Source organism: Lingula anatina, chromosome 4 (assembly GCF_051362555.1).
Source record: "Lingula anatina isolate TDL-2025a chromosome 4, LinAna3.0, whole genome shotgun sequence".
In the NCBI taxonomy this organism is placed as follows: Eukaryota; Metazoa; Brachiopoda; class Lingulata; order Lingulida; family Lingulidae; genus Lingula; species Lingula anatina.
Window position 1 is genome coordinate 3,299,633 of NC_141770.1, and position 127,336 is coordinate 3,426,968.

General features: G+C 36.9%; 4 protein-coding genes, 3 long non-coding RNA genes and 1 other non-coding gene across 8 annotated transcripts; 2 read left to right on the forward strand and 6 right to left on the reverse strand.

The window, feature by feature from the left end:
- Positions 1 to 7,498: 7,498 nt before the first annotated feature.
- LOC147762070 (5-hydroxytryptamine receptor 1B-like) lies at positions 7,499 to 8,944 on the reverse strand. The gene has a single exon (XM_087012060.1). It carries the CDS (start codon positions 8,935 to 8,937, stop codon positions 7,660 to 7,662), a length of 1,278 nt encoding a protein of 425 aa, XP_086868186.1. The 5' UTR covers positions 8,938 to 8,944; the 3' UTR covers positions 7,499 to 7,659.
- A 25,909-nt stretch (positions 8,945 to 34,853) lies between these two features.
- Trnag-gcc (transfer RNA glycine (anticodon GCC)) lies at positions 34,854 to 34,924 on the reverse strand. The gene has a single exon. It is a non-coding gene; the product is annotated as a tRNA-Gly (tRNA).
- Positions 34,925 to 36,506: 1,582 nt separating this feature from the next.
- Positions 36,507 to 109,565, forward strand: LOC106170902 (uncharacterized). The gene is made up of 5 exons (XR_015334238.1): positions 36,507 to 36,641; positions 38,415 to 38,469; positions 103,447 to 103,655; positions 104,050 to 104,134; positions 104,653 to 109,565. It is a non-coding gene; the product is annotated as an uncharacterized LOC106170902 (long non-coding RNA).
- On the reverse strand, positions 73,032 to 86,811 carry LOC147762072 (uncharacterized). The gene is made up of 4 exons (XR_015334244.1): positions 86,671 to 86,811; positions 82,793 to 83,027; positions 74,936 to 75,022; positions 73,032 to 74,716 (listed from the first exon to the last, which is right to left on the reverse strand). It is a non-coding gene; the product is annotated as an uncharacterized LOC147762072 (long non-coding RNA).
- Positions 86,899 to 89,042, forward strand: LOC147762073 (uncharacterized). Its single transcript, XM_087012317.1, has 2 exons — positions 86,899 to 87,142; positions 87,469 to 89,042. Exons 1-2 carry the CDS (start codon positions 86,923 to 86,925, stop codon positions 88,815 to 88,817), a joined length of 1,569 nt encoding a protein of 522 aa, XP_086868443.1. The 5' UTR covers positions 86,899 to 86,922; the 3' UTR covers positions 88,818 to 89,042.
- LOC147762074 (uncharacterized) lies at positions 89,036 to 92,559 on the reverse strand. Its single transcript, XM_087012312.1, has 2 exons — positions 92,096 to 92,559; positions 89,036 to 91,303 (listed from the first exon to the last, which is right to left on the reverse strand). The coding sequence occupies exons 1-2, from the start codon at positions 92,453 to 92,455 to the stop codon at positions 89,873 to 89,875; spliced, it is 1,791 nt and encodes a 596-aa protein (XP_086868438.1). The 5' UTR covers positions 92,456 to 92,559; the 3' UTR covers positions 89,036 to 89,872.
- On the reverse strand, positions 93,794 to 98,575 carry LOC147762075 (uncharacterized). The gene is made up of 3 exons (XR_015334231.1): positions 97,624 to 98,575; positions 95,756 to 96,025; positions 93,794 to 94,387 (listed from the first exon to the last, which is right to left on the reverse strand). It is a non-coding gene; the product is annotated as an uncharacterized LOC147762075 (long non-coding RNA).
- A 3,074-nt stretch (positions 109,566 to 112,639) lies between the features above and the next one.
- Positions 112,640 to 117,024, reverse strand: LOC106162750 (uncharacterized). Its single transcript, XM_087010618.1, has 4 exons — positions 115,060 to 117,024; positions 114,675 to 114,741; positions 113,920 to 114,008; positions 112,640 to 113,766 (listed from the first exon to the last, which is right to left on the reverse strand). The coding sequence occupies exons 1-4, from the start codon at positions 116,822 to 116,824 to the stop codon at positions 112,640 to 112,642; spliced, it is 3,048 nt and encodes a 1,015-aa protein (XP_086866744.1). The 5' UTR covers positions 116,825 to 117,024.
- Between the last annotated feature and the right edge of the window lie 10,312 nt (positions 117,025 to 127,336).

The window sequence follows — 127,336 nt, forward strand, 5'->3', positions numbered from 1 at the left end:
ATAATTAATGCAAATTTCATAGCAGTTAAAAAACCATATCTTCACCACGATCTAACGTTAGACATATTTTATCTCTCTCTCTCTCTCAAAATCAACAGAGTCACAGACAAAAAGCACGTTTCCTCCATTTATCAAAAAAGCGCCAACAATTGCCTTTCCTTTTTATGTACAGACACAGATGTGTCTGTACATATTGCCATCACCTGCGTCTGTCGTCGCCGTCGCCGATGCCGATGCCGATGCCATCGCCGGCGCCGTGCACTTTCCTTGTAAACACGATAAGTGGAAGGCAGTTTCACTTTTTGGCTTTATATTTACAGAGCTGATGAATATTCATAAAACGCAGGTCAAGTTCGAAAATCAGCATAATCGGGCCATTATTGTAGAAGTTATGCTGTTTTTTCACTTTTCAGCATATATGCAACCTTGTAAACACATTTCAAGGAAAACTGTTAGGCTTGTTGTCACGAAACTCACAGGAGTAATCAATCTTACTAAAACGCAGGTCAAGTTCGAAAATCAGCATGATCGGGCCACTATTTTAGTAGTTATGCGGTTTTTTCTTTGTTCAGCATATATGCAACACTGTAAACACAATATAAGAAAAACAGAAAGCCCAATTGTCATTAAACTCACAGGAATGGTCAGTCTTACTAAAACGCAGGTTGAGTTAGAAAATCAGCATAATCGGGGCATTATTTTAGAAGTTATGCTGTTTTTTCACATTTCCTCAGATTTCCTCAGATTTAATTCTTAGGCATGTTAAAAGCCTTATTATTTAAGTAATAAGATACGTAAAAGTGTTTGTTTGACATTTCCTGCATCTTTACAACATTGTTAGTTGATTATATAAAAATGATGGTAAGCTTGTTATCATGTATTGTGTAATAAAGTGTCAAAAATGGAAATAAACTCATATCATTGCAGTTTGTCAGATTCAATCATCCACTATGTTCAGAATCTCAGAATGGAGGAAATTGGACATTGAACACTGTTCTATTGATACCTATCTCATCTCATCAATTTTCTGAGTTGGTCATAAAAAAATGGCAGTAAAATGTTTATTTTGTTTTATGTTAAAAAAGTGTTAAAAACGAAAAATAAACCCATTTCAGAAGAGTGCTGTCATGTTTACATTTTGGCATTTTCAAGATGTGATTTTGAAGTTCCATGGGCCTGAAGACCTTTGCTAGTCACATTTTTATGTACAGACACAGATGTGTCTGTACATATTGTCATCACCTGCGTCTGTCGTCGCCGATGCCGATGCCGTCGCCGTGCACTTTCCTTGTAAACACGATAAGTGGAGGGCAGTTTTACTTTTTGGCTTAATATTTACAGAGCTGATGAATATTCATAAAACGCAGGTTAAGTTCAAAAATCAGCATGATCGGGCCATTTTAAGGGAAGTTATTCTGTTTTTTCACTTTTTTCAGCATATATGCAACCCTGTAAACACATTTTAAGGAAAACTGTTAGGCCTGTTGTCATGAAACTCACAGGAGTAATCAGTCTTATAAAAACGCAGGTCAAGTTCGAAAATCAGCATGATCGGGCCACTGTTTTAGTAGTTATGCCGTTTTTTCATTTTTCAGCATATATGCAACACTGTAAACACAATATAAGAAAAACAGATTGGCCAATTGTCATTAAACTCACAGTAGTGGTCAATCTTACTAAAATGCAGGTTGAGTTCGAAAATCAGCATAATCGGGGCATTATTTTAGAAGTTATGCTGTTTTTTCACATTTCCTCAGATGCAACTCTTAGGCATGTTAACAGTCTCATTATTGAACTAATAAGATACGTAAAAGTGTTTGTTTGACATTTCCTGCATCTTTACAACATTGTTAGTTGATTATGTAAAAATGATGGTAAACTTGTTATCATGTATTGTGTAATAAAGTGTCAAAAATGGAAATAAACTCATATCATTGCAGTTTGTCAGATTTAATCATTCACTATGTTCAGAATCTCAAAATGGAGGAAATTAGACATTTAACACTATTCTATTGATATTTTCCCCATCTCATCAATTTTCTTAGTTGATCATATAAAAATTGCAGTAAACTGTTTATTTTTTTTTATGTTAAAAAAAGTGTTAAAAATGGAAATAAACCCATGTCAGAACAGTGCTGTCTTGTTTCACATTTCCTCAGATTCAATTCTTAGGCATGTTAACAGTCTCATTATTTAACTAATAAGACATGTTAAAGTGTTTGGTTGACATTTCCTGTATCTTTACAACATTATTAGTTGATTATGTAAAACTGATGGTAAACTTGTTATCATGTATTGTGTAATAAAGTTTCAAAAATGGAAATAAACTCATATCATTGCAGTTTGTCAGATGCAATCATTCACTATGTTTAGAATCTCAGAATGGAGGAAATTGGACATTTAACACTGTTGTATTTATATTTTTCCCATCTCATCAATTTTCTTAGTTGATCATATAAAGATGGCAATAACCTGTTAATTTTGTTTTATGTTAAAAAAATTGTTAAAAATGGAAAAAAAAACATTTCAGAACAGTGCTGTCTTGTTTACATTTTGGCATTTTCAAGTTGTGACTTTGAAGTTCCATATGGGCCTGAAGACCTTTGCTAGTCACATTTTCTGAATATCCATGATACTAATATTTTATTATTAAAATTGATGGTCATTATGCTCTTAAACATTATGTAATATTGCATCAAAATTTGAAAAAAAACTATTTTGGGCACTGCTCCCATGATGACCATTTAAGAAAAACAATGTCACTTACTGTTCTCAAACAGTACAGTAAATATGTACAGATGTGTCTGTACATATTGCCATCACCTGTATCTGCCGTCGCCGCCGTCACTGTCACCGGCGCTGGCGCCGTGCACTTTCATTGTAAACATGATAAGTGGAAGGCAGTTTTACTTTTTGGCTGTATGTTTACAGAGCTGATGAATATTCATAAAACGCAGGTCAAGTTCGAAAATCAGCATGATCGGGCCATTTTAAGGGAAGTTATGCTGTTTTTTAACTTTTCAGCATATATGCAACACTGTAAACACATTTCAAGGAAAACTGATAGGCCTGTTGTCATGAAACTCACAGGAGTAATCGATCTTATTATAATGCAGGTCAGGTTCGAAAATCGGCATGATCGGGCCACTGTTTTAGTAGTTATGCTTTTTTCTTCACTTTTCAGCATATATGCAACACAGTAAATACAATATAAGAAAAACAGATGGGCCAATTGTCATGACACTCACAGGAGTGGTCATTCCTGCTAAAACGCAGGTTGAGTTAAAAAATCAGCTTAATCGGGCCATTATTTCAAAGAAATGCCGGTTTTTCACATTTCCTCAGATTCATTTCTTAGGCATGTTAACAGTTTCATTATTTAATTAATAAGATACGTAAAAGTGTTTGTTTGGCATTTCCTGTATCTTTACAACATTATTAGTTGATTATGTAAAAATGATGGTAAACTTGTTATCGTGTATTGTGTAATAAAGTTTCAAAAATGGTCATAAACTCATATCATTGCAGTTTGTCAGATTCAATCATTAAAATTTTGCATCAGAATTGACAGTAGCCTATTTTGTGCATAGTTATTTCCTGTTTTTTGTCTGTACATTTGACAGCTTTGCTGCCTTGTTCCCTATGCACCTTCAGTAAATATGACAACATTTCCCGGGATTTATATTGACAAATGTTAGGTTCTTTTTCCGGTAGGAACGACCGCTCTTAAATATGTTCACACGGTTACACGTATTTTTTTTAGAAAACTGGAGAGTAATTCTACACAAATTACCCTGAATATCAACCCTTAAGGGGTGAAATGATTATAACCAAGTAGGTTTGTCATTTGTAGCCCGCTGGCATGAAACCCAGGGTCTCCAATAAAGGTCAATACTGAGAACTGTTTAGTTTCTGTGCAAGTCTTTTCCAGATCAACGTGAGCTGCTTATGGACGAGATGTAAGTCACGGAAAAAAAGACTTTAAAAGGGGTGAATGTATTGCTTCACGTTTACCCTGTTTCCATTTTTTTCTTTTTAATCTCTAACTTCAGAATGTAACGTTATTTCCACGTTTAATGAAACCATGTTCGATTCTTGGCCGATGCAAATCTTTTTTATCCTGATCTATAATTGGAAAAGACACAAATCGTAGACACAATTCCGCCATCTAAATATCGTGTCCTGAAACGAGCCACAAGCGAAAATAAAATAAATATATATCCAGTAAACAGCAAAAACAACAACAAAAAAGTGAGACTTTGGGTTTGTAATAGACCGGGGCCAGTATTAGCCTCACTGTATCTGACACCTTAAATGATGTGTTGAAATTATTTATTGTTTTAGTAAAAATTTTTACAGTCTCCAGTAACTTTTATTTTTTATTCGAAACTCACCATAGAACCTTGTATTAAGATTTTTAGTATGATCAGTAAATCCAAAATTTCAAAAAGTGTAACCAAATATACTGTGGTAACCGTGACCACATTATAACCCATTATTTTTAGCCATATCCATACCATCAAACCAAAACATTCCCGGTGCTTTTTAGAGAAACAAGCCCGCGTGATGTCAGAGTATATTGGCAGGTAACCTCGCATGTGGTGATCCGCCATAATTCGATAGCACTTATGTTGCGATACAGCAGGAGTTAAGAATAGCCACTATCTAAATATCGATCCAGCTCAACAGTTTTTATAGAAACATGGACCACGACCATCATGCTTCATTTTGTATACTCCAAATCTTCATATTAGTGTCTACGAGTTTAAAGCATCTGCTGATCGGCAAAATTTACAACGAAATGCCGTGTTACATTTTATGAAATTTAAATCTTAAAAGGGATAACTACTCTTCGGACGAGATCTGTTTCACGATAAATACATTGTAAACTCATATGAATATAAAATATTCTACCCCAAAAATGGCAGTTATGGTAATTATTCTGAAATCTGTGCGTGTTTGTCATCGGACCACGTGACCTCCATAGATGGCTATACTCTGCAATAATCTCTAAAAAGATTATTACAAAAAAAGTCTTTTTAGAGAAAAAAACAAGGACTAACTTTGAATGAAGAAATGGATTCATTAACCATTTTTTTAACCAAAATAAACAGTTGTTATCCGTTTAACTACCTTCCTCAGCCATTGTTTAAACCAATTCTAAAATACTATTTTATCGATCAACGTGAAGACCAAACCTGATAACAACTGTTTGAAACTGTTTAGGTAGACACCTGTTTTTCATCTTTCATGATGAAATTGATTCCCTAAAATAATCCAACAAACACATGCTGGTTCTTCACATGTGATCGATGACAAACAAGTGGTAAACACAGCTTGTTCTTGTTTATGTCAAAATATTCAGTTAATTATCTTCTCAAAATTGATATAACCACACATGGGGAACCTGTTTTAGTTAATCTTCGAGCAAGAGCTGAGTCGAGCGATGGACTAACCACTTCGGTCGCAACTATGACAATGACGCATGGATATTGACAATAGCATTATCATGGATAATACATATAAGTATCTTAACAAGGTAAAGCATTGAGAAGGAAATGAAGAGCAGCATGTAAAAGCTTCTTCATAATATTTTGGCGTGTTCATCAAAAATTAATCAAAGTATTAGAATGAAATACCTGTATATTGTGAAAATTGTACAAAATTTGTCATAAAAAAAGCAGTTAAGACAAATAACAAAAAACAAGAAAGCTATTTTATAATGCACGTATACTACCGCATCTAGATTACTGTTCCATTATATGGAGCAGCTGTGCACAACTAGAAAACATATACAAACTTCAAAAACGTAATGCAAGAATCATTCTCGATATCCCAGAAAAAGAAGCCAAGGAATATCCATCAATTGAACTATTCAAGAAACTAAAATGGCATACAATTTATGAAAAGATTAGTTTTTAAATCGATGCATGGACTCTCACCAAAATACATCAGGGACTTACATGGAATTGCAACCGTAGACACTACAGGCAGAATCACCCGATGAAGTAACAAGGGAAATATCTATTTGCGAGATGGCAGACATAAAGACATACATGTACTAAAGGCCCAATATGGAACTGCCTTATCTCTGAAATTAAAAACTCCAAAGACTTGAATACTTTAAAAAATTGTTAAAAAAAGTAAATGTTATGTATACAGTTATGAAGTCATGTGGCTTTAAGATTTTTAATGCTTTTTGCTTTATTCTTATTAGTATTGTTACTTTAAACTCGATTCAATTTTTACTTTATTATTTTAATTTCATTAATTTATTCATCTTTTATTCATTAACACAACCAGAGGGGCATGTATAAGATAAGTGTATGCACTTAATATGTTTCACCCTCTTTAGATAAAGTTTATTATTATTATTTATTATTATTATTATAATTATTATAACACAACATTAAACTACCCATTAACATCAGTTTATTACTGGTTACCCGATGAAAATATAGGCCACCAATGTGCACGTCCACTGTGCTGGGTAACAACATTGGAACATGGGCGAAATTTCAACATGGCGCCGATCTTTTGAGCACGCTTTCTGCTTAGAATATGCATCGTATTTTGCTTTATATTCATAAATATTACCAGGGGAAGATCACACTTAACTTCACAGAGTTGGGAAAGCACGCTGCGATCGTGAAGCGGTGGTTATGCTGCGATAACATGAAATCGTATGGCGTGCATTTCACGACAAAAATGGGGAGCCGGACTTAATTATCCTCATTTTTAAATATTAAAATATTCACGTGACCGGTTCATTACGTCAACAATGAAAATTTCCACTAGATGACAAGATCTCCTTATTCCTTAGTATTTATATATAAAGCTGAGTTTATTTCAGGTATTTAAATCCCAAAATTAAACTATTTCTGTAGTCCACTTGTTTGAGAGATCAAACACAAGAGAAACCAAAAAAAAGTTCTCGATGCAAATTTTGATTGGTGAAGAAAACGGGTTGTTGTTCGTCTCCATCGTTTCCTTTTTTACTTTAATACACATTATAATAGGACAAATTCATCCAGTTTCACATGAAAGCCCCCCTCCCCCCTCCCCTCCCCCATTCCCCCATTGTTATCCAACACACAGGAATATTTTGACAGACTTTCGATGATGATAACCCAAACAATTTCCGAGAACTGTGGGCTACTGTTATAGGGACCCAAGATAAAACACATACACTGATATTGCAGTAAGTGTATTGCTTATAATAAACAAAGATAACCAGATTAAGTGGCATTGTTGCTGGTACATAACAGCTGTTTATCCTGGCTTAAAGACAACAATGTGATTTTCCTCAGACTTACATATTACATTTGTGTAGATAATGCAATCTTTCATATCACAAAAAACGGACATGTTAAAACTGTTAAATTTATGAGCATGGGCAAAGTTAATCATATCTAGCTTCATAGTGTGAACCTGACGGTGACGCGAAGTAGTCCTTTTCATAACAAATCATCTTCATGCTTTCATTGATAATATCAATATCAGCCTTATTGCCCAGTCTTCTGAAGCAAGTTGTGATATTAGAAAGAGATGTCAAGATATTTAACTTAGTATACCTCTGTGTAATTCAATCTACAGCTCTACACATTACATGTACTTTAGGCCAGAAAATTAATATACGCGTTTGGTGAAAAGGGAATCTCAGATGTTTTCTACTTTCAAGTTCAACATTTTGAAAAATGCTCGTCTAAAATTGGAATTCATCAAACCGTATATGAATGGATTAATTGCTGAACTTAAGAATAATAATTCAACGGCAATGTTTCGAAGAACAGCAAAGGTCAAACTGCCCTTCTCAAAGAATTTTTCGCTCCAGAATATTATCGGGTATGGACAATACAGAGCAAAGAAGCTGCCGAGAATAACTGCAGTCATTTTTGCCAGTTTAGCCTCCAAGTCGCTGGCCGATGATTGGATTGTCACGTTTTCAGACTGGTCAGAGCTGATATGAGACGTAGAAGGATCGCTCCTAGACGTAGATGCTGCCAATGATCCCAAACCAGAGGGACCAGGCACTGCGCTTTCATCCCCCAAATTGGGTCCCTGGACGACACGTGAAACAGTGGTTATTCCTCCAGGACGGCTAGTCGCGTCGAGAGAAGCTGATTGGTCAGAAACTGATGGAAACATCGGCGACATGGTACTACTAGCTGTTTGGTTTGTCTGTGTAACCGTTTGCAGCATTTGTGATGTACCATCCTGATAAGCATTGCCATATTGCCCAACTTGCTGGTTTTGTTTCTTGACTCTTCTAAATATTGCGATGTAAAAACCTAAAGCAACCAACAGACAAATAGGGATGTGTGGTGCTCCAACGTAGCGCATGAAACCTGCCATTGTTGTCTCCGCCCTGCATTCCACGCCTGGAGTCCAGTTATCCCAGCCCATAAAAGGTATAGAATGCAAAGTGACCATATACAAATAGCACATGCCAGTGATGAAATAAAATCTCTTTTTTGGTAAAATTCTGGGATAGTGAATATACCAGCATATCTTCATGTATCTTTCAAAGGAAATCAGAGTCTGTATGAACATTGAAAGTCCAATGCATGTACTGAGTGTCGCTATTTTTCCAATGCAGAAGTACTTGTTGAAGGCCAAATGATGCAATGCTGGAAAGATGTCTATGAGATACCCTAGGACTATATTGTAAGGCATGCTGATTAGACCGGTCAAAACATCAACCAGTGCTAAGCTTACAATGGCAATGTTAGTGTTCGACCTAAGCCACTTGAACTTCCAAAACGCAAAAATGACAAAACAATTAGACGTTACCGATACCAGCGATATCAAGGCTTCCACTGTGATAAAGACGATGCAGCTCATGCGTTGACAGGGGAGAGCGGTCTCATTTGATCCGTTCGTTGGAAAAACGTCGGTCACCAAAGTTTCATTCATCATCACGATGTCTTTGGGCATATTCTTGTCTTCAAATCTGCAAGTGATCTGTGTGCGTTCAGCGTCCTGCGTTGAAGTCGCCAAACTCTGTGAGCGAAAACAATGCTGAATCATGTGATCAATGACATATGAGCATACTAATTATGTAGAAGTGCACGGGTTCTATTATATCATTGCTTCCAATACCCGTGGTGTCCACGTTGCTGGATATTTGTTTTGTGACTTTGATAATCCAAAGACGATTGAGAAGTGACGATAGTATTATATAAAAACCTAATATTTCGTCTAACAGAATATAAAGTAGGTCAACCACATGTAGTTACACGCTGTATTAACCTTCCTTTTTCCTTATTTACTTTTAGCTGCAAATTCATTACAAAGCCTATAATTCGTGCCAAGGTGTTTTGTTGTATTCTTTTTTTTTTATAACATATTGTGCCTAGATCGTTTATACACTCTTGATGAAAATGATGCACTATTCCAAAGGAATATTGCATTTATGATTTCAGTAAGTTTAAACTACGACAAAAATGTAATTTACAACCAGCTCATGAGCGATTTATTGCAATCCCATTTTCTTCCCTCAAGTTATGGTATGTATGGGGATTATTCGTTAACCAGTTTCTGAACCTTAACCAGTTTCTTAACCTTGCCTCAGCTCTTCCAATATAGTCGGCTGGACCTCTCCCCTACGGTCTAGAGTATCGTAACAGAGCACAATGTGAATCAAAGCAGTTAAAATCAGACTAGTCTACTTGCTCAATTTCCTGGTCACTGAAGAATTGTTGTGTTCTGCAATCAAGTTGAGATGGTCACTTGTCATATTGTAACAAAAAGGTACACCATTCCACAAAGAACAAATATTACTTCATCAGAAAACCAGACAAGCCATCAGTGACGCATTTCACTGCAATGGATTTGTCAGGTCCATTCCTAGCGGCGGTTCTTCCTCCGTTGGGTTACAAAAGTTCTCCTATGAGTACACATTGGCCCAGCCCCGAAAAAGGGGTCTGCTATTGACTGACCCACTGGAAACTGTTATTTATTTATTTATTTATTTATTTATTTATTTATTTTTATTTTTATTTTTATTTTATTTTATTTTATTTTTTTTTGTGCGCGATTTTGCTGACATTGTTCTCTTTTGACAACAGACACTGTAGAGTATACGGTCCTTCCCGGCTGCAGTTTTACCAGGAAGACCTGTGCTGCTGCCTAGTTGCAAGTGGTGCGTTGTATAATTCGTTGGATGGTGTCAATGCCACGGATCCTTGAGCCATTCCATGGTGAACACAACGATGCTCTTTTGTTTGCTTCCAGCGGACCACATTCCCACAACTTGCCCAGCTCTTCTTTGGCAAATGCGATGGCATAGTTACTCTTCAGACCTGCTTGTTGACCGCTCACTTGCAAATAGTCTGTTAATGATTGCCCTGGCCAGGTATGTCAATGGCTTTATGAAATTTGTCACCAAGAATTTTAAGAACCGAATACATAAGATTTACAAAGTAGATTCCTACTGGGAGTCAAAGAAAATGCGTTATATCTTCGTCTCTAAATTATGTAATTTGAGATGTTAAAGTAAAGAAGCTGGCCCTCATGGCATCTGAAGCTCAGGGTAGATATTGCATAGCATCAAATATAACTATATTTTGTCACACAGGTCATGCAACTCTCATCTCCAATTGAGCATTACCCAATGCATTGCTTCAGCATCCCTAACTTACAAATTGTATATCAGTGATTGCCCTAGTCAGATTAATCAATGGCTTTATGAAAATTGTCACTGTGAATTTTAAGAAGCGAATACATGAAGATTAAAATATATATTCAGTCATTATTTGTAAGAGTATATAAGGAATGAGACACAGTTGATGTACCGGTAGTTACGTATCGTGATTTACACTAACTGGGTGTCAGAGCGAATTCGTTATATCTCCGTCTTTATATCATATAATTTGAGATATTAAAGAAAAGAAGCTGGCACTCATGGCATCTGAAGCTCAGGGTAGATATTGCATAGCATCAAATATAACCACATATCTGCTAGCATTGCACCCCTTATGGAGACTTTTTAAAATTCATTTTTTAAAAATAGTAAATAAAAAGTAAACCGATCTTTGTACTTTGGCAAGCTGAAGTGTCATTCCCGGGAAATTGCTGAAATAAAACTAAAAATAAAAAGGGTAATTTTGATTTAACAGTTTATGTACAAGAAATTATATAAAGCATCTGTATTTACTTTTAAACTCTTTATTAAAATTGTTGCGCCATGAATATACGAACTAAAACAAATTAAGCCCCTGCCATTTATAATAATAATAATAATAATAATAATAATAATAATAATAAAACACTTCTTTAAAACCGCGCTACACATGCGTCTCAGCGCTGTTTACATAAAAATAAAAACTCCACAGGTAAATTAAAGCCAGTATAGACTAAAAAACCAGAATACTTAAAAATTTTAAAAACTAAAAAGATGCTATAAATTAAAGTATTCTTCAAATAAAAAAGTTTTTAAATTCTTCTTAAAACAGTAATATGAGTCATGCAGAGACACATTAGATCTTGTGATAAAATTAGACCATAAAATTGGTGCACAAATCTCGAAACTTCTGTGTCCATATGTTTTAAGAGTCTTTTTGGTGTCTTTTCGCTTAAGTTGAAGTTGTCCACTAGATCGAAGTGATCTGATAGGAGTTAAAAGTTCTATGGTAGAGTTTAAGTAAAATGGACAGTCGCCCTTTAAAATCTTAAAAGTCAAAAGTAATATTTTAAAAACTATTCGTTGAGACACGGGTAGCCAGTGGAGGTTTCGCAGAAATGGTGTGATGTGGTCGGACTTCTGAGCTTTACAGAGGAGACGAGCAGCAGAGTTCTGAATTGATTGTTGCTTTTCCATTTAATAGTTAGGTATTCCAAACAATAGGCTATTGCAATAATCCAGTCTAGAGGTTACAAATGCATGGATGAGTAATTCAGTTTGCTTGGTGTTAATAAGGTGAAAGATCTTGGATATCCGTTGGAGACTAAAATGCTGTTTTACATACTTTGTTAATGTGTGATGTCATTTCACATTTGTTATTAAAAATAACACCCAAGTTCCTTACTTCTGTTGTTGGTTTTATAAAAGAATCCCCAACTCTAATACTATCAAGTGCAGTATTGTCTTTGGAAAACTTAGAGTTGAAATAGACTAATTCAGTTTTTTCATCATTAAAAACTAAGTAGTTGGACTTGACCCAAGATCTAAGTTCATTCGCACAAGCCTCAATAGTTGCTTTTTCATCACAAGGATTTTCACATATAACATATATCTGGGAATCATCTGCATACAACATCAAATTGAAACCAAACTGAGCATTTATATCATTAGGCTCCTTAAAAGCTCCTTTTTTACAACTGTATTCACTTTTAGCTGCATAATATAATATTTTACTTTCATTTCCTTATGATAAAGACTTCAAATTGGATAACACCGATTTGTTTTTCTATGACAGATATGCTTTGCAATTATTCAATGTAATAATTGTCACCAATTAACTAATGGAATTAAGTATCAGTGGTTAAGGATTCAACATCTTTCAACCTATCCAAAATGACACCTTATGCCAATTATTTCAGTAAAACCCAATAACTTAGCCATAGCCATACAACAAACAAACAAAAAATAATAACCGGTGTTTAATGAAACCATTTATCGATCAATGTGAGGACAAGCCGTGGGGACACTATTTTACTGGGCACCTGTTTTTCTATCTTATCATGACTTGATGAAATAAATACCCTGCAAATAACCCGAAAACCGAATGCTGGTACCTGTACTTCACAGGTGATCTATGACAATCAATCTGCCTTGCTGAGAACAAGTGGTTCGTGTACAACTAGACGTCAGAGAGCACCGATTGTTTCTTTTTACGAGAAAATATTCAGTTAATTATCTTCTTGAAGGCATTATTACCATACTTGGGGAAATTGTTTAAATAGTATGAAGAGCAGAGTCGAGCACTGAACAAAGCCCCTCAAAAACGATGACGCTGGCATGATGACAATAGCTTTGAAAATTTTGCAGAAATTTAGGTTTCTTATTAAGTTATGACCAGGCCTACCCAACTACCAGACTCGGCACCTAAGGATCCTGAATTAACCGGTATATCGGACCACACTACCCGTTTTCAAGGTGTGTGTCAGATCGCATTTCGGAGTATCAGCCAGAACACCGACAGGATGAGCCCTGGCATGCTCGGCTGTCACCTTGATTGGATAGTAAACGATTGTCATAAAATCGCTACATGATTTTAAAACCGGGCGCATAAATTTGAAAGCCACCTAGATGAACCTAAGACTGCCACATTAATCTAATACAATGCAAAAATGCCCTATCAAAAGTGGTTAAAACATTCAAACCGAATGTCGTAAAGTCCCCATATACCCCCATAGAGACAATAAAATAGAGTACTCTAAAGTAAGAGTACAGTTTCAGGTTGTTCAGCCGAGCGTGGATGAGCCCGCAGTCGTGCTACAAAATTTATTCTGGGGTATGATACTCCGAAATGCGATCTGACACACACCTTGAAAACGGGTAGTGTGGTCCGATATACCGGTTAATTCAGGATCCTTAGGTGCCGAGTCTGGTAGTTGGGTAGGCCTGATGACGTTGAAATGGAAAAAAGGAGCAGCTGTAAAACTTCTTCAGAATGTATATTTTGATGTTTTTATCAAAATTGCAGGGATGTTTCACACTGACATATCCCTATAAATATTGGGGAAATTGTTGAAAATTTGTAATAAAAATAATAGAAAACAAAAAACAACAGTAAATGAATAACAGTTAGCGTAGAATTTAGGATATTAATTTTGTGTCAAAGCATTATGCAAACAGTTTGGAATATATAGAACATGATTTTAATAAAAATTGTAACCAAATATCCTATGGTAACCGTGACCGCCGGAGCATATTATATTTTGATTTATATATTTATACATATCCATACCACAAAACAAAAATATTTCCGGTGCTTTTCAGAGAAACAACCTTCGTGACGTCAGTGTTTATTGGCGGGTAAGCGCGCCTGTGGTGATCCGCTATAATTCAGTAGCACTTATGCAGCGATACACCTAGAGGTAGGAATAACCACCATCTGAATATCAACCCACTTAATGCCTTTTATTGAAACAACATCATGTTTCATTTTGAATATTGCAAACTTGCATATTAGTGACAATGAATTTTAAATCGCCTGCTGATAGGCAAAATTTACAACGAAATGCTGTGTTACAGTTTTTAAAAGCTGAAACATAACTATCCCTCAAGCCCTTGTTTAAACTGATTTTATAAAGCCATTTCTTCGCTCAATGCGAAGACCGAGTGTGATGACAACTGTAAGACACTGTTTGACACTGCTTAATTGGACACCTGTTACTCATGTTATCATTTCATGATGAAATTTTAATTAAAATTCCCCGAAAATAATCCAACAATCACATGCTGGTACTCCACATGTGATCTATGACAATCAATCTGTCGTGCAGAAATTAAATGGTATAACCACAGGTTAGGGACCAAAGATTTTCTTGTTTATGACAAAATATTCAGGTAATTATCTTCAAAATGGTGATATAATCGCACCTACGGGAACCTGTTTTCGTAGAATGTCGAGCAACAGCCATGTCGAGCGATGAACCAAGCCCTTCGAGTGCATATATGGCAATTACGCATGTTTATTGACAATAGCATTACCATGGATAATAAATTTTAGTATCTGAACAAGAAATAGCATTGAAAACGAAATGAAGAGCAGCATGTAAAAACTTCTTCAAAATATTTTGGTGTGTTCTTCAAAACTGAACAAAAATAAAATATATATATATTGGGAAAATTGTACAAAATTTCTCACACAAATAACAGTTAACACAATTAACATCAGTTTATTACTGGTTACCCGATAGTTATCTATGTGCACGTCCACTGTACTGGGTAACAACAATGGGACATGGCCATCAAAATTTCCCAGATTTGAGCGCTGTTTGAGTGTCATTTTCGGCTAAGAATCGAAAAGTTTAAAATACACAGTAATGTTTGGAAACACAAAAATGTTTGTTATAATGAGACAAATCCACCCCCTCTCACATGAAACCCCCCCCCCCCAACCCACTGTACTCCAACACACAAGAATATTTTGATAATATCAATGCCAACCTCATTGTCCAGTCCTCTGATGCTAGTTCAAATAATAGGAAGACATGTCACAATATTAAACTCAGTATACCATTTAGTATTTCACTTTACAGCTGTACACAATAACTTATTAGACCAGAAAATTAATATACAATTAAAGGAACATCAGATGTTTTCTATTTTCAAGTTTAACATTTTGAAAAATGCTTGCCTAAAATTGGAATTCATCAAACCGTATATGAACGGATTAATTGCTGAACTTAAGAATAATAATTCAACGGCAATGTTTCGTAGAACAGCAAATGTCAAGCTGCCTTTCTCAAAGTATCTTTCGCTCCAGAATATTATCGGGTATGGACAATACAGAGCAAAGAAGCTGCCGAGAATAACTGCAGTCATTTTTGCCAGTTTAGCCTCCAAGTAGCTTGCCGATGATTGGATTGTCACGTTTTCAGACTGGTCAGAGTGGATATGAAACGTAGAAGGATCGCTCCTAGACGCTGTTGCTGCCAATGACCCCAAACCATTGGGCCCAGGCACTGCGCTTTCATCCCCCAAACTGGGTCCCTGGACGGCACTTGAAACCGTATTTATTCCTCCAGGACAGCTAGTCGCGTCGAGAGAAGCTGATTGGTCAGAAACTGATGGAAACATCGGCGACATGGTACTACTAGCTGTTTGGTTTGTCTGTGTAACAGTTTGCAGCCTTTGCGATAAAGCATCCTGATAAGCATTGCCATATTGCCCAACTTGCTGGTTTTGTTTCTTGACTCTTCTAAATATTGCGATGTAAAAACCTAAAGCAACCAACAGACAAATAGGGATGTGTGGTGCTCCAACGTAGCGCATGAAACCTGCCATTGTTGTCTCCGCCCTGCATTCCACGCCTGGAGTCCAGTTATCCCAGCCCATAAAAGGTAAAGAATGCAAAGTGACCATATACAAGTAGCACATGCCAGTGATGAAATAAAATCTCTTTTTTGGTAAAATTCTGGGATAGTGAATATACTGGCATATCTTCATGTATCTTTCAAAAGAAATCAGAGTCTGTATGAGCATTGAAAGTAAAATGCATGTACTAAGTGTCGCTATTTTTCCAATGCAGAAGTACTTGTTGAAGGCCAAATGATGCAATGCTGGAAAGATGCCTACGAAATACCCTAGGACTATATTGTAAGGCATGCTGATCACACCGGTCAAAACGTCAACCAGAGCTAAGCTCACAATGGCAATGTTAGTGTTCGACCGAAGCCACTTGAACTTCCAAAACGCAAAAATGACAAAACAATTAGACGTTACCGATACCAGCGATATCAAGGCTTCCACTGTTATAAAGATGATGCAGCTCATGCGTTGACAGGGGAGGACGGTCTCATTTGATCCGTTCAGTGAAACAACGTCGGTCACCAAAGTTTCATTCAACATCACGATGTCCTTGGGCATATTCTTGTCTTCAAATCAGCAAGTGTTCTGTGTAGGTTCAGCGTTTTGTGTTGATGTCGCCTAACTCTGTGACGGAAAAAAATGTTGAATGTTCAATTGACACTTATCTTTACATGAGATCAATGGCATATGAGGACACTGATTATGTAGAAGAGTGTGGTATCTAATACCTGATTGCTTCCAATACCCGTGGTGTGCACGTTGCTGGATATTCGTTTTGTTACTTTGATAATCCAAAGACGATTAAGAAGTGTCGACAGTAATATAAAATCCTGATATTTCGTTTAACAGAATATAAAGTAGGTCTATCACATGTGGTCACTCGCCTTCGTTTTCCCTTATATTCTTTTAGCTTTGGATTCGTTACAAAACCCAAAAATCGTGCTTAGGTGTTTTGTTGTATTCTTTTTTTATAACATATTGTGCCTAGATCGTTTATACACTCTTGATGAAAATGATGGACTATTCCAAAGGAATATTGCATTTACGATTTCAATAAGTTTAAACTAAGACAAAAATGTAACTTACAACCAGCTCGTGAGTGCTCAATTATAATTCAGGTTCTATCTTCAAGTTACAGAATATTTGGGGATTTGTATTCGTTTGGGTGCCTTCTGGTGAATGATATCAGTTTATAGAGAAAAGGAAATGTCATTTTCAAGACAGCAGGGATGACAGGAGAGAAGCAGAGTCACCTAAATGCAACAATGTACCAATACCGTGGATGACGTCATCTATTCTCTGAGGTACGAACTTAACCAGTTTCTGAACCTTGCCTCAGCTCTTCCAGTAAAGTCGGGTGGACCTCTCCTGTACGGTCTAGAGTATCCTAACAGAGCTCAATGTGAATCAAAGCAGGAAAAATCAGACTTGTCTACTTGCCCAATTTCTTGGTCAATAAAGAATTATGGTGTTCTGCAATTAAAAGAAGAGATGGACAGTAAGCTGTCATATTGTAACAAAAAGGTTCACAACGCCAGAAAGAATAAATATTGCTTCATCAGAAAACCAGCCAAGCCACCAATGGCAATGTATTTGTCAGGTCCATTTCTAGCGGCAGTTCTTACACTGTCGGGTCAAAAAGGTTATCCTATTAGTACACATTGGCCCAGCCACGAAAAGAGAGTCTGCTGTTGACTGACCCAGTAGAAACTCGGTTTCTGTGCAATTTAATTCGTTTTTCTCTGAAAAGATGCTGACCGTGTTCTCTTTTGACGACACACCCTGTAGAGTATACTGTCCTTCTGGGCTGCAGTTTTACCAGGAAGACCTGCGCTGCTGCCTGGTTGCACGGGGTGCTTTGTACGAAATCGTTGGATGATCTTACAGACACGGTTCCTTGAGTCATTACATGGTGAACACAGCAATGCACTTTTGTTTGCTTCCAGTAAACCACATTCCCACAACTTGCCAAGCTCTTCTTTGGCAAATGCAAAGGCATAGTCACTCTTCAGACCACTCTTCAGACCTGCTTGTTGACCTATGTTTTATGAAAATTTTCACCAAGAATTTTAAGAACCGAATACATAAAGATTTTCAGTGTATATTCATTCATTGTTTGCAGGAGTGTATAAGGAATGAGACTTTTCTATAGTTGGGAGGGAGCGGTCTCGTTTGATCCGTTCAGTGGAAAGGCGTCAGCCACCAAAGTATCATTTAACATTAGGGTGGTATTCTTCATTTTCTGGTTTTCAAATCTGCTTTCTGGGTGTGTTCAACGCTTCTTCCGTAGTTCTCCTCACCTACTGTGCGAAAGCAATGATGAATATTACATTTGCACTTCTCTGTAATTTCCCTGTGGCAATTACGTTTGCTGGAATTTTCATTAGTGACAGAGATAACCACAAGATTATTAAGACGTGACTTCGTAAATACAAAACCATCCAATTATGTATCGTTTGACAAATAATAATAAAATATTTATACCGCATGTAGAAACATACAGCATGTGTCTACGTCTTTCTTTTTTGATCTTAGCTTTTTCCAAAACCTTAAATTCCTGGTTACAAGGAATTTTGAGGTGTTACACTGTGAAAACAGATTTTGAACACATAACACACGTTAAGCACCTAATCGCGTTTAGAAATATGTGTTAAAACTAAACACGTTTGTCTTTTCAAGCTTCTCACAGAAGAAAATGCTAGACAAGTTTAGCAGTATTACACGTTTAGCTATGTGATAAGGCTAAACACACTGGCTAAGCACTTCTCCTGCTGAGTGCGTGGAGCTGTTTTAAACATATGGAGCTGCTTAGCGTGTGGAACTGCTAAACGCGTTGAGGTGCTAAACGTGTGAAACAGCCTTCTAAGATACTTACTGGACTTCCTTATAATAACTTGTTAATATTCTAAAAATGTCCATTAGGTACTGAGTGGTTTTTGTCAAAGTACTGTAATTAAGGGAAGCAATAGCTAAAGCCTCCCTACAAGTCTAGGCGTAGGCCATGTTTTCGGTCTACACTTGTATAAAAGTGCATTTTATTCTGAGTCCTTATTAATGTATCCAACCTTATTTTTTACTATAGACCTAAATGATAACTGGTAAATAGAAAGCAGTATACTCATAGGCGGATTTACTGTGGCTAACTTTGAATACATATAAAAGACATAATAATTGTATTTTTATTTTATTTATTTATTTATTACATTCATTCACGGAGACAGTCGAGCGTGCTCTGCTCCAGGTAAATCATGTCAGACAGATGGTGAAGATTCTAAACTGTGTTAGCTGAGAAAATGCAACGAAGGCAATCACATTGATGGTTTAGAATACATGCTTTACACTTAAAACTATATATTTTGAGCGATCAATGGCAGATATACTTTTCACTTAATCAGAATGTCATTGCCCTGTTTTGGGTGTGCATTTGCGACCCTTTAAAACTTGACCAGATTTTTAAACTTAAACTTTATGTTGTGTCCGAAGAGAAATCTTAAGGTAATTTAGTAGTACCAGATTGGAAATCGCCAACATTTTGGTCTATGTTACAGGATTAAAATTCAAATCGGAAGTGGTATGTTAAAGATACCATAGCTTTTAAGAACATACATTTGCAAACATGGAAAACAAAAAGGTCTTATATAGGATCAAATAATTCTAGCATCAAATTCTGGCAATAGTGATAAATTGCACACACACACACACACACACTTTCTCATTTCTTTATTCTTTTAACAAATTTAAGCAGTCAAATTATGTATCACATTCCATACATAGACATACTTGTACTTAATAAAGATGTCCGTAGCCGGCGTAACCAAATACGACTGATAAATTATTCCAAGCGCTTTGATGTTTTTAGAGCTTTATTTCGAAAGAATCTGTTACGATTAAATACGGATCACAGCGGGTCCAACCATTGTACTGGATATCTGCAAATTAATGACAAAATCCTCACATTTTAAGTACACCGGTTGCAAATTGCGTTCAGTTGCAAATTGCGGCGCTACTAAGCACAGTATCATTTGGCATGGGAAAGGGAACTTTGGAATTTTTTTAACTTGGGGTGTGGGCCTGGGGTTGGTTGAATCACATTAACATTGTGTTTTCTGCTATCTCCCTGAGATCATTAAAGTTAGATGCGTAAGGCTTTCAGAAACGTAAGTAATTTTTGGTGATGTGTATGGGTCCTTCTGTGTTTTTTATGACATTGGGGTTGGCCGTCCCTGGGGGTGGTTGATTCTCTTTGTACAACATAATTTCTGCTATCTACAGTTAGACCGTTATGGTTGGGTACATAAAAATTTGGGGACTGAAATGTACAGGGCCTATCATCCCCTTTCCCCGCTAAGAACTGACGTGCCTGAAGAATGTAAGGGCGGGGCGGGGCGGTCCTTATCATATAGAAATAAATAAATACGGTTTTGAGTATTTGGCTGAAAATGGTATTTATTTTTTCTAAAACTTCTAAGGCCAGACTGAAAGAGTGCCGTCTTCATGCAAGAGCGAAAGTTTCAAAATATTAATAAACCGAAACCATAACGCTGGAGATACTCACAATAATCTGCTTTCTCTAAATTTCGTTGTTTGCATCACAGGCTGATGATTAAAAAAAGGTAGACATGAAGACATTTAACGTGAACATAAATTTGTGTTGTACTAATATGCGAATATAGAGTAGAAACTGAGTATGTCTTTTTACTGGAAGCAACTACACTGGGTTTATTTCACTTCTCAAATGTTCAGTTAATGCAGATAAGGAAATGACAGAAAAAGTCAAGGCTGAAATGACACATCAAACGAAACCATCGAAAATTGTCACACAAAACCAATGTGTGTATAAAAACGGCTAATACATTATCTTTAATATAGCTTTTAATACTTCCAATTATCATATATTTTGACCTGGGATTTAACATATGTATTACTGCAAACTTAATTTATTATCGTGTATTTATTTATTATTTTATCTATTTCCCTCTTGTGGGTAATTATGCCTTATTCCCTTATTCTTTCTTACGGGTCAACACGCTCCATGCCATACACTCCATTTCCATAGATTAGATCGACCTATTTCAGATCGACCTAACTCCCTGGGGGTTCACGCTAAATAGCTGTCAGCCGGGCGGACACGAAAGTTAATTATCCTCTTACAGCTTGTAGTAGGCGGGACGGACATTTAAGTCGGATTATCTGAAAGTAATCTAGTGAGACTCCCCGCGGGGATAGATCGATCTAAAATCTATGGGAATAGAGCCATAGAGTTGCTGTGTACATGTAACTGAAGAATAGCCTTTGGAGTCTACAATACAAAGTAAATGTGGCCCTCAGCAAGGTGGGACTACAGAGCTATATCAGCGCAGAGCAGATTTGCATTTTTTTTAGATTTTTTAAGTTTAACACGGGAACCCAAAACTGTAAAAAAAAATGTCTGTTTATTGGACATGTCTATACACTTTATTTACTCATTAATGACGTCCGGAGGTTGGCGCGGTAAACAAATACACTGCTTCATTTATAAATAACGACACTGACTTTACTTCTAAATTTAAAGTGAAATGAGAAAAGTTGAAAAATGGTGTAAACGTTTGAGTACCCAATATAGACAGTACCCAATGCCCGTCAAAAGTCAAAATTGTTTAAGGCTTTCATTTTTAAGATAATGGTTTCCTGTCTATATTTGAATATGAATAAGCTTTAATTATTTCCGTGTAAAGCTCCCTTTTGGCGGAACACAATAAAAAGTCTTCAAACTGTCTTATTTGATGTACTGGTAAAAGTTTCATATCGATAGCTGAATGTAAATAAACGTTATTTTAGTTGTAAGTCACCGCTGTAATCATATCCACTTCGAAAATACCCCTCTCATGTGGGAAGTGGGTGTGACGCTTATTTCCCTTTATAACCTACTGTAAGTCGTAGCATTCCTGTGAGCGGCCGCCACGGGGAATTGATCGTCCATCTCTTTCAGGAAGGTTTGCTGTAAAATATGCGAGACCACGTTCATAGACATTACGGATATGTGTAGTAAACAAATTTTTAATATATCACGCTGAAGAAGTACTTTGAAACCTATTGAAAATATTCCAATGGTTACTATTTATTAAAACCGCACTAAGGGACATTGCGCAATGTATAACAACAGGTGTAATTTCTTGTTTGGTACGTTGTAGTCCAGAGCCTAATATGAGCTGTTTTTATGTAGCCCCATATTTAAACACGATTTCTACCTAAAACGACAACATCTGCTACACAAAATATCATTTATCCACGTTTAACCAACCTACACACGAACAAAAATAAGTAGAAAATCAAATGGCATTGAACACGAAAGTTAAGGGTTATACATGTAATATACATGTATAGTGGCTCAATGCTAAGCAAAGAGAGATCTACAGTAAAGAACATTGGTGTCTGTCAGTTAAGAGTGAGGAAAAACAAGGTAATACCTGGAAAATGAAAACAGGGGTACGCAATAAACATAGTAAAATCAAAGAAACATGTCTGAAAAGAAAAAAAAAGAATAAATGCAAATAGAAATTAAAAACAAATAGAACAAAAAGTATATCGGAGTTATAGTTATAGCTCATACTAGATGTCAGTAACGCGCTAACTTACCGTTGTCCTATATAAAATGCCTTCCATCGTCTGGAAAATAAAATAGGGTCATGATTCTGAGGGGGCCGTAGCGATAGTCCGAAGGTTCAATAGTCCGAAGGTTCATTGGTCCGAAGGTTCAATGGTCCGAATGTGCATTGAAGGTTCATTGGTCCAAAGGTTCGATAGTCCGAAGGTGCATTGGTCCGAAGGTTCATTAGTCCGAAGGTTCGATAGTCCGAAGGTTCGATAGTCCGAATGTTGGCCCGCTGTATAAGTGTATAGTGAATTACATGTACAGGGGCGGATCCAAGATTATTTGAAGGGGGGTCCGCGGATGCCAAGCCCCCACCCCCCTTGGCGTAGGATCTGGGGCCCGCTAAAGGGCCCCGAAAATTGTTGGTGTCTCAAAACAAGAAGTTATAATTATAACTTCTTGCTCAAAATGACCACCTATTTATCTAGAGACACATCTGTGAATATCTGTAAAAAATCTATCAGTCGTCCTGGTAGAGGGTTTAAAAGTTAGGTCTGCACGGGCAAAAATAACGTCAATACTAGCATATTACATTAGTTACAAAAAAAAAAAAAAAAAAAAAAGAAAAAAAAAGAAAAAACAGATCTTGATGTTTTTCATGGGATTGGAAGTTGACGATATTTAACTGCAAAGGTTTATTTTGTAAAATCAAATGGAAATTTTCTCACGAGTCACGAGTGTATCTACTTTTGGCATAGAACGTTTTTCTTCGTTTAAATGAATTTGTTACAAAGACAGCATTTTTGATGTTGTTCATCAGATTAGAAGTTTAACTGTTTTAGAATATTTCAACATGTTCAAACTGCCTTCTCACTTGTATTTTACGTTTAATAAATAAATAAATAAATAAATAAATAAATAAATAAATAAATAAATAGGCCCACCGGGTTGATATGGCGTTGCCACATTTCTATTTCAGATTATAAACGTTTCAGCACCTTCAGTATTGCTGGGGAAGAGGGGGTGGAATTAAATATGTATTACTATTTGCGTAATTTTTGTTTATATGCCAAGTTTACACTCCAGTTAATTCATCCTCATCCCTATGAGTAATACAATACTGCTGGCGGGGGGAGGAATATTTTTTGGGGGGGGGAGGGTAGGGGAGTGGGCTGTGCGAACAACAACATAGTTTGTTTGGAAATGCAATTATTCTATAATTTTTACATAATTTAAGTAATGTGTAGGTTAGAAGAATTTGAATTCTAATCATAGTATCTTAAGACATCGTAAGAAACTCAAACTAATTGTAAAAGTGCTCTTGGATAGTTTGGATTGATGGACTGGTAAAGTCAGTCCAGGAAAAATGCCGTTTACCCGTGTGAAATTTGTTTTCTAAGGGAGTTTGCGCCTTTTCAGAGCTTACCATACCTATACGGTAATAAATATCAGGTTGTAATTAAATCATTAATTAAGTGGGTCAGTACTAGCAGTCAGACTATTACTCGAAAGCCCCATACCTGTACCTCGAGTTGATATCGGCATTTTAGCCAGGCCCATTACGATGTCAGATATATGGATCTAGCGGTACCTGGTTCTAAAGATCTAAAATTATAGGAATCTGTTGGTGGATCTATCGGCACGTAGATTTAACGAGACGTAAATCTATTGAGACGTGTATATCGGGACGAATATTTTATTAGGACGTTTATCTATATGGCGGACCCCAAAATCGCACGTCTCACTTGCGAGATCTACGAGATGCCAGTATGAAATGCCACGTACGGCCTAGACACTTACGATTTTAGATATTTTTCAAAAGCTTAGACAAAATCATAGAGGATACAGAGGATGTAAATCCTCCCATTTTTGCTTGATATTGCACAGCCATGTCTGTATAGCCAACATGTTCTTTTTTTCATAACAGACAGGCTGCTGTTGCATGTCCAGAAAGTTTTTTTCAAACTCACAGTGACTTATATATGTTAATTTATCTTACACCATAACAGATACATAGTATATCATACATGTGGTTTGTGTCTGCGGTATATCAAGTACATTTTTGTATTGCACACCTGCTTACCACTATTCAAAACGGTGGGAGTAGAAGTTAATTGATCTTTTTTATGGTGAATTAAAAACTGAATAAAGACAGTTGCAGAAATAAAATAATAACAGAAATGGAGAAAACAAATAATTATACGAAGAGCTTAAATTAAATAATCAAGGTAAATACACCTAGTAACTCCTGAATAAAAAAGAAATGTAAAACAGTAGATAAAAAAACTAATGAAATCAAAAATAATACTTACTTTCCCTATCAACTCTGAAAACGTTTCCTCACAATGATAACATCAGAAATAACATATTAGGGCATTCTCCCCTGCAACTCATCTGGCTTAGTCTAGGTGAAGAAACGGTAACGGTTAATTGTATCCCACATGACGCGGAACTGGCGGAGGCCGTACGAGATGGGTCGGGATTAAGCCCATGCCTACCGCCACGCTCACGCTGGTGGTACGGTTATTGGTCGCTGGAGGGTGGAGTTGTCTGTTAACTGCCTTTCTTGAACCGACCTATTCATCCAGTCTTGAAAAGTCGATTATCACTGATTTTTTACGAAACTGTTGACTTGATATTCATGAGTACAGGGTGGACGTGAACCGCAGTCGGTCTCTAGAAAAACGGGACTCTCCCGCAATCCAAAAAATTTCGTAATTGAAACACCCGTTTTTTTATTTTGAAAATAATCAGTGTGCGCTTAAAGGTAGCCTTGATGGAGCGTAAAACCACTTTTATCAGTTTCTTATACAATTCAAAAATAATAGCACAGGCCATTCGATTAAATGTCATTATAGGCGTCCTCTCATTTTATGCGTTCCAATCTTTATTCAATATTTCATGTGAAACATGTATGGTGTTCATGAGTTGGAAAGGGTAGCCATTGCATATCCCCAAACTTCCCCACATTGTAAAGAGTAGTTCACGGAAACAATACGACCTATATGGATAATTTTCACGTGCGTTTCGGTCGCACTCAAAACAAAATGATAAAGATTCTAGAAGCTGAGTTCACAGAAAGTTAATCACCCCCTAGCAGCTCCAGGATTGCTAATCTGATTGCATACAGTGAGAATCCTGGTGGAGTTGGATCAATCTACGTAGAATGATAGTTTCGTTGGGAACGTACCCTAAGATTCCGTTTGTAATTATAATTCTTAAAATCGAAGAACATCTTAAAATGTTTCGGACTATCGAACCTTCGGACTAATGAACCTTCGGACTATCGAACCTTCGGACTATCGAACCTTCGGACTAATGAACCTTCGGACCAATGGACCTTTAATTTTCGGACTAATGAACCTTCGGACCAATGAACCTTTTTGTTGAAAATCTGATGAAAAATTTACGAATTTTCGGACCAATGAACCTTCGGACCAATGAACCTTCGGACTATCGAGACGCCCCCATTCTGAGTGTAAACAGATATTAAAAGATATAATCATGGTGCCCTGAACGGCACGGGTACAACCTTGTGGTCAGCTATACCCCACAGTGTGTTTTGTCATCTATTTGGTAGTTTCTGTAGTTAGCCTAGACAGCGAACAATGTTAAATTGTAACATTCAAAGCTGAATAAATTATTATTATTTGTCACATTTGTGTATTGCGAGAGTATCTATACATTTTTTAAAGATTTTACTTCGTGGTAAATGAGGAATTTGTATTTCATCCGATAAAGTCACCAGATAAATATCTCAGCAAAATCCCAAAATGTCGGTTCGGCCTAGTCTTCACGGTGCAGGCAAGGATGTTATTGCATGGGGCTGCTGGGTGTCTGCTGTTGAAATATAAAACATGTGGTTTAAAAAATAAATAAATTGATAAATAGATAAATAAAATCAATGAAAATTTCGATGGTGATATAGAAGATCATGGCACAAATCAGCTGAAACAATGAACAGTCGACAAAAACTGCGCTGAGTAATATCTTGTATACTTTTAAATAGACAACATGTAGGTAGTAAAATAAGGTGCGAAGTCTGTTACCCACCGATTTCAGGGGCCTCTCTAAATAAGTACACAAAATTAAAGTTGAGGCAATGCTTTTGTTACAGTCTACTAGCAGACCCTGAGGCCAGGGTGTAATTTATGCCATGTCAATTTTATTTGAACGAAAATCAAAGAGAAATTTAATTTACTTTCTAACCAACTAACCAATCAACTAACTAATTGACTAACTAAAGAAAGAAAGAATTTTTTTAATGCCACAAACGGGGTGAAAATTATTTCCTACCCGCAATTGTACAAAAATCGATTATTAAAAACAGAATGTGACTAAAGATAATGAACACATTAAGTCTTTAGTTCCTAATACATTTTATACCTTTAATCACTCAATAGCTGACGCCGGAATAGTTCTTTTTCCTCACTTTTTTCCTATCTCTCACTTATATTTTAATTTACCTATTGAAATACTCCCGGGGACATTGCGCTCTCTATGGCGTTTTCATTGTTCGACAGTTATTCTTGATCACCAGTATGATGATTGACGTTTGTTTATATAGCTGCCAATCAAGCCATCCACTTTTAATAGCTTTGATTGGCACCTTTCAATCACAGGAGGTAAAAGCTCCTTTGCAGGATGATTGTGATTGACGTTTGTTTAACTAACCGTCAATCAAGTTTGTCAAATTTGACAGATTTGATTGGCACCTATCATTCACTAGAGCTAAAAGTTTTTTATTCAACAAAGCCATTGGAGCCGTCCGCACTAGACAGCTTCCAGCAGAACTGGACTTTTTTTAAACAAGGTTTACACAAAAGAGAGAAAAACAGGCAAATCTCAAATAGCACTCCGTGCTCTTCTTGAGGGAACAAAAGAAAAATATAAAGTAAATATAAGTCAGCGAATATGATCATTAGAAAAATAACGAAAACAGACACAACTAATTAATGAAATTCAAACAAGTTCTGAATGAAAGTCGAAGAAGTTTATAAAAATAAATGTTTTTTTAACAATAATTTGTGCCTGCTTGAATATTCATTGATAGTTCAGCTTTGTTATCATTTCAATAACTTACGGACCTTTATGAGTTTATTTAAAGGTTATCTGTGTGCTATTTGAATTTCTTATCAAACCCTTTTACCTCTTGAAAACGCTCTCTTCCAGGTTATGTTGAATATAATTTTATGTCGGCTGTTAGCGTTAACAGATGACGTTTTTTTTTTTTTTTTTTTTTCAGTACGGAGGCCAGAAATTCTATCCCGTGAATGATTTCGCTGTTTTTTCTCTCTTACTTCTGTTACTAATTTTCTACATTGATTCACCGATTTATCTGTGCTAATTCCTAAAAGATAGCTGCTAAGGTCCCTGATAAAGTTGAAGAGTCCACGTATACACTTAGACTTCTCACTGATTACGATCTAACTCCACCCTACCAGCAATCGACGGCGAGGTGCAACAGTTACAAAGAAAATTTTATTCCTCGTACTTTATGCAGTTTGTCGTTTTAGAAAGAGTTTACTCTTCCTTCGAATTTTGTGAATGCATTTTTTGAGTTGCCTATGGAATAAATACCACATAATGGTTTGAGTCCATTTTCTTATTTTCTGACCTGGTTTTTTCATCTGACTGGATGGAAATAAATATGCAGTTATATTCAAGATTGCTTATTATGACACTCCTGAAGAATTAAAAAAAAAAAAAAAGGAAATCAGCGCCCTCTATCATTTATCGCTGTCTTCACTAGCACAATATGATGAAATTCATGGACAACGTCACAATCATGTTGAGATAGACTCTGATGTCAAATACTGTAGCATTAACCCTGTTGTAACTCAACTTCCTCTATTCTCCCAGACCATTACATACCTGTCAACATTGACAATTGCCAGAGAGAAAGATTCCTGCGCACGACCTACGTCCCCCACCCCGATACACACACACACACACACACACACACACACACACACATAATAAAATAAAACACAAACACATTCTCAGCTGGGTCAGATGGTGTTCAAACGAGGAAGTCTATTTATAAAAACAACTATTACAAACAATGTCCACCTTTTAAGTGGTCGGTTACTTTCAGAACAAGCTTGGTCCCATGACAACTTTATCATACATAGTGTTCAGTATGATACTCACGCTAAACCTAACGTGGTTTTGTCTTGGACATTTCCTCCTTATTGTTCACTGCAATAACTACCCTCCATCAATAAAACTAAAAAAGCAGGTGACAGCACATTATCGTGAATGAAATCACCACACGTTCTAAGGAAAGAAAAGATAGAAAAACCTGGAAGATCGGGAGATTTTACGTCTGAATCGGGAGATACATGTTTTTTGTTTTCTTTTAAGAAAATATTAAAATATTTTCCTAATGCTAACATTATAATACCGTCTTAATAGCAAATATTGATGCCACATTGACTCTACCAACTTGAATATAATTATGAAATTGTTTTTGTTACGCTGATTGTATATATTTTATGTATATTCGTTTCTATTACTAATAGACCTTCTCTTGGAATATCTTGGAATAATCCGGATGTTAAAATTGTGATATATATATATATATATATATATATATATATATATATATATATATATATATGTTTAATTTTAAGTACTCATGAACCTCTAGAAACTAGTTATGTAAGAATAAAGTTTTATAAGCCCCAAATCTCTGTATTTTTTTAAATTATGTATATTCTGGACTTGTAAAAATACTTTGTACTTTCTGCTCACGTTGGAATATATTATCTATGCCCCGAAGTCAGGAGACTTCTAGACGATATCGTGTTTCAATTTGTTCAGCATAAACTCGAGTTGTCTCTGCATTCCCCCGATCTCAACCCCCCAGAATTTTATGTGGGGTGGTATCTGAAGGATCTGGTCTACAGGGATAACTCCCACACCATCCCATATCAGCTTTAGACATCAGAGCTGTGCCGGGAGAAGAATGCATTGATCAATGTCGTAGACAATTTTGCCCGTGGAATTCAAATGTGTCAGCAACAGAACAGAGCACATTTGGAGGAGTATTTTCTATAAATGACGACAAAATCTTTGTCAGTAGAGCACGTGACATGCTCTTTGTAGCAGTAGATTTGTTAACTTCTGCAGATATCAGATATACAGTATATGAACTGTATATAATTTGTAAACAGAAAATACACGGCGTTCACGTTTTTGGGTTACATTTATACTGGGACCCTGTATTTCAACTTGTAACAACCGAATATATAATTATTGATTCAATAGCTATAGATGTCATCTAAAAATCATCTTTTTGAATTATCATAGTTGAAATATACTGTAGTTATATAATTAGAAGAGATAAATCTGCGCACGGTTTTTCTAGAGCCAAAAGTTGCAAAAATTTGCCTAATCTGATGTGTTTAATGTGTTAAAGTTAAATGACATCGGTAAACAACATAACGCAATTAAAACTCAATTTCCCTGACTCTCCCAAACTCATACCCCCCCCCCCCAACACACACACACACCACCACTACCACCCCTCCATACAACAGGCTTACTATATCGACCGCTTATTTTGTCGAAGGCTCTGATTTCTAAATTATTTTTGTGTCGTTTTATTTTAACATATTTGCTTTTAATCCAACTGTTTGTACTGAATGGTTCGTCGACATCTAATTTAAACTAAAATTTCCATTGACTTATTATGGTAATTTCTTTATGGACATTTCATCCCCCTCTCAGTCTGGCGTTATGCCTTCACTAACACAATTGGGTGATATTTGTGGAGTCCGTCACAATCATGGTTGAGACAGCATCAAAATCAACACACCGCAGCCTCTGGCTACCCTCCACCAGGGCCATAGATTGGTGTTTCACTAGATGTTCAAAGATACGTTTCTGGTTAAATAGATAACTAATCTCTGTACTGTAAAAGCAAATAATATCCACAGCACAATAACTGCGGCCTTGGTAGAGGGAAGCCTATGGCTCATTTCCCGTATTAACTGAGATTGCTCATTTGAAATGTCTTCACGGTGACAGAGAACATATTTTGGGTTAGCAAGAAAAATTTTAATCTTAAAGGAGGTTAAAAACGCGCACGAGAGAGAGAGGGGGGAGAGAGAAAAGTTGAAAACTTGTTTATCCGAGACATTAATAAAATCGAAAAACAAATTAATTCAGTTATAAGCAGGAACATCGGATGATTAAATAACACACAAATATCTTAGAACGTATGTCGGAGATTGTTATTGTGTGTGTGGGGGGGGGGGGGGGGGATTATCATCATTATTGTCAGAAACTAGTCCAATTCTGGACAAAAATGTAAAAAAAAAAATCAAGCCTGCCATACTAAAAAAGATTAAAGTATTAGGTGTAGAGATGTGCGCTTTGCTAAAGCCTACTTCACATTTTCCACAGACACCGAACGATGAAATCGAAATCAATTTTCGGTTTTTCTTTTTTCACTAAAATAAATACTATTATTGATTATCAAAATGTTGCCTCACTAGACATGCAGGCTCACCGGAAACAATTTAAAGTGTTTACGCGAAAGCGGGTATGCGCGTTACCCTTCTGGTTAAAAATAATTATTCTTTATACAAACCAAACAAAATAAGAAACGTCTGTCACGTAGGTAGTGGTAGATTAGTAACGAGATAAAGTGTTCAGTTGATGAGGATTTTGCTGCCATCCTCACAATACACAGATGATATCCCTCACACACCTGGTATTGTGAATACAGGTCAGCTAAAACTTAATTCAAAATTGGCATATCCTTACAGTATAAACATTGGTTTGATTTGGTGGAATCAGTTTGTGTCAATTTGTGTATGAGAAAAAATAAATTTTAAAGATCCCTGTATGTCAAGTTGAGAGAGAGTTTTGAGATTTTCAACAGGGCCGCAGACTGCAGGGGGGGGAAAGCAGCACTGTAATATTTTCTTTCAGTCGGCTTTTAAAGAGTACCACAATCGTTGTAATAACCAGTTTTCTAGAGTCTTCCTTGAAAGCCTTCCAAAACCCATGCTCCCCCCCCCCCCCCCCCCCCCCCACCAAAATTTTTTTTCTCTGCCTTAAATCCCTAAAGACATTCAACTACAGGTACGTTTTATAAGCACCTCAAACATCGAGAAACGCTTAAATCATGAAAATTGAAGCTACAAAAAGCATTGGAATAGAAGTTATCTATATGCCTATAAAAAGTCAACTTTGCCAGAAACACATTAATAAATGTGACATTTACGGTACAGGCCTACCCAACTACCAGACTCGGCACCTAAGGATCCCGAATTAACCGGTATATCGGATCACGCTACCCGTTTTCAAGGTGTGTGTCAGATCGCATTTCGGAGTATCATACCCCAGAATAAATTTTGTAGCACGACTGCGGGCTCATCCACGCTCGGCTGAACAACCTGAAACTGTACTCTTACTTTAGAGTACTCTATTTTATTGTCTTTATGGGGGTATATGGGGACTTTACGACATTCGGTTTGAATGTTTTAACCACTTTTGATAGGGCTTTTTTGCATTGTATTAGATTAAATGTGGCAGTCTTAGGTTCATCTAGGTGGCTTTCAAATTTATGCGCCCGGTTTTAAAATCATATAGCGATTTTACGACAATCGTTTACTATCCAATCAAAGTGACAGCCGAGCATGCCAGGGCTCATCCTGTCGGTGTTCTGGCTGATACTCCAAAATACGATCTGACACACACCTTGAAAACGGGTAGTGTGGTCCGATATACCGGTTAATTCAGGATCCTTAGGTGCCGAGTCTGGTAGTTGGGTAGGCCTGCGGTAGCTCCCAGGGAAAGAGAGGGGGCATGTAGCGCGGCTCTCGTCTAGGAGCCCTTCTCAGCCTTCAAGCTGTTACAAAAATTTTCCGAAGGACGGGTCCAGCGATGATTTATAATGAGAAGAAAATTGTTTTATTTCTCGGGGATAATTACATTTGTTAGGTTCAAATATATATTTTTTATCAGATAATAAAATTAAGATAACTTAGGTGATCAAGACCACCACTATTTGAAATCTCTAACGTGACCATCACTTCCAGACAGTCTTATATTACAACAGGCAATCTAATTTGCATATAAGAGAAAATTCTTTTTTTTTTATGGTTTTGAGTCGTGTACAGTTTTTAATTTTATTTATGTAAAAAGCAATGCCCCTTTGCGCTCAAAACTTTCCAATTATTTAATCGACAGTCCCTCATTATTAGTTCATTTACATGATTTATAAACCTACATGTCACAGGCGTGAATCACGTTATCACGTCCAAGTCATAGCATCGTTAAACTAGCGCCAATAATAACTGCAGTGAAGAATGTAGGTCAATTGCCTGTACAATTCTCCCATAGCATTATTGATTTTTTATGGAGTGGAACATTTTAGGGGGAGACTGGGGAGAAAAAGAAGTATCAGCTTAACAGCAAAAAATATATAGAGCATGGAGCTGCTATATTTAGAGTCTATTATAAATGTTTAGAAGAGTGTAGAAACAGCCTACTTTCCCAGTTTCACCGTAGAGAACTTCGCAGACAATATGACACCTCTCTGTTTCTCCCTAAAATTTTGTTGACCACGTTAACTGTTCAACTCCCGGCAGAAGATGAACCAGTGAACCAGCCTTGCACAGGTGTAGGAGCCGGGATGTGGGGCGATACGGTGGGGGGGTTAACTCTTAAAAAAAACACGTCAGCCCTGAGCAGGGGCAGAGGGGGGGGGCGCACATCGAGTGCGTTCCTTCAGCACTAGAGTCTAAATGAAGACAGTGATTGCAGCACTATTTTCACCTTCGGCCGGCAACCCAAGGCCCTCACTTAATAAATAACATTAGTATTATTTTTTAAACGCTATTTGGGTTTTTTATCGACCCGAATAACTATGGTAAATACCGTACGAGAAAATGGCGCTTGATACTGGGATATTGGACGATAACGTTGCGAGGTATGATGGAGTTTTGTGTTAGATATTAAATAAATAAATAAATGGAGGAGAAAAACGTCAAAATTATGTTAATGCAGTAAATTAAGTAAGAAATCGTTTTACTGGTGTGTCATCCTTCTGATAAAAGCGGCTGTGCCAATACATGTATGCTTCATTGATTTTATTTGTGCGTGACACTGGTGATTGAAAGAACTGCTGTAATAGCTTTTTTTCAGTTAATCAGCAGTAACACCCGTGTAATATGTAAGGCATAAAAAGGGATGAACCCCCCCCCCCCACACACACACACACACACACGCACGCACGCACATCCAGCTATAAAGACTGACGTGACTGGGAAAAGTGACGGGAGTAAGTCCCCTTCACCCAAACACCCTGCCCCTTGCTCCTTAGGATAATGGGGAATGTGTACACAACCCAAATTCAAGAAAAAAAATGCTTTTTTTCTTATATGCAATTAGATTGCCTTGGGTAATAAACTGTCCGGAAGTGATGTTCACATCTGTAGCGAGACCGGTGCTAGCACAATCTAAATGACGCTGCAAATGAAGTTGTAAGAAGTTGTAAGCTAGTTGAGAACTAACAGACATTAGTATTATGGGAGATTTTAAAGAGATTTTAATAAATCTGTATCACTGGAAATATAAGAAATGATTTTATTAAATATACATATGTCCATATAAGTAAACAACATAGTGTAAATGACACACACGTGTAAAATATGGGAGAACAACAACAGAAAATAATACAGAGCATATTACAACAGCTACCGAAAAGACAACCAGTTGTGGCCGCTAGTTGAGTGGAATGCTTTTAAGTTATAAGTTTGTTTCCAGGGCCGTAGCCTGAGCAAAGTGCCAGGGGGGGCAGTGGGCAGACTCGAGGGGGTGAAACCCCCGAGGGGGTGGGGGTGGGAGGGGGACACCCCCTCCCACGGTGTGGAAAAATTTTAAAAACTGTATGTATAATACTGCATTCTGGTGTATTTTAACTGTTATTTATTGCTCAATCAGAAGTCAGAAATTGTGGGTTCATTTTGCCATGAGTACAGTCATTTTTTCAACACAACACACCAATTGGACTTCATTTCAAACAGTCAGGGTAAACAATAACCTGATAACAGTGTGGCCATGAGTGCATTTTCTCACAGAATTGATACCAATTAACTTTGCAATTTTTTCACCTTTGCGATTATTATTATTATTATTTTTTTTTTTTTTTTTTTGCACCTCAAATCCCAGGGGGGGCAGCTGCCCCCCTGCCCCCCCGGAGGCTACGGCCCTGGTTTCTTTTTTCAGTTTTTTGCTTTTTCTTTGCAAGAAATCGGAAAATGAAACCCGTTCAAAAGGAAATGCATCGGCCGGGAATCGAACCCGGGCCGCCCGCGTGGCAGGCGAGCATTCTACCACTGAACCACCGATGCGCACATTCGGGATGCATCAAAGGCCACCTTCCGCCCTCCCCCCCCCCCCCCCCCCCCCCCCCCCCCACACACACACACACACACACACACACACACACACACACACACAGCGTCGTCTTCAAATTTATCTAAAAGCCTGGGTCCGTCTGGGCAACACACAACATATCAGAATTTTAAAAAATGAGTAACCAATATGCCTTTTATTTGAAATGTCAATTTACATCTTTACTTTTGAAGGACGCAGCAATTTACATAATCACAGGTACAAATGTATATAGGTCGAGCTCTGCCACTCACAGATGCGCGTGATGAAAACGATTAAGTCCCCTTTACACTGGACGACATCCTTTCTGTGTCCCGTAGCACGGCCCCGTCTGAGAGTGAAAAAAACTTTACGTGCCGACACCTAGCCGATCATTGAGTATTCATTCTGCAACCAAAGCGATGCTTGTGCCTCCTTTCTACGACCACAGCGATGCCAGGTTTATGGTCGCACAAAGGACGTGGTCCAGTGTAAAGGGGGCTTTACTGACAAAAGGATTCGTTTTAAGCGTTCACTTCATTCTGAACACGTAACATGCATTAAACAAAAGCCGTCCTAAGAGACATTGCTCGGTTGTTGTTTTTTTTAATCTAAATTTTTTGAAACTATAGCTTTTTTCCAACACTGTTCCTTTGGCGCTGCAATATACTAAAGGTATTCTTCTTGAGATTTACCCTCCAAAATTGATTAATGATCAATTTTTTGCCAAAATTTTTCTATCCCTCTCTTCACTTGGATTCGACCTTTGATAAAATCTATAAAGGTTGATTCCAGCTTTAAATGACTGGGCAGTCATTATGTTCTTTAAGCTCCATTGGAAATATCAGGATCAGGTACGCTCTAGAAAAAATGTTAAAGGGCCATTTATATCATTTTTAAGGTGTTGCTGTATGTAAATCTTTAGAAGAAGCTGTGGATGGCAAAAATGACGTCAGGCCAGAGATTGCCGAATTATATTCAAGTAAACGGTTTCCCATTTTTAGGGCTTTTAAGCTTAAACCCGGTAGTTGTCAATAATTCCCTTGAAGTTGGCACTGCGGCACACCTTTTGAATAAATAAATAAATAAATAAATAAATAAATAAATAAATAAATAAATAAATAAATAAATAAAATAAGATAAATCAATCTGTCCTTTATTGCTGCTCTTAAACAAGAATCACCTTCACTTGTTCTTTTCTAAATTTTGAGGAAAATTTTTTTCGTTCTGAATTTTTCTAATATTCTACGCTTTTTAAAAATTAGGCCTACTTATTTTATACATGTAGCGGACAAGTTTGATTCTTTGCGGAGCGTAGGCCTGCCTTTCTTTGGGCCTAAGAAAATGTTTTCATTCTTAAAATTGATTTTCATCTTCAAATAGGACTAGGCAGCATAGATTAATAACGTTAACATTGCTGTTCTTAAGAAAAAAATTACACAAATGAGCTCCGACGAAGCAGAAGCGCGAAAGGCCGCTGAAATGAGAGGTAAGGTAAAAACACAATCACAATCACGGTTGAGACACCAAGGCGTCCTTGGCTAACCTCGCGTTACTTCCGATAATTTACGAGATTCAAAACGCAAAGGGGGCCTCTCGTGCTTGTTGTCTGCTCCCATCTCCCCCGTGGGTGTTTTGATATAGTAGACACAGAAAATACTGCGAAAATCTGGATGTAGACGACAGTAGGCTTACGTAAGTTTAAGCACTATTATTTACAGTTCTCTCTACTTAACCTAGGCTTGTATGTAATATGATTGACAGCAGATACAGAGCGTTTCGACAGTCACGCCTTACGTGAAAAAGCGACGCGTTGGTTCCAAAGCTATGCCTTTTCTATCATGATGTCATATTTACAGACATAGATGTATGGGCACTCCAGCACTAAAATCCCAGAGACAAAGATGTTTATGGCAGTGCCACAACTTTGATGAATTCTGGTTTAAGATTTTATCTTTTCTTTCAGTATAACTAAACATATAGTGTTTATAATTAATGCATTAGAAAAAAATATTAACACTGATAGTGGCAGCACCACAAGCATATAGGTCTATCAGTTTTGTGAATTCTGGTTTTAAATTACTTATTTTTTTCTTTCTGGATATATTTAATACATGGTTCTTTGTTTTTATGTCTTAACAAGGTTGTGTAACTTGTTCTTAATGATTAACCCCAATATAAATTAAAATAGTGCAAATCAGAAATTGAATTACAAAATGAAAACTTAAAATAATGTGTACATTGAATTTGTTATTCAGTAATGTCTCTGATCTTTTCAATGGGGATAGATTAATAAAATTTCAGGTACATAACTTTGTAATCATAAAAGACATTTCTTTGTGGCATTGGTTATAAGTGTTTTACTGTGTTAGTGCAGACGAGTAAGCTAGATCACCTCTACTGCATTCTATATTTGCATATAAGTTGTAAGTGCAGACAGTCAAGATCTCCTCTAATGCAATCTATATTTGCATAAGTGAACAGTTAGTTGTTTGAGGGTTTAAGCACCAGCTAGGTGAGATGACCTGTACCTGTTCAGTTGTACCTGAGAATTTCATACTGTCTATCTGGCAGTGTGTGTAAGGTAAAGATTCTCATGCAACTTGCACTCTGACTCATGAAGAAGTAGCCACATATTAGGTACCTTAGGTAATCTTATAATGTATCAATATCTGAGACTATGTAGGAGACAAATGTTGATTTTTGTTGATAGGATACAAATAGAAATTTTGTTTATCTGTGTTGAACTATCTTTGCCACGCCCTTCAAGATACATCTTTAGGGATGGCCATATTATTTGACAGACACTTTGATACTGCAGCTTGGTTGTAATTTGTATAACTGTGAAAACTATGGAGAAGAATAGAGACAAGTTATTTGTGGCAGATGGCAGTGCATCTTGTGATATTCTTCAATGTTTTCAGTAATTTTAGACTCAAAGTGCTAGTTAGCTGTGCTTGAGTTTTGAGGTGTGGTGTTGAGTCAGATTGTACACAAGTTATTTACCAGTGGTTTTCTGCAGGTTTAATATAATCTTAACTGATTTATGTTTGAGCATCCACATATCCTTGTCTAATTACTATACAAGGGGTGAATTTGAATGGATGATATCAGTTTTTAAAGTTTGCTTTAGTCATAATTTGAATCATAATAGCAGGTAATTGCATGGTCTTCTTCCCTTTCTCCATATAGAAAAAACTTAGTAGTAATCACCTTCTGTTTTTTTGGGGGGATTAAATAATTTTTGTGATTTAGAATTGTTTATCAGTTATTGTAATTTCCCACTTCTTTCATATTTTTCATTGATCACAAAAATGCACTTAAAGTAGTATATCACCAACTGAAATGCTTACATAGATAAAGATATAATAGATATTAGATTTTTACTGATGTAAAGCTTTATATGTGCAAATTTAACAAATATTGAAGCAGATTTGGCAAAGTTCACATTGTTATTTTGTTTTTCAGTCTGGGAATAGTGCCAGTGTCAAAAGTCATTGCTGTCACCAGTAGCCCCCACAATGTAAGTACTTTTTAATTTTTTTTCACAGTCCAGTCACCAAGTTAGGTATGAAAGTTGCCAGTACACCATGAGTTTGTATTCTTACAACTGGCTTCTTCAATAATCAAACACAAGATAATGTGTGTCCCGTCACAACCCCACAGTTCCCAGTCAGCCACTTGTGGTCATGAAGATGTCTGGAGATATGGCCAGGCACCAGAAGCACATGTCTTTAAGCCCATAGAAAATTACCCTGGTACCAACTGATTGCAAAGGTATCTGGGAAAAGTAGGGGTTCATGGTAGTAGTTAACATGACTTTTGTTTGCCAAGATTACCTGTAGCTAGTATAGTATGTATTTTATTTATTAAAGTGAAATGCGATATAGATATACAAATCTCCTAGGCCTACAAGTAAGTCAGTGAACTTTGTACATGTAGCAGAAGCAAATCAAATCAAAACAAAATAAAACAAAGAGGAAAAACTATGATTAAGATTGACATTTATAACTAAACAAATACTATCATTTAGGGTACACACAACTCCAGAGCCCTGAATGGAACTGTCTGCCTCAAACTAAAACTGTTCTTTAAATAAATTGCCATGTCTTTAATTAGGTATATTTACAATTAAGTCTATCAGTATTTTAGAAAAATCTTCCTTTTAACAGGTTTACAGTCCAAGTCTCCCAGAATCTTACATCGTATGTCCCCGCATAGGGACATACCAACACAAAAGAAGCTCATCCTCAACTATGTTCTTATCACACAATTTGCAAAGGTGGGGCGAAGCCTCTACCCCCACGTAGCGGCCAGTCTTTAGTCCAGCGGTACTATTCTGCATCTTATATATCTATTTGCATAATCAACCATGTAATATTTTATAATAATTATTACAATATTTGTAATTATTATATATATTCCTGTTCAATATCTTTTTAGTGACTATGAACTTATGCTATATACTTCAATACATGTACTAATTAATACTAACAACAACAATTGACAGATTTTCACAAAGATTGCTTTCAAACATTGTCATCTTTATGGTATATGATCATTTGGCGTATAGTTATAACCTGTGATATCGGCGTATTTAAATAGAATTGCTCTGTAAAATTATCAATAAGATGTTGATACAATAGCCCTTTACTCCCTGTGGATATTTCCCCAGTCGTTTGTCTAATTAAGTTATCTTTCTTTGGGTTTGACTAAACCTACCGTTAAAGTAAAAAAGTAAACCAAGGTAACTGAACTGATTCATCCTTTCAAGATCAACACTGTTATATTTCCATGTTTCATCAGCACAACCTTACCCTCACTTGTAAAGACTTTTTTTTTTTTTGTTTTTACTGTTTACTGTTTACTTCCACTTTTATGAGATTTTTGCAGGGTATCTCATAGTTTTTGTAATACTTGAGGGGTTTCTGATAAAAGTACAGTGTCATCAGCATACATAAGTAAGAAGAGATTAATGTCCCGTATCTCTACACTGTCACAATTTTCCAATATTACAACACAGTTTCGATGATGTGAGTTTCTTGATATTTCTGTTCAGTGTTGTCTATAAGAGCCATTGTTTGGCCAACAGCAGTTTGTGGGTGCTGTCCTTCATTGATGTTTTTTGACCCAACGATAAGAGTGATTGTCTTAAGTTTGCCAAATATCTTTTATGAATTCCTTTGCATCATTGGTTTTCTTGCCACTCATGCAAAGCATTTACTTCTAGAATATGGATAGAGTCTATTAGCAGATAATTCTTTTCCATGGAGGTTGCTTTATACAACATTTTCATAAATTGCTGTTTTTTCCATTGGGTTCGTGGGTACTCCATCTTGTGCTAGGTGTGAATGCTTTGTTGGTGCTGTCGTCCTGTTGAGCTTCACAGATGACTTCAAGATTTAAGAAAATGTAATGTTATAGCAAATAACTAAATTTTGAGTCCTCAACAATCTCAATTTTTCTCTTTTTTTCTGGGGTTGTGATAAAATCAAAGACCCAAGCACAACTTTAAGCAACTCTTTTTCTTTCTCTTTTCTTTTGTAACAGAAATCCCATCTTGGTAAAAGTTTTATTTTCTTCCAGAGAGATCACTGAAGATCAACAATTACAAAACACATTTATCAATCTAAATCAAATAAAGTATATGCTTGTCTTTTGCACCAGAAAGAGAATTTAAAGAAAAAATTGGAAATGGACTTCCTTAGTTAACCTGGTCAGCGAATCCCCCATGCTGATCCAGCATGAGAAATGACAAAGAACCTTCATGGAAATTTGACCTAGAATGGACCTTTTCATGGCAAAAAGGACAGCTCATTCAAGCCCCCTAACCTCTCCCCCCCCCCCCCCCCCAAGCTATGAGCCTGTAGAATTATTGTAAAAAATACAAATTTTGTCAAAATAAATCTTGTAAATAACACACCTACTGAAGCTTTTTAGATTTCTTCAACTGAATAAAATAAATTTAAATTAATTCAAATGCATTATGCATAAGTTTGACTGTTGAAATTTTCACCGATAATTACAATTAAAAAAATGAAAAATAAAACTGTCTATATTTGCTTTTCACTGTACTACTGCATTATAATAACACCCATAAGCAATTCAGTTTCATATGAAAAGGAATAAAAACTAAATGCACTGTATTCATATTATACAAAATGTGTCTGTTCAGTTCATGATTCCCAACCGAGTGCCCTCAACTGCTGAACCTGACGCTGAATTAAAAATCTTGTTACAACATTCTTAACTACATGTCTCCTCATCTGCCTGATCTGTTTCATCCTCTTTTTGTAGACGGCTACATTTGTTCAAAGTGGAGAGTCTTGAAAACTAGCTGGAAACCTGATGGGTTGTGAGCCAGTCCTCTTTTGTAAACTGCTTTCTGCGATTGAGTGCATCGATTTACTGAAAGTTTCGATGTCTGTGCAACATGTGATGGTTGTTCTTTCCTCCCAGTTTCAAGTCCTCTGTTGAATTCTGCCAGCAAAAATTGCTTAATTCCCTGAGAGTATCATTTAGCACTTCTTGGGACCTTCAAGGTCCAGCCAGCTGGGAGGTCCCTCCTGTCCCCAGGTGCTAGAGGCTAGCACACTTTCAGAAGTGCTGCTCGTTTTCACTCCGCCCAATCTTTGGGCCCACTTGGACCTAACGAGGTCATATCCAGCCTGTTCAAACAGATGCTGACCTGCAGCAGTATGGGTTGTAAGTTCTTCCTCATGAAGTTAGAAAGGACTTCATATATGTAGCCTGGTTCCAGACACCTGAACCTGGGAGCATCAGTAGGTGGTCTCCTCCAACCAGGCACACCTGTTGCTACTTTTGGTTTGGAAAATGGCGTCATCAATAGTAGATCTAGCTGTGCTTGCAATAAGTTCAACGACTTGCTTGCTTTCTTACATTGGCTTTATTGTGCAGGTGAAAAATGTCTGAAAAAAATTTAAAAAGATAAAATAATAAGTTGATAATTACTTACTTTGACATATTTGCTGCAGATAGAGGGAATTGAGAGAGTTGTCTGAGGGCGTGTCTCAGGTAAGCACGAGGTGTGAAACTGGGGGAACTCTTGCTGCAGCCAACGTGACTCCATTGAACCCCAAACATATGTGAGATATTCAACATTTGTCTGCCACTGGTTGGGTGGGTGATGCCAAAGTTGCTCACTTGCTGTTTGTCCAGAGTCCAGATAGTACTGGCTGAGGAGCAGGGTAGCATGGTATAGTAGCAGTAGGTGTAGGAATTAGGGGAATCAGGAAGTGGCAAATGGAAGTTGCTGTAATCTACCTGCTGTATCATTCTTATCTCTGTAGCGCCACAGCAACTGCATCATGCCTTTCTGACAGCATCGCCAACATTCAGTATTAAAAGTCATAAGTGTAGACCTTACAAATCAGCAAATCCCATACAGAAAAAGAATTTACAGTAATTTCAAAACTTTTTTCCCATTTGCAAAAGATTTATACAACAGCACTAAAAAAATTTTCACCATTTGTGGCTTACAACTCCCAAAACTAAGATCAGTGAAAATTGAATTTTCTGTTTTTATCCTCTCCTGATATGGCCATTCATTTATCAGACTTTGAACTCTTAGATATTGGAACCCCATATGTATTCATTGATAATGATAGGTTATATGGATAGCTTGAAGAAAGTGGCCCACCTTAAACGGAAAACTAGACTACAATAAATTTGTCCATCATTGATATCTTCAATATTGCCAGGTCTTTTTTTTCTCTGAAAATGATATTGCTATTTTTGAAAAAACTTGGTTTCGCAAACATTTTCTGAATTTGTTGTTGAACAAAACCGGTGAAGCACTAGCTCTTAGCTGCTCTTGTACTTACATTCTTGTTGCACATTGTATTGGGACCTACTCGATAGTTCAAATCAACTCCTAGCTGTCATACACTGAGATTTTTTAGTGAGAACAGTAGTAATGCTTTACAACTGGGGAATTGAAAAAAGAAAAATATTTCTTAAAATGGAATAAGCTTTTCATTCCTGGTGGGCCTGCAAGCAGTGGGCATTGATCATGATGAGAGTCAAAAGGTTATAAATAGCTGGTTTCCACTGATATAGCGTGATCTGGTATAAAGCAGTACCATGCTTAATTGTACAGCTGTGTGGTTAGGATAAGTTGGATGATGTGTGGGTTCATCTGAGGAGGGCCCAGTATTTGAGTGCTTGTTTTACCATCTTTATACTTCTATCTGAATTGCTGTCTTCATCATCCTCACTGAAGGAGAGTTCTGAATCTGCAGGTGTCTCTTCACGATCAGAAATTCTGTGGAGAAATTCATCCAATTGTTTCTGAAACACCAGCAGCATCTTTTCAGATGTTTGTGACTGGTTTGGAATTTTTTTATTTTCTTGCACAGCTTGGGTCTCATTCTGCCAAGAAGGTCAAATCCCTTGCTTACAAAAATGTAAAAGATTAAATGATTTAGATGTAAAAATGAAGTATTGAATTTGATATGTTTTATATCACCAAATATTGCATGTGGGTATCTTTTGGCTTATTAACTCAAAATAACATTTTAGCTCTTTGGAAAATTAAACCATTTGACAAAAAGAAAGGGAAAAATCAAAGATGGATGCCAATTTATGGTTATATTATTTAAAAGCATTTGCTATAAGGAGTTTGCCATAAAAAGCTTTTTTTTTATATTTTTGCTATCATATGGAGCCATTGTCCTTGTCCATATTAAGACCAAGATCAAGGCTATTCTCAAGGTCATTCTCAAGTAACTTATTTGCCCAAAACTATTTTACATGAAACACATTGATTCAAATTACTTGTCTTTCATTTTGACATACATTGTACTTGTATTGTACTTTGTACAATGTAAGAACCCCCCCCCCAAAAAAAAAAAGAACAAGAAAAGACTTGCAAATATTTGAAAACATGTATTTTGTATATACATGTAAATCAAAATTTGATGTCATATATCTCATGATGAGGTACATGTTTCTTTGGGGGTTAAGTACAAAATTCAGAACTCCCGACCCAAATTCATGTTTTCATTGGTATTTGTCATCTTTTAAATGTATGGAAGGCTTAATTACTTTGTATGCCTATTTAATGGAACTTAATTACTGTTTATTCAGAGCAGCTGCATCTACAAAAAAAGAGCACATAGTAGATTTGCACGTAAACTGGTTTATTTCCTACCTATGTTGCATCACAACCCGAGTTGAAACACAGATAAAGTTGACACATTGATTTGACATGGCCAAAGCTGCTGCAAATGGCATTGATGACATGCCTGCAGCGATTGCGATTTTCCCTGCTGACAAGAGCTTTAAATTTTTTGTGTGCTCATATGAAATTCCATTTACTGAATTCTTATTCCTAAGGGTGCCTAGAACCCCGCTGATTGAGTGTATTGTCCTATAATGAATTTTCAGAGATTATGAAAAAAAAAAAGAATTTCTTGCTAAACGTGCCCACCTCTGTGACAATGGGCATACAATAATTATCTCTCAAAGATAGGGCATGGCATGGCATGTTGGCTTGTTCACTGTACATTGCAATCAGGCACAACAAACTAGTAACCATTTGACAGCTCCAAAGTCAAAAAGACCTTTGGATGTCAAAAAAGAATACATTTTTGTTGTATCTTATAGGTCTTGGGGAGGGGGGTTGTAGGCATTTCAATTTGACAGTTACTTTCTTTTTTACATATCTCAGTTCCTGTGTTTTCACTTGAGGACGATTTGGGGGTGTCAGGAAGATATGTGTTCTATACTACATCTTTTGTTCAACTGCCTGTCCAAAAAGGCAGGAGAATATTGCCAGTATAATTATCAAATGTGATGTCACTGGCAGGAAGACTTTGGACTGCACCAGCTGGTATCTTACAGTCATATGTTGATGGTGGATCTGGTTGTTCACATGGCTCGGGGGCTTTATGACAGGTACAACTTACTTCTAGCTTTCTGATGTCTGAAGCTTTCCAATGTCTGGAAGTGAAGGCGGGAGTGACTGGTCCATCTTAAGGACAAAAAAATTTCCTAGAAGTCACAATCAAAGTTTTGCATTGAAATGTAGAATTGACGATATGGTCCTATTTTCTTTAGAACTTTGATTCTGTAATCTTTCTTACTAGTAATTATCTTTCTATTGCCTTTTATGAAGAGTGCTGAGTAATTTTTCTTGTCAAATAATTGAATGGACAGTGTTTCCATAAAAGAAACCATCCAAAGAAACTGCTGGTATTGTTTCTAGCATGTCCATCTGAAAACTGCCCAGTTCTCAGTCAAATCTAAATCTTGGTCTGTATCTTTTTACCTTATTGTTCTCCTGCTCGTGAGCCTGATTGAATGGGATGACTGGAAAATTTTGGCTGTTTCAAAAAAGACCCAGTTTGAAGCATTATTCAGTCCTGCACAGCAGAGACTTAAGGACAGACACCTACCTGGCCAGGTAAACATGGACCAAGGTAAAGAAAAGGGTGCTGCCTGATCCATTGCTTCAACATGAAAGGGAAATATTTTATCCTTATGGGCTCTGCTACACAGTAGAATGAAGGTTTCAAAATTTCATGATCTGATCCTAGAGCATGAGTGTTGGCCAGATTCTTTTGCAGCAAGTTTTTTCTCTAAGCTGATTTTTTCACATGAGTAGTAACTAAGTTTCCTACACTAGGCTCTGTAGGCTCTGTATGTCTGTCCGAGACTTTGGCCATTAATTACTATTGCACTCACTCAGGCAAATAGTGGCTGATCAAATATGGTTACTGTGACTGTGAGTTGGCCTGGATTCAGATGATCAACTGTTCGGCCATAAACATCCATGCCATGCTTTATTTGATTGCTTTTATTGTGGATTTTGAAGTCCATAATTAATTGACTTTGGCCTCATTTGTACAATTTTCATATATACATGTAGAATGTGCATAATTGAAAACATGCATTTGTCAAGAAAATTGCAGCAGTAAAAAAAGTGACAAAAAATAAAGCTCCTGTTTTATCACAAATTTTCTGACTTTTTGCATATGTTGTTAAAGCAGGTTTCTTTCGAAATTCAGCGTGATTCAATTATTGTACCACCAGCGTAGGCGCTGGCGGTACCCATGGTTTTAGTCCCGACCCGTATGTTCCGCCGGTTCCTGCGGCTCCGCCGCCAAGTCACCGTTACCGCTTCTCCTCCTAGACGGTAAAGGCCTCTGTACCCATCTCTTGGATTTAGGTCACCTATAATCTCAACTCGTTCCACGTAAAATTTGGGCTTTGTCGGTATTGGGGTCTAGGTGTGGCACTCATTGCAATGCACCCTTGTCTAAAAATGGCAAAATTAAATGCTAATTATCTACCCTACGGAAGGAGTTATGGGAAAAAATTCTACAGACAGCTTTCCAAAAGTCATATGTGTAGATTTCAAATATGCCCTTGGATTTGACCTTTGACCTTTATTTCAAGGTCAAACGGGCCAAAATTTTCAAAAAAATGAAATTTTTTACGAAAAAAAAATTTTTTTCCCTGTTATTCAGATACCACACAGATTTAACCAATAATATTATTGGAAAGTGTAACCCTTTGGGTCATCTTTCATCTCCGTGAATTTGGGGTCAATCGGTGCATTTTCACGGGAGTAGCGGCCATAAAGTACCGAAACTGAAAACTGTCTCTAATTCGGGAACCGTTAATGCTAGAGACCCATTCTTTTTTGCATTTTGTAGAGCATGTAAAGCCCAACACTGAAGGTGGTCTCCATTTTTTTGTAATCCATACGGTTTTCAAGTTACGCTGTATCAAAAAGTACATATTGGTGGTGAAAGCAAAATGTGCAGTACGGTAATGGATAATAAATTTTGAACTCTGGAAAAATAATACATAAGGCTTGGCAAAGCAGACAACTTGTGGTCAAAAATGACATTATTTCATCAAATTTGAACTTCTGGAACTTCAGAGCACCTCCTATTTTAAGAATTTTGACCAAAATTATGTTTTCTTTATTTTAATTAATCTTTTCTGTAGGAAATTTATGGCACATTATGGTAACTCCAAAATTATAACATTTAGTCCCTTATATCTCCAAAACTGGCAGAGATAGGTCCATAGTTACTATTGAAGTTGAATAGGAAGTCATATACTGGCAATCCAAATGTGACCTTGAAATTGACCTTTGACCTACTTTTCACCATGAACTGAACTTTGCAAATTTTGCTTCCCTTTTATCTCCAAAACTGGCAGAGATATGTCCATAGTTTCTATGGAACTTGAATAGGAAGTCATATACTGGCAATCTAAATGTGACCTTAAAATTGACCTTTGACCCACTTTTTATCATGAATTGAACTTTGCAAATTTTGGTTCCCTTTTATCTCCAAAACTAGCGAGATAGGTCCATGGTTACTGTTGAACTTGAATAGGAAGTCATATACTGGCAATCTAAGTGTGACCTTTAAATTGACCTTTGATCTACTTATTATCATGAACTGAACTCTGCTAATTTCTTTCTCTTTTAACTCCAAACCTGGCAGAGATAGGTCCATAGTTACTATTGAACTTGAATAGGAAGTCATATACTGGCAATTTACTGGGACCTTGAAAATGACCTTTCACCTACCTTACGATGAACTTAAATTTGATTGTACCATTTTTAGTTTCATATATTTTTTGCATATATTGAAAATTCTTGTTGATTGCATGTTTACAGCTTGTCAAGCACAAGACTGGTGGCTGTGTCCCTTATTTTGTGTATGTGGGGGTCTATACGAATGCGATTGCTCCAGCTGGTGGTACAATATTCGGAGGCGGTATCGCCTCTCTGATCTTCTAGTTTCAACTGAAGTTCTTCGTTAATTTTTATTTTTACATGTTTTACATGTCTTTTGCTATTAGTGTTTGCCCCATAATTACAAAGCCATTTTTATTTTTACTTAAATTTTGCTGTCTGGCTATATGTTGATAAAGGCAGCTTCATATCAAAAATCAGCCTGATTGAATTATTCTTGTGTAATTTTATTTCTTTTATTGTATTTTTACATCATTTTAGACATGAGCTTTATCAGAATTTTGTGACCTCACAGCATCTACCCCCCCCCCCCCCCCCCCCCAAAAAAAAAAATAATAATAATAATTCACGTTCTTTGTCACGGTAGTTTCCTTATGTCGAACCAAGGCCCTGTCTATCTCTTTACTTCAAATTTGAGTGAATTTGATTGTAATTAAGGCAGGATTATTTGAAAATCATTTTTAAATATCTTGCAAAATTGTTTTTTTTTTAAGATATTGTTGCAAAGCTTTATTTATTTATTCATTCATTAATTTATTACTTGCTGTTTGTTATCTGCATATTTAACAGCTTTGCTGTCTAGTATCATTATGGATCAAATGCACTTTTAGCATTTGTCTTTCAATTTGCCCTTGAACCAGTACATTCAGTAGAAAATATATAGGGTAGATAGTTGCCTAAGGCACCAGAAGTAGGTTAATTTCTTTATTGAGAACTATCTGAGATATGTACATTTTTTAATAGAACTCCAAAAATTGGTGACCATCTTGAACGACACTGAATATGCCCAAATGGAGTAGTTCTCCAGAGTTAGGAGGCTAGTATGATCATGTATGTCAAAAGGAAACTACCTGCAAAATTTGGTGCTTGATGTAGCCAGTCATCAATAATTATAATAATAAATTATAATATTTGTTATTGCAACCCAATGGGTTCAGACATACATAATATGATAAAATGAAATGTTATATGTTTGAATGAAATTAAGTTGAAAGACTGTTATTTGAGCTATTAAATTACTATATATATATATATATATATATATATATATTGTAACGCGAGGGGTCGGGCCCGAGCGACCGCGACACCCAAGCGCGGCGTGGGAACTTGGGTGTTTCTTAGGGAAAGTATATCCCTGTCCTTCAGAAATAAAGAGGCAAATTTATGTTTTAATAAATTTTATTAAACGGATAAATCGACCATAAAATTCTCAAGTCATTGGTGACTATCACATGACTTATTGTCATAAATGTATATAAAATTGAGAAGTTGGCATTGCGCGTAGTGTGAGATGACATCTGAGATGGAGTCGACCTCGTTGACGGCACTGCTGCGTTGGATGGCATCATTAATGGAATCGGGTAGCGTGCGATGACATCTGGTATCTCTGGTGGTAACTATGCGAAGGATGGCCTCGTTGACGGCACCGCGTTGGATGGCATCGTTGATGGACGTCGTTGACCCTCACTTTGTTTCTTCTTGGTATCAGCTGGCTGAATAAGGTATCTGGTGTTCCCAATGGGATAACTAAGGAAACTAAAATAAAAACTACCCCCAAGTCTCATGGAGGATTTCACCGGGCACTTGGACTGGAACATCATCAACAGCACCAAGTTGACGTCTGCGCCGATGGCGCCCCGGACCCGTACGGCCTTTCACCCGAGGATGAGATGTGCACTTCTCTTCGCCATCAAAACCAGCAGCAACCTTGGCCAGGAACCTGTCAACTGCACCCCAAGGTCTTGGCCAGGAACTTGTCAACTGCAGCCAAGGGACCAATTCCTACATGCTGGAACCCCTCCTCACCAGGAAAAACACCTCCATATTCAGTCAGCCGACTGTCCACTTAAAAACTTAATAATTGCTAGGAGCACTTATATTAAAGAGAGAGTGCTGCCCTCTAAAAAACTCACTGATCTAACTTTGTAAAACCATAGCTAAATAAGCTTGCCAATCACCTTATTTGTTAAAAGCATAAACCACTTGACTTAGGTAACTTAACGAATTCTCTGACCTTAGCACTTTATTAAAGAGAGGGTGCCACTCTCTGAAAAGCTCACAAATCTAACCTTGTATGACCATAGTTACATCAGCTTGCCAGTCGCCTTACTTGATAAAGGCATAAACTTGGCGGTATAAGTCCACCCTTCTAATTACGTAACTTAATGAATTCTCTGACCTTAGCACTTTATTAAAGAGAGGGTGCCACTCTCTGAAAAGCTCACAAATCTAACCTTGTATGACCATAGTTGAATAAGCTTTGATCTCATAGAGATAACCCATTAAGATAACCTGAGATAACCTATAGAGATAACCTAGGATAACATGTTCTCTTATAGAGATAACCTGTTAAGATAACTTAAGATAACCTATAGAGATAACCTAAGATAACATGTTCTCTTATAGAGATAACCTGTTAAGATAACTTAAGATAACCTATAGAGATAACCTGAGATAACCTTTGATCTTATAGAGATAACCCATTAAGATTATCTAAGATAACCTATAGAGATAACCTTAGATAACATGTTCTCTTATAGAGATAACCTGTTAAGATAACTTAAGATAACCTATAGAGATAACCTGCGATAACCTTTGATCTTATAGAGATAACTACAGTAACATAGACGAACAGGTAAAAGAGAAAAAAAAAAAAAATTAACTGAACATCACTTAATTACTTGCACAGGGAGTGCAAAACAACAGAAGCGGGTAATTAGTGGTGAAAAACGTTTAATAGTAAAAAAAAAAAAAAAAGGAGGTCATGGGGAAGCTACGCGAAATATCTAAACAGAGAACGTAACTTCGATCTAGCAACTACTACAAGTATTTCCATTATTTGGGATTTAAATGAAGAATTAACCTATGGGTTTAGTTGGATAAACTCCAGGACATATGTCTCTAAGGAAAAACGAAGTCTTAGGTAAGATTTAATGTAAAGTTATTGAAGAAAAGTAGATTCCGGTCATAGCAGACGATCGTGCAGCACATGTTTACATTGTTTCTAATGATTTTAAATAGCAGATTCGTGGCTCCTGTGACCCCCTTTGTTACACTGCCCCCACCCTTTTAAAATTGATTCTCCTGAATCAAGAACAAGTACTGTAGGAAGATAAACACTATTTAAAAAAAAAAAAAGTGAAAACTATATAACAGATGGCCATGAGTACATTTTAAGTTATTGAATATTGTCCGCAAGAGTATTGTCCCTGTATAGTCTGTGAGAAGAGATTCATTTTTAGTCTAAAAAAATGATTACACTTTGCCTAAAAAAAAATGATTTTAATAGTAATAATAATTCATAACCATCATCTTAGATAAGCATTGCAGTCAACAAAAGAAATTTCTAACGATCATTCGTCTTCCATCTGGATAAATTGTTTCCTTTTCAGTGAACCTTGTCACCCTGCCATACAGGGTGGCAATGCTTGTGTTTGACTGATCTACACGTGCAGCAGGTGACTTCCTGGCAGGCATTGGTGTACTCTCACCATCCTCCACGTCCTCGTCCGATGACCAACCTCCTGTTGGGGGCTCTGGCGTCATGTTCAGCCTGATACCCTTCCCACCTGTTATCGGGCGTGGAGCTTTCCTTGGGGGCTCTTCTACTGGTGTTTCCTCAAGGAGGGATGCTTCCTCCACCCTCCCCACCATTACCTGCACTGGCTGGTGACGGGCCTGTTGGTGTTTCATCAATTCGCTTTCTGTGGTGTAAGACCTGTCGCAATTCTTCTCCATGCACTTATACGTTTCGTGTATGGCCGCTTCATGCCTCCTGCGGTTCGATCTTGAGGAAAAATGTAAACTGCAGTACTTGCATTTCTGACCTGGCATCACTAAAATAAAGGTGGATTTATTATTCATTTCATTTTATGCGTTCATAAGATTTTTTTTTTTTTTCGTGACCTTCAGCACAGATAAGGGGGTAGGTTATTCAGTGATTAGTAAAAAAAAAACAAACAATTCTGCCAAATTCCTTAATAAATTTGAATAAAATTAAGTGGATGCGGAAACTCTCACTCCTCCCCTTTCAGTGGCCTGGCTGCCTGACCTTTGGACAGCTCGCCTCGCCCTCCACTCTCAGGGGAGCTGAGAGCTTTGAGCAACTTGAGCCAGCCGAGACAGAGTGCCACCGTCTGGGAAGGAATAGGGAGATCCATACATCACACCTGTAATCTTCTACTGGCAGTAGGGTTTCAAATTGTCGTAGTGGACGACACGAAATTTGTTGCGATTTAGTCTAATTCGATAGATCAAATCCGAAATTCTCTCTAAAATTTCAAAAGGGCCAGACCACTTCTGCTGTAACTTCGGGCTGAAGCCTTTCTTCCTGGAAAAATCGTAATACCACACTTTATTTCCCACTTCATATTTCTGACCATGGACACGGAGGTCGTAGTTACGCTTCTGGATTTGAGCACTTTTCTTCAACTTTTCTCCTGCACGCTGCCACACTGTAGCTAGATTCTCCCGTAATTGGCGTGCGTAGTTCGAAGTTTGCAGTTGATTCATAGGTGGTTCCTCTATCATCAGGTGAACTGGCAGATCTACTTCTCTGCCCAGCATAAGCATATTGGGTGTTTCTCCCGTAGATTCATGCCGGGAACTTCGATAAGCCATCAGATAAAGAGGAATTCTCGTGTCCCAATCTTTCTGCTGCTGTTCAGGTGCCAGCATTTTTGAGATTCCTGCCAAGAGAGTACGATTAAATCTCTCAACCAAGCCATCGGACTTAGGGTTGAAAGACGTGGTTCTCGTTTTGTTGATTCCCATAATTTGACAAATTTCCTGAAAAACATTCAACTCGAAATTTCTTCCCTGGTCTGAGTGTATTGAAGTAGGAGTTCCAAATCTGCTTATCACTTCTTCTACTAGCTTTGACGCCACTGTGTTTGCCTCTTGGTTTGGTAATGGAAAAGCCTCCACCCATTTTGTAAAATAGTCGCACACAACTAGGATAACCCGATTTCCCCTATGTGTTTCTGGAAAAGGACCAAGGATATCTACTCCTAAACGTTCCATTGGTGCTCCCACCAGAGATTGCTGCAGAGATCCTCTAAATCTTTTGCCCGTCGATTGATGGGCCTGACACTGCTCACAAGATCGGCACCAGGAATGCACATCGGCAGTTATCCCCGACCACCAGTACCTTTCTTGTATGCGCTCAAGTGTTCTTTTCTTGCCCAAGTGGCCCGCTGTTGGATCGGAGTGACAGCCTTTCAGAATTTCATCCCTGAATACTCTTGGAATAATAATCAAGCTTCGCTCTATCTTCCCATCATTGGACTGCTCCTGAGTACATAATACTTCAGTCTCGAGTTTTAACTGTTCCCACTTACTAAAGTAATGTTTTGTGGCTGCCGTCCATGGGCTGACGCCATACGCTGGTGGTTCAGCACTTTCTCTCAAAGCTTTGACAACAGGTGCAATGTCAGGGTCCCTTTCCTGCTCTGCTTTAATGTTTTCTAGCGAAATGTCAGGGCGAAGAGAGATTGTTCTTACGAATCCCGGTTCTTGGTATAGGTGATTCTTCTTCACCCACCGTCTCTTCAGTATTTTGCCTTGTTGTTCCATCTCCTCGGGTCTTCCACATTGGTGACAGGGTTTTCTGGAAAGACCATCTGCGTTTCCGTGACTCCTCCCGGCTCTGTGTTCCAATCTGGGTTGGTATTCCTCTACTACCTGGATCCAACGTGCTAACTGACCTTCGGCGTCTTTCATACGTAAAAGCCAAGTCAATGCGGCATGGTCGGTTCTGAGGGTGAAATCTTGTCCATACAGATATTGCCGAAAATGTTTCATAAAGTGGACAGCTGCGAGAAATTCTTTCCTGGTTACACAATAGTTTCTTTCAGCTTTTCCTAAAGCTTTGCTGGCATAAGCAATGACCTTTTCTTGCCCGTCTTGAACTTGTGACAGGACAGCTCCAATTCCACAATTACTTGCGTCGGTGTCTAAAATAAACTTCCCCTTGGCCCTTGGATATGCCAGAATCGGAGAATGCGTCAACTTATTTTTCAACTCTTGAAAAGCTTCTTCACTTTCCTGTGTCCATCGGAACTGGTCTCCCTTCTCGGTTAACTTGTGAAGTGGCCTTGCTATCTTGGCAAACCCTCGTATGAATCTTCGGTAGTATGATGCTAACCCTAGGAAACTTCTTACTTCTGTGACTGTCTTGGGTACCACCCAATCTTTGACTGCCTGAATCTTCTCGGGATCCGTCTGTATTCCCTCTGCGGATACTATATGGCCCAGGTAGGTAACTTTTTTTTGTAAGAAATGACACTTATTAGGCTTGAGTTTTAACTTTGCTTCGCGCAATCTTCCAAACACCTCTCGAAGACGCCCAAGTTCCTCTTCAAAAGTCTTCCCATATACAATGACATCGTCTAAGTAAACTAACAGCGTCTGCCAGTGTAACCCTGATAAAATTCTCTCCATAAGGCGTTCGAACGTCGCAGGAGCATTGCAAAGCCCAAACGGCATAACCCGCCATTGGTATAGTCCGCCACGGACTGTGAATGCTGACTTCTCCTTAGCTTCTTTATCGAGTTCCACTTGCCAATATCCACTGGCGAGGTCAGCTGTAGAAAACCAGATAGCACCAGAGAGGGCATCAAGGGTGTCATCTATGCGTGGAAGTGGATACGAGTCTTTAATCGTGACGGCATTTAGTTTACGATAATCTACACAAAATCTGGTGGACCCATCTTTCTTCTTCACTAGTACGATAGGCGAAGCCCAGGGACTGTAGGAAGGTTCAATGACACCTTGTTTCAACATGGTCTTCACATGTTCTGCTGCTTCTTCTATTTGCTTGTTAGGAAGGCGACGATAAGGTTGTCGGATCAGAGCGGCATTCCCTGTGTCTATACTGTGTTTAACTACGTCGGTTCTTCCTAAGTCCATGTCCCCTTCTGCGAAGATGTCTTGGAATTCAGTCAGTAGCTGCTTTACGTCTTCTTTTTCTGCTTCACTTAAATGCTTGCAACTTCTATGCCAAATATCGTGCAAAAACTCTGGTAAGTCAGGCGTTGCTGGTGACTTGTTCACAGATCTGATCCACGTGCCTGTGGAACAGGGTGGCAGGGATTGTACTTCCTCCGCTTCAATGACTGTTCCTACTGTAGTTCCTTGGTAGAGTGTTATAGGATCCGGGCCCGAATTATAAACTTTAACCGGTAATGGCTCTGTAGACAAGTCGAGGAGTGCCCTGGCCACAAGCAATCCTCTACTTGCAATTTTGTCCGGTCTGGTATTTTCGATGATTCCACTCATACTTCTGCCCGGTTGGTCTGATGAGAACAGCTCACCTTCTACTACCACTTCATGTCCAGGTTGCACTAAAGTGTTATGCTTTACTTTCACAGCAGCAATAAAAGGGGTTGCTTCTTTATTCACGCAAGGGATCTTCTGACCCTCACAGGAGATCTGGAAACCATTAAAGTCAAGAACACTTCCTTTCTGTAATAAAAAGTCAATGCCTAGGATTCCATCATACGGAACTTCTGCCACTATCACCTTCTTCTGGGTTATAGTTTGGCCCACCTGTAAGTCTACCCATACTTGACCATACACTGGCAGGGGTTTTCCATCAGCCTGATAAACAACTTCATTTAGATTCTCCAAGGTCGGTCTTCTGTAACTCTCTATGGCTTGGTAACTTTTCAATGAGATGATGGTGTCTGTGGCTCCAGTATCAACTAGTAACACTAAAAATTTTAGCAACAACAAACAAACCCTTATTAACATCTGAAGCCGGAAATATAAATGGTCATTAATTTTGCCAAAAGTTGAAATAAATCTAGCCTCAATTCTGGGGGTGATTTTCTGAAGGACTTTCCCACTGTTTTTCTGAAAGACGATCCCACCGCTGCCACCATTGTAACGCGAGGGGTCGGGCCCGAGCGACCGCGAGACCCATGCGCGGCGTGGGAACTTGGGTGTTTCTTAGGGAAAGTATATCCCTGTCCTTCAGAAATAAAGAGGCAAATTTATGTTTTAATAAATTTTATTAAACGGATAAATCGACCATAAAATTCTCAAGTCATTGGTGACTATCACATGACTTATTGTCATAAATGTATATAAAATTGAGAAGTTGGCATTGCGCGTAGTGTGAGATGACATCTGAGATGGAGTCGACCTCGTTGACGGCACTGCTGCGTTGGATGGCATCGTTAATGGAATCCGGTAGCGTGCGATGACATCAGGCATCTCTAGTGGTAACCATGCGTAGGACGGCCTCGTTGACGGTTCGTGTTAGATGGCTCCGTTGATGGAATTGGGAAGCGTGCGACAACATCTGGTATCTCTGGTGGTAACTATGCAAAGGACGGCCTCGTTGACGGCACCGCGTTGGATGGTATCGTTGATGGACGTCGTTGACCCTCACTTTGTTTCTTCTAGGTATCAGCTGGCTGAATAAGGTATCTGGTGTTCCCAATGGGATAACTAAGGAAACTAAAATAAAAACTACCCCCAAGTCTCATGGAGGATTTCACCGCGCACTTGGACTGGAACATCATCAACAGCACCAAGTTGACGTCTGCGCCGATGGCGCCCCGGACCCGTACGGCCTTTCACCCGAGGATGAGATGTGCACTTCTCTTCGCCATCAAAACCAGCAGCAACCTTGGCCAGGAACCTGTCAACTGCACCCCAAGGTCTTGGCCAGGAACTTGTCAACTGCAGCCAAGGGACCAATTCCTACATGCTGGAACCCCTCCTCACCAGGAAAAACACCTCCATATTCAGTCAGCCAACTGTCCACTTAAAAACTTAATAATTGCTAGGAGCACTTATATTAAAGAGAGGGTGCTGCCCTCTAAAAAACTCACTGATCTAACTTTGTAAAACCATAGCTAAATAAGCTTGCCAATCACCTTATTTGTTAAAAGCATAAACCACTTGACTTAGGTAACTTAACGAATTCTCTGACCTTAGCACTTTATTAAAGAGAGGGTGCCACTCTCTGAAAAGCTCACAAATCTAACCTTGTATGACCATAGTTACATAAGCTTGCCAGTCGCCTTACTTGATGAAGGCATAAACTTGGCAGTATAAGTCCACCCTTCTAATTAGGTAACTTAATGAATTCTCTGACCTTAGCACTTTATTAAAGAGAGGGTGCCACTCTCTGAAAAGCTCACAAATCTAACCTTGTATGACCATAGTTAAATAAGCTTTGATCTCATAGAGATAACCCATTCAGATAACCTGAGATAACCTATAGAGATAACCTAGGATAACATGTTCTCTTATAGAGATAACCTGTTAAGATAACTTGAGATAACCTATAGAGATAACCTAAGATAACATGTTCTCTTATAGAGATAACCTGTTAAGATAACTTAAGATAACCTATAGAGATAACCTGGGATAACCTTTGATCTTATAGAGATAACCCATTAAGATAACCTAAGATAACCTACAGAGATAACCTAAGATAACATGTTCTCTTATAGAGATAACCTGTTCAGATAACTTAAGATAACCTATAGAGATAACCTGAGATAACCTTTGATCTTATAGAGATAACCCATTAAGATAACCTAAGATAACCTATAGAGATAACCTAAGATAACATGTTCTCTTATAGAGATAACCTGTTAAGATAACTTAAGATAACCTATAGAGATAACCTGAGATAACCTTTGATCTTATAGAGATAACTACAGTAACATAGACGAACAGGTAAAAGAGAAAAAAAAAATTAACTGAACATCACTTTATTACTTGCACAGGGAGTGCAAAACAACAGAAGCGGGTAATTAGTGGTGAAAAACGTTTAATAGTAAAAAAAAAAAAAAAGGAGGTCATGGGGAAGCTACGCGAAATATCTAAACAGAGAACGTAACTTCGATCTAGCAACTACTACAAGTTGTACTTACTAAAATTAGATAAAGTTTCATTAAAGTCAGTTCCAAACTACATAGAAAATGGCTAATGACAGGCGGGTTACCCCCGCGGGGACACCCTCTAAATAAAATCTAACTCACTGGTACTAAAGGCTGTTGATTCTAATTCTGTCGAAAGGGGAGTCAGCTTTTCGAAGAACCCACGCTTTGGCTCTGCAGCCCTATTTATAGACTCCGTTCCGTCATGCTCGCGCTGCGGTCAAAGGTCGAAGGTCGCGACCTAACAGCATGGCCGCTCTGCATGGAAGTGTCACTAACTTGTGTATTGTAGATTTAGCGCCGTATTTCCATTATTTGGGATTTAAATGAAGAATTAACCTATGGGTTTAGTTGGATAAACTCCAGGACATATGTCTCTAAGGAAAAACGAAGTCTTAGGTAAGATTTAATGTAAAGTTATTGAAGAAAAGTAGATTCCGGTCATAGCAGACGATCGTGCAGCACATGTTTACATTGTTTCTAATGATTTTAAATAGCAGATTCGTGGCTCCTGTGACCCCCTTTGTTACACTATATATATATATATACACACACACACAGTGATCGTTTATCTTTCAATATTATGAGTCCAACAGGATGCACATGATATTGAACAATGGGTCCCTGCCGATTGTGATGGGTCCCTGTCATTTTGAACAATAAAGGTTACCACAAAACTAGCAATTTGTTACTTTTATTTTTTATGTACAGACACAGATGTGTCTGTACATATTGCCATCACCTGCGTCTGTCGTCGCCGTCGCCGTGCACTTTCATCGTTAACACGATTAGTGGAAGACAGTTTTACTTTTTGGCTTTATATTTACAGAGCTGATAAATATTCATAAAACGCAGGTCAAGTTCGAAAATCAGCATGTTTGGGCCATTATTGTAGAAGTTATGCTGTTTTTTCACTTTTTACCATATATGCAACACTGTTAACACATTTCAAGAAAAACAGATAGGCCTGTTGTCATGAAACTCACAGGAGTAATCAATCTCACTAAAACGCAGGTCAAGTTCGAAAATCAGCATTATCGGGCCATTATTTTAGAAGTTATGCTGTTTTTTCACATTTCCTCAGATTCAATTCTTAGGCATGTTAACAGTCTCATTATTTAACTAATAAGATACGTAAAGGTGTTTGTTTCACATTTCCTGCATCTATACAACATTGTTAGTTGATTGTGTAAAAATGATGGTAAACTTGTTATCGTGTATTGTGTAATAGAGTTTCAAATATGGAAATAAACTCATATCATTGCAGTTTGTCAGATTCAATCATTCACTATGTTCAGAATCTCAGAATGGAGGAAATTGGACATTTAACACTATTCTATTGATATTTTTCCCATCTCATCAATTTTTTTAGTTGATCATATAAAAATTGCAGTAAACTGTTAATTTTGTTTCATGTTAAAAAATTGTTAAAAATGGAAAAAAAACCCATATCTTGTTTTACATTTCCTAAGATTCAATTCTTAGGCATGTTAACAGTCTCATTATTTAACTAATAAGACATGTAAAATAAAAGTGTTTGGTTGACATTTCCTGCATCTTTACAACATTATTAGTTGATTACGGTAATGTGCCATGAATTTCGAACAGTAGAAAATAATTAAATTTGGGAAAAGATCGTTCTGGCCGAAATTCATGAAATGGAGGTGCTCAGAACTTCAAAAACGTTCGAATTTCATGGAATTCTGTCAATTTTGACCGGAAGTTGTCTGTTCGTCGCTAGGCCTTCTGTTATCTTCTCCCGACGATCTATTTAGAGTTACCATAATGTATGATGTGTGAGTGTCGGTAATTGCGACCAAAGGGATACATGTACTTTCACCCGATCACTGTGTACGGCCCATAGATAGAGCGGTACTGTTGTCTAGGGCCGCAAAACAGCATCGTTATCAGTAGTGTCGTTTTTCAAAAGCGATTCTGGCAGCCAGAAACTAGTGTCGTTTTTCAAAAACGATCCTGGCGCTCAGAACGGGAGTGGACGGAGGGAGAGACGGCCGACGATTAGCGTCTGCCACGGTCAGATAACCTTTACTATGGAAGCTTAGTGTTACCGTTGCTCCTTTCCGTACACTGAAACCGACGGTGAAAGACGACAGCCGATCGGTGTCTATGGCGCACGTGCAGATAGCCTTCATCTGCGATAAGTGTCTTCCGCGACCAGGTTCGTTGCCTTTACCGTTAAAGTCGGGCGGAGCTTTACGCGCGAGTGCGTCCTCATCTCGCCGTTCGCGGGTCGGTGTCTCCGACGCATACGTAGCCTTCCCTGCAGAAGCCGGCCTCGGCACTACGGCCTCTCTCCTCCGTGCGGGGAGGCCACTACGACCGCAGATCGGTATCTGCGGCGCACAGGTAGCCTTCACCACGGCAGCCGAACTGTGTATTACGGTCTCTCTCCGTCGTGCGCTGCGACCAAGATGACCGCTGGTTGTTGTCTGTGATCAAATATACTAGGTTTGGGGGGGGGGGGGGAGGAAGGGTGCAGGGCCGTTTTTTTTTTTTTTTTCACTCAGGCAACACAATCTTGACCAGCAGCAGCGACTGATTTCCTGGCGCATAGTTGCGTCAATGTACGCATTTGAAAAGCGTGCACGTTTTGTCATTGAAACCATCTTCAAACAAACGCGAGAGATAGGTAATCTAGAGTAAACCGAAAAGGCAGTTTTTATATTCTTCAAGGGACTGGAAGATCGGCAATGGGAGATCGTGAGCGATCTGAGCGCGACAATAAGCCAATTTCCACAGTAGTTCAAGGGACTTCGTTACTGTATTCGTCAGCAAGAGATCGTCAGCGATCCGAGCAAGCATAGAAGCTTGGACTTTTTGTCCATGCTAGAAGGCAATTTTCATGTAGTCAGCAGGATATGGTTTGCGGCAGGGACGTAACCAGGCATACGCACGGATACACTACACTATAATTTTTCGGCCAACCATGATTATTCTCTATAAATCTAGTGTACTTTTCAAGGAATATTATCGAAAATCCCCTTCGATTATAAGTTAACGTCACCTGAATGTACAAATTCTCTGTATAATTTATATATGCACCATTGTTCTGACACCCTTCTCGTTTGCTTTCACAGAACTGAGGTAAACAATGCTAGTTACCATCAGAAGTCCGATCTTAATCGTCCATCTTGCTGGAACTTGCTTTACCTCTTAATTAGAGGGTAAAGTGCCCTTCAGCTTCAGCTTTTGTCTTGAGTGTATCGAACGCGATATTTATCTCAGATAAAAATCTACCTGTGTGTTATTTTCAAAGAGCTACTCCAGCAGATCTGGGGGCACTAGATAAATCTGATCATCGGGCTAAACAAGGAGCCAGAGAAACAAAGGAAGATTGATTTTTCCTGCAAAGCTTCAAAGAATTTTGACACGGACTTGATCCAGCTTAACCCTCCAAACTAACGGGGTGGCATGGGCAATTTTTACAAAATTTACAAACAATTAAACTTAGATATATTACAATTTTATCCTTTAATATAATTTTGGGAGGCATGCACCCGCATGTAAGTTGGGTGATGTCAGTATGCCCCTAGTTAAATAAATATACCCTTATGAGCAAGGCTTTTCCCAGCGAACCGTCCAGCCGTCATTTGGACGGCCGCTGACATCACCGGACGGCCTATATTTTCAAAGACGGCTTGCGACTTTTGTTTAATGACGTCTTGGCTTGTCGGGACAGCTGTGGACGTTGTAAGAAATTTTCTTAGAGTTATTTGACATACCTAGCTTTTATGATGCGTCACAGATGAATGGTACTACTTTGTAGTGTACGCTGATATTCAGTCACGACGAAAGTACTTCCTAAAGCTTACAAAACACAATAAAATGTTTCTATGAACTTTAAGATACACATTCCACGCCGTATGCAGCAGTGACAAGAGTGACCTTCATGCGGTACAAAACACAGCAAACTACAGGCCAATTTGTGAAAGGGGACACCTTCCGGACCTTCATACGCACGGCAACTGACAAAGCTGATTGACAAAAAGGAAAATTTCAAATTTTCAGCGAGAGATCGTTCGCAATCCGAGAGAGACCAGGAGGCAATTTTCATATTTTTTTAAAAAGACTTCGTAAGCCAAAGGAGAACGCAATTTTCGTTTCGTCAGCGGGAGATCGTTCGCAATCCGAGTGAAACGAGAAAGCTCATACTCGTTCAGTGGCTTTCGTTTGCGGAAGATCGTCAGCCGTAGATCGTTCTCGGTTGTTTTTAACCCTCCCTCCCCAATGGAATTTATAATTTTAAAAATATTTTTCATTTCATTTGTACATTTCAAGGAACTTCATTAGCGGAAGATCGTCAGCGGGAGATCGTGAACGATCTGAGCGAGACAAGAAAGCAATAATGGCAATCTTTATTGCAGCTCTTAATATTGCTCTTTTGTTCTGTTACTGACGTCTCTACTGTTAACAATGCTATTGTGCGCCTCAGCAAAACTACCGATCGCTATCTCACACCGAATACTGCGGTAAATAAACAACAGCCCGACAGTACAACTGTTAATAAATTTTCCTGTTATCTGAATGAATGGATATGACGATGTTGTTTAGCGTCCTAAACTAACTGTACCGATCGTTATCTTGCACCTTGGGCCGCACACGTAGTACTCAGGTAAAGGTACGCTAGGGCAACATTGCCGACTGTTATATCTTTATAAGCGCGAAAATAGCCCGGTGGCCGATTTTAAGGTGTACGAAATTCACGAAATCAAGATCGCGCAAAATTGCTTACTGGCCGAAATTCATGGTCCAGAAAAAACTCCAGACGGCCGATTTTAAGATCGTTCGAAATTCAAGAGCCGTTCGAAATTCATGGCACTTTACCGTATGTAAAAATGATGGTTACTTGTTATCATGTGTTGTGTAATAAAGTTTCAAAAATGGAAATAAACTCATATCATTGCTGTTTGTCAGATTCAATCATTCACTATGTTCAGAATCTCAGTATGGAGGAAATTGGACATTTAACACTGTTGTATTGATATTTTTCCCATCTCATCAATTTTCTTAGTTGATCGTATAAAAATGGCAGTAACCTGTTAATATTGTTTTATGTTAAAAAAATTGTTAAAAATGGGGAAAAAATTTTCAGAACAGTGCTGTCTCACTTCTCCCATGGTGCTTGAAGACCCATGCTAGTCACATTTTCTGAAAATCCATGATACGTATATTTTATTATTAAAAATTGACGGTCATTATGCTGTTAACCATTATGTAATATGGCATCAGAATAGAAGAAAACACAATTTTGGGTGCTGCTGCCATGATGACCATTATGGGAAAACCATGTTACTTATGATTGCCAAATTTTCAAAAAAGAAATACGGGACTAAAATGCAGCCTGAGTTGGAAAAACAGTCTAATTGGCTTCTTTTTCTGGAAGTTATACATTTTCAAAGTGTGAACTTGTTACACATTTTACTTATATTGGTATTACCTGTTGAGCATAATTAAAATTTGATGTTGAATTTGCAGTTTAACATAATGTACTTTTGCATCAGAATTGACAGTAGCCTATTTTGAGCATAGTTATTTCCTGTTTTTTGTCTGTACATTTGACAGCTTTGCTGCCTTGTTGTCTGTACATTTGACAGCTTTGCTGCCTTGTTCAAGTTTGAAAGTTCTGTTGCAGCACTGGTGCTTCTATTGCTAATTTGTGATCTGACAAGGCTGCGTGTCTCACAAGGGTAGTTCTGAGCATTTTTATGTACAGACACAGATGTGTCTGTACATATAGCCATCATCTGCGTCTGTCGTCGCCGTCGCCGTGCACTTTTACCGATAACACGATAAGTGGAAAACTGTTTTTTCTTTTGGCTTGAAACTTACAGAACTGATGAATATTCGTAATACGCAGGTCAAGTTCGAAAATCAGCATGATTGGGTCACTTATAGGGAATTTATGCTGTTTTTTCACTTTTTTCAGCATAAATGCAGCACCGATAACACGATAAGTGGAAAACCATTTTACCTTTTCCCTTGAAACTTACAAAACTGATGAACATTCGTAATACGCAGGTCAAGTTCGAAAATCAGCATGATCGGGTCACTTATAGGGAATTTATGCTGTTTTTTCACTTTTTTCAGCATATATGCAGCACCGATAACACGATAAGTGGAAAACCATTTTACCTTTTGGCTTGAAACTTACAGAACTGATGAATATATATAATACGCAGGTCAAGTTCGAAAATCAGCATGATTGGGTCATTTTTAGTGAATTTAGGCTGTTTTTTCTCTTTTTTCAGCATATATATACAGCACCGATAACACCATAAATGGAAAACCATTTTACCTTTTGGCTTGAAACTTACAGAACTGATGAATATTCATAATATGCAGGTCAAGTTTGAAAATCAGCATGATCGGGCCATTTTTAGGGATGTTATGCTGTTTTTTCACTTCTTTCAGCATATATGCAGCACCGATAACACGATAAGTGGAAAACCATTTTACCTTTTGGTTTGAAACTTGCAGAATATATATATATATATATATATATTTTTTTTTTAATGAGTTTAAGCAATTTTTTTTGTGTGTAATTTTCACTGTATCTCATTCTGGCATTTCCAAAGTTTAACTCTTTATCAGCCTGACACCTTAGGGACTATTTCCAGACCCTATCACGCTAACTGTGGATCGATCTATCTCCATGGGAATTCTCGCTAAATTGCAATCAATGTAAGTGGCTTAGTTGTCTGTCAGGCCTACTGAAACTGGCATGCCAGAATCCTAAGACTCTCAAACTGAAAGCAATTTAGTGAGAAACCCCTTGGAGTTGCATTGATCCTGTTAGATTGATCTAGGTATGGGAACTTAGTCTAATGCTTGTTCAGTATATATGCAGCACTGATAACACAATAAGTGGAAAACTGTTTTTTCATTTGGCTTGAAACTTACAGAACTAATGAATATTCATAATACGCAGGTCAAGTTTGAAAATCAGCAAGATCGGGCAATTTTTATGGAAGTTATCCTGTTTTTTTTTTTTTTTTTTTTTTTTTTTTTCAATTTTTTTCAGCACTTTTATAACACCGATAACATGATAAGTGTAAAAATGTTTTTCCTTTCCTTGGATTGAAATTTACAGAACTGGTGAATATTTATAATACGCAGGTCAAGTTTGAAAATTGGCATGATTGGACTATTTTTACAAAAGTAATGCTGTTTTTTTCCCTTTATTCAGCATACATGCAACACTGATAACGCATTTTAAGGAAAACCAATCAGCCTTTTGTCTTGCAACTCACAGGAGTGATCAATCTGACCAGTATACAGATCAAGTTTGAAAATAAGCTTGATCAGTTAAGTTTTGATGAAGTTATTAGCCTTTTTGTATATAAGTGGTTTTTCTTCAGATTTAATTCTTAAGCATGTTAACAGTCTCATAACGGTACTAATTGGATATGTTAAAGTGTTGTTTTAACATTTTCTGCTTCTTAACAATATTGTTAGTTGATTATATAAAAATGACGGTAAACCTATTATCCTGCATTGTGTAATAAAGTATCAAAAATGGAAAGGAACTCATCATTGCAGGTTGTCAGATTCAATCATTCACTATGTTCAGAATCTCCAAATGGAGCTAATTGGACATTATAAATTGTTCTATTGATATTTTTCCTATGTCAACAATTTTCCTAGTTGATCATTTAAAAATGACAGTTAATTGATGATGGTTTTATGTAAAAAAGGTGTTGAAAATGGAAAGAAAATCATTTCAGTACAGTTATCTCTTGTTAACATTTTGGCATTTTGAAAGTGTGACCCTAACTTCCATTTCCTTGGAGACCTTTCCATATCACATTTTCTGAATATCCATGATACTTTTATTTTTTTATAAAAAATTTGATGGTCATTATGCTGTTAAGTATTATGTTATATTGCATGAAAGTTAAAGAAAACCCTATTTTGGACACTGCTGCCAGGATAGCGATTAAGGGAAAACCATGTTACTTATGATAATCAACCTTACTGAAAAGAGTGAAGTGCAGCTTGTGTTGGAAAACCATCGTAATTGTTTTCTGTTTTGAAAGCAATGCAGTACAGTGCTATTTGGTGCAATAAATGTATATGGATAGTAGGCAGTTAATTCAGGGTTATTAAATAATTTGCTTAATTGATTTTCAAGTTATTTCAGGCTTATAAAATAATTTGCTTAATTAATTTTCAAGTGGGTATTAAATGAGATTACATAAACACACATTGAGATTTCATTGTAAAGTCCCATCGGTTTAGCTTTCTTAACTGTGTCACATAATTAGGAATCGATGATTATTATGCAGGTAAATGTTATTTAATATGGAAAATAAGTTTACAAAAAAAATTTTGTGTAACGCTTACATTAATGCTAAAGATGAATAACAGTGCCTTATTATTCTCAAACTCAATAGGGTTATTCATATCATGTTAGTAATTGTACAGCTAGATTAAAAGTTTGAATAGCAGCTTTATTGGTATTTTTTGTTATGTTTTATTTTACATTTTCTTTTAATTTTTTAATGCTGTTTTTTCACTTTTTTCAACATATATGCAACATTAATAACACAATATAAGAAAAACAGCATAGCCAATTGTCATTATACTCACAGGAGTGGTCAATCTTACAAAAATGCAGGTTGAGTTCGAAAATCAGTGTTATCGGGCCATTATTTTAGAAGTTGTACTGTTTTTTCAAATTTCCTCAGATTCAATTCTTAGGCATGTTAACAGTCTCATTATTGAACTAATAAGATACGTAAAAGTGTGTGTTTGATATTTCCTGCATTTTTACAACATTGTTAGTTGATTATGTAAAAATGATGGTAAACTTGTTATCATGTATTGTGTAATCAAGTGTCCAAAACGGAAATAAACTCATATCATTGCAGTTTGTCAGATTCAATCATCCACATCTGCCATGATGACCATGATGGGAAAACCGTGTTACTTATGATTGTCAAACTTTCAAAAAAGAAACACAGGACTAAAATGCAGCCCAAGTTGGAAAAGCAGTCTAATGGGCTTCTTTTTCTGGAAGTTATACATTTTAGTGAAATATTCATTATCTTTTTGGCATATTCATTGTGGGACTCGGAGCTCCCATGGACATGAAGCCGGATGGTAATCAAATTTTCTACATGTTCATGCTATTTATAGTCAATAATCAAAAATTGGTGATAATTATTCTATAATTTATTATGTAATGTTACATCAAAATTGACAATAATCTTTTTGCACTGCTACTGCAAACATTATGAAAAGAAAACTGTGTTATTTATTATTATATTTAACTTAAGAGTATGATTTTAAGGATTGGCATGCAGGTCAAATTAGAAAGCCAGGTCAATTGGGTTATCATTTATTATTGAATTTAATGCAATTTTGTGTGAAATTTCATTTTTCTCATTCTGGCACTTTCTAAGTATAAACTTGAACTCTGATGGGCCTGAAGCCTTATGCTTTTACTTTCATTGGTGTTACCTGTTGTGCAAAATTAAAATTTGATGTTGACTGTGCAGTTAAACATAATGTATTATTGCATCAGAAGTGGTAGTCTCCTATTTTGTGCATTATTGTTTTGTGCTCTTCTTAAGTTGTGACTTATGGGCCTGAAAGACCTTTGAGAGGGTCAGTCTATAAATTTCCCTTGGGTATCACTTCGCTAATTTCAGTTATAAAGTAATTTGCCTAATTGATAGGCTACACTAAGCACACTTGTGATTTGAGATTACATAAAGCTAAATAGTTGATATTTCCCTGTAAACTCCCATAGGTTAAGCTCTCTGCTAGATTAATAATAAGGAAGCAGTGATAATTATGCAGGTAAATTTTGTTTAATATTGCAAATATTTTATATATATATATATATATATATATATATATATATATATATACAGTTTTGTGCAGAGAAGGTGACATTACGGATATGGATAAACTTACGTATCTCAAATTGCACATAATTACAGGGTAAACACAATAGAACACAATGCTTAGAGTAAGTCAGCTGGGGTAAGGGAAGTTAGTTGAGTTGGCCTCGTTTTAGGTGATGAGTGACAGCCTTAATTGCCACCTCTCCCTCTACCGATGCTGCTGAGTGACAGCTTTAATTGTCATCTCCCAAGTCCCAACCGCTTATCTGATTATCTGCCCGACTGCACACAATCATTGTTTATCTATATGTGGCACGCTTTCATCGTATTCGTCCTTCAGTTAGTATTTAAAGCCTAGGTCCCAAATACGTTTTCCACGCACGGCATTTTAGGTTCCTTGCGTCCGGCTAGGACGTAGCAAGATCGCACGTAGCGGCTGTTGATCATGTCGAAAAGTTAAGCTTAGGTCCCAATTACGTTTTCCACGCACGGCTTTTAGGTTCCTTGCGTTCGGCTAGGACGTAGCAAGATCGCACGAAGCGGCTGTTGATCATGTCGAAAAGTTTCTACGTGCTGTTTGCGTCCTCCAAAAGTCGCACGATGGACGTGCTCCTCACGCACGAACTCCCACGTTTTCCCCCATTTTTTGGCCGTAGACCACGCATAGCAGCCCTTACTTTCGGTTGGGATCTAGGCTTTATTTGATTCCCTCCCTGCGATTTAGCTACGCCCTAGACGGACGCAAGGAGCCTAAAAACCGTGCGTCCAAAACGTAGTTGGGACCTAGGTTTAAGATAGCATTTTCTCTCTTCACGATGTCTTGGTTCTCAAGGCTCGGTTACAAATTAATGTCACTCCTAAAATTGTTTCAACAGCCGTTTTTGCTGCGCACATAGTTACAGTTTGTTTTTTTTTTTTTTTTTTTTTTTTTTTTTTTTTTGCTGTATATTGTGTTGTAGATTTTGAAATTCCCATGTGTTGTTGATTCTGAATATTGAAAATAAAGGAACAATAACCCAAATAAGACGGTGTATTTTACGTTTTTCCTTGAGGTATCAATTTCAGCTCAAATTATTACATTGAAATGCTCACACTATTATAAATTTTGAGAATATAATTGATTGCAGTTTAACCTGGCTTTGCCCCAACCTTTTCGATCACGAAAAACAACAGGGACCGGGTAATCTATCCAAACGCGTTTTTTTTCTTTACTTTTAATTATGAAGCGGCGCGGAGTATTCAATCGGAGATTAAGACGACGACGTTAATATCCAGTGACTCGTACGTCAAATTATGGCTGTACCCACGCACCATTTTTCCATTATTTATACCCACCATCCCTAATCAACGATCTCACCTGGTTTCTGACGAATATCGACGCTCGCTTACCGTCATTACAATTTTGTTACAAGAAATATCCTAACGGCAACTGGATATAACACTTCTACATATTAGTTTGAAGACCTTCATTTGAATTAAGCTGTTTTCTTTGGTACCAACGTCTTACTAATGAACCACAACTTTAAAACAGGTCGAAAGCGAGTATATAAAAAATGCTCTTGTATTAAGCCATTAAAATTCACCATAGATAAGGGTTTTTCTTAACTGAAGGAACTTGCAGGCAACATAATTGTACATCACAATAATTTATATGTGTCCACACAATGATCAAAGACTACAGCATGGTTATATAATGTTTTCATGAAATCTGACCGGCTATCATTACCAATAAATGTTACAATTTTTTTGGTTGAACTTTGCTTGGTTTGGTGCATGCAAGCTCGTTCTGTCACATTATACGTTACCGATACGGACTGTCACCAGCACCTATTACTGGCGACGGATGTTTCTTTTGTTTTTTTTTTTTTTTTTTCGAATTTATATCAGAATATTTTATTTATCGCAATAAAGGAAATGTCTGGCATATATTTATATAGCAAATATTCTTATATGACATTATCCATACAACTTATTCGATCCAGACTTAGTTCACGTGTATCTTGATGGAATGATTTAAGCAAGCAGTTTTTTAATAACTTTATTTTAAATTGCAATTTTCAAAGAACTTTATTTTAAATTAATAGTTTTATATTCCCGTTCTTCTGCTGAAACGAACAGATTTCTTATTGTTTCATGAATAAAATAATAAATAAAAATCCCTTCTTCATACAATGTTCTTCGTTTGATAATTATCCTTGTTGAACAGTGAACGAAAATAAAGGCAGTCTCAAGAAATATGTTGATGGAGAGATAGGAAGATGGCGATCTTATCGGAGCTCTCAATTTACCTGTACGTTGCAGTAATTAAACAGTTAGCTTACGTGTCACCTGAAAATCTTTTGTCCGACTTAAACTTTCAAGATGTGCCAAGTTTGATTTCAATCACGCTCCCTGCGGCAACTGCCGATACGAAACCAGCACCTGACAACAGTGAAATTATCATCCCAAGAGGAAATCTAAAGCACGGAGCTGTCTGCAAGCCAGCTGTCCAAAGTTGGTAATTTAATAGTGCAGTTTCAAAATATACGAAACCCTACACCCTGGAATTGATCACAGTATTAAGGAATGTGCTTTTGTGCGACTACATGTAGCCCTATTTCTACAATTATTATAATCATTGAATAATAAGACTTTTCCCACCATCAATTAACTCAAACATTACAGAAAGAAATTCCGTTAAGATGTTATGTTGTTGGTGTGATCTGTAAGTTTGATGTTCATTACATAGGATTGGACGTTGCTTTTACGGGTAAAAAAAAAACCCACAATACTTTTAAAATTAGACTGCGCTAAATAGGGTATCGACTAGTTAGCAAACTAAAATCAAGGATGGAGGGATGTGCTACAGAAACGGCATAATTACGGATTACTATTAGCACCTCTTTACTATCTAGTATTGTACACCATACTGACTCTTGTCAAAGCCGACACAGGCTCTAAATATTGTAATACAATAGATGTAGCGTTTAACTCCCCCCTCACCCCACCGATAATGACTGGCCTGTAATTGTGCGTTTAACAAAGGTAGTGTTACAGTGATATTCACACCTTAAGCCTCTGGCGATAGTCAAGCAAGCAGAAGAAGATATAAAACCTCCTTCACTACAAACTGAGCCACACAACAGTGGTCAAATTCCTGCTTAAATCAAGACGGCTATTCCAGCCCACTTTCCCGCCATTTTGCATTAATTTGACACATGTAGTCGTAGGTGTAGTGTAAAATGTCAACGAAGTACTGATTGGCTTAAAAACCGGAAGCTAGAGGAAATGAACCAAGCGTTTACCTTGGCACAAATGGCCTTCGTTAAATTTGTACGCAGTCATGTGACGTGAAAGTGCCGTGAAACTTATTACGAGTTTTCGCATTTATGTTACTCCGATTGAACAGTATGATTAAAAAGGGAAAAAAAGGGAAATTATTTTGGGTTTAAATGTTATTTATTTTTTTATTTTTTTGGATATTTTAAAGTCGGCTCACTGACTCACTTAGTCAAAGTTATGCCTGGGTTGCATCACAGTTAGCGGGAAACTGGACCTGCATTATTATAGACCACAACACAGTGACGTATCATCGACTCGTTGACAAAGGTATCATTTACAAGAAATCAGTAAATCAATGTGAATAACTTTTAAACATCCCATTCTAACCAGAGCAAAGGGTCGCGTCGCAGCGTAACACAGGACGATTTAATAACCCACAATTAAGCGAGATCATATATCACGCCTGTTTTCACACCTGATTGTGTGTTGCCGAAAGGCGAGAAACACCCCGCCGTCACCCTATTTGCGTAAGCCCACCCCTTCTTACTCATCGCTGCATGTGTGTAAGATGTACGTAAGATGTGAGTAAGATGTACGTAAGTCGGCATTGTCCTTTAGCCTACGGATTTTCACACAATTCTTTTGTCCTCTTAAGGGGCGTACGTAAGACAAGTTAATCGTTTTTGAAGTAAGCGTATCCGTAATGGCATCTTCTCTGCACAAAACTGTATATATATATATATATATCAAACTGAAAGATTAAAAGTTTGAATAGCAGCTTCATTGGAATTATATTTACCTCTGCCAAGGAGGTTATATTTTCACCCCTGTTTGTCATCAACATAACTCAAAAAGTTATGGACCGATTTTGCTGAAATTTTCAGGAACTGTCAGAAGTGGGCCAAAGAGGACAAAAATCAATAATAATCAACAATTGCTACCTTGGCAGAGGTCTGCACTCTCGGAGTGCTTTTCTAGTTTTGTTATGTTTTCCTTTATAATTTTTTCTCAAACACTTGCATTTGTGACTTTAAACTCTCATCCGCCTGAGACTCTGACATTTCTGTTTTTCCACATAAGCAGTTGTATTGTTTTTTATGTCTTTCAACATTATGTTACTTATGTAATATTATTTTATGCACTGTCATCATTTTTCAAATATTGAGACTTACATCATGTGAATTTGAACTCTCATGGTCCTGAAACTGTAATCTTATTGAAAGGGTAGATTGAGACCATCTTCTGGGACTTCCGGAAGACAGTCAGGTTATTAAGTTTATATTGCCTGGTATCTATTTTTTCTTCTGTTGGAAGACCATCAAAATGGAGGATGGATCAAAATAGATACTTTGGAATACTGTCAGAGAATATCTCTGGGTCCGCTCATGTTATTGACCATTTTACCTGTTGTGCATGATTATAAAATTCAGTGTTGACTGACAGTGCTATTATAAGCATTATTTATTATTGCATCAAAATTAACAAAATGACCTTTTTTGCATCTTTATTTTCTGTTTTTTGTCTGTACATTTGACAGCTTTGCTGCCTTGTTCACCATCCCATTACGTTTATTTGCCGATGTACATGTATCACAATACATGAAATCAGTCCCATCCTCATTTTTTTGATACCTTAATTAACCAAGCATAGAGCTTTGTCCAGTGTTGTTTGAAGGAACCGATTTTCCTTTTTGACTCCTTTTTTGCCTCGGTCAAACATTCATTCACGTCACTCTCACTCTCAGCCTCAACGGCAGTCACAGTGATTACTGTTTCAGAAGTTTTCTCTAACTCGGCTTGACTCTGTCTCACCTTAAATATATTCAATATGGTCTGTTGGCTACTGTCTATTATTAATTGCTTTTTCAGAGGAATGGTCGGATGGTCGCTGAACAGACGAACACGCTGCGCAAAATCTATTTTAGTCGAAAATAGGTCAAGTGTAGAGTGGAGTGTGCAAAGCAGACAAACAGTTTTGCCATTACTAACGATTGTTATTATTGGCTATTTGATGCGTAAACAGCCAATCAGCTGGCATTTAACACTTACAGTCTAACCGGAAGCTATTGTAACATTCAATACAACAACGGGAAAACAACATGATTAACCTACTTTAATGACTAGTATTTTATGCGGATCAGTGGACAGGTTATTTACAAATCTCACACAATTTAAAATCTTTGCGTCCATGGAGACGCATATGCTATAAAACTCTGCATCTACAGTAAAAACTGTGTGTCAGGGACGCGGGACAGAGGTAAAATGATCACTGTATATATATATATATATATATATATATATATATATATATGCCAAAAAACTACATGCATTTTACTCTTTACAAATTAATACACAAGTGGTTATTCTGTCAAAAGAAATAGTTAGGTGGACTGTACCCCCAGGGCCCTACCCATCACTCAGTTTCACACCTGAACATAAAAAAAATGATTTACCAATACAATAAAATTAGTTGTCATCATTTGTTATATATGGCTGCTCTCGCTAAACACCTCGCAACATCAAACTGTACCCATCACCCATGAAAGGATTGAATCTAAGCCCCATTGATCCAGTTGCTGCATAATAATGGATATGCCCTCCACTGCCATGGCTTGTGCCCATTCCATCGAAGCTTTGAAGGCACTGAAAAAAGGTTTTATGCGAAATTCCATCTCATCAAAGTTGTTTTGTGGTTTGCTGTTAAAATTGTCACAAGTCCTGCACATTGTACACATGTAATGTGCATCTAGCACTTTACCAGTGTCTACTGAAATTGGGGTCATGAATCATTGCTTTGAGTTTCTTCTTGTCTGCCAATTAAGAGCCATCATTCGTAATCCCACAGTTTACGATCTCATCAATATCAACATCACTTCTCCATAGAAACTTTTTTCATGGGAATAGCAGCAGCCATCATGCTATCCCCTCCCAGTTCTCAGGACCTGTCTCCCAAGGCTTGGGTATGCTTTATCCAGCTACATGTAAGTCTACATCCATAAGCTCTAGACTACCTTCCCTTCTAATTACTTCAGGGATCACCTTGTGAATTCGATTTATGTACTTTGTACACTTAGTGGCATCTACTGTTTCCCAAAACTGTCTGATTCCAGAAACTATAAGTCATTCCTGGTGCTTGGCTTTATATATTTCCGGAGGTAATGTTTTGCCTTGGCCCAGAGATTCTCAATTGGGTTCAGATCTGGGCTTTCAGGGGGTGTCTGGAACAAGTTCACATGATTGTGTTTCCTCAAAAATTCCTTTGCCAATTAACCTACTCATATGTTTTGAATCGTTGTCCTGCTGGCAGCAGTCCGGAAGCAGGTATCTGGCTCAGATAAATGGCAGCAGGTATTTTCCCAGAATCTTGGTGGAAAATGATGCATTCATTATTCCTTTGAATATACATAATCCGGTTCAATCCAAGGTGTCTTCCCTTTTCAATCATGAGTGAGTGATTTGAACATCAAAGCAAGCATTAAGCTTTGAAGTTGGGAGGGGGGGATCACATTGCTACGATACAAAACTACATAAAATTTTAACCAAATATTTTATATTTAAAAAGCCTATCAATTGCCAGAAGCTCTGCCTTCCCTTCTAATCACTTCAGGGATCACTTTGTGTGTATGATTTATGTACTTTGTACATTTATTAGCGTCCACTGTTTCCCAAAACTGTCAGATTCCAGCAACTAAGTCGTTCCTGGTGCTCAGCTTTATATGTTTCTAGAGGTAATGTTTTGCCTTGGCCCAGAGATTCTCTATTGGGTTTAGATCTGGGCTTTCTGGGGGTGTCTGGAATCAGGTCACATTGTGGGTCCTGAAGAATTCCTGTTCTGACCTACTCGTATGTTTTGAATCATTGTCCTGCTGGAAGCAGTGCCGTCGCGGCTATCTGGCTCTGATAAATGGCGGCAGGTATTCTCCCAGAATCTTTGTGTAAAATTATGCATTCGTTATTCCTTTGAATATACATATCTTGGTGGTACCCCTCTTGGAAATACCTACAAACATAGAAAATCTAGAAATAAAAATACATCCATATCAAAATAAACAATCTTTTTGTGTGTGAATAATATATGTATACACTGTTCTTAGCTCTATGTGGCAAAATATTTTGACTAGTTTTCAATACTTAAGTTATATTAATGACCTTTATCTATGGCATTATTTCACTATCACTTTTTGAAAACATGTCTCAATTCCCTGATCAAACCACTTACCTCTTCCTTTTCATCTGGAGACAAATTATGTTGGGATATTTCTAACTCTATTTGAACGTAGCTGCTGTATTGCTGATTAGCTGGTCACTAAAACAAAAAAAAGCAATATATATCTTATAAAATTAATACAAAATAATAAAACAAGTCTCCATAAATACATAGAATTAATTTAAAACAAACCCAGGCCTACCCAACTACCAGACTCGGCACCTACGGGTCCAGAATAAACCGGTATATCTGACCACACTACCTGTTTTCAAGGTGTGTGTGTAACAGTAACTACGCATGCGCTTCTCTTGTATATTGGATGCGATAGTGCTGCCACGTAGTGTCACTTAGATTTTACTTGACGGCGGCACGCGTCCGACGCTCTTAGAAGGTTTAGGCCCCAAACGAGGTAAATCAAGATTTAATCTTTCATTATATTATTATTTTTATTAGAAATCAAAACTTTGTAGTTATCGTCTCGATTTACAAGTTGTTTATCACTCAATTTCAGAATTATTGTTAGTTTAAGAAGTTTCCATGTCAGCGTATGTGTTCGTAGGACTACATGTATGTTTTATGTTTATTTTAGTTCCACGGGAATAATATTTCGTCGGAACCGAATGGGAATAAAGATTTTACCACCAATTTGATCCAGTTTTTATTATTTATTTATTTATTTAAAAGACGCGTGCTGCTACAGTGGAACTCTTAGTGGAACTCGTAGTAGAACTCGTAGCATGGAGATCGATACAGAGATTATTGCAGACGATACGGGAAATTTAGAGAGAACTGGAATTGTAGGAGAGATTTGTTAATATAATATTGGACAAAATGACATTTAATTTGTGAATCATCGACCTTGAATATTTTGAAACATTTCCAAGCTTGATGTGGACGACTGATATGAGAAACTTTTGTTGATTCCCGCCTTGGAAGATGCGAGATTTCCCGCCCTTTGATGACGCTATGTTCCCGCCTTTGGTAGTGACAAGTTTTCCAGCCTATCACGATGTGTGCCTTTGGTCACGTGACTGGTTTCCCGCCTCTGATCCAGTGACAGTTCTGCCTACGTAAATTTGTATCACTTTACTACATTTATGGACTCACGTAATACAATGTATCAATTTATGACTTGAACATTGAAACAAATATTGGACAATTTATTATTTAGATAAAGTGATAGCGTCAATTCATTTGTTTATGTAAACAAACTAGTAGACATTTAAAGTACTTTTGAACAATTGAAAACAGTAACACAGTGTCAGTTGAATGTTTTTTGCCTGAATGTTTAATTGAGTACGGCAGAGGACAATCCAGGAACACTATGCTAGCACACCACAGCATACACAGCTGATTGCTTTGAATATCTTGCATTAATTTGATCAAGTTTACGTTGTTGTTTTTACTGTTTAGCTATCTTTAATTTGTGTATTCATTTTTACAGCACCAGATTTACATAGAGCAGATCAGTTATCTACATTGAGCAGTGGTGGCTTGTCAGGCACAGCACATACATGGTAGCGGCAGGTAGAAAGCATGGGAATTTTTAATTGTTTTATGCCCACCCTGGAAAGGGGGCATATATAGCGTTCCTTATGACATTCGTCTGTTCACACCGTGATTCATTCCATTGTCTAGCCTGCTTGGTTCTATAGTCTTGAATCTTTGTTTAAATAAGGTATGTCTTTAGTCAATCTACCAGTGTCTGATGTTACTTTGAAGGAAATCAGACGTTCTGTGAGTGTCCCCTCTCTAGTAAATGAAAGGGCAGAACTCAAGAAACGTATACGGCCATTGACTGAAAAGGGTATACAGTGGCAGATGGATAGAAATAGACAGCATTTGCGAAATGCAATTTCTAGTTGGCGCAAGCAAGCGGCCAAGCTTGAAATAATAGCTGATGACTGTAGTGATGTAGGCCTTCTAAGGACTACACGGAATGAAATCTGTACAGCTTTAGATTGTGTACAGAAATCCTTTCATGATGTTGAAACATGTGGTGGTTTAGATGAAGATTTAAGGGTAAAGGTAGAGACCATAGAGGAAGAACATTTGCACCTTCTCAGAAGGACAGGTAATCGTATTAGGTTGCTTGAGTTGGATGATCAAGGTTCGCATATTTCTAGACAATCAAGTTGTAGGTCCTTTGCTGAATCTGAAGTAGCCAGCGAAAGATCGCACAGGTCAAGAATTGAAACTCTCCAGGCTCAGATTAAACATTCTGAGTTGGAAGAACAGAAAAGACATGAGCTTCTGAAAATCCAATCAGAATTGAAACGCTTACAGTTGAATAAAGAGCTAGAAATAGTCCAAGCAGAGTTATTAGATGATGTTGCATATGTTGATAAGGATCAAATACCTATGAAGTCTGAATCTCGTAGTGACCATGCAGTCCATCCCAAGGCTCTCCTCAGCTGTGACACTTATGAATCCCTTGTTCAAAATCTGCTAATAAGCAGACTTCCAATTCCAGAACCTGCAATTTTCGATGGTAGATCATTGCAGTATCCAAGCTGGAAAGCAGCATTCACAGCTCTTATCTCTCACCACAAAATACCCAACATAGAAAGGTTGTACTACTTAAAGAAGTATGTCAGAGGAGTGGCAAAAGAGTGCATAGAGGGTTGTTTTCTTATCAGCACAGAAAATTCATTTGACGAGGCCATGTCCATCCTGGAAGAAAGGTTTGGCAGTCCATTTGCCATTGTCTCAGCCTTCAGAGATAAACTTAGTAAGTGGCCAAATGTGTCTGGGTCGGATGGTACTGGACTCTTGAAATTGTCTGATTTCCTTAATCAGATAAAAGCAGCCATGTCTTGTTATCCTGGGCTGAATATCCTTAATGATGAAAGAGAAAACCAAAACATTCTGCATAAGTTACCTGACTGGCTTATAGCTAGGTGGGGTAGAATGGTCGTTGAACGGAAAGCAAAGGGTTCTTTCCCAACCTTTAATGAATTTGCAGAATTCTTGAGCAAGGAAGCAAAGATTGCTAGTGACCCTGTTGTGTCTGTTCAGTCTTTAAAACAAAGGGGTAAAGAAGGACCCAAGGGTGATAAAAGGTTGAGCTCATTCTTCCTTAATGATAATGAAAGTGAGTCAAGGCAAAGGGAGCAGGCACAAAATGAAAGACCTGCTGTGAGTACTAGTAGACATACTCAAAGTAGAATTCAGACTCATGTAGATACAGTCAATTATAGACAGAGTTCAAACAGACAAACAAACATCACAAAATGTCATTTGTGTAAAGGGCCCCATGATCTGGATAACTGTAGCCAGTTTAAGGCCAAACCTATGCTAGAACGTGAAAGGTATGTAAGAGAGCAATTTCTATGTTTTAAATGTCTCTCACCAGGGCATCAATCCAAGGATTGCTTAGCCAAAAAGACTTGTCCAACCTGTAACAAATTACACCCTACTAGCCTCCATAAGACCCCACGTCAGACAAGTAGTACAGTCCCTCATACAAGTTCTCTGTCTTTCATGAGTGAGACCGTAGACCGAGACAAGATTTCCATGATTGTACCAGTGTGGTTATCTCATACCAGTGAACCTGAGAAGGAATGCTTGGTATATGCTCTTCTTGATACCCAATCAGACACTACCTTTGTCTCTGACAGTGTGGTTAAGGACTTAGATATGACAGGGACTCCTACAAATTTGCGTCTGTCGACCATGACTACCAGCGCGACAATTAAGTCAAATAGAATGACTGGTTTACAGATTAGAGGTTATAGAAATGATGAAAAAATTATGTTGCCTGTTACATATACAAGGAAGTCAATTCCGGCAAATAGAGATCACATCCCTACATACGACACAGCTAGAAAGTGGCCGTACTTGAGTGGCATGGCAGATAGTTTGCCACCACTATTAGATGTAGATATAGGACTTTTAGTAGGATATAATTGTCCTAAAGCTCTGTTGCCCACTGAGGTGATAGCACCTCAAGGCAATGGCCCATTTGCACAGAAAACGGTGTTGGGTTGGGGAATAGTAGGCATAGTTGAACCCCTTGTTGAAGAGTCCTTAGACCCCATAGGAGTTAGCCATAGGGTGTTAACCTATAGGTCGTCTGTAGATAAGGTCTCATTTGCTGTACGCAACAGTGTCAAAGAAGTAGTGACTGACACTGCAGGGGATTTGGAAGCCATTGCCCCATCTCGTTTAGACCGTCAATTTCTAGATATTATGGAAAAGGGATGTAAAAAAAGTGACAATGGAGTGCACTATGAGATGCCACTCCCATTTAGAAATAGTACACCCCGTCTCCCCAGCAATAGGGATCAGGCATTGTCTAGACTTATGACTCTGAAGAAAAGATTTGTTCGTGACCCTGATTTCAAGAAAGATTATTACACTTTCATGAATGACATTCTCTCTAACGAGTATGCAGAGAGGGTGCCTATAGAGGACTTGGACAAAGGGGGGTCATGGTATATTCCTCACCATGGGGTATATCACCCAAATAAGCCCAAAAAGATACGGGTTGTGTTCCATTGTGCTGCTAGGCATCAAAATAGGTGTCTAAATGATGAGCTACTTACTGGCCCGGACATGATGAACTCATTGTTTGGAGTTCTTTGCAGGTTTAGACAAGAACACGTTGCTGTTACATGTGATGTGCAGCAAATGTTTTTCCAATTTAAAGTGTCTGAGAGCCACAGAGATTTCCTTCGTTTTCTCTGGTGGCCAACAGACGATTTTTCACTTGCCCCAGTCGACTACAGGATGAAGGTACATTTGTTTGGTGCCACCTCTTCTCCTGGGTGCTCAACCTATGGCTTCAGACAGATGGCGTTAGATTCTCAGGCCGAGTTTGGAGATGGTGTTACCAATTTCTTGCTACACAACTTCTATGTTGATGATGGATTGATATCCCTTCCTTCAGTTGATGAAGCCAGGAACTTAGTTGTTAGTAGTATGAAGGCATGCAAAAATAGTGGTTTGCACCTTCACAAGTTCACTTCCAATAGGAAGGAAGTACTTGATGTTGTTGAGAAGGATGATAGTGTTTTACGCACCTTTATGTCTGAGGTCATGGCAATTATAAATTGCAGACCTTTGACTGTTGATTGTTTAAATGACCCAATGTCACCAGAACCATTGACTCCAAATCACATTTTAACTGGCAAATCCAGTGTGGTGTGCCCCCCACCTGGTGAATTTCAGAGAGAGGATCTTTACTTAAGAAAATACTGGAGACGTGTACAGTATTTAGCTGATCAATTTTGGAAGAGATGGAGCAAAGAATATCTATCTCAGTTGCAGTCTAGACAAAAATGGTGTAAGTCTAGAAAAAATCTGCAAATTGGAGACATTGTTTTAGTCAAGGATGAAAATTTGCCTAGAAACTCTTGGCCTCTAGCCAGAGTGCACAGTGTGTATCCAAGTGAGGATGGATACATTAGGAAAGTTCAAGTTGCAATGAGCACTAAATGTTTGGATTCTCGTGGTCGACGAGACAGTCCACTTATGCTTTTGGACAGGCCCATTCAGAAATTAGTATTCATAATGCCCAACCCAAACTTTGAATAAAATGATTGCTTTAACCAGGGTGTATTCACCGTCGGGAGCCAATGTTTTTCTCCTGCTACAACTGTCTGTTGATTGCATATGTATGATGTGCTGTGTATGACTTGCCACAACACAATTTTGTTATTAATCTTTGAGCTATTTTGTAATGTTTAGAGATTAGTAATTGTTAACGTTAGTTAGTTAACTAGTATGTAATGTTTAGAGATTCGTAATTGTTAACGTTAGTTAACTAGTATGTAATGTTTAGAGATTCGTAATTGTTAACATTAGTTAACTAGTATGTAATGTTAAGAGATTCGTAATTGTTAATGTTAGTTAGTTAACTAGTATGTAATGTTTAGAGATTTATAATTGCAATTGTTAACGTTAGTTTAGTTAACTAGTATGCAATGTTTAATGATTCATAATTGTAAGTGTTAAAGGTAGTATTGTTGCTTGACAAGCATCTGACATTAAATATCTTTAAAATATTGTTATATGCTGACATTAAATAGCTTATGAGAATTTCAAGTTTGTGGAAAATACAATTTTATGTAAATGTGTATTTTGAGGAGCCATGTAACAGTAACTACGCATGCGCTTCTCTTGTATATTGGATGCGATAGTGCTGCCACGTAGTGTCACTTAGATTTTACTTGACGGCGGCACGCGTCCGACGCTCTTAGAAGGTTTAGGCTCCAAACGAGGTAAATCAAGATTTAATCTTTCATTATATTATTATTTTTATTAGAAATCAAAACTTTGTAGTTATCGTCTCGATTTACAAGTTGTTTATCACTCAATTTCAGAATTATTGTTAGTTTAAGAAGTTTCCATGTCAGCGTATGTGTTCGTAGGACTACATGTATGTTTTATGTTTATTTTAGTTCCACGGGAATAATATTTCGTCGGAACCGAATGGGAATAAAGATTTTACCACCAATTTGATCCAGTTTTTATTATTTATTTATTTATTTAAAAGACGCGTGCTGCTACAGTGTGTCAGATCGCATAAAAGAGTATCATACCCTATCACAAATTCTGTAAGCCTACCTGTCATCTGGGTATCGCGCCTCGTTTTCGTCAAGTAGGAGTCGTATGAATACAACAGACGACTCCCTCAATCAAGCGGTGGAAACGCGCTACTTATATGATTAAGACGAGCCTAGCCGTCAGTACCGGTTATTGTTTTGTGACCTTGAGGAGCAATTAGGTTTGGTCGTTGCGGCACGCATGGACAGTAGTTGAACTACCACACCTGGGTCTTTTGTTTTTGACAACCTATCACTCGTCATCGAGGCGCTTGTTCAAGACTACAGGCTGATATCTACTAGTACTACCAGTGGCTTCATTAGTAACGTTCCCACAATACTTAAGTTTCTGTCCGTGCGTACAAACCCTGAAAAAGGACAGCCTCGCTGACGAGAACAATGGACGTTTCTCACCCCTCTCTAGGATTACCCTTGCCCTCAATCTCGTCCATCCCGGTAGTCATGAAAATATTTAACTCCCGACAGAATATGCTTCCGCTATCAAAATTAGGTCTACTTTTCTAAATTAATACATAAGTTTGCAAGTTCTTATTTACAAAACATCATTGGCTATGTCCGAACCTAAATTTTATGTTAAAAATTGCGGTACTCTCAGATTTTAGCATAAACAGAGAAAATTGCAGCAGCGCATGAATCTAGATGAGATGCACTACTTTCTAACCCCGCTTAGGATCATTGCTATCACATCGCGCACCAGGCAAAATCGGTGTGGTGGCTGATACTCTGTAATGCGATCTGACACACACCTTGAAAACGGGTAGTGTGGTCTTATAAACCGGTTTATACTGGACCCGTAGGTGCCGAGTCTGGTAGTTGGGAAGGCCTGAAACCTAAACTTACATAACTGTAGAGTCATGGCAAGAGAACCATTTTTATAGGTCCCTCTCCTCTCTCATTCAGGTAACAGTGTGATCTAGGTGTGGTCTCATGACTGTCACATGACTGATTATATATTCTTCACACCTGACTGATACAGTGAACACATCAACTCTCAATTTCATGTAGTTATCCCAGAACACGTACATGCTTTTCTTTACCGTGCTCCTGGAATAATAATAATAATAAAGCATGCACTGATGCAAAAAAGTTGAAAGTGACTGTCTCTTTCTATATGAAACTTGGCATTAAGACCCAACTTAGTTATTCCATAGACTAAAAGAAAAAAATTGGTCTGGGATAAATAAACTGGTGTCAAAAATATAAAAATAAAGCAATTTAAATCAATTCAACATTTCAAAATACTAATGATGAAGCACTGATTCAGAAAATGTTAAAAGTGTGCTCTTTTATAGAAACTAACTCTGCAGGCAGAACTCTTCCTACGGCTGAACTCTCTAGGAAGGCCAGGGCTATTGTTGCAGACAGTTGCTGGGGTGTAAAAAAAAACATCCAAAAGCTTTTTTTAGCACGAAGTTGCTGGGCTTTTTGAGACACTTGAACAGGGTCTCCACCAGCCACTGGCTGCCCACCGCCAGATCTGTTCCTTCCAGATGAGTCATCCCTTTATCAGGTTCTTCTCCACTCTGTAGGACCACCTGAAATATTATAAAAAAATGAAGGGGGGGGGGGGTCTGATGAGACACGTAACATGTCAGTAGAGGTGGGTGAAAGGGTGCCAAAGGTAGGGGGCATGCTGACCTAAGGATGGAAAGTCACCATGTTTTCTTTATTATAGCTACAAAGACTAGTATAAAAATTGAACCCTTTGTACTGAACATACTAACTGAAGGAAGCTTTCGCTCACTTACGATCACTTACACAAGTAAACCTTTCACTCTCATGTTCAATCCCAGGTCTGTTGCTCTAAAACTTCACATAAGTGCTTGCGACAGAAACCAAGTCAACCACAAGGATAAACCAACGTAACACAGCTTTATGAAATAACTGACCCAATACACTAAATATCTCATTGGTTTTTTCCAGTAACGGGGACCTTCCCGTCTCCTTACAAATCCTTACAAATGTGTCCAACTGCAGGCAGTTACAACAGGCTCCAGAGTCTACCAATGCTTTACATTTTATTTCCTGAACTGACAGAAGAACACCTATAACCTACAAAATCTGGACACTGTACATGTAGTGCCTGCAGGATCTAGTGACCCATTGTTGCACTAACAGCTGTCTACACTCTGCCTTAACGTGCCCTGCCTTATTACAATTGAAACACGCAGGTCGGCCATCCTCTGTCGAACTCGTATTTCGTCGTGTGTGTGGTCTTTGTGAGGAATTATCCACCCACTGTGAAAAGTTACCTTGATACTGATTTTGTGGGTTAGGGGAATTGAAGACTATAGTGTCTACCTTGGCCATCCTTGTTTGCAACAGTTCCTTAGTTTTTTGCTGTTGAATGAGAGCATGTTCTAATTGTTGTGCAATGTCTGTAAATTTTGCCAGTATAGTGTCAAGCTGTGTTTGTTTTGTTTGAGGTATGCTTTTGTTGTGTCTGTCTGGCCCGGTAGCTCCTATTTCCATGTCTTCCTCTATTCTCGCGTTTTGTGTTACATAAGTGTTTGTTTATTGTTCCTTCAAATTGTCGTCAACATCTATAATTAGTTTTGTCCATGTGATAGATTCCTCCAGTGTAGTAGGCCAACCTCTAATTACCAGTTCTTCTGCTACATTTTTATTCGTTAACGCACCAGAGTATGCCCTGATATCAAAATGCTCAGTTTCTCCTTGTCTGCAGATGGTGAACGATCTATTAGCGCTCTCCCTGAATTGCCTATTGAACGTTGTAAGGGTTTCGAAAGCCATCTGTCTTAAAACTTCTTATTTGGATTTTAACCTTTCCTCCTCATTTGCAAACAAATATTATCTTTGTATGTATGATTTCATAGCCGCCCACGTGGTCCCATTCCTATCTGCCTGTGAATTTAAAAATCATTCTATTTCCTGCCTCCTTTTGATGTTCGAGTGACCAACTCAACAATACCCCATGGTACGTCATGTATTCCTACATTAACAATATCTATCTCATCTATATATATGCCCTAGCCTCTGATGGGATATTCCTGTCGCAAGTTGTAACAACTTGCAACATATGAAAAGAGCATTCTATGTATGTCATGTCTTTCTAATTATTTACGGTAATTCTCCAATCTATACGAACGATTTAAATTAATTATTTTTGGAAGATAATCATTTTGTTCGTAAGGCTTGAAATTCAGTCTGCTAAAAATTGCCACGCGTTCGTATCCATAGGGACAGTCGGGCTGACGTCACGCGCCTTAGCAACCGGCATCTGGGGTAAAACAAATCGGGCAACATGGCGGATCGCATTGACTTCTATGTAAAAGTTGGCAGACTTTGTCCGAAGATATCATACTCCACAGTGCCTGACCACTTGTGTCAGTAAGGATGAGTTATTTACCTGGTCGATTTCCTTTACAGGCCTTTGTAATTAGCCGCTGCACACCTGGTTAAGAGATAAAATCGGCCTTAATATAACTGCCGATCGTTATCTGTGATCGGGAATTTTACAGCAGAAGATTTTGAAAAGGCAGTGCTTGACCTTTTGTGTCTGGCGGGTTGAATCATTTACCTGGACTAATGAGTAAGCAGGCCTTTGTAATAAGCTACTGTTTAACTTGTTACGGGATAAAATTGGTCTTAACTGCATACGCAAATGTCCACCCTAAGTATATACATGTACATAAGTTGGTGAAATAGGAATGGCTTCTTAGAACGTGGATCGTAAGAAAGACCTAGAAAATGTGCAACACTGAGAAGTTATTAGAATAAGATTTCTACAAATTGTGATTAAATCACCTGCTGCTGCAATAGCCAGGGGGACGGGATAGGGGCAATGTCATCGGTCCCATGGCCTCTTTGGTCTGTATACAGTACATGAATATTAATGCAAGCCTGGAAGGACAGCATAAACAGTTGCTTGCTAACTTTTTGGAAGAGAAGACACGTGGTGTTTCCTGTATTAATATTGGCAGCTACGCGTCTATGAGTGTTTACAATCTTATTGTGCACTTTTCTGGTACGAAAATTGGCGAAATATCATGGAAGACAGAACGCTAAGTTTCAAAACGTGCAAGGTTAAAATTAAATTGAATAACAAACACAGTAATAAAGCTGTATGTTATTTTACCAGTTAAGGTCGCTTTTTTTATGGCAACTTTTTTTATTTTACTTGATAACTTAAAGATATAGACATTAACTCACAGGTTTGTCAATATATTGACGTACATATTTTTTCTTATCTTTAAACTCAATTAACTTACAGCAAAAAAGTTCGACGTTATAGTCCATTAATTTTAACTAAAAGAATTGATATACCGTCACACATGCCAAAACAAGATGCAATCTCAATTTCTTGTAAATATTACTTATTAATTCCGGTAACAAATGACAAACATAAATACCAAACAAGGTACAATGACTTTCTCCCTCTCTATAATAAAATGAACTATACACACATACACAAATCTCGTAGTGCATGTACTGAGTATAGCTATGACCAAATCTTGTTTCGATCAACAATCCCGTATTTAGTCACGTCTGCACAATCTATAGCCTGCAACAGTCGTTTACTTTTCCGTTGATCTTTGAAATTTAACAAATCCCATTAGATTTTATCAATGTGTTGGTAGTGTCACCTGGTACACAGCAAGCTTCCACTATTTAACTTTTGTACGTGCCTGAGAGTTAAACGGTACCTGTGCAATTCAGTAGGCCTGCAAAATCTACTCGTATGTGTCAGCAATATGCAACGTCAACAGTTATAAGTACAATTGAAACCTTCCTTGATAATATCAGTTGCTTACGTATGGTTTTCTTTTCAAAGAGATGTGAATATTATGCTCATCCAGGTAAGCAAATGAGTCTTTGCAATCTACCACTGTAAGATATCCGATCACAGATAACGATCGGCAGTTAAGGCCGATTTTATCTCTTAACCAGGTGTGCAGCGGCTATTTACAAAAGCCTGTAAAGGAAATCGACCAGGTAAATAACTCATCCTCACTGACACAAGTGGTCAGGAACTGTGAAGTATGATATCTTCCGACGAAGTCTGCCAACTTTTACATAGTAGTCAATGCGATCCGCCATGTTGCCCGATTTGTTTTACCCCAGATGCCGGTTGCTAAGGTAAAGTGCCCGGATGACCGACTGTCCCTATAGAAATACGGATGGAATACGGCTGTACCTGAAGTTATTTCCACTTACCTACATTGCTAAGTGTAAGCATTACTTTCAGATTAAATCACTGTGATCAGCTAAAAGCACAAACAAATTATTCTTGCGATATTGCAATGAATTAAAACAAACTAAACAAAAGTCGGGAATTCAAGTTAAAAAACAATCCGTTCTATTCTGGTGACGTAGCTGAAGCTGCGTACGCAACTCTGTCCGCCATTATGTACCTCTGCGCGCCAAAGCACAATACCGGGGACATTCGTCAAGTTTTAATTTAAAAGCATGCCTGTCTGCGGAATAGTGGGCTGTTCCCGTCGTCAGGGTGAGGAAATAGGGATAAGGTTTTTCAAAGTACCGAAAATTATAAAAGGTCAAGGGGAAGAGACACAAAAATTGTCAGAGGAAAGGCGAATGGTATGGAAATCGGCTATCAACCGAAAAGATATTACAACGGAGGACAAGTGGGATAGAACTCTAGTTTGTTCGCTGCATTTTGTAGGCGGTGAGTTTTATTTTTATTCTCATGTTCAATGCAACCTATGATTGAAAATGTGAGTGGCTCTGTGTATATCCAGTGATTCATGTAGGCTTCATGGACACAGGTTGCACTGGGTTACGAGTGTTTAACAACTTGATACTAATGTCCAGGCAACATTTTTTATTCATTGCAAAGTCCAAATCTATAATAGCACCCGATTTTATGGTTGCCTGGACTTTCTTGTATATATACACAGTCTGTTACATCTGTAAATACACCATTTTATATCATTTTATTTCCATGTTATTCATCATTGTAATTTTACATGTTATTTTTTTTTTTAATTTCAGAGACAAAGGCTTATTTGCATGACAGGACAAATCCTTCCTGGGCGCCAACAATAAATCTGGGTTATAGCCAGCAGGCTTCAACTCCACAAATTAACAGTGACAGATTCAGAAGGGCTAAGCAGCGTAAAGAAAAGAGAAAGATTTCTGATGCAGTGTCTTCTCTTTTAAACCTTAAGAAAGTGAGACTTGAACTTGACAACGAAAGACAGGAAAACACTGAAACAAACAATGACTGCTTGAGTGAAAGCAACACAGGTTTAGATAATGATGATCAACCAACACTTGCCCATGAAACTGACTGTGAAGCTGAGGAATATGTCAATAACACCAAAGACACACAAACCCAGTTAACAGGACAAGTCATTGAGCAAATTGTAGCTGACAACAGGGCTAGAGTAGCAGAGTTAGAAGGAAATGACAAAGCTGGTTGTAAACGCCAGGGTCTGTACAGATTTGAAACTTATGAGATAGATCCTAGCAAAGCTATATTTTACACTGGTCTACCAAGCATAGATGTTATTAAGTTAGTGTTTGAACTAGTGAAATGTCAAATGAGCAACAATTTTAGAAGCTTAAGCAAAGAAAATCAGTTTATGCTTTGTCTTATAAGACTTAGAATGAATTACACTTTTCAGGATATTGCAGATCAGTTAAATGTCTCACAAGCAACAGTTCAGAGAAGTTTTCATGCTACACTTGATGTTCTTTATGCGAGGCTAGGTTTCTTGGTCAACTGGCCAGAAAGAGAGGATCTTAGAGAATCTATGCCTATGGTGTTCAGAAAAGGCTTTGGTGAGAAAGTTTGCATTGTATTAGATTGCTTTGAACTGAGGATAGAAAAGCCCAGTGGTGCTTTGAGCAAAGTGTTCACATATTCAAACTACAAGCGTTCTCATACTGTAAAATATCTGCTAGGAATGGCTCCGCAAGGTGTAGTTACCTGGATATCTGAAGGGTGGGGAGGACGAACGTCTGATAAGCACGTAACAGAAGATTCTACTTTACTAGAAAATCTATTACCTGGAGATATTGTTATGGTTGACAGAGGTTTTCTTATTGATGAATCTGTTAATTTTTATCAGGCATCGGTAGCTCGCCCAGGATTTACCCGTGGCCATCCTCAGTTGCAACCTCTAGAGGTGGAGAATACACGTTCCATTGCAAATGTCCGTATTCATGTTGAACGAATAATAGGGCTGGTTTGTAGAAAGTTCAAAATCTTTGAGAGCATTATACCTATAGAGTTCTTAAAATTGAAAAAAGGTGAAAATGTCCCGACCATAGACAAGATTGTCAAAGTTTGCTGTTGCTTGACAAATCTTTGTCAGTCTGTTGTGCCATTTGACTAGTATAATTTTGCAAAATGGATGATAACAACATGTATTCAACTCTGGAGTTGTGTTTACTGTTTGCAGTATTAATACACAAGAATAAGTTTATGCATAAGTAAATAGTCACAAATAAAGTTTCTTACAAGAAATTTAGATTTCTTTATTTATTCTTTATATTCATATATATGTTGTAATAAAAGCAGATACCATCGTATTTAAGAAATAAAACTTACAAGTTCATCATCACAAGAATTTATTATGAAACTTTGAGCTTTCGTTTAAGATAATCGGCTGGTGTTACATGAAAATTTTGACACTCTAATACCAGTCCTCAGGAAAATTTTCCAACATTTTGGAAATAATTTTTAAGAAGTTTCAGAATGACTTTGCATTATTTATTGCACACTTGTTTTAACACAACACAGAATAAAGAAAACACATCTAGACTAAATATAAACAAAAATGATAAAAGAAAATGAGCAAAATCATGGCTTGCTTATTGCACTATCAGTTGGACTAGTATCTCTCTTGAACAAAATATATATCACAGGAAAAGTACAATCCTGGGATATAATGACACAAAATAACCTAAAATCTACAGACTTAGCTAGTTAAAACACACCATTGCATTAGGGAATAAACATCTTTAAAGGTACTGGCTCAAAATAAGCTTCGACTTCACTAAAAGGCATGAGAGACAACCATTTTGCCTTGCAATTTTTACCATCACAACCTATCACATTTGTAAAGTACATCTAGACTAAATTTAAAAATGATAAAACAAATGGTGAGCAAAATCATGGCTTAGGTATTGCACTATTAGTTTTGATGAATATCTGTCTTGAATAAAGAAATATAGATCACAGACCAAGTACAATCCTGGGGACTAATAATACAAAAGATCCCCAAAATCTACAGGCTTTGCCTTCTTTATATATTGTAACAAAAACATTCCATTGCATTGAGGGAATAAACATCTTTATAAGTGACTGGATCATACTAACATTACATTACAATGCTAGTTTACTTCACTTACATGTTTTCAGAATTCAATTATCACCACCATAACCTAATTATTTGCAATCAGGGCAGAGCCACTTTTCATCACTTGGAAACTTTTTCATTCTGAGGCATGAGAGATGGTACCATTCTACCTTGCAATTTTCGCCATCACAACCTATCCATCTACGCCGATCCTCTTTCCCATTGCATCCCTCAACACAAAACTTGTTTACTGCATTATTGCTCTTGCCTTTGCCCTTTGTAACAGCTTTCAAGATTCTCCTCTTTGAGAAGTATTCACTAACTAACTCAGGCAGTATAACCCTTTCATGAAAGGCCCGACCTTTCTTAACAATGAATTCCCATAATTCAATATCCCTATATATTCGCTCGCAGGTAAATGTATGAGGTGTCCACACAAAAAAGTCACAGTATTTAGTATCAGTAATAAACATTTGTGTTTGGACCTGATAGTAGTAGCTGCTGTCCTTCTTTAATTTCCCACCATCAAGCCAAGGTGCATCTATCTTGGTTGAATCTTTTAAGGAGTATGGGCATTTTATTTCTACCAGTCCAGTCCCACAACAGTCACAAGTGACAATCCCATCAGGACTTGCCCCAAACTCAACATAACTTGGGTTAATTACCAACCCACTGTCCCTCACACAGAATTTCTGGTGGTGATCACTGTTGCACTTGACATAATGCTTTCGTGCTATCCCCTCTTTTCTCCTACCCCAGTCAACAGCAGCATTTGTGAAAGATGCAGGATAGCATATGCCCTTAACAACACTAATTGCAGGCGAGTTTATGTCCGTGTGTGTAATACTGTAAATTTTAGATGCAGTTAGTCTACCAAGTCTATATTGTTGCCAAAATGGTGAATTAGATTGTCCCCTTGTATTAACTTCCAGATATGCGGCTTCCTCTTTGCTAAAGGTGATGTCAATGTCACTAGTGTGTTTCCGTATTTCGCTGATATCTGAGCTCTCAAGATGACATTCCTTCCTTATAGTTGAAAAGTCAACAGGCCACTGACCCAACAGTGCTTTGGGCCTAAACTGGGTAGAAAAGCCAGGGGTTATTGACAAAATTGCAGATTTGCTACTCCTTGCATTAAGGGCTCTGAAGAATGAATCTCTTTCATTTTTTGTTGGGGATGGGATGGTTGTAGTGATATCTACGGCTGGAGTAGATGGGGTTTCTTGGTGCAACCGTTTCTTGTTCGCTGACTGCAGGTTTATTTCTCGTATCCTTTTATAGGGTTGTTCAAGTTCTTGACTCACTGAGGGGTTTGCCCAGTACGCAGGGACATCAGTTACTGTTGTCTCTTTCTTTAACCTTGTCCACGTCTCCATGGCGAAGAGGAGGGCAGCAACATGACTGCAGGTTTCCCCAAGGCCTGCCATGCATGTACAGTGGGCACAGTCAATCTCCCCATCTGCACTGACAATCACCCAAGGCTCCAAAAGCTTTTCACGAATACGCATGGAATGATGAACCTGCAACAATGTATGAGAAATACATATTAATACATTATAAACATAATTATATGAAGAGAGAGAAACACATGTATAGAAATAGTTTCTGTGGAATGAGGTTTCCATTTTAATTGCAAACTTTGCACATATACACCAAAGTTACTTGTGTTTTACTAGAATTTAATTTAGACAATGAATGCACATATTTGATACACTGAATAAATAGTTTTAGCTACCCTTAAGATAAATAGCAATGATACAAATAGACTATGGTCCAAATGTGGTAATGCCTTCATTAATTCTGTCTGTATCATAGCGTAAAGTACAGATAAAAGAAAAGCCATAAATATGGAAAGCCCACATGTAACAAGCATTTTGATATTGTTAATCTACAAAATTTATTTATAATAAGTATATTTAACATAATATACGGCAAAATATTTAATCTAAACAGCAAACATATTACAAATAACTTTCAATGTACAGCCCCTGCAGCATCTCTATCAGTACTGTCATAACAAACATGTAGACAACAATTTCAACAAGGTTATTTTTCTCAAATCATAGACCTTTAATCATGAAACATCCAAGTAACTAAATCAACATTTCTCCAGCATGGACCTTTTCTGGGCCAAAAGGTCACAGCTACGGTAATGCTTACTGTACAGTTCACCATTTTGAAAATATAAAAAAATGGTCATCTATGTAGAATTGTGTGTCTCTTCGACAGAGTAGTCAGGATAATATACATGTATCTGGTAAAATCCCTTTGATCATTCTTCTAAGATAATATTTTATTCAAATTGCACTTACCCTTGCTTTCATTATGTGGAGCCCGTTCGCGTCTTTGTGGAGTACATCTTTGACCCAACCATCTTGAAAGAGCTTGTAGGCTTCCAACGACTTATGACTTCTAAATTGCTCACGGGTGTAAGCAGAGTGCTGATATATCAAAAAATGATATATGTCTGTTATATTCATGTCTGGCCATGTCTTCTTGTCCGTATCAAAGTCTTTCTTTGGTATGGCATAAGGGTCTGTGTCCACTTTCGCGATCTTCTCATCGTATCTCTTTCTGGCGTTTTCTGGCAGACTTTCTCTATAATCCATAGACTTGGCCATAAGCACAACAACAACAACAACAAACAGATGTAACAAAAACAATAAAAACATAAATTTAACGGCAAATAATGAACTTTCTGTGAAGATTTGATGGAGGTCGATCGGCAGCACGTGTGAACAAAGAGGTAGATAATGGCGACTGAAGTTGGTGCGGGACTAGTGTGATGACGTCAAAGAATAGTACGGATTTCTTCATACTAAAGAGGTACATTTCTCCCAAGACAAGACAACATCGTTTTTCCCTGTTATGTTTTACCAAGACAGGACAACATCGTTTTTCCCAACTTCTGTCAAAAACAGACATGAATATTTTCGTATCCAGTTGCATATTTTATTTATTGCGTGTTTACTTTTAATATGATTTCACATATAGAAAATTTGCAATATTAATAATGTCACACCCCCTCCCCCCCATTAGGCCTACATAAATTTCTCCCGCCAAAACAAAATACTTGAAACTCCTCACAGTAGATATCACTGACGTTAATAGAGATTATACTTGATATAAAAAATAACATCAGCTCAATTCAAGTCTATTTATGAAAGTCTTATACAGCATATTAATTTGCACGCAATCAATGTAAACTTAATTAGAAAAAATACAGAAAACTGCAGGCAAATTTGTATAAGGTCATACGGCACCTTTATTTTTCACAATCACTAATATCGGTAAGGTTTACCTAATAGTTGTTCATGAGACAAGGTCTTTAACAAGTAAAAACAAACAAACAAACAAACAAACAAAAAAAAGTACATTAACTTTATCACAACTCCAATTAGAAAAATAAATACAATACAAGACAGAACTCCTCTTAAAAAAATTAATTTCCTGATGACTACCAAAAACAAATGAAAAACTCGATCATTGACAATGGATTTCTCATACTCTTCTGTTGTGCGTGGGTTTCAAGTTTATAGATTTTACTAGAAACCAGTTATCGGTGAAACACTGATGGTGGATGTTGATGATCCAGTCGGCCGGCAGAAGTTAAGAAATGATAATAAACAGTAAGTAATTTATGCGTAATGATGCTGTCAATAATTTCTCAATAACAATAGGGTTTTAAAACTACTGGCCTGTAGCTGCCGGCGGGCAGGTTGAGTCCTCCTATCGTCTCATTCAAAAACAGCACAAATACATGATAACAATCTCTCCTGTCAAGTGGCAGTTCCTTTGTTTGGAACGGTGGTCTGAAAACTCGCTTTGACGAATCATGGGGCGAGTTTCAATCGGGCACACTTTCTTGCGTTCGGAAAATTTAAATTGTGCCCAAGGTGAGTTTAGCGATCGTTCGTACAGAACGGAGACAAAAAATTCAGATTCAGAGAAAAAACGTTTCGTTCGTAATTATTGCGGCGTTCGTATAGATTGGAGAATTACCGTATATGTGAAACATTTATATAATTGAAGGCATATTGGTATTCAAGAAAGAGGTAGGATAATTTTTAAGTAAGATTTTTTGTCACTTCTTTTTTGGCATCGGAATCTGACATGCCGATATTGATTGCATTATTTCAGAAGTGGAAAGGTCATTGTCCTCAGACTCAATAGTTTTTTTTTTAGTATATTGGGAGAATGTTCCATTCATTTGGTCCATAGACTTGAAGAGCTAGGTCAGGAGCATAATGATGAACTAACCTCATGGTTATCTCGGCCACCAAACTATATAAATTATTTCCAGCACTATTCAGGTATATTTATATCATACCAGCAGGAGTTCAATATGTTGCTAATTGTGCCAATTAAGATGTCTGGTTCTTCCTGAACTGTTCTTGGTGTGGCTCTGAAGCAGGTAAGAATTTCATGGTTTAGTCAATGGTCAGTAATACCTGTTTTGGAGACAATTGTTCCAAGATATTTTATGTAGATTGGTCTTGATAAATTTCAGAATGTACTTGATGTTTATATCCAACTGGTGACATATTGCTTTCCTTGCTTCCGAGTCCCCAGTATTGTGAAGCATCATCTTCATAGCTGTCTACCTAAAAAAGTTACAATGAGAAAAGTTACTGCCCCATCCGAGACATAACTGCCAATATGTCTGTTGAGGAAGGATCAGAAATTAAAAAAAGACAAAAACACAATAAAATTTAAATGATAAATTTAATGTAATGAAAAAAATAATACAAAATCTGAAAAATAAAACAATACAAATTGAAAAACCGCTGCTGGTGAGACTGCTTTCCTTGAGAGTTGCAGAGTAGACCGCTGCAGCTGGGAAGACCATTGTGACGAGGATCAATTAGAGAACCACTGATGGTGAGACGTGCAAACAGATTCCAATCGACTGAGGTTGTACAGTCCTTCGGCATTGCCAGGAGTAGGCTTGCAAGAATGCTAAGGGATAATGGAATTTTGTGGTGTTGCAGAGAAGCCAAAATGTGAGAAAATACCCAAATGTGAATATCAAAACCAAAATCTGTGACCATAAGTTCTGAAAGTGAGTAATTTCATGTCTTTTGTTTTGTGTACGATGTACACAAATTTGTACTTGATGCAAGGTTGAGTCGTTAATTGCGGTAACACATGGATAAATGAAGTATTCAAGGTGATTAATATTTTGCAAAGCCCAATTTAGGTAAAACGCCCTTATAACCCTTTTCTGAGCATGTAAAAGGGATTATATTATGTCTTTATAACTTTTCTAATCAAGTTAAGACCAATTTAAGTACAATGTCCTTATAACCCTTTTCTGGGCATGTAAAAGTGATTTTTATTCTGTCTTTATTACCCTTTTCTGATCAGGTAAAGGCCAATTTAGGTGTAACATCCTTATAACTATTATCCTAGCAGGTAGAAGCACTTTTTGTTACGTCTTCCGAACAGCAAAGGCCAATTTAGGTTAAACATACTTATAAGCATTTTTCGAACAGGTAAAAGCGATTTTTCTTACGTCTTTATAACCCTTTGTCAGTGTAAGAGTTTATGTGCAACTTCTTATAACCCTTTGGTTAAAGCTTTTTTCAGTTCAAACTCTCTACAATTTAAAATAGCAAATTGCAGTTGGTCTTTAATGCCCCTTTCCCAAAAAGTTTTCATTCCTTCTTTTAACTTGTTAATGATCACATTAAGGCTATTAAGACATTTTCAATGCTTATAGTCAATTTGTACTACTTGGTGTTACTTGCTCATCACAATCCGTTCAACAAACATGTCTGTGGATTTAAAATTACAATTTATTGCAAAAGAAATGTAAAAAGACCATCAATAAATGAGCCTTTGAGTTAATTTTTTCCCACAGATCCATTTAAAAAACAAAAAATCCGAAAGTCTTTCTTTTGAAAATCACACGTTAATCAAACATATTAAAGTCTAAATACATGCCCATGATGGGCAATCTTGGGGCTTACCTCTTTCAGAAAGTGGCCCGTTCCTTTTTGGCACGATTGTCATTTTTCTTGTGCGTTCGGGTTGCTGTTTACGGTATATAGAGTCTAATTTTCTCTTGTATCGTTGCATTTTTTCTGACTCCCATTGTATTTCTCTAACAGTCCTTTCCCCAAACTTGTTCTCTTCGTCGCTATAGACATGTATTCCTTCTTCATCAATACTCCAACCTTTTCCTTCTTCCTCTCTGTCCATTCTGCCATCTGCAGGGCAGTTCTACTTCTGTGCAGTTTCTGCAAAGGTGAAAGAACAACCAACTTACTTAATGGTAAATAACATTTAACCGATTCCAGTCAAGCTCCTTTTTAAAGGAAATTTCAGGATCGGAAAGTTAACGTGCACACCACACACAGATGAACCAACAAAGTGCAGAAAAAAGCGCACACCCCCACAGAAGGCAGCACAGATTTTTTTTATCAATTCTGGGGATACCATCAATTTTTTGCACTTCCTCATCCGACTTTATTTCATCAATATCCAACATTTCACCAAAATTACAGAGATAATTAATGAAATAACTAAGCAGTCTATCACAAATATTTAAGATCACACATATTTTTTGCAACTTCTTATAACCCTTTTTCATTGGTTAAAGCTATTTTCGTTCAAACCCTTCCAATAAAAAATAACAATTTGCAGTTTGTCTTTAATACTCTTTTCCCAGAAAGTTAAGATTTTTGTTCCGTTTTTAACTTGTTTATGATCACATTAAGGCAATTAAGACATTTTTCAATTCTTAGTCAATTTGTACTACTTGGCATTACTTGCTCATCCCAATCCATTCAATAAACGAGGTCTGTGGATTTAAAATGATAATAATTTATTGCATCAATAACTAAAAACCCTTAATCTTTTCCCAAAGATCCATTAAAAAAACAAAAATACGAAAGTTTTTCCTTTTGAAAATCACAGGTTAATTGAACACATTTAAGTCTAAATTCATGCCTATGATGGGCAATCTTGGGGCTTACCTCTTTCAGAAAGTGCCCCGTCCCTTTTTGGCACGATTGTCATTTTTCTTGTGCGTTCGGGTTGCTGTTTATGGTATATAGAGTCTAGTTTTCTCTTGTATCGTTGCATTTTCTCTGACTCCCATTGTATTTCTCTAACAGTCCTTTCCCCAAACTCGTTCTCTTCGTCACTAGACGTGTATTCCTTCTTCATCAATGCTCCAACCTTTTCCTTCTTCCTCTCTGTCCATTCTGCCATCTGCAGGGCAGTTCTTCTTCTGTGCAGTTTCTGCAAAGTTGAAAGAACAACCAACTTATACTTAATGGTCAATAACATTTAACCGATTCCAGTCAAGCTCCTTTTTAAAGGAAATTTCAGGATCGGAAAGTTAACGTGCACACCTCACATGCACAGACAGACCAACAAAGTGCAGAAAAAAAGCAGACACCCCCACAGCAGGCAGCACAGATTTTTGTAAATCAATCTGTGGATACCAACAATTTTTTGCACTTCCTCATCTGACTAAATTTATTCCGACAATATCCAACATTTTACCAAAATTACAAAGATAATTAATGAAATAACTAAGCAGTCTATCACATAAATATTTAAGATCACACATAAACCTTCAATGCACAAGTAATCATGTACGTAAAAGAAATTCTTAGTTTTGGGTGATTATGACACCTTTACCTAGCTCTTTGCATATGTTGACCACTTTGCCTCAAAAAGTGAAAATGGACTAAAATGTTTGACAAACTACACTTGGGACTAATATGCAGCCAAGGAAAGAATAAGGAAAATATTTGTGAGACAAACAGGCGGCTTTTAATCTTGACTGTGGCATTTGAATTTAATAAATGGGATTAAAAATACTTACTGCTTTTAAGTGTTTGTTGCGTCTGACTCTAATCCTATGATTCTCCTTTCTGCCACCCTCTTCCCTCTTTAGGTCATCTTTCTGAGATTTAAAATATACTTTACATGCACCTAGAATTGAGAATGGGTTTCGGTTATTGTTTATTCTCTCAAAGGCCACTTGACATTGTTTAATTGCTGATGTGACAGGAATGGTAGTCTGTAATGAACCGTTGCCCGATCCCCATTACTTTGTACAGGTGACATTCACCCCATAAACTAGCCCCGATACTCCAACTAACCCTAACCTAAACATGTGGGATGTAGCCGACGTTCAGCATAAAATAACTGAATCCCTTAGTGACATATAGACAGCACAATTTGTAACATTTCCGTTAGCACAATAGACACCGTGGCACGTTTGTTCTTTGTGTACTTTAGGCCTTGTACAAATCTATAAAAAAAAAATGTAAAAATGATGTAAGTATGCAATAAATAATAAACTCAGAATTAGAAACAAACTACAGTAAAGTAAAAAAAATACATGTTACAATTACTCACATTATATGCTATCTACAGTTCCAAACACAGGTGACCGACCGGTTTGCTTGCTACTTGTCTACTAAATTCTCTCGAGATTTCTATACCATGCATACCCAAAACCACGTGACTGATTAATGTTCACCTAACTAAGAGTGACCACAGGGTCATGTGACTTGGCGCACTAACATTGGACTTCGGACTTCCGTTCTTAGGACTACCACTTCTGTCGCACCAGGCTTGACTTCCTAATAGGGCCCTTAACTCAAATTTTAAACCACACATTAACACTGGTAGCCTTGTAGCAATGCACATATGTCCTTTTGGGGGGACAAGCTGCAACTGAATTAGAGAGTACCATGAAGAGGACTTGGTAAGCTGTGGTTGTCCATTACTCCCACATACAATGTGATACTTATGCGAAACCAGAAAAAGATGTTTCAATAAATACTTAATTTGGCATTTTATTTCTAAAATGCCTTCTGTGCAACAATTACAGGATACTTATCCAACTTGACTGGCAGCAAAGCGAAAATCTGACTTGCATGTATTATCAGTCCACACTCTGTGCATTTTCCATGCACATGTTTATGTAGCACTTTGTCCACATACTTTTGTCTATAGCAATAGGCTCTATCTTCCTCCCGTAGTTTAAGCATGTGCAGACATCCAGTCGCCTTCCCTGCCCATAATCTTCTTGACAATACTACAATCTTGTTTTCTGGTGGTAGTTGTGCTGACACTGTGGAAATTACTAACTGTAATTCTCCCCACATGGTGTAGTTTCCAGGCCCTTGGCCCTTGGAAATGTGCTCCACAGCCTGGATGTATAGAGGATCTACTCTCTCTTGAAAAAAGTCTTCTATTGGCCCATTTTCCTTGTCAACCACATACAACTGGACAATTTCAGAAAGTGTTAGTGGTCACTGTCCAACATGGGAAAGACCACGGCACTATAGTATCTAAAATATTAACAAAATAAGTAAATTACACAGGTGCACAAGTCTCCAGCTTTGTAATTGCTGGAGGAAAAAGGGTTTAACATGTTTTTAAGACACACCCAAGTATTTTGAATACTTTACAGTCTCTGAAACTGTGCAAGCTCAACTAGTATTCTAGTTTCTGCATCAGGACCAAATATATTGTGGGTTAACATATGTGGAAGGCATGTTAAGATAGATTTTTAGTACTATTCTGTAATACTTATTATAAGACCCCAGATATATACCAAACCGTATGTTACTGTTGTAAATGCTACCTTTTTATTTTCTTAAGCACATTTACTAGTAAAATTAGATAAATAGCTTGCTAGAATTAAGATAACAATCACAACATCAGTCATTATAAATACTACGCACTGTACATGTCCAGGGTGGCAAAATTAAGCTGTCATACACCAACAATACATTTGAAAAGACGTGAGATAAATATTTCACCAACCTGACATTCAACGTAGTCGACATATCTCGCCCTGAACAACTGGAATCCATTATGTGGTGTCTTAACTATTCTGTCTACCAGGCGCATTTGTGTAAACTACAAACTCTGGGTTCTCAAGCCTCTTTCATAAGGTTTTTCATTTCCTTTCTAGCAGTGACTCGACTTTATATTTGACTGAATCTTACAAAAACTTAATTTATAAAAGTCTTATTGTAAAACTTTTACTAAGGTTTGATAATTTACTATTCTTTAATCGTCAATCCATTTACTAATCTGATGAGATAGGAAAAGTCAAAATTGTTCTTAAACAATTAAACTCTATCTCAATTGTATCTATATCATTCAACTAGTCTTATTCCGTTTCTTTCACAATTCTACTTTCTAATTCTTTGCTTTGAAAAGACAGGAAAATGTCAAACATGGGCAGGATAAAGAGCTGAACTTATGATCAAACAGTAAAGCTCTCTCTCGAAACTAACTTCCAACTTCTTTCCATAACACAGAGACTGACGAATGCTTAAGCCGTGAGGCGAGAGAAATCCTTACCCCCATTCTTGCCCTGCCATCCATAACTCACTGTTGAATGAATGGGCAGCCTGTGCATTTTCTGTTAATATCAAATGCAAGGTACTGCATATCTCGGATTTTTAACCAGTACAGTCATCTCTCTGTTTCAGTGACTTGAAACTTCAGCTGTAATTCTACTGTTTACGGCAGGGCGCTATGATGCATGTACCTTCCAAAATTAAAGAGTACCTGGTACAGCCACTTTCTGGTCCTAGTGGCATCGCAGGGTGCCTGCGGGTATACCGAACTCTAATGAACACCGAGCTATAATGAACCAGAGGCACACCTGCAAAAAAAAAAACCCTTCAAAGCTGCTGCCAAGTTTTCTTCACCATATTTGCCTTTCTCAGACTTTTCTCTTATACATTCTCGCCATTTTATCTGTAAATTACTAGTCGACAGTCTACTAGAAAGTGGCATACAACTTTTCAGACTTTCTTATCAGATTTATTTCTATATTAAAGATAAACAAATATAAAAAAAATAAATTCAAAAGTTGGCGCAGCATTATGTGCTCGCCTGCGTTATTTTAACTAATAAATAAATGAGTTAATAATGATATTAATTAATGATATTAATTCCAGATAGTTTGGAGCGAAGGGATATGGCTTCAAACCTTAGACTGCTTTCGGCTCCCAGGCTACGTATGTTAGAAAAGAGTATTTTTTAAGTCACCTCAAGACTTAATAAGCTCTGGCCCTGGGCTAGGATGGATGTCACCAGAGAGAAGAAGCTTGAATTCTGACAGTCTTATATGTTCAACAGTCAACATTTGGAAAGGAGTTACTACAAAAAACTCAATTACTACTGACATCTCAACATAGCATTCACAACCTAGGTAGCTTGCTACATATAACAGTATTCTAACACATTCACTTATCACCATAAAACTTGTAACGTTTTGGTTCAAACACGCCATTCGTATATACAGAATTTATTTTTCAGTACTGCTGATAACCTCATATTTTTATTTCATCAATATGATAAATATTTTATGTGAACCCAATTCCCAATTACAAATATTCAATAAGAAATATTCTCCAAGGGGTCTATATAGAGGACATTCTAACAAGAAGTGCCTTTCGCACTCGACTACCTTCTAATTACAAAATTGACAAATTCTTTGATCCCTAGACTTACCTCTGTGTACCTTTTTCAATTTCATCAATACCTCTGTGTACCTTTTTCAATTTCAAGTTGATGATTTAAACATATGAATCGTGCTAAAACTGATATAGTTAGTTAGTTAATTTTATTCCCACTAACAAGTATTACATGACACGGGCCAAGCATTATTACATGTGGGTTTGACCAATTGACTTTTTTCTTTAATATTTAGTGAAACAAATTTTCTTAACTCTAGCTAACAGTGAAGGGACACATCAAGCTCTGCTAGTATGAGTTCATTGGGCATCGACATCCTTACTCCCAGTAGGATCTTAAAAGCTGACAAGAACATAACGTTGGCTGATATAGCACCACCACACAGCCATGCCTCACTGCTGTACAAGAGAGCAGCTTTGAGCACCTTCCACTTTACTCAAAATGGAGAGTCCTGGTTCTTCTGTATGAATGCAGGGAATTTGCATATATAAGTGTGATTGCTTGCTTAGTATGTGTTCTTTCACAGAGGTAGACACTTTGCCATCCTGGCTAAACACAGCGCCAAAATAAGTGTAACCGAGTATCACAACAAACATCTACTGCATCTCAGAAGTATCAGCTTCTTTATTCCTGTACATACATATGCACCAACGTGACAGTGTGAGTTAAATGACCCCAAGAATACTTTTGAGCGGGTAATTTATATTTCCTGCTCACGTGACTAACAAAGCTCACATGACTAACAAAGCTCATGTGACTGCCAAAGGGGCGGGAATGCTTTCGTAATAATGTTTAACCCTATTACACAAGTATACAATTCACAATTTTCCACTTTAAAACCTGGTACATGAATTGTTGCTTGCGTCACAGTTGATTACCATAAACTGTATCTTTACAACTAGATTTATCAAATACTGTAAAACATGGTTCAATAATGAGATCATGCTTAATTAACTTATATACATCTAGTTTCATATTGTTAGACATTTCATTACACCACTACTGGAAGTCAATATCCATGTACCTTTGATGAAATTCCTTTTTAAATAAACTTTCATTTCCCACTCCTTGATTAATCCAGACTGCATGTTCCAAAACTACATCCATAAAAAAGTTCTCTACTTGTAGAGCCCAGCAATTCTAAATTTATTGAAAAGATGAAAAGAAATGCAATGAAGCAAAAAAAATGCTTTTCAATGGAAGTAAAGAGATGAAAGTGAGGATTGACGAAGTTAGTATGGGCAAAGAAACTCGTGGGTTGGGACATTGACCAATTGGAAACTGAAACATATTAGAGATTGAAGAAAGAAAATAAGGAACACAACAGACTGAAAGTGAGGAACATTACTGAGAGCAGGATAGACTGAAAATAAAATACAAGTATCAGAGAAATAAATTGACTAACTGTAATTACACAAACGATCAACAAAGTAATCAGCATGCCACTCGGTCTCCTTTTTATGTACAGACACATGTGTCTGTACATATAGCCATCATCTGCGTCTGTCGTCGCCGTCGCCGTCGGCGTGCACTTTTACCGATAACACGATAAGTGGAAAACTGTTTTTTCTTTTGGCTTGAAACTTACAGAACTGATGAATATTCATAATACGCAGGTCAAGTTCGAAAATCAGCATGATCGGGTCACTTATAGGGAATTTATGCTGTTTTTTCACTTTTTTCAGCATATATGCAGCACCGATAACACGATAAGTGGAAAACCATTTTACCTTTTGGCTTGTTCAAAAATAAAATTATTCTGCCTCCCAAAAACTCCCAAAACTGAGTGTTGCATTTCTTTTTTCCTTGAGTATATTTTCTTGCTTCTGTTAAGGATAAACATTTAGGTTAATAAATGAAAGAACAGAGAAATATTAATAGAATCTCAGGAGGCACTCTCAAAAAACATAGTTATTGCAAATATGACATTTTGAAACGAAGCAAATTTATAACTATACACCTTGTCTTCTGATGATGATGTATATACTGACCAAATTATTAAATGTTTCTCGAATGTCCAGATTTTGATGTCAGTCTTGCTTGCATGGGCTCAAGATTCTCTCCGAGCATTTCATAGCAGGCATTTTGTAAAAAACCATGGTGATGTTTTATACATGGCTTCAATGGCAAAACACACCGAAGACATCTTCATGACCAAGACAAGTGGTTGACTGGACTGTCTTTTTATTTCCAGTACCTTTCTGTACAACATGGTGGCTTCAAGGCAACAGCTGGCTGCATGGACATGGCTTTTTACAGGGAACAGACAGTTAAAGACCAGCAAGAACATTCCTGTAGCCTTCACCTCATTCATTGATATGTAAAACATGGGATGTGGCAAGTTTTGGGACAATACAAGTGGGACAATACACAGCCAGAGATGGGACGGCAATCTTGAGGATGGTAATCATTATAATATTACAGTAATATATGACTGTCAAATAAATTGTAAGGTCTACTCGGAGGGAACCAACAAATTTTTTCTACAATGATTCTTTTCTTGACTCCAAAGTTTGAAACAATTTATGATCTCTTGCAACTGTAATGTTTTCTCATTTTAACAGTATCATCCAGTAAGACATTATACACATGAAGGGAGTTTGTTTTCATGTTAGTGAATCCATTATCGGATCCATTATCGATTCAAACATTAGCAATTAACTACTGTTGAAAATACACTGAAAAGCATGTAGCACAAAGTTACTTTTTCATTTAGCTAAAATGCTAAAATTTATGTTTTGAAAAATTGATCTATGATATTATGTAGTATTTGTATCTTGTTTTTTCCTACTTCAAGGAGGTCCAACATGATTTGATAGTCTTCTAAGCAGAGGAGGAAGTTACATACAGAGAATTCTGGAGATTTTCAAGAGTGGATGCAGGTAGTTTCAGTAGTTTGTCATTTTTCAGTTGACAAAAACCTATAGTTTCAATATTTAAAAACCTTGCTGTTTCAAATTGTTAGTGAGATGATTGTGTGGAACATGTCTAGGTACGTATACGTTGCACTCTAAGGGCCCATTCGCAATATGAAACTACCATTCTACAGAGATAGTCCATGGGGACTCTCGCTGAATGCAATCAGAGTAACATACCTCTTCCTAGCACTGAGTAAAATACAGAAAAAAGCTGGTGATTATACGAGTTGGTGGAAACAATTAAAATATATTTCACTGTGTGTTAATCTGATTGCATTCAGCCAAAGTCCCTGCAAAGTTGGATCACTCTACATAGAATGATAGTTGCATTGGGAATGTGCCCGTTATCAGAATAGTGGGCAAGTCCACTTTTAAGTTTTTCTTTTTTTTTTTTTTTTTTTTTTTAATGAATGAATGAATGTATTGTGTTCATGTTATGCTAACAAGAATTCTAATGGGGCGCTACACTATTTCCTTTTCAGCTGGCAGAAGAAAAGGGATTAGATTTATCAAATATTTTGACTTTCATCATTGGACTGATGGACATGCAGGTTCTGGGGTTATGGCACCAACTGGTAGTCGCATTTTCTGTTACTATGGAATTCTTTTTGCATGCCTACAGAAAGTACTGGTTTTGTGTGCACGTGCATTGAGCTTATGATTACCTTTACTCGGAGGCGAAAAGCACCTCAAAAACAACTATTTGATTTGTAGGACTTCCATGTAGCTTTTCTATCACTACACATATTATGGACTATGCTATTGAAGTCCCATACACTGACCATACTGTCAACGCTATATCTCTGTTAGCATTGGATCGAGATTATTATCACGTTTTAGTGCACTGGGAGTACTTGTGTGTGTATAAGTACGCGGGCAGTGATCAAGAACTTTCAAATGAGAAGTTCAGTGAAAAGGAAACAGTCATATAGGTATAAATTATGGCAGTCTGTAAACACTGACATTTGAAAAATTTTTCATTTGACATTTACTGAAATATGCTTGATTATGAACATAAACAATACCCTTAAAGAGTACAAATAATACTTTTTTAACAGAACAAGAATATATGGTAAATAGTGAAAAGTTTATTTGATATTTACTGAAGCATGCTTGATTATATACATAAACAGTATCTTGTAAGAGATACAAATAATATTGTTTAACAACATTGGTAAGACTATATAGTGTAAATTATGTATGAGATTTAGGTATTCAGTTTGTTCACCTGGGGTCGTATTCTCAAAAGGTTGTAACTTACAAATTCTTGTAACTTTTCACGTAAGTCTGATCATTTACATAAGTTGAAGGTTTGTAAGTTACAAACTCTTGTAAATATGCACGTAAATTTAAAATTGCCTCCGACCTGTTAAAAGTAAGTTGTAAGATACAAATTCACGTAAATAGTTACAAATTGTTGTAAGTTACAAAGTTATGAGAATACGGCCCTTGGCATATAGACAACAAGCTGGCAAAGGATACTGTTGACTCCTTCAGCTCATGAATATATATATGGTTGGAAAAAAATAGGCAGTGGGAGCCAGAGTGGATGTCAGGATAATAATAAACAGGTAAAAGATATTGACATTTGAACAAGCCTGTTCAAAACTATTTCTGGGAAAATTTTCAAATCCAAAATTATCCAAGATGCCTATCTGAACAGAAGAGAAGTTACTTAGTCTAAAAGGCTACATAAACTGTGCCTTTCTTTGCATTTTTAAAACTGTTAAAACTCTAAAACATAGCTGAACAAAAACACGTAATGCAATACATGATGTCTAGTATACTGGTATTTATACATAGGCAATATAAAAAATAGTTATGAATAGGTAAAAATTTTAAGAAGAAATAATGGGAATCATAATTATTAACAATGTGATTTACTTAAATTAATTTTCTTACACACACAGGTGGACAAATAAAATACACACACACACACACACAACGACCCATGCATGCATATATTATACAAACAATTCAACTTGTCTCTGTAACAATTGGTAAATATATGAAGTACGATAATTTTAATTAAAATACAATAAAACATTGAATGATATACATGATGATTGTTACATATACCTGTACACTGATTCAGATATAATTATGTATAATAAGACAAAGGTACTCACACATCAATGCACATGTACACACTCACCTTTACAGTATATTGAAATTTGTTACAATTACAATAACTGTTATGATAATTTAAAACATATCACCACTAGTAACTATGCATAATCAACTCAGCATGTCTTTACAAAATACAAAGAACATATTTTAATGAAAAATATTGAAATAAAGGAAATATTTCTACTCTAAGATATGCATCAACCTAGCCAACGAGCAGCTGCACCAATATTTCAATGAGTATACCTTTGAGGGAGAACAGCAGGACTGTTCCGCAGAAGAATCGCCATGACAGATATATTGTTTATCAGTAACAAGCCCACTGTGGACCTGTTTCTGGTGGCAAGGTCAGTACTTTTGTATTCTATGAGGTCTTTTGGGTTACATTTTATTACTGAAGGCAGCATCCATGGGCGTAAATAGGCATACGCACGGATGCACTGTGCGTACATTTTTTTGGCCAACCATGATATTATTTTATATAAATTTAGTGTATTTTTTACGGAATATAAAAGAAAATCCACTGCTTATTAAAGTCACCTGTAAGTACAAATCCTCTGTATCAATTGTATAGGCACAATTGTTCTGCCTTTCCCCACCCCGTCATGCATACTTTTATTGAACTGAGGTAAACAATAACAAGTCCTATCTTAATCGTCCATCTAGTAACTGGAACTTCCTTTACCTCTAAATTGGAGGGTTCAGTGGCCCTCAACTCAGGTAAAAATCTGCCTGAGTGTTATTTTCAAAGAGCAGCTCCCGCAACCTTGGGGGCACTAGATAAAATCTGGACACCAGGTTTAATAAGGAGCTAGAGAAACAAAGGAAGAATTTTTCCTGCAAAGCTTCAAATAATTTTGACACGGACTTGACCCAGCTTACCCCTCCAAACTAACATGGTGACATGGGCAATTTTTACAAACAAATAATTAAACTTAGATGTATCACAGCTCTGTCGTGTCGTACAATTGGTTGTTTTTAGGAGCCATGCATCCACATGTAAGGTGAATGAAACCGTATGTTAGTTCAACTCAGAGGTGGATCCAGGATTATTCGAAGGGGGTTCCACATATGCGAAGCTAGACTCCTTTTTATGTACAGACACAGATGTGTCTGTACATATAGCCATCATCTGCGTCTGTCGTCGCCGTCGCCGTCGCCGTGCACTTTTACCGATAACACGATAAGTGGAAAACTGTTTTTTCTTTTGGCTTGAAACTTACAGAACTAATGAATATTCATAATACGCAGGTCAAGTTCGAAAATCAGCATGATCGGGTCACTTATAGGGAATTTATGCTGTTTTTTCACTTTTTTCAGCATAAATGAAGCACCGATAACACGATAAGTGGAAAACTGTTTTACTTTTTGGCTTGAAACTTACAGAACTGATGAATATTCATAATACGCAGGTCAAGTTCGAAAATCAGCGTGATTGGGTCATTTTTAATGAATTTAGGCTATTTTTTCTCTTTTTTCAGCATAAATGCAGCACCGATAACATGATAAGTGGAAAACCATTTTACTTTTTGGCTTGAAACTTACAGAACTGATAAATATTCATAATACGCAGGTCAAGTTCGAAAATCGGCATGATTGGGTCATTTTTTAGTGAATTTAGGCTATTTTTTCTCTTTTTTCAGCATATATATACAGCACCGATAACACGATAACTGGAAAACCGTTTTGGCTTCTGGCTTGAAACTTAGAGAACTGATAAATATTTATAATACGCAGGTCAAGTTCGAAAATCAGCATGATGGGGTGACTTGTAGGGAAGTCAGGCCTTCCCAACTACCAGACTCGGCACCTACGGGTCCAGTATAAACCGGTTTATCAGACCACACTACCCGTTTTCAAGGTGTGTGTCAGATCGCATTACAGAGTATCAGCCACCACACCGATTTTGCCTGGTGCGCGATGTGATAGCAATGATCCTAAGCGGGGTTGGAAAGTAGTGCATCTCATCTAGATTCATGCGCTGCTGCAATTTTCTCTGTTTATGCTAAAATCTGACAGTACCGCAATTTTTAACATAAAATTTAGGTTCGGACATACTAGCCATTGATGTTTTGTAAATAAGAACTTGCAAACTTATATATTAATTTAGAAAAGTAGACCTAATTTTGATAGCAGAAGCATATTTTCGTGACTACCGGGATGGGCGAGATTGAGGGCAGGGGAAATCCTAGAGAGGGGTGAGAAACGTCCATTGTTCTCGTCAGCGAGGCTGTCCTTTTTCAAGGTTTGTACGCACGGACAGAAAACTTATGTATTGTGGGAACGTTACTAATGAAGCCACTGGTAGTACTAGTAGATATCAGCCTGTAGTCTTGAACAAGCGCCTCGATGACGAGTGAACAGTTGTCAAAAACAAAAGACCCAGGTGTGGTAGTTCAACTACTGTTGATGCGTGCCGCAACGACCAAATCTAATTGCTCCTCAAGGTCACAAAACAATTTAACCGGTACTGACGGCTAGGCTCGTCTTAATCATATAAGTAGCGCGTTTCCACCCCCTGATTGAGGGAGTCGTCTGTTATATTCATGCGACTCCTACTTGACGAAAACGAGGCGCGATACCCGGATGACAGGTAGGCTTACAGAATTTGTGATAGGGTATGATACTCTTTTATGCGATCTGACACACACCTTGAAAACGGGTAGTGTGGTCAGATATACCGGTTTATTCTGGACCCGTAGGTGCCGAGTCTGGTAGTTGGGAAGGCCTGGAAGTTATGCTGTTTTTTTTTACTTTTTTCAGCATATATGCAGCACCGATAACACGATAAGTGGAAAACAGCTTTACTTTTTGGCTTCAAACTTACAAAACTGATGAAGATTCATAATCCGCAGATCAAGTTCAAAAATCAGCATGATCAAGCCATTTTTAGGGGAGTTATGCTATTTTTTCACTTTTTTCAACATATATGCAACACTGATAACACTATATAAGAAAAACAGATAGGCCAATTGTCATTATACTTACAGGAGTGGTCAATCTTACTAAAATGCAGGTTGAGTTGGAAAATCAGCATAATCTGGCCATTATTTTAGAAGTTATGCTGTTTTTTCACATTTCCTCAGATTCAATTCTTAAGCATGTTAACAGTCTCATTATTTAACTAATAAGATACGTAAAAGTGTTTGTTTGATATTTCCTGCATCTTTACAACATTGTTAGTTGATTATGTAAAAATGATGGTAAACTTGATATCGTGTATTGTGTAATAAAGTGTCAAAAATGGAAATAAACTCATATCATATCATATTGCAGTTTGTTAGATTCAATCGTCAACTATGTTCAGAATCTCAGAATGGAGGAAATTGGACATTTAACACTGTTCTATTGATATTTTTCCCATCTCATCAATTTTCTTAGTTGGTCATATAAAAATGGAAGTATACTGTTTATTTTGTTTTGTTTAAAAAGTGTTAAAATGGAAATAAACCCATTTCAGAACAGTGCTGTCTTTTTTACAGTTTGGCATTTTTAAGATGTGACTTTGAAGTTCCATGAGCCTGCAGATCTTTGCTAGTCACATTTTCTGAATATCCATGATACTAATATTTTATGATTAAAAATTGATGGTCATTATGCTGTAAAACATTATGTAATATTGCATCAAAATTTGAAGAAACCCCTATTTTGGGCACTGCTCCCATGATGACCATTTAAGGAAAGTCATGTCACTTACTGTTCTCAAACTTACAGGAAAGAAACATGGGACTAAAATACAGCTTCAGTAGGCAATGCAGTCTGTTTGGTAAAATTTTCTGGTAGTTAAGCAGTTTTTTTGTGAAAATTTAATTTTTCACATATTGGCATTTTCAATGTATGACTTTGAAGTTCCATGATCCTGAAGACCTTTGCTTGTCACATTTTCTGAATGTGCGTTATACTAATATTTTATAATTAAAAATTGATGGTCATTATGCTGTTAAACATTATGTAATGTTGCTTCAAAATTTGAAGAAACCCCTGTTTTGGGCACTGCTCCCATGATGACCATTTAAGGAAAATCGTGTCAATTACTGTTCTCAAACTTACAGGAAAGAAACATGGGTCTAAAATACAGCTTCAGTAGGCAATGCAGTCTGTTTGGTAAATTTTTCTGGCAATTAAACAGTTTTTTGTGAAAATGTAATTTTTCACATATTGGCATTTCCAAGGTGTGACTTAGAACCTCCACGGGCTTGAAGACCCATGCTAGTCACATTTTCTGAAAATTCATGACACTTATATTTTATTATTAAAAATCGATGGTCATTATGCCGTTAAGCATTATGTAATGTTGCATCAAAATAGAAGAAAACACAATTTTGGGTGCTGCTGCCTTGATGACCATTATGGGAAAACTGTGTTACTTATGACTGTCAAACTTTCAAAAAAGAAACACAGGACTAAAATGCAGCCTGAGTTGGAAAAGCAGTCTAATTGGCTTCTTTTTCTGGAAGCTATACATTTTAGTGTAATATTCATTATCTTTTTGGCATATTCATTGTGGGACTCAGAGCTCCCATGAACATGAAGCCGAATGGTAATCATATTTTCTACATGTCCATCCTATTTATAGTCAATAAACAAAAATTGGTGATAATTATTCTCTAATTTATTATGTAATGTTACATCAAAATTGACAACAATCTTTTTGCACTGCTACTGCAAACATTATGAAAAGAAAACTGTGCTACTTATTATCATTTTTAACTTACAAGTACGATTTTTAGGATTGGCCTTCAGCTCATATGAGAAAATCAGCTCTATTGGATTATCATTTTTATTGAATTTATGCATTTTTTGTGAAATTTTCATTTTTCTCATTCTGGCACTTTCTAAGTATAAACTTGAACTCCGATGGGCCTGAAGCCTTATGCTTTTAATTTCGTCTGTGTTACCTGTTGTGCATAAGTTGATGTTGACTGTGCAGTTAAACATAATGTATTATTGCATCAGGATTGGTAGTCTCCTATTTTGGGCATTATGGTTTTGTGCTTTTCTTAAAGTGTGACTTATGGGCCTAAAGACCTTTGAGTGGGTCAGTCTGTAAATTACCCTTGGGTATCACTAGATTAATTTCAGAGTTATAAAGTCATTTGCCTTAATAGGCCATTAAATGAGATTACATAAAGCACACTTGTTGATATTTCCCTGTAAACTCCCAAAGGTAAAGCTCTCTGCTAGATTAATAATAAGGAAGCAGTGATAATTATGCAGGTAAATTTTGTTTAATATTGCAAATAAGTTTTAAATAATATATATATATATATATATATATCAAACTGGAAGATTAAAAGTTTGAATAGCATCTTCATTGGAATTATATTTACCTCAAGCTCTGCCAAGGAGGTCATATTTTCACCCCCGTTTGTCTGTCATCCACATAACACAAAAAGTTATGGACTGATTTTGCAGAAATTTTCAGGAACTGTCGGAAGTGGGCCAAAGAGGACAATGATTAATTTTTGGTGGTGGTCTGGAACAATAATCAATCAATTATCAATAATAATCAACAATTGCTGCCTTGGCAGAGGTCTGCACTCTCAAAGTGCTTTTCTAGCTTTGTTATGTTTTCCTTTATAATTTTTTCTCAAACACTTGCATTTGTGACTTTTAACTCTCATCTGCCTGGGGCTCTGCACATTTTCTGTATTTCCACATAAGCAGTTGTATTGTTTTTTATGTCTTTAAACATTATGTAATATTATTTTATGCACTGTCATCATTTTTCAAATATTGAGAGTTTCATAATGTGAATTTGAACTCTCATGGTCCTGAAACTGTAATTTTATTGAAGGGGTGGACCATCTTCTGGGTCTTCCTGAAGACAGTCAGGTTATTAAGTTTATATTGACTGGTATCTATTTTTTTCTGTTGGAAGACCATCAAAATGGAGGATGGATCAACATAGATACTTTGTAATACTGTCAGAAAATATCTCTGGGTCCGCTCCTGTTATTGACCATGTTACCTGTTGTGCAAGATTAAAATTCAGTGTTGACTGACAGTGCTATTATAAGCATTATTTATTATTGCATCAAAATTGACAAAATGACCTTTTTTGCATCTTTATTTTCTGTTTTTTGTCTGTACATTTGACAGCTTTACTGCCTTGTAAATAAATATACCGTTCTGGGTAATAAGAATATTGAAACTTTTTTAATTGCGAGAATATTTTTTTACTAAATGATGATTTTATTATTATTGGAAATTAAGCTGCGATGTGTGGTACATATGCTGTGATTACGCTATCCTACATCTGTTGCGTTAGTCTACATTTTGCTGGGAATTTTAAAAATCTGTGCGTACAATTTTTAAAGTTCTGGGTACGCCCCTGGCATCTTAAATTAAACCAATAGCTTGGTCAGTTTCCATTGGTTCTTTTTCCCTCTGGGATGGCTTGTAAATGCAAGCCTGTATCTGATGTAGTGCAGGGTGGATTCTGGAAACAATGCTGCAGTGCACTGGCACTTCACTTGTTGTGTCACTTGCTGAACCAACTAATATTCCAATGATAACCCTTTTTCCATTTTCCAATTCCACATACACTGCAGAACCAGAGTCTCCTTGTTGAGAAAATGTTGGTTTATCAAGAGTAGGGGTACTTAAAACTGTTATCATATTTGAAAGTGATTTAGTAACTGGAGGGACACCATCACTGAGGTTAGTATAAAGGCAGTAATCATACGCGGAATTGACCACCCCAGTTGTCAGCCCCGTGGTTGTACCAAATTTGCGCACAAGTATAGGGTCCTGGAGACTACGTATATCTTCTATATCCACATCACTGAATGATGTTTGCTGTGATTGTATCGGAAACAAATTGGCTTCAGCATTTTTATTTAATTCCACAAGTGCAATGTCTACACCATATGGACTATTTGAGCCAGACCCATTGTCAAGTTCAACATCACCTGCATAACATTTTCTAACAACCCCACATCTTTTCAAAGTGCAGCTGTTTTCAACATAGACAGATCTGTTTTTTGCTGTTTCAGGACTGCTGCCATAAGGGCAAACTACATGGGAACATGTAACAAATGCCTGTGGCTTGGTTGATGCATGACCACCCCTGTGCTGATTAACAAATACCCCAAGGCTACCCTGGCTACTTTGTAAACCTACAGAACATCCAATATGTAACTGACTATGATCATTATCTCTGTTTCCTTCATTGTCAGCATTAAGAGAAAATGTCCCTTCCCTGACTTCAACTGGATACCCCTCAAGCTTTTCTGGAAAGTGTGCCATGTTTGTTATGTCACTGCAGTATACTGCAATACAAGGCTTTTTCTCACCAGCGCCATCTGCTTGAATCCTTGAAATAGATATTCTTGAGATGTTGGGATATCTTTGTTGCAAGGAGACTGAATGTTTCTGGATGGCTGCTCCCATTTCTTTCCTAATATCACGTGGAACAAGATCTCTTGTTATCTTTTCTAGGACTTCTTTGCTTATAAAGTCTGGAACTGTGAAAAGTGGTTTGGAAATGAAGCAAAATCAGATGTGAACTTTGTTTAGATGGCCAACAGTATATATTTTTGAGTACATGAATGAATAAGGTGACCAAATGTGATCAAAAAGTTCTTTACAGAACTTATTTACTGCCAAATATTATTTACCTTTGCATTTAAGTAGCTTTTCTGCAGGTTTGGGCTTCTTACATGAAGCACTTGTGTCTGCTGTATCTGACATGCTTTGTCCTGCTTGTCTAAAACAATAATAAAGATGATGTGGCAACAGACTTTGATAGTCTTTTAAGATGATAGATGGCACAGCTAGTGGACATTTATTTATTTGGTCACCATACTGCCACAAAATAAGACCATTACATATTTGTGCTCATTGTGAACTTGGAAACGGTATTTACCAGAAATGTTTTAAAAAAAAGAATGTCAAGTTAGATTAGCTAAGGGTGCAGTCTACATGAAAACATTCTAAATCATAAAAGTTTTTTTATAAAATTGGCTGGACAACAACAGTGTTCTGTTTAATTTTGCTGCATAATGTATATGTCATAGAGAAGATTAGTTTTTTGTGGTCTTTCTTATCCAACCTTGAAGGCGATATTTTAATGCAGTTTGCTTTGATAAGATAAAATACAGACATTCTGTGTAAAATGCATGCATGATGATAATTATACTGATGTTAATCACATTGAGATGCACTTCTCTCTTGTTCAAAGGATGTAAAGAAAAGTATTTAAAATTATCCAATAGTTGACATTTTCCTGTTTGAGTATTTGAACAAACATGACAACCATGTCATGGTCTTGAAGCCTTAGTTGATGATTGATAAATTGTGGATACAGTTGCATTGTATGAAAATTGCTGTTTTTCAATGAAGATTTTATAAGCTATTTGCAAATAATTGTTACCTTCTGTCCAATGAACTTGCCAATTCTGATCCTTCGCTGCTTGTGCTGCTGCTGCTGCTGCTTCCATCTGTAAAAAACAAAAGAAGCTATCCTGCTCAGGGAAATGTATATGATGATAACTATTAATGTGTATAATACTTTATTCTATTTCTAGGCTTACAATTTTTAAGTAAGGTTTTACATTTTTATGAGGATTTCTGCTGGGTACTGGCTAGATCAGATGAGTGGTGAACTGTTTAGAAAGTTACCTGTTAGTCTAAATTATCTATACAATACCATGTAATAGCAGTGATATTCTGGTGAAAAGAGAGCACCATTACAAATTGAAAAGTATGATCTGTTTGAAGCATAGTAGATGCAAAAGATATAATTATGTGCCATTTACCATCTATTCCTTTGTATTGTTTTCCCCTCTCCTCCAATCCCTTGAACCCCTTCATTGATGCAAAGTAGTGGTGTATGTCTTCTTTCCCCATCTGATCCTTCATTGGTGATGGCACAACGTAATTTCCTTTCAGGCTGAGATGATCCAAATGTTTAAGATCCATGAGCTGATGTGGAAGATGAGTGATTCTGTTATGTGATATGTCCAGGTGCAGTAGTGATTGAATTTTGCATATGTCTTCAGGGACGTGTGTAAAATTATTATGTCGAAGTTCCAGATTTGTGAGTTTGGTCATTTTGATGACATCAGGATGTACACTTGAGATTTTGTTCCAATTCATTCCCAGTATCTTAAGCTCTGGAATGTTGCATACTTCAGCTGGAAAATCTGTAAACTGGTTTTCACTAAGTTCCAGATTTGTGAGTTTGGTCATTTTGATGACATCAGGATGTACACTTGAGATTTTGTTCCAATTCATTCCCAGTATCTTAAGCTCTGGAATGTTGCATACTTCAGCTGGAAAATCTGTAAACTGGTTTTCACTAAGTTCCAGATTTGTGAGTTTGGTCATTTTGATGACATCAGGATGTACACTTGAGATTTTGTTCCTATTCATTCCCAGTATCTTAAGCTCTGGAATGTTGCATACTTCAGCTGGAAAATCTGTGAACTCATTGCAACCAAGGTCAAGTTTTGTGAGTTTGGTCATGTTTATGACATCAGGATGTACACTTGAGATTTTGTTCCAATTCATTTTCAGTGTTTCAAGCTCTGAAATGTGGCATACTTCAGCTGGAAAATCTGTGAACTGGTTTTGATCAAGGTCCAGATTTGTGAGTTTGGTCATTTTGATGACATCAGGATGTACACTTGAGATTTTGTTCCTATTCATTCCCAGTATCTTAAGCTCTGGAATGTTGCATACTTCAGCTGGAAAATCTGTAAACTGGTTTTTATCAAGGTCCAGATTTGTGAGTTTGGTCATTTTGATGACATCAGGATGTACACTTGAGATTTTGTTCCTATTCATTCCCAGTATCTTAAGCTCTGGAATGTTGCATACTCCTGCTGGAAAATCTGTAAACTCATTGCAACCAAGGTCAAGTTTTGTGAGTTTGGTCATTTTGATGACATCAGGATGTACACTGGAGATTTTGTTCTGATACATTCTCAGTGTCTCAAGCTCTGAAATGTGGCATACTTCAGCTGGAAAATCTGTGAACTGGTTTCCACCAAGGTCCAGATTTCTGAGTTTGGTCATTTTTGTGACATCAGGATGTACACTGGAGATTTTGTTCTGATAAATATTCAGTGTCTCAAGCTCTGGAATGTGGCATACTTCAGCTGGAAAATCTATGAACTGGTTTGAACCGAGATCCAAGAACATAAGATTGGTCAACTTGTTGACATCTGGGTGAAGACTGGTGAGTTTGTTGTTCCTTATATTCAGTTCTTTTAATTCTGGCAAAGAACAAATTTGAGTTGGAAACTCTTTGAAATCATTATGCCCAAGGTCAAACTTCCTCAGATGTTTTAGCTGCGAAATAGAGTCAGGGAGATGTGTTAGATGATTCCATGATAAATATAAGTACTGTAGATTACTGCAGCTACTAATACTGGATGGTAGACTAGTCATCTGTCTGGACTGCAGCCACAGATCTGTCAATTGGTTCATTTCCTGCCATGATGGCTCAGTTTTTTTCCCCTTTTCCAATTCTTGGAGAATAAGAAGTACATCTTTTCTTTCCCTTTCTTTATAAGCCATTGTTCAAATTTTTATCTTCAACAAGTCTACTCCAATGTATATTTTCATAAATTTGAATTAAGAAGACCTTGTTCCAGTGGCTACGCTGTAGTATTATGTGTCCTCTTTGAAGGTATCTTCTCTGTGTTGAGTCTTGTCCCACCAATAAATTTTCTAAGCTCTTTGGTATAAAAACTGTGATTGAGTTTTTAGCAGGCAGAGCATATATAAACTATATGGATTATATTATCACTGCTAAGTTCTAATGTCAATTCATCTTTGCAAAATAATGCAATAAATCCTGTTTTTGTTGCATGCATGAGACTTGCTTTGAATTTGAAAAGTTAGGGACAATATTTGCATGATGTTCATGTGCAGTCAATTTTTGTTATCAGCTCTCAGTAACAGGAATTAATACATTGCATTTTATTAGCAATGCCGGGATTTATGATATTTTATATTATTATGGTGGACAAAAATTGCAAAATTATTATTATACATAATGATCATACTTAGAAATATATGTTCTCTGGTATGTTTCTTAAAAACACCTGTTTCTACCAAACTATGGATGGTGTTATGTCAATTTAGTATCAGATATTAATGGTTGACTGCATACTAGTATGTAAGACATTTATGTTCTTTATTCACAAGTGATTATATCGTTTCCCTAAAAAGAATAGTTGTATATCACCTGTCTAAATTTAACAGCACATACCCCTGTATATGGACATTCATGTGAATTAACTGTATTTTTTCCTTTTGATCCTATACTTACTATTAGTAAGCTATCTTGATATTTACTTACTTAAATCATTTCAATATTCTTGTTCTACATGTAGTACTGAGTATAGAATTATTTCTGTAAATGTGCTGTTTATTTATGTGCTTATGAATCTATGTAATCGAGTGGGAAGAAGTTAAACATTTACAAATTGAAATATGTATGTGAAGGTGCATATCAATAAAGAAATATGATTTTACGTGTATAAAGCTTCATTTTTATGTACAGACACAGATGTGTCTGTACATATAGCCATCATCTGCGTCTGTCGTCGCCGTCGTCGCCGTCGCCATGCACTTTTACCGATAACACGATAAGTGGAAAACCATTTTGCCTTTTGATTTGAAACTTGCAGAACTGATGAATATTTATAATACGCAGGTCAAGTTCGAAAATCAGCATGATCGGGTCACTCTTAGGGAATTTATGCTGTTTTTTCACTTTTTTCAACATATATACAGCACCGATAACACGATAAGTGGAAAACCATTGTACCTTTTGACTTGAAACTTACAGAACTGATGAATATTCGTAATATGCAGGACAAGTTCGAAAATCAGCATGATTGGGCCATTTTTAGGGAATTTATGCTGTTTTTTCACTTTTTCAGCATATATGCAGCACCGATAACACAGTAAGTGGAAAACCATTTTACCTTTTGGCTTGAAACTTACAGAACTGATGAAAATTCTTAATACGCAGGTCAAGTTCGAAAATCAGCATGATTGGGCCATTTTTAGGGCATTTATGCTGTTTTTTCACTTTTCAATATAAATGCAACACTGATAACACAATATAAGAAAAACGGATTGGCCAATTGGCATTATATTCACAGGAGTGGTCAATCTTACTAAAATGCAGGTTGAGTTCGAAAATCAGCATAATCGGGCCATTATTTTAGAAGTTATACTGTTTTTTCACATTTCCTCAGATTCAATTATTAGGCATGTTAACAGTCTCATTATTGAACTAATTAGATGCGTAAAAGTGTTTGTTTGATATTTCCTGCATCTTTACAACATTGTTAGTTGATTATGTAAAAAAACATGGTAAACTTGTTATCATGTATTGTGTTATAAAGTGTCAAAAATGGAAACAAACTCATATCATTGCAGTTTGTCAGATTCAATCATCCACTATGTTCAGAATCTCAGAATGGAGGAAATTGGACATTTAACACTGTTCTATCGATACTTTTCCCATCTCATCAATTTTCTTAGTTGGTCATATAAAAATGGCAGTAAAATGTTTATTTTGTTTTATGTTAAAAAAGTGTTAAAATGGAAATAAACCCATTTCAGGACAGTGCTGTCTTGTTTACATTTTGGCATTTTCAAGATGTGACTTTGAAGTTCCATGGGCCTGAAGACCTTTGCTTGTCATGTTTTCTGAATGTCCATGTTACTAATATTTTATTAATAACATTTGATGGTTATTATGCTGTTAAACATTATGTAACGTTGCATCAAAATTTGAAGAAACCCCTATTTAGGGCACTGCTCCTATGATGACCATTTAAGGGAAAACATGTCACTTGCTGTTCTCAAACTTACAAGAAAGAAACATGGGTCTAACATACAGCCTCAGTAGGCAATGCAGTCTGTTTGGTAAATTTTTCTGGCAATTTAACAGTTTTTTGTGAAAATTTAATTTTTCACTTATTGACATTTTCAAGGTGCGACTTAGAACCTCCACAGGCTTGAAGACCCTTGCTAGTCACATTTTCTGAAAATCCATGACACGTATATTTTATCATTTAAAATTGATGGTCATTATGCTGTTAAGCATTATGTAATGTTGCATCAAAATAGAAGAAAACACAATATTTGGTGCTGCTGCCATGATGACCATTATGGGAAAACGGTGTTACTTATTACTGTCAAACTTTCAAAAAAGAAACACAGGACTAAAATGCAGCCCGAGTTGGAAAAGCAGTCTAATTGGCTTCTTTTTCTGGAAGTTATACACTTAGTGAAATATTCATTATCTTTTTGGCATATTCATTGTGGGACTCAGAGCTCCCATGGACATGAAGCCTAATGGTAATCAAATTTTCTACATGTCCATGCTATTTATAGTCAATAATCAAAAATTGGTGATAATTATTCTATAATTTATTATGTAATGTTACATCAAAATTGACAATAATCTTTTTGCACTGCTACTGCAAACATTATGAAAAGAAAACTGTGTTACTTATTATTATATTTAACTTATAAGTACGATTTTTAGGATTGGCATGCAGTTCAAATTAGAAAGCCAGGTCAATTGGGTCATCATTTTTATTAAATTTATGCATTTTTTGTGAAATTTTCATTTTTCTCATTCTGGCACTTTCTAATTGAAAACTTGAACTCTGATGGGCCTGGAGCCTTATGCTTTTACTTTCATCAGCGTTACCTGTTGTGCATAATTAAAATTTTATGTTGACTGTGCAGTTAAACATAATGTATTATTGCATCAGAATTGGGCAGTCTCCGGTTTTTGTGCATTATTGTTTTCTGCTTTTCTTAAGGTGTGACTTATGGGCCTGAAGACCTTTGATAGACAAATTTGTGTGGTCAGTCTGTTAATTCCCCTTGGGTATTCACAAGGCTAATTTCAGTGCTATAAACTCATTTACCTAATTAAGTAGCCATTAATTGAAATTTCATAAAGCACACTTGTTGATATTTCCCTGTTAAGCTCTCTGCTAGATAACATAGTGTCCATAATAAGGAAGCAGTGAATAACAGCTTCATTAGAATTATATTTTTGTTGTTTCTATTTAATTTTTTCTCCAACACTGGCATTTTTAAGATGTGATTTTTAACTCCCATCCACCTGAGGCTGTGCACATTTTCAGTATTTCCACATAAGCAGCTGTATTGGTATTTATGTCTTTAAACACTATGTAATATTATTTTATGCACTGTCATCATTTTTCATATATAGGGACTTTCATCATGTGAATTTTAACTCTCATGGTCCTGACATTGTAATCTTATTGAAAGGGTGGATTAAGACCATCTTCTGGGTCTCCTGAAAGACAGTCAGATTTTAAAGTTTATATTTACGGGTTTCTGTTGGAAGACTATCAAAATGGAGGATGGATCAACAAAGATACTTTGGAATACTGTCAGAAAATATCTCTGAATCTGCTCCTGTTATTGACCATGTTACCTGTTGTGCATGATTAAAAATCAGTGTTGACTGACTGTGCTATTATAAGCATTTATTATTGCATCAAAATTGACATAATGACCTATTTTGCATCTTTTTTTTCTGTTTTTTGTCTGTACATTTGACAGCTTTGCTGCCTTGTTCACTTTTTTCAGCATATTTGCAGCACCGATAACACGATAAGTGGAAAACCATTTTACCTTTTGACTTGAAACTTACAGAACTGGCCCCCGTTTCACAAAGAATCTTAAATCCGTAGACGTCTTACTCGAGCTGGGTGGCCTAGCTAGGTCGACTTAGCTGAAGTCGACTTGGAGTGTTTCACAAAGAATCTAACGTCTTAGCTTGGCGTGCTTACCGTAGTCGACGCGCACGAGAAACTCTTCAAGAAAAGGAGGTGTAAAATTGCAAAAGTTTCACAAGACATGACGTTTCATGGCCTCTTTCGGCCGAGAACGATCGTTCATCAACGATAAAAGTCAGCCAAAACACAAAGTTTGTTTTTGAACTTTATTGATTAGTTTAACTTCAATACAACTTCAAAGCAACAGTTAAACATAAGCTTGTCGTGGAACACTACTGAGGGACGTCTAGCGGTCAAAAACATAAACAAACACGCGATCGGCTGGGTTAAGTGGAATTTTATTTTTTATTTCAATATTCCATAAATGTCAGTGCTATTCAAGGATATTATAACATGTAACACAATATTTTGAAGGAGGTATGTTCTTTCCAAATTTTTGTTGTTTATGCTCTCATTTACAGAGTTTTAGTTGAGCTTGCCGACTTAAGTCTCCTCCCGAGGAGGCTTGACATCGTCGACTTACAGCTAAGAAAAAAACGACGTAAGCGACCTTTTAGATTCTTTGTGAAACGGGACTTAGTGACGTAACGACTTAATTACGTTGGTAACCAAGCCCTAAAAAGTCAGGGAAACCGACTTAAGTTTTTTTGTGAAACGGGGGCCAGATGAATATTCATAATACGCAGGTCAAGTTCGAAAATCAGCATGATTGGGCCATTTTTAGGGAATTTATGCTGTTTTTTCACTATTTTCAATATAAATACAACACTGATAACACAATATAAGAAAAACGGATTGGCCAATTGTAACTATACTCACAGGAGTGGTCAATCTTACTAAAACGCAGGTTGAGTTCGAAAATCAGCATAATCGGGCCATTATTTTAGAAGTTGTTTTTCACATTTCCTCAGCTTCAATTATTAGGCATGTTAGCAGTCTCATTATTTAACTAATAAGATGCCTAAAAGTGTTTGTTTGATATTTCCTGCATCTTTACAACATTGTTAGTTGATTATGTAAAAAACATGGTAAACTTGTCATCATGTATTGTGTAATAAAGTGTCAAAAATGGAAATAAACTCATATCATTGCAGTTTGTCAGATTCAATCATCCACTATGTTCAGAAACTCAGAATGGAGTAAATTGGACATTTAACACTGTTCTATTGATACTTTTCCCATCTCATCAATTTTCTTAGTTGGTCATATAAAATGGCAGTAAAATGTTTATTTTGTTTTATGTTAAAAAAGTGTTAAAAATGGAAATAAACCCATTTCAGAACAGTGCTGTCTTGTTTACATTTTGGCATTTTCAAGGAGTGACTTTGAAGTTCCATGGGCCTGAAGACCTTTGCTAGTCACATTTTCTGAATATCTGTGAAACAAATATTTTATAATTAAAAATTGATGGTCATTAAGCTGTTAAACATTATGTAATATTGCATCAAAATTTGAAGAAACCCCTATTTTGGGCACTGCTTCCATGATGACCATTTAAGGAAAATCATGTCACTTACTGTTCTCAAACTTACAGGAAAGAAACATGGGACTAAAATACAGCTTCAGTAGGCAATGCAGTCTGTTTGGTATTTTTATTTATTTATTTTTTTTTTTTGGCAGTTAAACAGTTTTTTGTGAAAATTTAATTTTTCACATATTGGCATTTTCAAGGTGTGACTTTAAAGTTCCATGATCTTGAAGACTTTTGCTTGTCACATTTTCTGAATGTCCATGTTACTAATATTTTATTAATAACATATGATTGTCATTATGCTGTTAAACATTATGTAATGTTGCATCAAAATTTGAAGAAACCCCTATTTTGGGCACTGCTCCTATGCTGACCATTTAAGGGAAATCATGTCACTTACTGTTCTCAAACTTACAGGAAAGAAACATGGGTCTAACATACAGCTTCAATAGGCCACGCAGTCTGTTTGGTAAATTTTTCTGGCAATTTAACAGTTTTTTGTGAAAATTTAATTTTTCACTTATTTGCATCTTTATTTTCTGTTCTTTGTCTGTACATTTGACAGCTTTGCTGCCTTGTTAACATAAAGCATAGTAACTAGTGCACTAAAGTTATAGAGAGTCTTTCTTTTTATAAATACAGATGCATTAATATTTCATTTAATTGGACTGATTTACCAGTATCTTGCTAGGCCAAAGTATAGGTAGACAAGATCAGACCAACACTTGGGCTAAAGCTATTTTGTGAAACTAAACCTAAATGGCCATGTAATCTTTTAAAATTTCTTAGCTGCAGCAATCTGAAGATCAGATGGCATAATATTTTCTAGTTTTATGGTTTAAGTTGGTATAAGGCTTTGAATACTTCACCAAGAAACTTGTGTGCTTCTGATGAGCCATCAGCAAAACAGAAGTTGGCCATTTAATTTTTTAATTAAACATTTGGTAAAAATAATCATTCTATTTTATAAGCCTGCTCCTTATCATGTGTTGAGCATTGTTTAGCATGAATAAGACCATAATTGATAATATTGTGGTAAATAACATGTAAGTGTCAATTATAAAATTGGTTGGAATTTTAATGTCAAAGTACTCTGTTTGTTTTGTTTTCAAACCACATTTAATAAATAATCTGTGAAATGCTCTCGATGTGAACTTGAAGGAGCTGCATTAATTAATTCTTGGACACTAGGCATCAAGTAATGGACAGCATTCATTATTTATTTATTTCTTAATTTTTCAACATTGTCTGAACACCATATACAGTGTATATATATATATCATCATGGCACATTAAGAGATAGAGAAAGAGAGAGGGAAAGAATTACAGTAGTGGCATAACAAGACTTTCGCCACTACGAAACAGAAATGTGGCAATTAGTTTTACCTTGTAGCAACTTTTAAATTTTGAAAATATATTGCAAAAATATTGGAATTTTTCTAGCTTTAATTTCCTTATTTTATATTTTTAATTTCTTGGAAATAATTTAAAAATGGATGCTTAATACTTTGTTCTAAAGAATTTGCTCCCCCTGTCACAAATCTTTCTTCTCATAAATCCATAAACAAGTGCAAAAAATACTAAAACAGTATGTTAAATTATTAAAATTATATTAAAAGCAAAGAAAAAAGACAATTCTAAAAGCAGAACTTCCAATTTTAGTATAACGTAGTTTGAAGCAATTTTTTTTATTTATAGGAAATACATGCAAGAAAAAACAAATTGATGGAAGTCTTTTTTTGTTTTTTTTTTCAAACATTACTCTTTACACTCACGTCCCAGTAAAAATCGACACAACCTGCACCATTGTATCACTCATGGTACTTCATTACTCTTTCCCAAAGGTAAGCTGGGTGATGATGTCATTTTTGTGGAAACATTCTCAAAGGAGGGTATAAAAATGTGCAGAGCTAGCAATCAGTCAGACAATTTTATTGTGAATATCTAGTGAAAAAAAACCCTGTGATCCAAGCAGAGGTTAACATTCCACACCTAGTACAAAATTGCATGATGATAGCCCTGCATAACAGATGGAGCCCTGATCAAATATCAATTACCAATTTCAAAAAGGGGTAAGTTCCTGAAGAAATCATTGATTCACCACAACAGATAAAAGCTTTTCAGGTAAAAAAAACACCACAGTTCAAAACATCTTAGTGCCCAGCTGTGCTAGAGCAGTATTCAAATGTGAAGAGCAATATGATCTTAACAAAACATTTGTCACATAGGTGGCAGATACTTTTTGCTAAAAATGCTCACAAAAATCCCCACTATTTTCAACAACGAAGCAATGTAGTGAAGGTGTTACAATTAAGTTTGAGCTACAACTTGGTTGCCTAATATTAAGACACCAGAGCTCAGATAGACAGTTTGTTGTTTTATATGATATGATGAAGTGATCATTTCTGATACTTTAAGGTAAGAAATTCAAATCAATAGAGTGAAATAACTTCCAAATTTAACAGCTAAGATTAAGGTACTATATCTATAGCTTGTTTTTTAGAAGGGGAAAAAGAAGGGTAAATTTAATGGAAAATCTTCAAAACTTCATTTCATTAACCTTCTTTCATCTTTTTCAATATAGTACCAGTAAGATATACATGCAGTTAAAACAGAATTTTCTTCCTAATTACCTGTACTACAAGGTTTAAAAAACTAATTTGAAAATAGCTATTTTGTCTATTACAGATGACAATTATTTTGTATAAAAAATCGCACCCAAAGTAAAGTTCCCATCAGCCTCTACATACAGTCCTCACTAACACAGTTATGCCAACAAACCACCTTCTACAACTCGAAACCTTATATCAAGAAAACTGAACAGACATTTTGCTAATTTTTATGGAAAGTGGACATTTCTTTTGTATTCAATAAAAAATATAGTCAAACAAGACAGCAAAGCTGTCAAATATACAGACAAAAAAAATAAATAAAGATGCAAAAATAGGTCATTTTGTCAATTGTGATGCAATAATAAATAAGGCTTATGATAGCACAGTTATGGGTGGCCAAAAGGGCAAAAATTCATGTCATCGATTCAGTTATGTTTCGTAAACAGTTAGACGATCGATAAGAATAGTTTGACGATCTATGAGAATAGTTTCACGCTCGACGAAAATAGTGACAGCATTGGTTTTAATACACTGTTGACAAGAAATGTTTGACAATTGAATTGATGAAAATAGATGCTGAATTTATGATAGGGTCGTTTAAACTTGAAACTGAATCGTTAAGAAGGCACTGAATCGACAAAATATAACTGAATCAATGACATGAATTTTTGCCCTTTTGGCCGCCCATACACAGTCAGTCAACAATGGGTTTTAATCATGCACAATAGGTAACATGGTCAATAACAGGAGCAGATCCAGAGATATTTTCTGACAGCATTCGAAAGTATCTTTTTTGATCCATCCTTTATTTTTGATGGCCTTCCAACAGAATAAAATAGATACCCATCAATGTAAACCCAGAAGATGGTCTCAATCCACCCCATTCAATAAGATTACAGTTTCAGGACCATGAGAGGTCAATGAAAGTCCAATATTTGAAAAAATGATGACAGTGCATAAGTAATATTACATAATGTTTTTAAGAGGCCAATTAAGTCAGCAAGCATTGAGCTTTGCCTGTAAAATCACTGAAAGTGATGAAAAACAGATTTTTCTTGATATTAACATATTTGGTAATGCTTATAATGAGGAAAAAGAAAAAAAAGGTAAAACTTCAAATAAGTGTCTGTTGCCATGGCAACAGGCATTTTCAGGGCCATTTTTTTCATATAGAGCTGTAAATGGACTTCCTAGCAGGCATAGTGACATTGGATCAATGTTGAAAACATTCGGTCGATTGTAGTTAATGCAAGATCTTGTGGTATTGACTTCAAGAACGTTTCCCCATCTGCATGTATATTTCAATCGAACTTGAAAATAAATTGCTTATTCTTCCGAAACTTTTTATTGCTAGCAAATGCTATATATGGTCTATATGAAGGTGTTTAAGACGTATCCTTCCTACTGTGGATATTTAATTTCATCCAGAACAGACCTTTTTTTAATTCTTCAAAATCTCCCCCCCCCCCCCCCCCCCCCCCCCCACTTCACTGGCTTGAAAATTTACCGAGTCTTGCCGACGATGTGGTCGAACAATCAGAACAAGAAAAAAATTTTTTCGCATGATTTTGACGTATGGACTAAATGTTTCAGCCAAGGAAAACTAATTTTATGATATATTTTTTTTGGTCAGATTGACTGGACCTGTCAAAATGCTTGGCACATTACCATAGTGTTTTTCTATACCATTGTTGGCTGACATCGGCAGCTCTTTGAGAACTTCCAGTGTTCCCAGAAAACCAGTGGACAGCTGGGCAAGTTCGTCATACAGTAATGTGCCATGAGTTTCAAATGGCTCTGAGTGAACTTAAAATCGGCCGTCTGGAGTAATTTATGGACCATGAATTTTAACCAGTTAGCAATTTTGCGCGATCTTGATCTTAAGAAATTATTACAAAAAAACAAACTTTTAGAGATCATTACAGATTTCAGATTTCTTGCTATAACTGCTACTTTATGGTAAAATAGAATAATATTATATTTCTATTAGTTGTTTACAGTGTATTTATTGTGAAATATAGATCTGTTATGAAGACTTGTTATCAATGTGCGATGTCGGAGTAGTTATAAGAGACAACACAAACAACGTCTTCAGTTCCAAATCGTAAAGTTCCTTTATTTTTCTTTGAATCAAATTTTATATTATATTACCAGACAAAATAACATTTTTTAATGTTTATTTTTTTTTTTATTTCTCTTG

What these genes read in the sequence shown, in the direction of transcription:
- LOC147762070 (XM_087012060.1), bottom strand. Translation starts at nt 8,937, where the DNA reads ATGCCCAAAGACATCGTGATGATGAATGAAACTTTGGTGACCGACGTT.
- LOC147762073 (XM_087012317.1), top strand. Translation starts at nt 86,923, where the DNA reads ATGCCTGTCTGCGGAATAGTGGGCTGTTCCCGTCGTCAGGGTGAGGAA. An exon ending in TTCGCTGCATTTTGTAGGCG is followed by an intron (nt 87,143 to 87,468) that starts GTGAGTTTTATT and finishes TTTTAATTTCAG; the next exon opens with AGACAAAGGCTTATTTGCAT.
- LOC147762074 (XM_087012312.1), bottom strand. Translation starts at nt 92,455, where the DNA reads ATGTTTTTATTGTTTTTGTTACATCTGTTTGTTGTTGTTGTTGTTGTG. An exon ending in TCCACATAATGAAAGCAAGG is followed by an intron (nt 91,304 to 92,095) that starts GTAAGTGCAATT and finishes ACATTGTTGCAG; the next exon opens with GTTCATCATTCCATGCGTAT.
- LOC106162750 (XM_087010618.1), bottom strand. Translation starts at nt 116,824, where the DNA reads ATGGCTTATAAAGAAAGGGAAAGAAAAGATGTACTTCTTATTCTCCAA. An exon ending in ACAATACAAAGGAATAGATG is followed by an intron (nt 114,742 to 115,059) that starts GTAAATGGCACA and finishes TGTTTTTTACAG; the next exon opens with ATGGAAGCAGCAGCAGCAGC. An exon ending in GCAAGTTCATTGGACAGAAG is followed by an intron (nt 114,009 to 114,674) that starts GTAACAATTATT and finishes TTATTGTTTTAG; the next exon opens with ACAAGCAGGACAAAGCATGT.